Source organism: Archocentrus centrarchus, chromosome 17 (assembly GCF_007364275.1).
Source record: "Archocentrus centrarchus isolate MPI-CPG fArcCen1 chromosome 17, fArcCen1, whole genome shotgun sequence".
NCBI lineage: Eukaryota > Metazoa > Chordata > Actinopteri > Cichliformes > Cichlidae > Archocentrus > Archocentrus centrarchus.
This window is the reverse complement of record NC_044362.1, coordinates 5,803,117-5,919,453: the sequence shown is the minus strand read 5'-3', so window position 1 is coordinate 5,919,453 and position 116,337 is coordinate 5,803,117. Positions and strand designations below refer to the sequence as shown.

General features: G+C 41.6%; 4 protein-coding genes and 1 long non-coding RNA gene across 8 annotated transcripts in view; 3 read left to right on the top strand and 2 right to left on the bottom strand.

Moving 5' to 3' along the window:
* Positions 1-1,403: 1,403 nt before the first annotated feature.
* On the top strand, positions 1,404-15,055 carry dnai4 (dynein axonemal intermediate chain 4). The gene is made up of 17 exons (XM_030751018.1): positions 1,404-1,543; positions 1,641-1,806; positions 2,452-2,606; positions 3,499-3,605; positions 3,876-4,032; positions 4,177-4,316; positions 5,408-5,566; positions 5,802-5,987; positions 6,146-6,300; positions 6,845-6,931; positions 7,016-7,170; positions 7,272-7,432; positions 8,570-8,691; positions 8,853-8,951; positions 13,088-13,314; positions 13,387-13,540; positions 13,727-15,055. Exons 1-17 carry the CDS (start codon positions 1,491-1,493, stop codon positions 13,766-13,768), a joined length of 2,325 nt encoding a protein of 774 aa, XP_030606878.1. The 5' UTR covers positions 1,404-1,490; the 3' UTR covers positions 13,769-15,055.
* Positions 14,555-37,638, bottom strand: LOC115795203 (dual specificity protein phosphatase CDC14AB-like). The gene is made up of 14 exons (XM_030751019.1): positions 37,128-37,638; positions 35,474-35,564; positions 26,786-26,861; positions 26,469-26,561; positions 26,313-26,392; positions 25,674-25,740; positions 22,786-22,848; positions 21,754-21,841; positions 19,865-20,095; positions 19,588-19,726; positions 17,948-18,179; positions 17,712-17,803; positions 16,692-16,829; positions 14,555-16,603 (listed from the first exon to the last, which is right to left on the bottom strand). The coding sequence occupies exons 1-14, from the start codon at positions 37,171-37,173 to the stop codon at positions 16,555-16,557; spliced, it is 1,485 nt and encodes a 494-aa protein (XP_030606879.1). The 5' UTR covers positions 37,174-37,638; the 3' UTR covers positions 14,555-16,554.
* A 15,690-nt stretch (positions 37,639-53,328) lies between these two features.
* On the bottom strand, positions 53,329-70,721 carry LOC115795391 (uncharacterized). 3 transcript variants are annotated; one of them, XR_004021260.1, is made up of 5 exons: positions 70,211-70,349; positions 70,005-70,092; positions 55,545-55,604; positions 55,094-55,169; positions 53,329-53,950 (listed from the first exon to the last, which is right to left on the bottom strand). It is a non-coding gene; the product is annotated as an uncharacterized LOC115795391 (long non-coding RNA). The 3 variants fall into 3 exon arrangements; XR_004021259.1 differs by lacking the exons at positions 55,094-55,169; positions 55,545-55,604 and adding an exon at positions 70,631-70,721 and having other exon boundaries at positions 70,211-70,319; XR_004021258.1 differs by lacking the exons at positions 55,094-55,169; positions 55,545-55,604.
* On the top strand, positions 56,937-96,966 carry LOC115795390 (xenotropic and polytropic retrovirus receptor 1 homolog). Its single transcript, XM_030751276.1, has 16 exons — positions 56,937-57,443; positions 72,844-72,895; positions 80,081-80,182; positions 80,308-80,531; positions 82,749-82,898; positions 83,041-83,124; positions 83,795-83,876; positions 86,318-86,407; positions 86,623-86,720; positions 86,925-87,104; positions 87,204-87,366; positions 87,450-87,644; positions 87,862-88,025; positions 88,547-88,686; positions 88,876-89,097; positions 89,983-96,966. Exons 1-16 carry the CDS (start codon positions 57,375-57,377, stop codon positions 90,035-90,037), a joined length of 2,070 nt encoding a protein of 689 aa, XP_030607136.1. The 5' UTR covers positions 56,937-57,374; the 3' UTR covers positions 90,038-96,966.
* Positions 96,967-110,114: 13,148 nt separating this feature from the next.
* ttpa (tocopherol (alpha) transfer protein) overlaps positions 110,115-116,337 on the top strand; it is a 10,265-nt gene continuing 4,042 nt past the window's right edge. For both annotated transcript variants that reach the window (XM_030752265.1, XM_030752266.1), the window contains exons 1-3: positions 110,115-110,378; positions 112,405-112,558; positions 114,994-115,187. In XM_030752265.1, coding sequence (XP_030608125.1) covers positions 110,202-110,378; positions 112,405-112,558; positions 114,994-115,187 — 525 coding nt within the window. In that variant the 5' untranslated portion in view covers positions 110,115-110,201. The remainder of the gene's footprint in view (positions 110,379-112,404; positions 112,559-114,993; positions 115,188-116,337) is intronic.

Below are 116,337 nucleotides of genomic sequence, written 5' to 3'. Positions count from 1 at the left end.
AATTCGATGTGTGTTGTCCTGTCAAGAGAGTTATCCACACCTTTGTATCAAATCTCCCTCTATATATATCAGTTTTGTCCATATTTTGTACAATTACTTAATAAAAGAATGATCGGTTTCAAAATAAAGTTCTCTGTTAGCCATTTTAAGACCATTTAAAGGCACAGGAGCTCACAGTCAGACACTATCAGCTCCTTCTTTATTCAGCACAACAGTTTTTAGCTGTTTTTTGGAAAAGTTGTGCATTAGATAGCACAATGTCACACTGAAACACAGGAGTGATGGTTGGTGAAAATGTGATCATATATGTCTGTGTGTATATATAGTCGATTAAAATCCTTAATGATATTTAATGGATAGTTCCATTTATCATTAACTGACATTTTCAATATTTATGGAAACTTTCTCTTTTTTTTTTCTTTTTTTTTTAAAGGAGTCCACTCAAACATCAGACACATTCATGTCTGCATACCAAAATAGCTGAGTAAGTAAATCCACTTTCACCTCAGGCCATAAATGAAGAGCAAAGATCAGTATTTCAGTGGAGATGTTCTTGTCTAAGAACTCTTATGCACTCTAATGTCCACTGGACAGAAGAGCACATAAGAGCACTAAACCAAGCAAAGCTATTAGAATTGTGGGAGCAGTGAGTTATGCTCGCAGTTACAGCCACTCTGAGCTGAAGCTGTTTTACCCACTTTTCTTTCCTGTTGTTGCATTAAAAAAAAATACTTTTGTGCAACTGAGTTTTATGTATCACACAAATAATGCTGCAACTGAATCTAATCAATGCGGGGAAAAAGACCTGAAGCTGATTAGCTTATGTTTAATGCAAAGCCAGTGACAGTTATTAGCCTTTACAAGCACACAGCTACAGTCTGAGCAGAGGACAGAGGCATGGCAGCGAATGCTGGACTGATTATTTATTTATATTTTTTTGCGAGAATCCTGCAAGATGGTGGAAAAAGTTATTTTTAACGTTTAAAAAATTCATTTTGAGGCCAAATCTGCAAACTTTTAAACTGGTGCAGTGGTTAGCACTGCTGCCTCACAGAAAGCAGGTCCTGGGTTCAAATCCCCCTGAGTGGCTGGGGCCTTTCTGGGTGGTTTGCATGTTGGCTCTGGGTACACTGACTTATTCCCAAAGGCATGAGTGAATTGCTCAGATGTGAGTGTGAATGGTTGTCTACCTCCGTGTTTGCCCTGCGACAGACTGGCGGCGTCTACCATACAGACAGGCTCTGAATTGGATAAGATGATGGGTGGTTTGAGTGGTGAATCTATGCATGTAGACCTTTATGAAAATAAAGCTAACATAGAGATTGAACGCACAGGTAAGTGCCTTGATTGAGAGTTTGGCCATAACAACACAGAGCTGCGCGCGCTCTTCCTGTAGGTCCTAGGCAGCAGGTCACGAGCAGAGGCTCCGGGCACGCCCAGGTGCCATAGTAACAGAGTAGGAAGCCCACAACAGCACCCGAGCTGCAACAATGTCCGCGCTGGTGGCGAAAGAAGAAAGAAAGAGTCCTCTGGTTCTGAGGCCGTAAGTTGTTCATTATCTTTTCACTGCAGCTCATGCTGTCAGCGTGCTCTTTATATACAATGTAGCCATGCTAATTTATTGTTTTGGCACCTTCTAGCTCTTCTCGCGCGCCTAACGTCTCAGTGTCGGGTACTCACGGAGCCAGCAAGCGCTCCAGACTAACCAACAGCGTGCTGGGCTGTCAGAGGAGGAAGAGCTTCAGCCTCGGTGGCAGCAAAGTCCTGGAGAAGAGTGTCATTCAAACTCCCAGACAGGCTATCCGGGTAACTTTGACACAAGCTCCACTTCATCTGCTCCTTCTCTCTGGGTATCGACAGAGGGGAAAGCCGTATCAAAAGAAGCGCCCTTTGAGATTTTACATCAAATTCACCCTGATGCAGTTCCAGACAGAAACATGTGTTTTCACCATTATGATTCAAATGTATTTTTGATAGAGATGAAAATCATTACACAGCCTAATATAGACATAAAAAAAAGAAATAACACCAAAAACAGTTCATTTTATTTAAGGTCTAAACCTCGTATAAAGCTTTTACATGTTTTTGGATGACAGCTGTTACCTCTTTGTTGTAAATAAATAAAATGTAACTTTACAAGTGAAAGCCCTGAATTGAACATGTTATTTAAGTATGTATGTAAGTAAATTTTTTACATTATACTATTTTATTGTTGCTGAAGGTGGTTGCTGCAACTGAACAGTTTCAACTATACATGTATTTTCTTTAGGTGCTGTAACAAAGCATCATATTGTACAATGTTCATGAATACCTTATGTTTTTAAGTAGCTAGATACTTAAGAGGACAGATACAAGTAGTGGAGTCAAAATACAGTATTTAGTTTATGTTTGGGTGTAGTATGAAGTTGGCTGTAAGGAGCTTATTTTTTGAAGCTGCTGTCTTGTTTGCAGGTGTTTGATGAAGAAAACAATGATGTCACCCCCCAGCCGCTGTACCAGGCTGATCCGGGAGCAGTGCAGCCAAAGTTCTTTGTGGATGAAATCTCTGCAGGGTCAGCATCAGACCAGACAACAGCCACTGGGAGCTTCACTATGCCTTTCTCCAGGTACCAAAGTTTCAAACTGATCAAAACCAGCTGAGCTGATGCTTGCACAGCTGGAGTTTTAGATGGCCTGAATGTGTGCAGGGCAAAATGCTTCCTCTACATACATTCTTGATCTTATACCCAAGTATTTCTAGGATTACTGGGGCAGTGGCTTAGATTAGTTTGCTGGTTTCAGTGATACTTGTAGTGGGGATGGTGAATAGAGCTGCGTGCAGTGAACCAGGGGGCTTGTGTAGCTCCAGCTTTGATAGTAGCTTCCTTCTATTGGTGTCACAGCACTGGGTTACCAGCTGATTTTTATTCAGGGCAGATGGTGGTCTTCTGAACTGTGAGACTTGGTGGCATAGTAGCATTCCATCACATTCTCAGTCCTTGTCCATGCATGCGCAGGTCTCATCAGTATGTCCTGGTTCTCCAGCACCTGACATGGACTTTGTTAAGCCAGGCGATGTTATGTGTCTTTTGCTGTTCTGAGGTAGGCTTGGGTCACATTTTCGGGGTATAGCCTGGTGACCCTGAGAGGATGCATATAATGGACTAGTTCTTATATAGTGCTTTTCTACTCCAGTTAAGCACTCAGAGCGCTTTATACAACACATTTACATTCACCCATTCACATTCATACAAGCACTGTTTCAATCTAACATTCACACGCATTCATACTCCGATGGTTTCAACCAACTTGGGGTTCAGTATCTTCAGTCTGCATACTTTGGCATGCAGAGAGGAGCAGCCAGGAATCAAACCACCACCCTTCCGATTAGTAGGTGACCTGCTCTACCTCCTCAGCGACTTTCTAGACAGTGCAAGGACAATGCAAACTGTCTAAAGTGACTACAAGTTGTTTGTACACATCTTCACCCTGTAAAAATGTGCACACTATGTTTTTCAGATCAGTATTTGGCAGCAGCAGAATATCCAGCCAGTCCACCATAGAGTCAGTGAATGAAGAGATCGAGGAGATGTTTTCTAAACGCGACCTTCCCATCAGTTTTCCAGGTTATTGACAACAATATTGTTTTATTCTTTCATTATATGTGTGTAAACTGTATGTGTTATGTTGATATGATATGAGTATCAGAGTTTATTCTCTTTGATTACTAGATTCATGTTGTTTGAGTTCCATCTTTACTGTGTGTCAGTACATGATCACAGATAATGTAAACCGCGTGGCACAAAATACGGTAACATCTCCACATTTAACGTCACAGTCACATGTCTTCTGTGCTGTTTAATGGCAGCTTTTAAATAAATGTTGTTCCCTGCTAGATGTGAAGGTAAAAAAGGACACGGCGACAGAACAGGTGACAGAGGATATGTTGAAAGAAGTCGTAGACATCTTCATCTCTGAGACAGACACCTTTTCACTCCTGGACATACCTGGCACCTGTGTGTCTGTGGATGCTGATGACGCAGACGCCATCATGTGAGTGAAGTCTTTTCCATTTTTGACCAGTTGGGACACACACACACACACACACTTGTACCTGAAATGTATCTGTGAGTAAGTTAAAGCTATTTATTCTTTGGGCTGTCGGTAGCGATTGCCATCTTTACCTTGTTTTCACAGTGCAAGAAACAGTCAGTATGAGGAGGTCTGCAGGAACCGAGTGGGCCACGGTAAAGACGTGGACCGATCAGTGCAGACACTGAATGGAGCAACTAAGAACAAACAGGTCCAGAGCAACAGCTTGATCATGGTGGATGCAGGTAAATCTGTTATGTTAATGATGATTTTTATAAATGTTTTAAATACAATGACAGGGAATATACCTAATCATAGAACTGCAATAACTTCATTTTTTTGCTGCTTTATTTAAATATCCAGCAGAAAGACAAACATTGTTAGCTTTCATTTGATGATCTGGTGCTCCAAGGTTTGATGTGTTAGCTTGTAATGAGCGGTTATTTGACTTACTGTTGTCTTCCTATCAGCTTGAAGCAGTCTGGCCATTGTCCCCTGAACTTGAATCAACAAGGCATTTTCACCTTATTGATTTTCTCACTGGATAATTTCTCTATTTTTGGACTATTTGTCATCTGTAGAGATGGTCTGTGCAACTGCTGATTCAGTTTAGCATCACAGTAGGGCTGGAGCCTATTCCAGCTGTCACAGGGCAAGAGGCAGGGTACACCTATGACAGGACCCCAGTCTGTTGTAGGGTGTACCCTGCCCTCAGGGAGGAAGTTGGAGTACCCGGAGAGAACCCATGCGAGCGTGGGGAGAACATGGAAACTCTGCACGGTGGATTCAAACACAGGACCTTATTGCTGTGAGGCGATAGTGCTGATTTACTCAGATCAGCCCATCTGGCACATCCCCCCCCCCCCCCCATTCTGATGCTCAGTTTGAACTTGACTAGATCATTTTGACCATGTCTGCATGCCTAAATGCACGGGGTTGCTGCCATGTGATTGGCTGATTAGATATTTGTGTTAATGAGCAGTTGAACATAATAAAGAGGCTGGATATTTATCTAACTACTTTAAGCTTTTAAATACAGCATTAGTTATTATTTATTCAATAGTTTTTGTTGTGCATTTCATGTATTTTTGTTTTCCATTTTAGAGTACATTTTCACGTGCTCAGCATAAGGTCATATTTGTTCAAATTGCAGTTACTGTTTTTCTTTTTTCAGAAATCTTTCAGGAGAGCCCCTGACTGCTAGTCAGCTAATTCTTGCAGCTCTAGTTTCTGCAGCCAGCTTCATCCAGGAGATAGAGGATGGAACTTCTGCGTAGATTGTAGTTTTCAGCTTTTCCAAATTGACAGCCTTTTCAAAATGTTTCCATGTCCACAGCCACAAATATTACCACCTGGGACATGTATGAGCCTTTGTGCGATGCTGAGCAGGAAGAAACGGTGGGGCTCTGTAAACCAGTGAAGACTGACTGCCCCGAGGCTGTTATGGACTCCAGCAGAGCTGCAGAGAGAAGTGTAGCCAGCACAGCCACTACAGGTAACATGATAACATGACTGCTTCTTATATAGCGCTGTTCTACTCTACATGAGCTTTAAACAGCACGTCTCATTCGCCCACACATTCCAGAGTCACAGCCACCCTCCACATGAAAGGTACTAATCCAGAGAGGATCCTCTGTTTCACTCTGATCTGAACTTCAGGATTCTTTTTACAGTTCATTAAAAACTGTTTATTTTTTCATCATCACACATATTCTTGTGTTTGTCTTCAGTCAGTGTCTCTTGTTCACTGAAAGACGTGGAAGTGGATGGGAACAGTTTAAATACTGAGCTGGAATGGGAGCTCATCGTACTGTCAGAGAAATTCCAACACTGCTTATTAGCAATGGAGAAGAGCATCCTGCGAAACAACAGCCAACCTCAGCTGGCTGCTTACAGACAGCTGGCCGTACTGGAAGGTAATCTCTGCTCATCATCACACTGTTCATTTATATCTCATGTCTGAACACATGCAAACATCCTGCCTTTTAGCCCTTGGTGAGGTCAAATAAAGTGATAACAGGTAGATGAATGTATCCATTTGAATACCTGAGTGTGAATGGAATGATTTTGTCAGAGCCAGGGTGTCCAGTGAAGCCTGACCTCGTGGAGCCGAGGAAGGGGGGGACAGAGAGCTCTCAATCTCCTGCCCTGGAGTGTCTCTGGGCGTTCAGCTGTGAGCTCAGCAGAGGACGCAGTGTGAGCTGCATGGCCTGGAACAGGAAGAACCCGGTAACAGAGAACAGGAATCAATTACTCTGTCCTGCAGAGAACTTAGGAACAGCTAATTCAAGAGCAAAGGGTTTGGAGTTGCACATTTCTGTGTAATCTGATGTGTCAATAACCTTGCACAAAAAACCCTGAAATACTGGACCGTGTCAGTGAATGAATGAATATTTTTCTTATTTGAACTATTGAACTAGTATTAAAATCATATTTAAATAAACAATTGAAATATATGATTTGAAGGTAGCATAACCAAATGAAGTCACCTAAATTTCAGCAAGCTGTAGAGATGGCCTTACCTCTGCTTGGTGTCCTGTAATAAAGGAGCGGTGCAGCTGCTGTAACGATAAAGAGGCTTCTTTACCATTTAAATGAATCATTAGCAGCGCTTGCTGAAAGGATAACACGAGCTGTCTCGCTGACATCTGTAACACAAATGTTGCATCTGTCTTTTGTAGTTCTACTACAGTCAGTGTTCTTTGTTAAGAAAAGTTGTAAACACTTAAATGTGTGTCACCTCATTGAAATGTGTTCTGCAATTATCTGCTAGGACCTCCTGGCTGTGGGCTATGGTGGGTTTGACTTCGGGAACCAGACACCAGGTCTGATTTGCTGCTGGTCCATCAAAAACCTCAAGGTTTGACTTTGTTTTTGGCTCGATTCGGTCGCCTCAGCTCATCATCACGCAGATCGCTGAGTGAGGATTTTCTTCCTCCTGCAGTGGCCTGAGCGTGTCATCCACTGTGACAGCACTGTGACCTCTCTGGATTTCTCAGCCAGCGACCCCAGTCAGCTGGCTGTGGGGACACGTGACGGCAGCATAACCATCTACAGTGTGCACAGTCAGGACAATCGGTCACAAATCGTCAGCAGCCGGTGAGGAGCGCGTGTGCAGTGCACAGTGCAGTTCTTTTATCACATGCTGAAAATAAGCAGCGTTGTTGCCGTCTCTTTCTCTGACTGTTGCCTTTGTGTAGTGAAAGTCCCAGCAGACACATGGGGCCAGTGTGGCAGCTCAGGTGGATGCAACAAGAACTGAGCTCATCAGGAGAAGAGAAGGAGGAAGCTCTCCTCTCTGTGGGTGCAGATGGCAGAATCAGCAAGTGGTTTTTCTTCAAACATGGCTTCGACTGCACAGGTGCTCAGCAGCAAGCTCGCTGCAGAAAAGCTCAGTCTGAGTCAGATCATGTGTCTTATATTGAGACAGTATGTGCTTGTTTCCAAGATAATTCTTCTTACCAGGTCAGTTCTTTCTAGCTTTGTTGTCCTTACATTAAAAGATTTTATAAGTTGTTAATAAGATTTTAGTACAAATTAAAAAAAAAAAAAAACCTTTATGCTTGAAAAAAAAGTCCTTTTTGAAACAAGTCTGTCCACTTGGCAGTGCAGGAGAGATCATAACTTTAAGTTCATTGGTCACAGGAAGTTAAAAACTCTGAAATAGCATCAGTCAAATCTGATAAAAAAAAAATTACTGAAGAACTTTGGTGAATTTCTACCATAAATAAGGTTAAAAGGCTTTTTTTCCCCACAGGAACACATGCACATAATTTCGCAGCATCACGGCTTCATTAGCAGCTGTCAGTGCCTCTGGCTCCTCCCACTGAAGAGCGTACACTTACATTTCCAACACTACATCTCTGCTACAACAACTGCAGACTGGGACTAGAAGATGTGCCACCACAAACATGAAAACTTGTGCATGTGTTAGTGCAACAACACAATTAGCTCAAATTGACATTTGATGGGCTCTTTGGTGGCAGGGTTGTGATAACTGCTAGCTTTGTTCTACAGAATTCATGCATTATATATCTCTTCTGTATGATGTCTCTCCTTGAAATTAGTGTCAGCTCAGCCATGAAGCTGTTTGAAAACTCCAAAAACCCATTTCTCCCATTTTCATCTCCCTTTGAATCCCTGTGAGCCAAACAGACTCTAGGTGCCTTTTTTCTTGTCTTCTGCTCTGCTGTATGATGTCAGTGAGAGTGATTTCACTTAGTGTGGTCTTCTCAGGTGCACAGCTGCGGCTGCTGTGCAAACCGTCTGTTAGAGAGGGATAGCCAATCAGAAGGACGCTGGCTTAAAGTGAGTTTTCAGGCAGAGGATGAACTGAGGAACTGCACCAAGGCCCTGTATAGAGTAGAGTACATTTTTAGGCAGGCAAACAGCCAGACAGACAAAAGGCTCAGAGAATAGCTCGTCCTCTGTTCTCACCTTTATAAATGATATGAGATGATCCATGGCCTTATTGTTATTATTACATTTCTTGGCGTAGACGTGATGAAGCTGAAGAGGGTTCAAAATACAAAGAAGGCTGGAAGGAACAAGACGGAGACGATGACAGGAAGTGTCCTGACAGCACTGACTCCTGGTCTCTGCTTTGACTTTCATCCCACAGTAAGTTAACAGATTCACGCCGTCACTGGCAGCTTTCCAATGAGACCACAGCGGTTCTTGTTTTACAAACATGTTTGTGTGGAAACCTGTACGACTGAAATAGCAGTTTCTGTCACTGCCATCATGAAACCCACTTCTCGCCTGTGTTGCGCTTCCTGCAGGACTCCAGTATCTACTTGACGGGGACATGGGAAGGTCTCATCCACAAGTGCTCCTTCTCCAACACTCAGCAGTTTGTCGAAACCTACAGCAAGCATTTTGTGAGTTTTTCAGAGTAAGGGCTGCCATGCAGCTTTAAACCCCTAAAAGCCTTTTTGCTTATCGTTTCTAACTGGACCTCCATTAATGCTTTAACCCACATGTATTGCTACACTGGACCTTCAGATGATTTAAACGTTCTATAACATTTTTAATTTTGCGATGCTGCTATTTTTGAGCAGTATATGAAATATTACTATGCAAAAGTCTCTGTCTCTGCAGGTAACAGTTCTTTGAACACAATACTTCTTTTTTTTCTTTCTTTTTCATGTGGTTTAGATTGCTTTGGAAACTTTTACACTTTTTTTTTAGATGGTTTTGAACTGCTTTGACTTGGTTGTAGAAAGGTTTTTGGCCTGATTGTAGAGTGGATGTGGAATTGGTCTGACGCTGGTTTGGTGCGTGCTTTTTGTCTCCTTTTGGTTCTAAAACTCTCCATTAACACAGTAAAAAATGTTTCTTTCAGAGATTTATTGTTTAGATTCTGTGTCAACATATTCTCGAGTTCCTTTGTTCTGTAGTGAGCAGAGGGGTGTACTGTGAAGCCAGATCAGTGGGTTGGTGAGCTATGTTGAGCTTAAAGTCAGAGTTTTCTGTGTGGCTCTCTTTTTACCTGGCTAAATCACCATGGTAACCTGGCAGGGAGCAGGTTATGATCAGAGTTTTGGTTTAAAAATGGCTGGAAGCGCTAGAATTTCACTGATTCTTTATTTACAGCATGTTTTAGGTGCGATGTAGATTCTCTGCTGGGGAAATACCTTTTTATATCTGCAAGCTGTTAAACTGTACTTTACTAAAGCCACTGAATGTAGTGCTGCATTGTCACGGTATTGTATAAATGTTGATGTGCTGCTAAATCTCTTTTATACTACAGCCACCAGAACACAGAGCACACACCACGAATACATGTTCAATCAATAAAATTAACTTCTCTTTGATCTGCCGACAAACTAAAGCGATTTCCACATCTCCTTTATTATTTTATTATTTTAGGCTGTGGAACGGTAATATTTAACGTCTAAATAGAAAAACAGCAGCACTGAGAGTTCACTCAGCAATAAAATAATTAACTGGAATTAAAATGTTTATTTCACCACGCTGATAAATCCCAAAATTAATGACTTTCTTTGGCTTTAATCTTTTGTCTTATTTGAAAAATAAAACAAAATATTTCTGCCCGTCATCACCTAGGCTGCACTCGTAGGGATCATTTTGTGTGACCGACAAAATGCTGATACCATTATCTCCAATGGGCTTTTTAGGTTTTGTCGAGCCAGCTAATGCCCGGCTGTGTTGATCTCCGTTCTTAATATCCTCCTCTGGTTCTCTGTTTTTTTTTTAATCTTTACCTCCCATGTGTCTTTTTGTGTCATGTTTCTTTGGAGTTTTGAATTCTTGGTTGTCTTTAGGCATTTATGTTTTGGTTTTTTTTTTGCAGTTATGTTTTGCTTATCACTTAATTTTTATGTACATTTGTATTTTGAGCCCTTTAATTCTCCTTATATTTGAGTACTAGTTTCTGTGGATTTTTTGTGCTTAGTTTCCTCAGTGCTCCTTCAGTTCAGAACAGTTTGTCTCTGTGTTTAGTAGTTAGTATTTGAGTTAGTTCCTGATTTACTTTGTTAGTATCCGTGTGTCGAGTTTGTTCTTCCCCTTGGTTCACCTGTCTCTGTTTACACAGCTCCCCCTGAATGGGTGAATGAGACATGTTGTATAAAACGCTTGAGTAGAAAAGCATTATATAAGAACCAGTCCATTTACCATTTACCATTCAACTGAGAATGTGGTTAGGCAGCAGAAGGAATACTTTGATTCCTAATCCCACTGAGGTCTTCTGTAGTCGAAGCAGAGTCTGGGGACAAGGGGGATGACTCGCCCATCACTGGGGCTGAGGTCACTGAGGTAGGTAAACAGCTTTTTGGCAGGGCCCCTGGGGCAGATGAGATTGGCCCTGAAGGCTCTGGATGTTGTAGAGCTGTCTTGGTTGACACGCCTCTGCAACGTTGTGCGGAGATCTGGGGCGGTGCCACTGGATTTTTGGGGTGAGGTGGTGGTTCTCATCTTTAAGAAGAGGGACTGGAGGGTGTGTTCCATCTACAAGGGGATCACACTCTTCAGCCTCCCTGGGATGGTGTCTGCCAGGGTGCTGGAAAGGAGAGTTCAGTTGAACCTCACATTCAGGAAGAACAATGCAGTTTTCCTCTCAAGGGTATTTGAGTGTGTGTGGGAGTTTGCCCATCCAGTCTACATGTACTTTGTGGACCTGGAGAAAGCATTCGACCATGTTCCCCAGGGTATCCTGTGGGGCAGGGGTGGGCAACTCCTCTGCCCAATCATACCTTAATCATAGAAGTCATTAGCAGGACTCTGGAGAACTTGACTGCATACTGAGGAGGTAATTTAGCCATTTGATTCAGGTGTGTTGGATCAGGAACACATCTAAAACCTGCAGGACACTGGCCCTCGAGGCCTGGAGTTGCCCACCCCTGCTGTGGGGAGTGCTGTGGGAGTGTGGGGTGTCTGGCCTGTTACAAACCATTCAGTCCCTGTATTATTTGGTCCGCATGGCCGGCAATAATTTGGACTTGTTTCTGGTGGGTTTGAACCCCACCAGGGCTGCCTGGACAGAATATGGTCAGAATTTCTAGACGCAGCCAAGTGGTGGAAGGCTTCTGCCTTGGTGGCCTCAGAATTCAGAATCTCATCTCTGTTCTTTGTGGATGATGCGGTCCTGTTGGCTTCATCAGGTGGTGGCCTCCTGCTCGCAGTGGAACAGTTTGCAGCTGATTGTGAAGCACTGGGTATGACAATCGGCACCTCCAAGTCTGAAGCCATGGTCTTCAACTGGAAAAGGGTGGAGTGCCCACTCTGGGTCAGGGATGAGTTGCTGCCCCATGTGGAGGAGTTTGAGTATCTTGCAGTCTAGTTCATGATTGAGGGATAAGTGGAAGGAAATAGATGGAAGGAATGGCTTGATATATAGAATTTCTTTCACAATTCACACAGTCTCCAAGACTGTGACATTTGAGTTTTGTCCATCACTTTATGCTGGTTTTGGAAAGCTTGTAGTGTTGTTTTTTTTGTACTGTTGGTCTATCTCAGTGTTTCCCATCTCTTCGAGTAATTGCGGGAAGACTGCACGATTCTGAGGTCATCTGCTCCTTTTTGTTGTAGCTGAAGATCGTTTTTCTGACACTGACTGGATGTTTGGATTTGTTGTCCTGCTGCTTGGATGATTTTGGGATCAGACTTCTCCCTGATCATACATTTTGATGGATTGTAGTCCAGGCATCTCAAGCAGCATAGCACTGCATAAGCAGGCCCTGAGCACAGGGGTTACAGAATACACATTTCAGCTGAGGGTTGGGCTGATCTAAACTATTTCTGCCCTGGCTGGAATCATCTAACCAGTTATAGCTACATGTAAACCTCCCTGAAAAACTATCCAAACTGCCAGTTCTGTAAATAAAACAAGAATTTACATCACTTTGCTGAAATATGCTTTCACACAGTTCACACATATGAACAGTAGGTGGCAGCAGTGTGCGGTAATGGGAAGTAAGTAACGCTCCAATAACAGAAACGGAGAGGATGCAGGTTTCAGAACTTAAACACAGCTTAACAAATACAGGAAAGATAAGAAAGCCTTTACTATTAGGCCCTTTGGAAAACTATACATAATATCTACATGTTAAAGTCACAGCACAATTACTAAGAGACAGAGGTAGAGAAAGTGAAAGTCTTTAAATTCTCACCTGGTCTCACAGCACTCACCAGCTTCATCACCACAGAGACTGTACTTCCTAAGACAGCTGAAGAAATTTGATATGTCCACCAAAATCCTGAGCAACCTCTATAGATGTACAGCTGAGAGTGTAATCACCGGGTCTGTTAGTGTGGCATGGAAACCCAGTTCATCTCATCTCAACATTCCCACCACCACGGTCATCAGGAGGGCTGACGTCATTAAGGACAATACACATCCCTGACATGACCTATTCATACTTCTACCCTCTAGGAGGTGCTAGAGAAGTTTTTATGGTGCATTTGAAAATAAAACTTCTTAATCTTATTCTTGGGTGTGTGACGTATAGTCAGAGAGCTCCTGAGTGATGCTGACCTCTTTCTTCCTTCTCAGTGTCCTGTCAACTGTGTCGCGTGGTCTCCATTCAACCCTGATGTGTTCCTGAGCTGCTCCTCTGATTGGACTATCCAGCTGTGGAAGCAGGACCACTCGAAGCCCTTGCTGGGCTTCACCTCCACCCAGAAGGCTGTGTGTGATGTCAAATGGTCCCCAAAGTGGGCTACAGTATTTGGAGCTGTTAACGAAGAGCAGCTGGAGATCTGGGACCTGAATTTGAGCATGTGAGTCAAACTCAGAAGGAGAATCCAGCTGTGTTCTGTATCACTCTGATGTGTCTTACCTCTCTCCTCCAGTCTGGACCCAGTCTTTGTGCAGCCTGCTGCCCCCGGTGTGAGGATGACATCCTTGCTGTTTTCCTCACAGACTGACTGTGTTGTGGTAGGAGACAGTGTTGGTGAAGTGGCTGTCTACCAGCTCAAGAATTTCAGTGTGGCAGAGCGGAGCCAGGTAAACTTCAGCTGGTAGAAAAGATGGGTGAAATCTAGTGGGGGCAGGAAGTAGGGTTAGGGTAGGGTACAGATTTCATGCGGGGGGTGGGGGATACATACCAAAGTGCTGTTTGTTTGGATGGCCATTAGATAGCAAAGGCAGCAGGAGATGGTTTCAAGTTTCTCTCTGGATCTTTCCTTTCAGGTGAATGTTCTGGAAGACCTCTGCTCTGCAGCATCCAGATGACTTTATGAAACAGACGCGTGTAAAGCCAACCAATCTGAGGTCTGTGAAAGAGTCCTCTGTAGAGTTTTATTCAAGTCTACATAAGAAACATAAGCAGTCCCACCCCTTTACCTTGTGTTGTTTGTAGGTCAGACACCTGACAGCACAATGAATGCCCCAACCAATGAATGATGTAAATACTTTGCAGTACAGAGGGCGTTTTTCACTTTCATCCTGGTTTCATGATCTCCATACAGCCAGGATTATAATTTAGGTGGACAAATTCAAAATTTAAAGAGGACCACTGCTTAGTTTCACATTTTTTTTCTGCTCTTGGCTCTGTGTTATGTCAACAAGACAGGAAGCCCTTATACAGTCACCTCAGTTTCACAGCTCTGGCCGGGAGCACAGAGGCTCCACTTCAGGTCCTCTTGTGCTCCACAGCCTTCAAACTGTGAGAGCTGGGGTACGTTGCCTGCTGTACGCTCGTTTCTTTGTTCTGTTGTATCAGAGCAGCATTTTTCTGCAAATCTGAAGTCTTTAACAGGAATGAAACAAACTGCATATTTACCTTGTGTGTTACGATGGAATTCCTCCTCAAGTCATTAAATTCCCAAAACAAGCAGCAGCCGGCTTTGTGTCAGGTTATTATTTCAGTGAATTTGTTGATTTTAACATACTGTCTATTTAAAAAAAATAAGTAACTCACACTGCTGCCTCCCCTCACCGTTAGGCTTAATGTTTATATTAAAGGTTACTGAACAGTTACAGAGGTTTGTGTGTGGTAACAAAGAGAAGCACGAGTCATTTTCTCATCATTACTTTGACTTTATTCTTCATTTAAAAGCAGCACTTTGCAGCAGCACCACTGTTGGCCATCCTCTCAAACTGGATCAGCACTGACTTGTTTTCCTTCTTTTGAATAAACCGGTGATCATACAGGACATTTCCAAAACACCTGTTAGTCACACAGGCTGTGACCGCATCCATGTACAGTAAAGTATGACAGTAACAGCAGCATTTGCAAGCTTAGCATTTATATTGCATGAAAAATAAAGCACAGCTAAACACAGTAAATTCCCCTGATGCATCATTTTCATTAAAGGTCTTTTTGTTTTGCCCAAAGCATTGTCGACAAATCCAATATATTAATAAATTTACTGTCATCTGAAAACTTGATATAAAGTGTCTGTGCCTTCAGTCTGACTAGTTTCATATGTACTGATGCATAAAACTCTGAAGAATATCTGCTGTTTTCATTTCATTCATTTCTTTTAATTATTCTGTTACATTTTTGTCTAAAAAAAAAGGGAAAAAAAGTGCATTTTTAGAGTGTCATGGCTTTGTAGCCACCCTTGTGCTTTTCATATTACTGCATTGTTGGAAGATTAAAAGGAGAACAAATCTCCACAGTGTTCGCCTGTTTTTTGATATTACAGACACTGGAAATTGTACAGCCATTAAGGTCTCTGAGACGTGGTTTCAGGAGGTTGCAGCAGCATTATATGGCTGTTATGTTTTTCTTTGTGGATGAAATCCTCTTGAAAAGATTATGTATAGCAGAAGCAGCAAATCACAATTGGTCTTGCAAAACAATGTTTTTGTCCAGTTATTCATTCTTAACCAAAGTGCAGTAGCTCTGTGAAAATGCAGAACTGCACAGGATGTGGCTGGCTGTGGTTCTTTCTGCTCATCTTTTTGTTTCTCACTGTGAATACACCCTGGGGCTAAATCTAGGTCCCCAAAGCGCACAAAAATAAAGCTGACAACATTACAACAACCAGCCTATGCCAATACAGCTGTGACCCACCCAGCTTTAACACTTGGATTTTTCAAGCCTTTCAAGGGTTTGTGTTTCTGGAACGTCAGAGACGTTGGAAGCAGATCCTGAAAGTTTTGATTGTGGAGCTACAGATCTGACAGGCTTTGCACATGAGCCGCTCATTCAGACTGAGATACAGGAAATCTAGAGGGTGAGAAATGATCCTTAACTGCTTCCATGTTCATCAAACACATTCCAGAAGAATGCATTCAGTTAGCATGATGCACGATCCTGCTCAGAGACACTGCTGCCAACAGGGACCGCTGTTACTGTGAAGAGGTGTATGTTGTTTAGGTGGAACAGGTCAAACTAACTTCCATATGCGCTGCAGCTCTTCTTATGACCAGGAATTCACACCACATGTGACAGCCTTTGTTTCCCTAATGCACTGAGGAGCTTTAGTCTGGTCTTTACACCTGCCCACTTCTTTTGTTTCCAGCAAGATAACTGTGAGAATGACTGTTCGGCGTCTAACAGATGCACTGTTATTAGAGCCAAGAAAACTCCAACCAACAAAAAAACATGAGGTAAAGCTGTGCCAGCGAAAGCATGACCATGTTACAAACATAACCAGAAAGCTTTGTGATGCCAGGACTTCAATCTGATACCGGTGTGGACCGTCTCTCCTAAGGATCCAGTCTGATACACAGATGTGATTTGCCTGTAGTCCAGTGTTACAGCAGCTACAAGTTTTCTACAGTTACAGAACACAATCTGCTTGCTATACATGACAGACACTGAGAGGATTTTTGGTGTTCGTCCTTTTATGACAGATGAGATCAGATGACGGGTGAATGAGCCCTTAAAGTGTTGAGAAATCACCGTTCCCGTCTGTGTCACAATGACGAATGACCGACACGTTCGTTGGGGCTGAACAACTATTTAAGACCTCTGAGACGACAGCGTGGAGGAAGAGAGCTGATCCAGCTTTCAACCAGTCCATCATCAGCTGGGTGGATCAGAACAGAATGACCCAAATGTGAACTCAGTGAATTAAAGCTGGCCTGGTGCTGAACAGACTGAGGCTGAAGGGACTGGGGAGACACGCATGCATTAGATTTTAGTTTATTTTTCATTCTTAATATTATTATTGTAATGTTGAACAAAAGCCTGGACACCCACCTCTTGATCTGCGGGGCAGTGATGGTAGAAGAGCTTCGCACCAGTTTTTTAGTAGAAGAGGGGGACAGGGAAAGGAGGACTTTAGAGGGCTTAGGTGGAGGGAGGATGGAGCAGTGTGGAGTCTTAGACAAATTTAACCTGAAACAGAAAAACAGGAATCAACAGACGATGGCTGAAGAACATCTGCACATTTATTCTCTATGAGAGTGAAAGACTGACACATTTTATGTGTCTGTCAAAGTACAAATACACTGTAACTACAGTGTTGCCCTTAAAGTAAGTGCAGCAAATGTCACCAGCACACGTACTCTGCAGTTACGCTATCAGCCTCATTAACCTGCTCCCTTCTCTTTGCTTCATCCCTAGGTGCTGATTGGTTGAGGTGGAGGATGGGCTCTCAGCTGGCTCTCCCTGCTCACCCTCACCTCCATCAGCACCAGCATTAATCCTCATTTTGCTGTTTGATTTGACTTGGACACATTCCTGTTTTTGCTTTTGATTCTATTAGTTTATTTTACTAATAGTTTAGATGAGAAGTCCACCGTGTGGTTGGTTCATAGTCTTCTTTCTCTTTCATTTGTTTTTGCCAGGGGCCCCACATATCCTTTATTTGTGTTTGCTCTAAGTTTAAGTTTCTGGAACTATGGCAGCATTTTGACATCTTATGTGTCATATTCAGTTAAGCCATGGATTCAGTGACCGTAAGAGAAAATAATGAGTGAGCAGAGTTAAGATCCACTGATCCACAGTAACTGTATCACCCTCTTAAATTTATATGTAAGTATAAATATGTCTTCAGAGGAAAGTGTTGCTAGGTTGCTCATTTAATACAGTCCTAAAAAAAAAACAAACTTTATTCATAGTGTTTTTTCTGCAGCTGCAGAAATGCATCACTGCATTCTGATCTATCTCCTTTTTAATAGAAACAAAAGCAGTACCTTTTCCCCATGTTTTTTCTCAGCATGCATCTCTTTCTTTGACCATAATAACCATTCACCATAAAGTTAAACAGGGCGCTACCTTGAGGAGGACGACACTGATCTAGGCGGCCGTATTCCCTTCAGCGCTCTCAGTTTGTCTCCCTGTGTCAGACTGGTGTCCTTGCAGTTGTCCTGCACACAGGGAAGACAGAGAGAACACAGGTTTGTTGCTGGGTTCACAGTGTAAATAAAAATCAGCTGTCTGCTTATAGTTTGAATTGCGCAGTAATCATTTTAACAAAGCTAATGGAGCTTCTCTGAACTCCCACTCCTGACCTCATCCAAGCTGTATGACTTGCAGAGGGTGGTGTTGATTGACAGGTCATCCATGCTGGAAAGCAGGCAGGACATTGCCTCCTGTTTCCCTCCCTCCACAGAGTCAGAGCTGTGAAACTGCTGTTGCTGCCGACGCTGCTGCTGCAGCTGCTGTTGCCGACTCAGTCTCTGCTGGACCAGCTTCTGTTTGGAGCGATGCACGTCACCCTGAACCCATAAACTGTGCTGCTTCCTGCACATAAACAGAGAACAACTGTCACATGCTCACGCGGACAGTGCCGTCATAATGTTTAGCAGCTATAATGTTCAACATCCCAGTTTGGGGTGTAAGTAAACATTAGTAAACAATAAAATACCCACTGAGGGAATTTTATTGTGATAGTAACGTACACATTTCCACCCTCTCCAAATGTGGATGTAGCCTGTGGTCAAGGGCAGTCTCCCTCCAGAAACTTACATTTGTGAGTCCTTATATTGATGCTGTGATTATTATTCCTTATACTGAGATGATGATTGTTACTCTCTCACTGATAAATTCAAAAACTGTGGTGAAAAAGTAACCAGCACAGGAGGAACTGACAGTGCTGAACGGGCCAATCACAATCATCGTGGGCTGCGTCGATTCGACATGTAGTTACATTTCTCATCAGGTGCATGTTAGGTTGTGTCGTAGGGTTCAGTGGGGTCTCTGGTTACGATTTCCCGCTGAAGCATAAATCCTCCGGGGATTTCTGGAGGGAGATTGCTAAAACTATCGATATGGATGTGAGGGGATGAACAAAGAAGTGAAAAACCTGAAAAGAAAAACTGACCACAAAAAAGAGCAAGAACCCAGGAGGGGAAAAAGTCGCAGCATTTTATTTATTTATAGCGTGCATTTTTCTTTTATTGTGTAGTACTATTGTTATAGGTTATCTATTTGTACCTGCTCTATTCCTTTTGCTGCTGTAATAATGTGAATTATTATTCTAAACTGCGGGACTAATAAAGGCAATCTTATCTTATCTTAAGAATGCTAACAAAGTCCAGTTAGGACTAAACTCAAAGCACAGCTGAGGATGATGGGAACGACTGGATTTGCATGTATTTGTTATAAAGTATCATTTGGGAACTAAAAAAAGGTGGTGCGATATTTCAATTTAAAAAAGCTGCTAATGTTACTTTGTCTATTCCTAACAATTGAAAATTAAAGGACAAGTCCTGAGTTATTCTAAATTTGTCAGATCTACTCTATATACATGTGTGTGTGTGTGTGTGTGTGTAGGGTTGGCTGCATTGCTGGTTAGTTGACGTTTGTGCCACAGAAGCTATCCATTCCCCCTTATTAACATCCTTGCGATCAAACAGGACCTTTGATGTTTTGCATGCTTATAATTCAAATCATTCAGCATGTGCAGAAATGGATTAGTGTTCCCTCTGACTGAAGGATTCTTCAGGATATGGTCACAAAACCCTGTGGCAGACATGCACTTGCCTCACAGTGCACCAGTGGATCTCAGCACACCATTTCGGAATCACTACTCTTGTACTTTCATGAACGACCCTTAAGGTTAATACTTGTCTCCAAAAGATCCAATCAGTGCCTATCATGGAAGTTGGATAGTTTGGTTTAGGCAGTCACGACTGAGACTGAAACTCACTCCTCTAAGAAGTTTTGCTGGGGACCGATGATGGATCCTGGTCGGCAGATTCTGATCCAAGCAATCGCCTCAGCTGCAGTAAACCGGAAGTGCTTCATCAGATAGCAGCCAATCAGAGTGCCTGTGCGGCCTAATCCAGCTATGAACAGAAGGAGTGTTTAGAGAGACAAAAAGCATCAGGTGTCTTTAAGGAAGCGTGTCATGTTTGTTGGGCTGCAACAGAATGAGTTAAAATATAAGTAAAATTTTAAAAATACACAAACAATTCCGGTCCCACCTTTACAGTGCACTGCCACTGCCCCATCTGTACTTTCACACACATGCAGAAAGCGTCTGACGATGAGGTCAGAGGGTGTGGTCCCATCAAGGAAGAAGAGGTCATGGTGCTCAAATCCTGCATCCTCAAACCGCCTGCCATCATATAACTTCCTGTTCAGACGAACCACGGTTGTCACGGCATTTTGGCAAAAGTATGAAAAGTATGCCTCAGGTGTGTGAAGGGGATAACCTGGAGACAGAATCAGGAAGAACTGACCAATAGCAGTTTAGGCTAGAAAGGGTGAATGTTGAGTTTGAAAGTAAACAGTGTTCCAGCTGGTGCTGCCAGTGCATCACCATGTGCCACCATGCCATTATTGGTGGCTCTATTACACCAAGATGTGCTAATGTTGGTAACACATCACACATGACAGTGTTAGGCAGAAAACCCTCCAGCAAATTAAACTAGAGTTTGTTAGAGGGCAGAAGGGTAAACATGAGCGTTGTGTCTGGAGCGTGGGTGAAGAGATGCTGCTGGTCAAAATGCTATCTACAGTGCCTTTAGAAAGTGGTGAAGATGGTGTAGGTTTGCTCTTCTCAACTGTTTCAGGAAGCGCAGGCACTGCTGTGCCCTCGTGATGAGAGAGGGATGAGAGAGTGGTCTTCTGTCAGGGCGAGTGAAATCTAAAAAAAGACCTTATTTAAAACCTACCATAATCAAAGTTATCACCAGTGTCATCTCTGCTTTCCTTTCTGTAAATTCACCACATGCCACTGCTACGATGTTCACCCCTGGTGACCTGGTGCTTTCATCTGACTCTATAGTGTGGTCTTTGATTGGGAGTGGCGTGCCTGCTGCTTTCCTCTTCCAGAAACTGAAGGTCTAGGGATTTACATCAGGAAGGAAATTTTTAATAAAATTACACATTTACTTTTTTTTTTATTATTCTGTGCCCTTAAGCTACTTTACATCCACATCTACATCCACTTTAGAAGATATGTCTGTGTAGGTTCTCAGTCATCCAGGTCATAGTAGTCTCTGGAGCTTGAAAAAAGGCGACTGGACTTCTTTTTGTTTCTTGAAGACGTTTCACCTCTCATCCGAAAGGCTTCTTCAGTTCTCAACCAAATGGTGGAGAGACCCAGGTATTTAAACCCCTGTGGGCGTAGTCCCCTGGAGGTGGTTATGACCCTCTATTGATCATGTGTGTAAACACATGTGCCCAGGTGTGAAGGGAGGCGTGGGTCATTTCAATCAGTGGTTTCAGTTTAAACCAATTTAGGACTTTGCTCTATTGTTTCATGTGGCCTATTGAGGTCACTGGAACAAAGGTGTGAATGGGGGTTGAGACGTCTGGGAAGGGAGCTCAGGACAGCACTGTAAGCGGGGGAAGGTTGGTGACATAATCCACCTCCTCCATCCACCATCCACTTTAGAATCACCACTTAACCTAACATGCATGTCTTTGGACTGTGAGAGGAAACAAAGAGTCCCTGAAAGGAATCCAAGCAGATTCCACACACCAAAAAGGCCCCACCCTATCAGAAGGTCTTAACCCAGAGCCTTCTTGCTGTGACACAACCATGCTAACCACTGTATCACTATGCCACCTAAGCTTCTTATACCTGGCATTTCCAGGTGGTTACCCATCCAAGAGGTAACCAGGCTCATCCCTGCTTAGCTTCAAAGCCTGGATAAGCCTGGGTATACTTAGGGTGGCATGGTTTTAAAACAAGAATGTCACGCTGAGGTGAGTGCTAAACATTTTATGGATGTAGCAAAGCAATGGAGCAATAACGTAATCCTAATTAATGCAGAAGGCCCATGAAACATAACTATGAACGTCTGAATCACAGAAACTCTTTGTCGAAAACTTGAGAAGTCTCTGGCTTGGAAATCGGACTCACCATTTTCGATCTTACTGCGAGCATGAGGGCTGCTGAATGCCAGAATTTTTCCCGGGATGATCCAGTTCAGATCTCCGTTTTCAACTCGCTAAAAACATAAAAAGAAAGGAATCAGACACAATGATAGAGGTCAGGGATGGGTATCACTTTATAACATTACAATAATCACTACTGGCCCCAAAATACAACCTTAACACAACCACTGCTGCAGTAATGAAGACTTACAGTCTGGTATCTCACTCTATGCTGCCATACTGCACAAAGGCCTCAGCTGAGGAAACGGTGGTGTTCACAGGATCTTGTAGCACTTTGTTCATGTCTGTTTATTTATTTTGTTGTTGATGTTGTAACTAAAATAGTTCACAGCATCACCGCTTGATGCTTATTCTTCTCTCAAAGAGGACACACATAAGGACACACGCTCAGAAGCTGCTGGATCTCCCTTCATATGTGAACAAACATTCTCAGTGGTGAAGTTTAACAGATACAGATGCTCTCTCAGTGATGATCACCTGTCCACTGCCCTTCTCATTTCCACCTCAGACTCTGAACCTGACTTTAATGTACTTGTTGAACCCCAAAACAGAGTAGATTTCTCTCAGTGAAGAAGAAAAAAAAACAACACAAAAACTGCATTTGAAGTAACTGAACTACAAGCAAAACAGCAGTAGCACTTTGTATGGAGTTTCATTTTTTCATGTGTCCCCTTGGGAAAACTACTAAGCTTCTGCATACATGGGATCATAATGTACAGACTGAACACTGTGTTGTGTTCAATAAGATTTGAAGCTAGTAAGCGAGTGGGACCATAGACTCATCAGAAAAGTATTTACTAAGCTTATGAATCAAGCTAGCAGTAGGCTCTTACTCCAGGAAGTGGAAAAAAATGGTTAGGTTCATACCTAATTTAATAAATACCCTACAGTTTGTTTTCAGAAGAATACTACTGCAAAATGATCTTGCTTTTAATAATGTAATATCTGACAGCTCTTTAACAGGCTAAGCCAACTAAGGTGAGCACTCTGCTGCTACCTCATAATGTTCATATTCCTCTGCACTGAAGCTTTCAAAATCCAGGAACCCATGCTGTAATGCCTGCAGAAGAGAAGAGCAGAGACGATCACCTTTTTAAAATAAAGTGGCAGCAGCCGGTTCACTATTTTTTTTATATGTATATATTTTTTATAGAAGGAAATGTGAACAACAAATGTAGACAGCATAAGTTTTCAACAAAATATAATAATAAAGAAGCAATCAAATGCAATAATTAGTAATGACCCCTATGACAGAAACGAAATGGCTAAAGCAAGACATGAGCCTGTTCTCCTGCTGGCCCACCACTCGAAGGAGGGGCTGGAGGGGTGTGGTAGTTTGTGGACTGGGCAGCGGTCAGGGGTTTAGGTTCTGGTAGCCCAATCCTGGTTAATGAATGTGTCTTTAGGAACATGGAGTGTCACCTGTTGTGGGGAAGGAGTCTGAGCTAGTGCTTGAGGTCAAGAAGTACCACTTAGATATGGTCATGCTCGCCTCAACGCACAGCTTAATCTTCTGGAACCAGTCTCCTGGAGAAGTGCTGGACTCTATATCAATTCAGTTTGATTATATAGCACCAAATCACAGCAAACAGTCGCCTCACGCTCCATTAAGCTCGGGAGTTGCCCTCGGTGAGAGGCAGCAGACAAGGGTGGGTATACTGTCATCCTCTTGGGTCTTTGTCTGCACACTGGGATTTTCCCCAGTGGATGAGAGGATTGCTCCTCTGCACATTCGAGTCAGGGAATGGGGCCTCACTTGTCATTTGCGCTTGTGTGCCAAATGCTATTTCAGAGTAAACAGTCTTCTTGGAGTCCCAGGATAGGGTGTTTGAGGGTGCCCCTACTGGGGACTCCATTGTCCTGCTAGGGGGACTTCAACACTCACGTGGGTGATGACAGTGTGATCTTAGATCTTCAGTTCCCCCTTCTGGCAGAGCTTTGACAGCATCCCAAAGGAGGACAGGGACACTGAGTCTGAGCAGACCATGCTCCACAATTAGACAGTCAAAGCTAAAGTACAGAGATATTCAATTTCTTCTTTATTTTTTTATATAGTGCCAGATCCCAACAAACAGTTGCCTCAAGACTGTGGCCACAAGGTTGCTGGTGGTAACTCCCAAATCAGCTGGTTGATACCAGAGGTGAAGGGAGTCATCAAGCTGAAGAAGAAGTCCTATCGAGCTTGGTTGGCTTGTGAGACTCTGAAGGCACCTGACAGGTACCAACAGGCCAAGTGGGGTGCAGTTCTAGTAGTAGCTGGAGCAAAAACCTGGGTGTGGGAAGAGTTTGAAGAAGACCACGGAGAAAGACTTTCAGTTGGCCTTGAGGCAGTTCTGGCAAACTTCCAGGCAACTCAGCAAGAGCCGCAACCACCTACAGGACCTGGTATTCCCACTCGGTCTCCCATCCATCAAGTTGAGGAAAGAATACTTGAAGGATCTCCTCAATCTCACTGACATACCTTCTGTAGAGGACATAGTCTGAGGGCAAGGGGGATAACTCACTCATCGATGAAGTAGTTAAAAAGCTCTCCGGTGGCCGGGCCTGTGGGGTGGATGATGTTTACCCTGGGGTCCTAAAGGCTCTGGATGTTTGTAGGGCTGTCTTGGTTGACATGTCTCTGCGACATCACATGGAAGTTAGGGACAATCCCTCTGGATTGGCCGACCAGAGTGGTGGTACCACTTTTCAAGAAGGAGGACACTTCTCAGCCTCCATGCCTACCTTCTCCAGCCACAAAGCTGACACAACTGCTCCACCATGAGGGCTTTGTGTGGCATGGGCTGCATCTGCTTGGCACTGCTAAGTGCATCTGTATGAGCGAGCAGTTTTGCTGTGGGTGGATTAGTATTGAATGAGCTGATCTGAAAGATCAACCCCACCCACATTTTTGGTGTGGGACAGGGAATGCCTCTAATAGCCCAGCATTCATCTCCATCCTTCACCTTTCTGAAAAATGCACAATGGGTGGTGGAGCACACCAACACCTCCCATGTGTCGATCCACTTCACAAAAACAAGTGGGCCCTCTGATCCATTTCACAGATCCTTTTCCACATATTTTGGTGAGAGGATTTGCCTTCTCTCTAGGGCAGGGGTCGGCAACCCGCGGCTCCGGAGCCGCATGCAGCTCATTCAGGCTTAATCTGCGGCTCTGTGCAGCTCGCGGAAGTAAATTATAAGTATCCAACTGAAGTGCATTTTATTTTTGTCAGTTCGGTTTTTGTTGTAGTTTTAAATTTGAACATTATTGTGATCTTGAAATATTAAAATAAAATCATTTTATTTATCTATTTATTTATTTACGTTTCTCAATATATGCGTCACTCGCGGTAGCCGCCACCGGCTTCCGCTAGTATTTGCAGCTCTCACTGTTTTGTTTTCCGTGGAAACTGGGTTCAAATGGCTCTTCCCGGATTACAGGTTGCCGACCCATGCATCCTTTTCTGCTCTCCGTAACTGCCAAATACTCCAAACCTCATGCTGGACAGGTCCATGAACAGTTTGGGATACTCCTCCCTGAGCCTGGTTCTGCTGGAGGTTTTTTCTTGTTAAAAGGGAGTTTTTCCTTCCCACTGTCACCAAGTTCTTGCTCAGAAGGTGTTGTGTGATTGTTGTGGTGTCTTTCTAATATTGTACAGCCTTTACTTTGAGGCAACTGTTGTTCTGAACTATATAAATAAAGCTGAATTGCATTGAATTGCTGGTGATGAAAAGGGAGCAGAGAGGAATTTAATACGTTGCCTTAACTGACTATGATTTTCTATCATATACATACTGTTCCAATGGTGGATCCTCACATTAAACTTGACAAAAGTTTCAAATAATGAGGTTAGTTTATGACTGAAATTAACAAATGTTCATTTACTGAAGTAATGCTGTTTACCTTGCGGATTCCTTGTAAGCAGTCTAGAACGGTGAGGTTGAACGAGCACTCCCCCACTGCTGCATCTCTGTGGGGTACACACACACACACACACACACACACACACACACACACACACACACACACACACACACACACACACACACACACACACACACACACACACACACACACAAATGGCTATTTTTCATTCTAATTAAAAGTCTCTTCAACTGGCATCCACGCCCAGAGGATATGATTTTTGAATATATATCAAGTCTCTACTTTACACATAGTTGTGTGTTTAGATTTGCATCATAAATAACAATGAAAACAAAGCTGGAATATTGGTAAGTGTGCAATTTATCTTAGCCATCTTGCTAAGATATTTGTAGAAAGACTAAACAGCACCTGTTTAGCTTAGCTAAGCTTAGGATAAAAACTGGAAGCAAGCATGAAGCACTGGGAGCGAGATCTTTCCATCGACTTTCAAAACGTCTTAACGCAAATATGTTTCCTCCTGCTTCCAGTCTTTCTGCTAAGCTAAGCTAACTAGATTTAACAGATAAAGAAGAATGGTGTTGATATTCTGATTAAATGTAAAGAAAATAGCCAAAGCATGCAGTGCTAGCATGTTTAGTAGAAAGCATCAGCCTGTACCTAAATGGCATGTAGACTGTGTTGCTTCCTGAGATCAGAGTCCTGTAGGCATCTTCTGGGCTTCTTTTCAAATAGATCACCTGGGGGGGGGCAGAGGTTAAACTGCATAACTAATTATGGACAGATAGGCAGACAGGTCACTGAAGCGATACTTACAGCATAGGCACCGATGAGAACAGCAGCATTGGCTCTCTTCTTCTGGTCATAACTGGTGTAGTGGACCAGTCTCTTTCTAGACATTGTGAATGACTAGAAACAAAAATAATAACAATAACCAATAATCAGTGAAAACAGTACATGTGTATTCATAAAATCTAAAACGGCATCCACTGTCAGAGCAGTGCAGAACAAGCATCAGAGCAAAGACCTTACAAAGAAAGTGTGTAAAGTCTCTTCCACATTATATCTCTAAACAGCATACTCAGCAATGAGTGCTGTCCTGAGTGGAGCGTACAGCCCTCAGTCTGCATTACCTTGAGCTTTTTGTTGAGTTTGCAGCAGTATCTGTACAGCATGGCCAGGTTGAGGGGCCCAAAGTCTGCATAAAAACTGCAACACATAGTGAAAGAAATGTCAAATATACTTACATTTCCATTACATAACAATACACACAGATCAGCTACAAGCTAAACATCACTGACAGGTGACATTAATAACACTGACCATTGTCTTATCTGGCTCTTACCACCCACAAGCTGCAGCTCGTGTAGCTGTTGCAGACCAAGCACAACTGCCATAGCAGAAGAATTCCCTGACAGCAGTGACGTCCCCTTGACAATGCACTCTGCATAGCTGCGCAGCAACAGCTAATGCAGCACAACAAAGACTTTAAGGTACTAACCCAGCCTCTAAACTACCACAGGACACTCCGAGAGGTCAGGGGTGCTTTGGTGGCACTGCCATACATTGGGCATGTGGTTTTGATGTTGGGGTTGATTCCTCTTAGTTAATAATTTAAGTTTTACCTTTGAGTACATGAAGTACTGTAGCAGAACAAATCAGAGCCGGGCAGGGGGGGCGGGGCAAATGACCGGGCCCTTTATACCCAAATAATAAAGCTCATCATAAAATCCTTTTACAACATACGCATGCCTGCAACAGCGGGGCTTACAAGCTTCAGCACCACAACTATGTCATTTTGAAGTCCATCAAACGGACATGAAATATAACACACCAAGAGAACAACAAAAACATTAGGCTACATGGTAACTAATGATAAAACAACACAAATTCAAAGCAGTTCAGCACCACGGATAGCGATTGGATCATTTGGACACCCACTTCATCTATTTCAACTCAGCGCCTGTATCAGTAGCTTTTAAGTTTGGTAAAACTGGCACAGCGGCTCACATGTTCACAAACATGTTCCCATCCGAGCCCCCTCTAGGCCCGTCCTCCCAGCCTGCCCAGAAGCCCCATCCCTGAGTACACATATTCAAATTTTGGAGGGTTTGAGAATAAATAGACTATACACAGTATAAACAACATATATGCTGCATAGCCACTGGGAACTCACCCACTGGCTTGAATGAATGCTTTGGCTGCTGCCAAATTGGTTGTTTGCAGCAAGACAGTTCTAGGAACCTCACAGCTTTGTTTCACTTGATGAATCCAAACTGGAAATTAACAGGTCGTTACATACAAAAATAAAAGAAATCCTGAATGAATCTAATGGACACAAGATGTGAAATGAGGTCCCCGTAGCTCAGGAGGCAGAGCAGGGTACTAATTGTGAAGGTTGGTGGTTCGATCCCTGTCTGCGCCAGTCTGCATGCCAAAGTAACCTCACTTAAGACACTGAACCTCGAGTTGCTCTCGATGCTTTCATCCGAATGCGTGAGAATGTTAGGTAGAAAAAAAAATGCTGTATGAATGTGTGCGTGAAGATGTTAGATTAAGTGAGCGCTCAAGTAGAGCAGTATTTCAGGAAAAGTTCATCTCTCATAACAAAGTAATGTATATTTTTATGCTTGTTGCTGTTATAGAAAGTAATGTATTACTTCTCTTTTACTTGCTATGGAAAGTATTTTGTTAAACTACTCTTCACATTTCATTTTCTGTCATATAATTAACAGTATACACTTAAAAATTTCACTCACCAAAATATCAGCACAAATCTCCATCTATAACTTTATTACTACTTTAAACTTTAGTAAACAGTTTTCTTATATTAACTAGCAATTAAATTATAATAATGACAGCTAAATATTAGAAATTGCTATAATTTATTTTTTGTTTATTAATTATTTAGCCATCCATTTTCTTAAGTGCTGTCAGGGTGACAGTGCTAACCACTGCACTACCATGCCTCCCTGAATTTGATACCGTCTTCTATATTATATCATAGCTGATAAGGGCTGATAAAACAATAATAATTATATAATGACAATGGCATACATTACATTTTATGTTTATGTGTTTGTTACACATATAACTGTCAGGCAGTGATGAATGATATTTTAAATGATATTTTAAAAAGCAGGACTGAGCTGAGGGAACTGTCAGAATCCACACACCAGGCAAGACTCACCTACAGACAGTATGCTCTTTCAACATCAGCCACAGTTACCCAGTCACTCCAAAGATGCATTAGTTAACATCTGTTGTGTTTAAATGTGCAATATAAATAAAATGACTTGACCTGACATACAACCTGCCCCTCGGTGTATCTCAAGAGTCTTGTTCACGAGTGAGGGGAGAGTGGAGCGAGAGATTGACAGAGGGATTAGGGTGGTGTTGCATCACCACAGATGCTGTACTGGTCTGTTGTGGTGAAGAGAGAGCTAGGCATAAAAGCAGTCAGTCTACATTCCTGCCCTCACCTATGGTCACGAGCTTTGGGTAGTGACTGAAAGAATGAAGTCTTGGATACAAGCAATGGAAATGAGTTTCCTTCGAAAGGTGGCTGGCCTCTCCCTTAGAGGTAGGGTGAGGAGCTCAGTCATTCGACTAGAGACGCTGCTCCTCCACATCAAAAGGAAAGGAGCCAGTTCACTGTAAACCCAGATTTTGATTTGACTTAAAAATATTGAGTTCATATTACTTAAAATTGCCTAGTATGTGAACATTACTTGTTAATGCTGAACTGTTTCATGTCCTTTTTTATTGTAATTGTGTTTTTAAGTCCAATCAACAGCTCCTACTGAAATAAACTGAGTTTATATTACTTAAATATCTGTGGTTTCGCAACATTACTTATTAATTCTGAGCAGACTGTACTTTTTGATGGTCTATCTTATTGTAATTATGTGTTTGAGTTCAAACAACGTAATATCATCAGGTTTTGCACACGCTAAAAATCTACTTGATACCGGTTTTAACAGACAGGATTAATGAGCAGCAGCAAGGTGGCGCGGTGGTTAGCAGTGTTACCTCACAGCTAGAATAACTATCTAATAATCTGAGGGGGTGTCCTTTAATCAATATATGTGATGATTGATTAAAGGACGTATTTTAATTTGTCCGAACTATAACAGATAAGTTTGGTCAATTAGAGCATACAATTTAGTTCAATTGGTAATGGAGTAGTGCTTACTTAACAAGCTGAGTTAAATAAATGGGTGGTGAATGATTGCTTAAACTAAATATCTTCAGTTACTGAAACTCTGACATTAGTACATTCAACTTAAATCTTTCATTCCATTCCAAAAGGACCTCAAGTACATTGAACATACTCCACTGCACTTATTCAACTGATGCTCATTACTTAAAAAAATTAAAGCAACGAGTTACCTTGGTTTTTTTTAAAGTAGATTCAACTTATCCGGGTTTACAGTGTTGAGGTTGTTTGGGCATCTGATTAGGATGCCTCCTGGGTGAGGTGTTTCAGGCATGTCCGAATGGGAGAAGACCCCGGGGCAGACCCAGGACTCGCTGGAGAGATTATATCTCTCAGTTGTCTTGGGAATGACTTTCTCCCCGGATGAGCTGAAAGAGGTGGCCCGGTGAGGGAAGTCTGGGCTTCTCTGCTTAGGCTGCTGCCCCCATGACCCAAACCCAGATAAGAGGAAGAGAATGGATGGATGGATGGAGCATTTTCCAGCATAATGCCCTATTTATACATAATTTATTATCCCGGTGGACTTAATTTAAAAAAATCTTTAGGAAAATTTGAGCAGTCAGTGGGATATCTCAGATTTATCCCAAAGGCTGGGCCAAGTAAATACATAAAAGCAGGACATAATCCACACACACACATCCTCACCACCATGTGTGGCAGGTGCAGTCAGAAAAAATATAAAACCATAAAAAATGAAAACCTTTTAACAAATTTGCTTAAAGCAGAACAGCTCAATAAAAAAAAATCGAAAAAAGCAAATAAACTTAAAAGTAAATCCCTTATATTGTCATATTGCTGAGCCAACGCTTTAAGCCACTGAGGTGCTGCACCCGGGCCAACCTAATGTCTGATGAATCCAAGTCTGAGTCACACTTGCCGGTTGAACACTTCGTCCATTTATTTTCATCCACACTCATCAGTGTCCATTAAACTTATACATGTTTCCAAAAACACTTGAAACATTATATACTTTCTGAGGGGTATGCCCCCCCCCCCAAAAAAGAAAAAAACACGCGCGCGCGCACACACACACAACGCACCGTCTCAAGGTTTACTATGTTCATGGGTGCAGATCTCACTTATTCATGGACTTATAAAATACAAGACTTCTATTACAGGCTTTTATTTTCCACCCATCGATCAATTTTCATTTTCATCAAGCCTCCTCTTGATACACTGACATAACTTTCAGACTGTCTTTAAACCACTTTGAAAAGCGTTTTTCAGCCCAACAACATTTTTGTCCTTCTCCCTCTTCCGTTTCCTATTTTGTGCCCCGGAGAGCTTTCTTTTTTTGCCTCTCCATCTTTAGCTTCCTGTTGTCAGGTGATAGCACGATTCAGATGAAAACAGTCGCGATCGAGCGCGTTCTCGAAAGCGCGCGCTGGAGCACCTTTTATGTGTGTGTGTGTGTGTGTGTGTGTGTGTGTGTTTGTAGGGAGGCAACAGGAGGAGGGGAGGTGAAGGAGCATATATGCTGTTGTTTCCATAGACATATATACCGCCTCGTTGACTGGGTTGGCCCGCTGATGTTACGTAACTGTGTGTCCGCCATATTGGAGGAGGCAAAGCTGCGCCGTGAACTAATAGAAGTGAATGGACTGAACTTAATAAAGCGCCTTTCTTAAAGCGTTATTTAAGTTAATGCGTTCATTCACACATTCAAATATGCACAAATATACACTGGGAAACTGTTAGGCACAAAAAAAAAAAAAAATTAGTTTTCAAAATGTTAGAATGGCCAAATACAATCAAAAACAATTCCTCAGTCTTACCTGTGAAAGGTAATCCCATGTGATCCCGTTTTGACTGTAAAATGGTTCGAACAACTCCCTACAGCACAAGACCCCTCCAATATGGCGGTGACGAGTCAGCGCTCAATGCCGGGTCTAAGTATAGATGTCTGTGGATGTTTCCATGTGTAGAATGCTCGGAGCTAAAACACGTTCTAGAATGCTGCCTTTGATCGTAGCAATAACTGCCTTTGATTCCTCCGCAATAAAAAGTGCTGACCTGAGTTCCTTTTAAGTGTATTAACGTCGCCGCCTATCAGAGCGTGGGGCTTCACTATAGGTCTTATACCCCAAATTCAACACGTGCCGGTTTGTGTTTTCGCAAATCAGGTGATTAAAGACGGCACTGAAGTCGTTCAGCCAACATTTTTTTGATTTTTCAGTAAGATTTAAACCAATGTCACAGGAGAAAGTCAGCATTTCTACATCTCTCCCAGAAATAAGAGAGGACTCAGCCAGACTGTATATGTCGGTGGAGAGTGAAATAACTGAGCCTATGGAACTTCAGACAATTCGTGATCTCCAGTTGGAGTTAAGGGACGTAAAGGCCCAAAATGATTTTTATAAGGCAAGATTCCAAAGCCTACAAGATCAGCTCAAAAGAATAGATACTGCACTGATGCATCACAAGTCCAATTTTGAAGCTAATCTGTTGAAGATGGAAATGGAGGCATTTATTTTAGATGAGCACAGAGAAATGCTCAATACTAAAGTGCTCAAGCTGGAAAAACAGAGAGAGAAAGACCAAAAAGAGATTGACAGTCTGAAAGAAGCACTGGATATTTTGCAGACAGAAAAACAGAATGAAAAAGTGTTCAACACGATGCCCGAGGACCTGAGTGATGCCAGGGATGAGGTGACTCTGCTTGAATCTCAGTTAAGAAAAACTGAAGCAGAGAAAGAAAATTTGTTGGCAGAGGTTCACACTCTCCAAGAAAATGAGAAAGTCTTATCTCAAAAAAACAATTGTCTCACTGCTGAACTAGCCCATCTCCAAAGTGTGACTGAGCAAAAACACGAGGAGATTGGAAATCTGAGACAAAAGATATTCACGCTTGAGGATCAGGTGAAAAAAGCTGAAGCTGATAAACAGGCCCCAGTGGAATCTGTGGAGGCCAAAATGCAGACAGAGATTCAAACAATGAAATCGGCACTGCATGAGCTTCAGGAAAAGGCCGATTCCCTCCTGCATCAAAAAAACTGTGCTGTTGCTGAGCTGGCCCAGGTTGAAAGCCTGGGAGAAGAACAACGGAAAGAGATCGCAAAGCTTTGTAGAGCTGTAGGAGATTCTGAAAACCAACGGGCAAAGGCTTTAAATGACATAACGAAGAAAGACGATGAATTAGAAAAACAGAAGAGGGTAATTGCAGATAAACAGGAAGAGATAAACGATTTGAAACAAAAGATATTCACGTTTGAGGATCAGGTGAAAAAAGCTGAAGCTGATAAACAGGCCCCAGTGGAATCTGTGGAGGCCAAAATGCAGACGGAGATTCAAACAATGAAATCGGCACTGCATGAGCTTCAGGAAAAGGCCGATTCCCTCCTGCATCAAAAAAACTGTGCTGTTGCTGAGCTGGCCCAGGTTGAAAGCCTGGGAGAAGAACAACGGAAAGAGATCGCAAAGCTTTGTAGAGCTGTAGGAGATTCTGAAAACCAACGGGCAAAGGCTTTAAATGACATAACGAAGAAAGACGATGAATTAGAAAAACAGAAGAGGGTAATTGCAGATAAACAGGAAGAGATAAATGATCTGAACAAAGACAGAGAAATTATAAGTCAGATAATCGAAGATCTTAAGGATCTGCTTAATTTGACCCAAGAGGAAAAGATATTGGCTGAGACATGTGAAATGGATGAATCTGAAAAAACGGAGGATCCTGTTGCAAACCTGCCTCCTAACATGGTTCAGAATAGTGGATCCTGGTTTCACTGTGCCAAACGCGTATTTAAATTAGGTTTGGGTCTTGCCACATCAAGCCTTCTAATTCCTGCAGCTGTCTTGGCAGCCTCAGTGTTTCCTCCAGACTGCACCTACAATCTCCTCGAGCTCTACTGCAACTTTGAAAATGGACCAGGTCCCTTTTAAAGAATGGAACTCTGTTTTCCACCTACAGTCCAGAGAGCCTTATGCTGCTTGCATTACACAAGTGAAAGTAGATGTGTGTGTGTTACTTTTTCCTCACCCCCCCACCCCCGACCCCCCAACCGGTCGCAGCAGATGACCGCCCCTCCCTGAGCCTGGTTCTGCTGGAGGTTTCTTCCTGTTAAAGGGAGTTTTTCCTTCCCACCGTCGCCTTGTGCTTGCTCATAGGGGATCATTTGATTGTTGGGGTACAATACCAGTCAAAGGTTTGGACACACTCACCCATAAGTATGCCCAAACTTTTGACTGATACTGTATAGGATTTAATTTAATTGGCTTGAAAAACTGAAGACCTCAGATTAACTTCATTTTATATATAAGTGTGTGTGTATATACATACATATATATATACATACATACATATATATATATATACATACATACATATATATATACATACATATATACATATATACATACATACATACATATATACATACATATATACATATATACATACATGCATATATATATGTATGTATACACACACACGTTTTTTTTTCAATAAAAAGAAAATTTCTATACAATTGAAACCTATCCAGCATTTGTTTGAAAATTCTTCCATTTTTCTTATAATCTGTGCTTAGTACACAACAACACTGGTACGCTTAACTGGTAAATTTAATGCAGGCATTCCTTTGTTTTCTTCAACTCGATTCTAAAATAAGACAGTATTCATAGACCAATGTAATGTTTCATGATAAAATGACTCAACAGCCAATACATGAATAAAATAGCTTTTGTTTTCCTGAAATCAGTTTTTCCTCATGTAAAGGTGTTCACATACATGCATTCAGTGACTTCAAAGCATTTTATTCAAACAGGATACCTGACAAACACTGACACACATTTCATTTAACAATATGCAGAACATGTTTACGCTAGAATCACTACCTTGCATTTTAACACAGGCAAGTTGCAATTTAAATCCATGTGTTTCCACTCATGATACGGTAGTGGCAGTGAGTTATGGTCAAAACCTCACCTTTGACCGTCAAATTGCATTCACTTCATCAATGCGTCTAAGCAAACATTTTTCCAAGATTAAAACTGTAGGGTCTTTACATTATAAAGTGCCTTGAGACTGGGGCTGCTCAATTATGGAAAAAAAAAAAAAATCATAATCACAATCATCCACCTATCTATTTTCTTTCGCTCATCTGGGGCCGGGTTGCAGTTGCAGCAGCCTAAGCAGAGAAGCCCAGACCTCCCTCCCTCCAGCTACCTTCTTCACCTCATCCAGGGGAACCCCAGGCCAGCCGAGAGATATAATCTCTCCAGCATGTCCTGGGTCTGATAAATAATCACGATTATTTTGGTCAATATTGAAAATTCAGTCAGGCTGGCATGCTCTGTCCTCCATATATGTGCTCTGGAAAGACAGCTAAACTCTTTTCTAACTTGAAGACTCTGAAGACTTTGTCAGCTTGTCCACAGGTTTATTGAAGATGCAGAAAGTGTGAAACTAAAACATCTAAAAACACAAATCAATTATATGCTAATTTTTAACATATACATAAGCACAACATATACATGCATGATCATATGAACTGCATATTTTAACCTTACTGTATCTATAACATTCTACATAGCAAATGACCTGTCATAATTAGGGATCAGACTAGAATAAAGTTCTTGGCTGAAGCAGCCTGTTGAGGCTTACCTCTCATATAAGAACTCGTCATCCGTGCTGAAGAAGTGTGTGTTGGCTGTGTTCTTAGGTTTGACCCGCAGCGTGGCAAAGTATAGCCGGTCTGTGGCGTACAGCAGACAGACACACACACACAGACACACACACACACACACAGATAACACTGCATTATTGAAAGGTTTGGGTTCAGATTCACAGACAGTCCTGGCTTCATGTCAAGGACACAGAGTAACAACCTCCTCTTTTTCCAATCACACCGAGCTGCTGAGTTACATTGAGAATATTTTTTTGATTTCTTTGTCTCAGTTACATCATGCAATTGCAGATATGTCACGTCCCCTGGTCAACTGTTGCTGTGTCAAGGCAGCATGTTCCCAAATCTCCTGTCCTTACATGACACATTGGTGTTGGTTACTTAGCTTGGTTTAACAAAACGTAATCCTTGAACTACTGAAACTTTTTTTGTAGCTTATCTACTCAGTAAATATAATCACTTACAAAACCAGATAACAACACAAAGATTCCCTTTTTTTCAGGACCTACCAACAACTTTTCTTAACGTTTCAATTTATTAGTAAGAATTTTTTTTTTTTAACAAAATAATTTCACTCAGTGAGTGAGTTACTGGGCTACAGCTTGACCCCTATATTAGCCTCTCATTTTATAATATTTCAGCAAATTTAGTGCATTTAAACATGCTGAATATAGTATTAACATAACCATGAGTGGGCAGATCAATCTCACTATTTTGCTTAAGAAAACTCAAAAGCATGATTATTCTCAGGAAAGCTCTGCAGTTATGACTGCAAGAAAAAACACATTCTTGGTCAGTGAATTTCTGCTGATCAACATGATTCCTAGCAAATAAAAGCTGTTTAAAGGCTGTGAAACTGACCATTATTCAGTTTACCAGTCTTAAGCCAAAGCCATTGGTATATCATTCATTCAGCTTAAAATGGAATCACCCACTCCATAGTATTATAAAGCCTCCTCTAGGCCAAGGGCCAAGGAGGTAAACTGGTAAAGTAATTCAGTGTGCTGTCAAGAGTCATTAACCTGCGGCTCCACGATCATTTACATGCTTACTGATGAAAATCCTATTTCTGAAGTTCTGTATAAGAAACATGTTTCCCCCAATTTCTCATTAGGTTAATGGGTATTTATTTGTAATGGACACTGGAAATAATGTTATATTTATCTCCAATGTCTTCCTATTGTTTTAGCCCTGTCTAAAAGGCCAGATCAGCCCAGTGAGCCAACAGGTGAGTCTGATCCCTGTGAGGCTCTGCTCCTGATTTAGATTCTCTTTATAGACACTCAGTGTGTGTTATCGTCAGTCTGTGGTTACCAGTCAGTCCTAGAATTGTACAGATTACAGTTCTACGTCACTTTTAACCTATTCACAAAACAGGAGCTCCAAAGTCCTGAGTACCCTCAGTCCCCGGTTCAAATCCCACCCGCTCGCACCCATACTGTGTCCTGTATTTCTATCTGTCTCCACTGTTCCTATTAGTAACAGCACAAGTAGCCTACATAAAGCAAATTAAAATATTATAGGCTACAAATTAAATCTCAATATGCAGCTACTTTAATCAGCAACATTAGCCTATCTTTACCTCCCAGGATTCATATAGCTAATGTTGTAGGCGATTTATGCTTAACTTACCTTTAATAAATTCGGACGCACTGGACTGTTCATATTCATCTGCCATTTGACTCACTAACAAATACTTTCTGTATTTGTAAGCGTTCAGATGACTTTGCAGCTCCTTGACATCAGTGGTCCTCTGGTCCAGCCTGTCACAGAGTACTTTCCCCTTCTAGGTTATCTATTGTGAAGCCACTTGAGATGCTCCCCAAAAATTAAGAGTTCCCTATAAAATATAATATCAGCTCGATGGTAGTGCTTCAGTGCCTCCGTCATTACTTCAAGTTAAAATCGTCAACTTTAAAGTCTAATTGCTCCATGCTCACAGCTGATGAGGAGCGATCAGCATGCGTAAAGTCTCCAAAGTCGTCTAAAACCCCGGGTCACTGAACTCCACTGTACGGACTCCGCTTTAATTTAGGAAATGAAAATGCTCCAGTTCCTCCATGTCTCAATCAAAACGTTTCCCAGAATATTCCAGCAAACAGAAGCAGGAGACTTACAGAGGAGTCCAGAGTCACGGCAGCGCTAATCCCTCTGTTGCTCTGCACATGCTCAGTCAGCGGTCTCACACACACACACACACACACGCACGCATGCACGCACGCACGCACGCACACACAGCTTGTTGGCAGAGCCTGCTAGAGGTGGATTGGAAGAGTTCTTTTATATATTCCTGTAATCCCTTTTCCCAGTAATGTGCTTTTATATAAGTGATATATTTCAGTACTGCTGTAAAATACACTGCTTGCATATTTGTGATTGGCAATCAGTGTAACAGCAAAAATTAACAGCAGTAACGGAATAAAGTAATAATTTCTTGTATGGCATCCCTCTCCCATACATTCAGTGTTTCTGCTGTAACAGGAGCTCCCCTGCTGTCGCAGACTGAGTCCTGTGAACTGAGGAATGCACTGCAGTTTGCTCCCATCACCTAAAGGTGCAAAGCCAAAGGCCTGGGTGCCAAATGTCTGAGCTCCCTGACTGCCTGACTGAGCTGCGAGTTTCACATGCTGCCTGCTAAATCTGCACTTACATCACTTAGTTACAAGAATTTCTAATTAGACAGCAAGTGTTTGCTTGCTTATTAAACATAACATAGAATCACTAACGCTCCTACAGATAGTTTAAAGGCACTGATGTATAAAGGCACCGGGTACCCCTATGCTACACAGTGCTATCAAATAGTACATGACACTGTCAGTGTTGTCAGTCAGTCCAGCACTGACTGACTAAACTATTAGACTGACTGCACTAAAGTTTTCTGGACCAGTCATGGTCCTCAGAAGAGATTTTCTTCATCGCTGGTGGATTAGGTCTCAACTCAAAAAAAAAAGGTGTCTTCTCACTTCCTTCACGTGCCTCTCTTCCTCTGCTAGGACGTGAGAGGGAGATCAAGGCAAGGACAGAGGAGCTATAGCTGGCCAATCTTTGGTAGGGTCAGTCTCAAGCAATGACAAAATGTGTGCATAAGATGCTGCCTCTTTTGCTTCTCTACTGCTAGATAAAAAACTTGTGTAGGACAAGGGACAAGAGGAAGCATCGATCAGCACAATGAAACGCACACTTGATCAGGTTTTAAGAAAGACTGGTTAAATAAAATTAGCTTGAACATGTTAAGGTTCAGTCTTAGCCCATTCATCCAGCATTCCAGGAAACCCGGGATGCTCAGTTTGCTTTATTTCAGGGGCTTTTAGACAAAATGACAGGGATCAGTTTGATAACGATCAGTTAAAATGTATTAACAGTAAAAGGCCTATAGCTCAGTTTTCTTTGATTTTTTTTATTAACTTATTAAGTATGTTAGCATGTCACAAGGACTGACACTATATGGCAGATAAATCATATTTTTCTGCATTCAAAAGCTGCAGCTGCATCTTAGTTACAAATGCTTTAGTTACGTTTGAAACATTAAACATTTCTAGAAGCTTCTCTCTCAGCTTTATTTAGCTTATTAAAAATAAAGGTCTGAGGGACAGGCAGCACCATGTGATGTACACATAGTGTATATAATATATGGTCATAGCTTCAGGGCCTGAAAAGTGAAGAGGGAAGTTTACAGGAAGTCACTGGGAAAACAAGCTAACTGCTCACTCGACCTGTGACCTCACTGAACACCGTCTTGATGCATTTATGTCTCAGCCACAAGTTTCAAGTGTCACTGAATACAACGTGATGTCATTGAATGCAGCATGTTTTGCAAAAGAAGGTCCCATTAGTGTCAACTAACAATGGGTGATGTCACAGTTGCTATGTCCATCTTTTATATACAGTCTGTAGATGTGAGTTGAATATCACTGCCACACTCTGTAACTACAAACAACACAATCACACAACAGTTCATTGAACAGTCAGACAACTGACTGCTGATTTGTCTAACTGTACACAAATTTTTGAAGATTAAATCGGTTTGTGCTCAGTATTGAGCAACAGTGTAAACAGCCTTTTACTCATATGGTGCAACTTTTAACAATATTTCTTATTTTGTCAATACATATTAAATTTTACAAGCCATTTTACAGTGTTGTCCCAGTTTTGAACAGATAGTATATTATTATTACAACGTGTCAACCTTTAAGCCTTGTTGTGGCTCGAGGATGCTCGGCAGGCTGGACGAGTCCATCCCTCATCTCTGCCTCGGTACAAGAAAGACTACGCTAAGTTATGAACTGCCATGAAAAAAATCAAACTAATGAAAAATAAGTCTGTGTTTCAATAAGCTGTGTGCAAAAAGATGACCTTATGAGGACACTGCCAAAGGTGAGGTGCCTTCAGATTCACATATTCTAGTCATAGCCCACAGAGGATGCATCCTGCTGATTTAGTTGATTTCCTGCCACCATGAGGTTGATGGTTTTAATTGAACACTTTGAACAAATAATAGATTCATCTCTCTATCTGACAAATTTTTATGACATTCCCATTAATAACCCTCTGTGCCTGTTGCTAATTACTGCATATTACCATGATACTGGATTCTCACAATGTCAGCTTGTTCACCCAAACGTCACAGAGAGATTTCCTTAAAATCAGGACCCACAGCAGTGCGGTGTTTCTCCACTTGACTCATTTTATTTTCACTCTGGAGAAATAATTTCCCGCCTCAGTGTTAGCTTTTTCAAGAGCCTGTAACACTGGAGTCTGAGACACTCCCTCTGCCACTTTTACTGATGATCATAGTTTAAATGCTATTTTATTTAACATGAGAAATGTTTATTTCTGTCTAATTGTAGTCATATGTGAGGAAAATTTGTTTTGGTGTAATAGTTTATTTATATTTGTAATGTTGCACTGACCTCCCGTCTAACTCAGAGAGCCGCAGCCCTTTTCCTATTCCTGGTCTCAGCTTCATCTGCTCTAGTTAGCCAATTAGACATCAGATTACCTGCAGGAAGGTGGGGGGGTAAACAGGGTCACGGCTGAGGACGCCTGCACCAAGATAAAGTAGAACACTGGTTGATCCTGCAAGACTTTCACTGCTCCGGCATCTACTGCTTTAGAGACAATAAGCTAGGTATGGACATTCAAATAACTATTATATGCAAGATCGATTTTTATCAGCACCTGCTTATCTCAGAAAAGATGGTATGATCATGTAAAGGTTCGTCCTCCAATGAAAGACTGCCCCCCTGTGTTTATTCACATTATGACACCTGCTGTATCTACTTGGTTGTGTTTGCCAGTGTGTGAGCATCAACAGCATGCCATTGATGCACTTATTATTGATGCACTAATATTGATAAATGAAACCTGAACCTCACTAAATTTATTATAGGCTTGTTTATAGGGGCATGGCTGGATGACCAACCAGCCAAGGCTGTTTTTTTTTTTTTTGTTTTTTTTTTGGCGTCACTGAAGCGTGAAGATATTATTAAAAATGAACCCAAGTGAGTAGCTTTGTACTCTTTCCTTTATGATCAAGCTTATAGTTAGTGATGGATCAGGTGACCCTAAACCATCCCTTAGTTATGCTGCTATAGACCTAGGTTGCTTATTTATTTACTCTGTTTATACTTCACTTTGCATTTAGTCATTAGTTATTATTAATCTCTGTCTCTCTTCCACAGCATGTCTTTTGTCCTGTCTCTCTCCCCTCAGCCCCCCTCACAGCAGATGACCCCCCCCCCCCCCCCCCCTCCCTGAGCCTGGTTCTGCTGGACGTTCTTCCTGTTAAAAGGGAGTTTTTCCTTCCCACTGTTGCTAAATGCTTGCTCATAGGGGGTTGTTTTGAGTGTTGGGTTTTCTCTGTATTACTGTAGGGTCTTTACCTACAATATAAAGCACCTTGAGGCGACTGTTTGTTATTATTTGGCGCTATATAAATAAAATTGAATTGACTTGACTTGACTTGAATTGAACTGAACTGAACGATACATCTACTTTAATTTGACCTGTTAAACAGCTGATGGAGTAGTGGTCCAGCACCAGTGACAAACAATCCCACCCTCTGAAACAATCCAGGTAAGCATTTCTGAAACAAGACATAATGTTTCCTGTTTCAAGGAGTAAAAGATTCAACATTTGAGGAGGAAAATTGGCATCCTCACTTTCTCTTTGGTTAAATGTAAGTACCAAAGCTTCTTGGTTAGGACAGATGGTGACTGAGATTAATGTGGACTCCTTTACAACATTAAACACGTTAAAAGCTCATCAAAAGTGGTGACAGCAGCCTGCGTTCTGCTAGACTTGCTTAAATTTAAAATGTAACAACCTCTAATGTTTTTGGAGGCGGACATTATATTGTAGGGATAAAATGACAGGGCATCCAGAAGGAACGAGAGGGAACGATAACTGCATACAGTCAAAAATCACCACTCCATCCTCCATCTGATGAATGTGCTCTGATGTAACACGTCAGAGAGCGATGGCACATTGAAGTGTCATTGAACTTTCCAATCTGCTCCCGCCTCCCTGAGCTGCCAGGACACTAAGCTGTTATTGATGCCATTTGGAGATCATGACGTAAAACAAGTTTCAGTTTGAGCAGAAAGTTAACACTATATACCTGATTCTGAGCGCTGACACGAAAGGAAGCGCATCATATTTGAGCATATTTATCGCTGTGACACAACCCTCAAAGAAACCACTCCATCACATCAGCGCTGGACCGACTCCCAGTCCTCTCGACCGACTATCAAAGACCGCTTTCAACTTCAGAGGTCTGAATAGATCAGTTTCCAAAGCAATTTCTGATGCAGTGTCCTCCTACAGGAAATCATTTTCATTCACAAGATCTGGCAAATCTGCTTTGAGAGTGGAAGGACAGCGACATGGTCCTCATGCGGAAAAAAAAAAAAAAAATCCTGCAATCATTACATGGTGTTACTGGAAAATCACACTGACAAGTCACAGTTTGTCAGATCAAAGAGTCCAAATTTCATTTGTTCTTGATGAAAATAACATTCAGCTTCATGTTCTAAGACATATCCCAAGCAGCTGGTTTCTGTTCTGTTCAGCTACATCACAGATGCAGGAAAAAGATCCAAGAATTAATGCTTGTTATTTTGCACTGAGGAGCTCTCGCCCCAATCCAGCACCTTTGGAAGACTGACATGTTAGAATACCTTTTAGAAGAAGGAGTTCTGTCCCTCGCGTAGGGTTTCTGAGATACTCGGAGCATCTCGTGCCAGGAGGTCACTGACGCTGTTCTGGGGCCACATGCTGTCCCAAATATTTACACTTCTGTTGCATATTTTAATTCACACAAAGTTCAAATCTGTGCCTCAAATTGCACATTTTCAAATGAAACTTTTGGATGCATAAATAGGCTCCATGAAATGCTCTGGGACAGAGCGCCAGTGTAGGGAGACAATGTTTGATTGATTTGATTAAAATCCACAAGAAAAATGCACACATCATGCATTTTTTATTATTGTTGGCAATGTGTCTGCTCAGAAGATGTTTTTCATGCTGGTTGATATCTTTACATTCCTTTGCACCAGCTCTGTTTTAGTTTGAGAGCTTCAGTCTGCCCTAATGGCTCAGACAAGGAGTTAAAATTAAGGCAGTAAAGGGGAAACACTCCCTTGTTTTATTCTGTGCTGCTATATCAGAGCATAACCATAACTGTGTACGGCTTCTGGTGCTCAAGAGCCACATAAAATGTTATCAAGGGCCTCCACTGACCCATAGGCCCCACTTTGAGAACCTTGGTTCTCCAAATACCTGGATGGTGTCTCACATGGGTCAAATACTTGAATGTAAAGTACAATACAATTCACATCCTCCACAGGAGCTACATCGGTGCTGATGGCTATGCTAGCTGGCTAGTTTATAGCAGGGTTTGTTTTATCAGGCACTACTGTTACATGTGTTGTAGTGCTTACATCTTTTACATACAGTTTATAGACTAATCACATATTTCACTGTGAGCAGATTTGGTGCCGATCCCACTGTCTTAATCCCAATTCCCTCTGGGCCCAAGAAATATAGGATGCCTTTATGGTAAAAATAAGAGTCAGCAATATTTTGTGTACTTTTCCTGTATACGAGTGGACACAAGCCAGTGTACTCCTAGTGCGTTCCCAAACCTGGACAAATGGAGAGTTTTGTGACAGGAAGCATAAAATCAACAACAACAACGTGTGGATCATCAAGAATGAAATCCCCATCAGTTTAAAGCTGGAATTCAAAGAGGTGATAAATGTTAAATGCTGTCAGTGCCCCACGGTTGGATAAGTGGTAGAGAGTGTCCCCAGGAGGGAGAGAGTGGTGATTGGAGCAGACTTTAATGAGCATGTAGTGAGGGACAGAGGCGACTGAGGAGGTGTTGGGTAGGTATGGTGTTTAAAAGAGAAATGTAGGAGGGCAGATTGTGGTGGATATTCCAAAAGGATGTAAATAGTTTGTGGTGAACTGTATTTCAAGTATTTGTTTGGTGTTAAGATGTGCTTACTGTTGTCTTCTCTTTTTTTCTGTGTAAAAGAACTTAGTAACAGAAATATTTAATATAAAAGTTATAATAATATAAAAGTTATTGCAAACGAGGCAGCTAATTAAGACCGACACCACCCTGCTATGTGCTATGCTAATGTTGTGGTGCACATGGTGTACTACGTTGAAGTGTACTAACAGAAGTTTACAATCCAGTTTCAAACTAAGTGATGGTGTTTTGGTAAGAATCTGAGTACCAACATGTGATGTAAACACTAACCCCAATGATTTTATTGTAGTTCAAAATATGATGAAGATGAGTGGAGAAGAGGCAGAGATATTCTGACTTCTGTCATCAGTATGGTTCTAACACTGGATCCTTTGAGGCCTCATAAGGCAACTTTGGTAGGTGTTTTTATTGGACCTGGTATGCACTGCCCACCTTTTTCAAACTCACTGGCCCTCTCCAGCCACATCATCAGGCTTTTTCTGATAAATCAAAATGTCCTTCAGAGGTTCATCAGACATTGTACGTTCACAGGTGTCACAACATAAAATTAACTCAGTGTGTTAAACTGGAGGTGATGGTTTGACTCAGCTGATGATCCAAGTGCAAACACTGAGAGAGAGAGAGAGAGAGAGAGAGAGAGAGGGGCAGAGATTACATTTGATTTAAAGTATGCATTATGAAGGCAGTGGCTGCTTTGACTGGCAGGTGGATGCTGACTAGCTGTCTCCTTGGTATCACATACATGTCATTATCCGAGAAATAATTTGGCTTGGTGTGTGGTTAACTGTAATAACAGACTGTCTTTTCTTCTGTTTTGTGAGGGAAATTCTACTATTTTATTTTTTATGACACTCAGCTTTCCAGCCTCTCAACTAATCATGGCCCCAAAACACCCAAACAGTGAACCACAGAAGTCCTGAAACCAGAAATGAGTTGGCATTCTGTGCTTACTGTTCCCTTGTTTTATGATTGGATCCTTGAAATAAGGATCGAGGTCCCAGAGAGCTAAACAAGTGGCTAAATGAAATACAGGAGGCGGGGGGTGGTCAGTCGTGTCACACGGACCAGAGGGGGCGGAGTGCATGGATTTCGGGTGGAGATAAACAAGGCTAGAGCCATCGGGAGAGAGGATAAGAGCAGATAGAGATAGAGAGATAGGGGATAGGGGTGGTGAGAGATAATAGAGAGAATCTATAGTATATATATAGATATATATATATTATTATATATATATATATATATATATAAATTACTGTTGTACATGTATAGTTTTGCCTGTGGAACTTCTACTCTCACTTGTTATTTATTGTAGATTGTATTATTTTCTTGCTGCTGCTGTAACATAATAATTTCCCTTGCGGGATCAATAAAGTATCTATCTATCTATCTATCTATCTATCTATCTATCTATCTATCTATCTATCTATGGTCGAGGCTATGCCTGAATGGTGGAAACACTGAACTGGTCATAGGGGAGTCCTGAATTTTCCAAAATTACTTGGGATCTGAACTTCCTGTGAAGCCAATCGCATCGATATTTGAACTATTTCCTGTTGTTGGAGCCTGTGAATTCTTCCGTTCAAAATCCTTCTTTTGTTTTTTTATCGGCGCTTTGGGGAAACGGAGAAAAGTGACAGACCCAAATGGCAGCATCAGCTGTGTAGGAGGCCCGTGGTCTCAAGGGCAAAGGCGGTGGGGGGTGGGGGGATGAGAGGAGAGCATCTGTCTGTATGGTGACGTCACCCCGCCCCAGCCGCTGGAAGCCTTCTCCTTTGCGTAATCCGCCGCCCGCCCGCCCGTCCGCACCGTCCAGGAGGATGAATCCAAACACTTTGATTTCATTTAACAAATCCGTGGTCGTGCGTTAAAACCAATTAACCGAGATCATTTTTCACTTTCCTTTAGAGTGGGAAGAGGACAGACTGCGCCTCGCTGCGAGGAACAATTTTTATTATCATTATTTTCACCTCAGATTTATTTTTGGTCCTGCTCTCTCTGGAGGAGAGCAGAGGACAGCGGGAGAGGGAGGATGTGAAGGCTTCAGGATGGATCCTGGAGAAGATAATGCGACAAGGAGACGAGCAGCTCCGTGTTTCACTGCAGATATCGACGCTCTTCATATTTAGACGATTCCTTCCTGGTATTATACACGATGTAGCTTCTAATATGTTTTGTGCGTAAAGGAAAGCGTAAAATGATGCCTACTGATTACTGAGCTATTTATGTATTTCATCGCTCCTTCCTCTTTAAGTGCATATTGTGCGCTCTTATTGTTTGGCAGAATGCGGAGCTTTAGGCCTTGTTGAAGCATATAGGCTGTTGTTGCATCGCCCGGCCTACATAATCTGCTCCATTTAATGTCGGGAGGGGTGCAAATCCTCATCCAAATTTTACTCTTATATAACATTCCAAGACGGACATTTTGTGTGCACCTGCCTGTCACCGTGCACTCAGTTTATGATGATGATGATGATGATGATGATGTGTGTTTATCTTTACCACAGTTTTCTATCAGGAACAGCGTGTGTGTAGTGGTCTGTTTATATGTGGGATTCTTGTGCATTTCATCTACGACTATGTAATCAGATGTGAATAATATGAGTGTGACTAGAATATAGTTATGCATATTTTAAATAGAAGAACGGCACTGAGTCACCATTTAGCACAAAGGGCCTAATTTAAAAACAAACAAACAAACAAATAAAATAACAAAACAAGTATTTTCTCTGTCTCTGTGGTCAGCAGAGCCTTTTATCTTTACTCCAAAGTGATCCAGGTCCTTCTCCATCTGTTTACATTCTGATGAGGCTCCACCAGATCTGGTCTCAGCCTCATTTCGAGCCCAGCAGCCTGGGCTCTCCTCTGTAATGGCTGCCTGCTTGATGTGTCCTTGACATATCAGGGAAAAGAAAAGTGGAATGTCATGAGTGCTCTTTTTCTTTTTTTTCTTTTTTTTGCTTTTCACTGTGTCTGTCGGGGCAGGCAGGTGTTACCAGCTGACGGCTGCTGTAAAGGACAGAGAGAAGGGAAGGAGGCGAGCAGGTAAATGAGTGACCTTTAAATACTACCAGCAAAGAAGAGTCTCAGAGGAATGCAAAGAAAACGCAATATTGTTATTAATATAGAGCAGAAGCAGCTGTGGCAGTACTATAGAACTGCACACATACACGTGTTCTGCACGTGTGAGCGATAAAAATGGGTGTTATATGTTATTAAAAGCAGAAAGACAAGTTTGACCTCACCAACTCCACCTTAAGGTTATCGTTAGCAGCTGTTCCTGAGTCTTGGCTTCCTCCCTCAGTGTTCACAGTGGACCTTGATTTAAAATCAGTCAATTAAGGCACGCGGTGAATGCCAAGAGAGGAGCCGCTGCCGCCCCCCTCAGCAGCTGGAGTTTTACGGGGAAATGTACTGAAGCTGCTGTGCAGTTATTATTGTGAGCATGTGTGTGTAGAGTGTGTTCTCTGTTTGTGAAGCCTTTTCAGCAGAGATGACTGTGATCAGGAGGAAGCTGGCTTAACCCCCCCCCCCACCACCACCACCACCACATACAGACGCACATACTGTATGTGTAGCAATAATAATGTAGATTTCTTTGTGTGTGATTTTTATAATAAAATATTTGTATTAAAATCCAGACGTTTGTAATTCTTTGCTTTGCTTAAAATGGACTTGACACCGTATGCTGAAGCACCAAAGCATTTATGAATCACTGCATTAACAGCCCATAATGAAACACCTTCATATTTTAGACAATATGTTTCAGTGTGCATTTCTTTGGTTGTCAAAAAGTAAGACAGAGTGAGGGTATATTTGGGGTTTGCAAAGGAAGGACAGAAGTACTGACCTTCCATGCTTTTCTACTTTATTTCTACTTTATATTACTGCATTATGTATTACTGGATTATGACTGAGATTTTTTGAATGTAAAATGTAATAACTGTATCATTGAGCATGTGTTTTTTTTCAGATTAAGTTACCCCAAACTATATCAAATTGTAAAAAAATTTGAACATAATGTTTGAAAATGACACATTAAAAAAAAAAATCTAAATGTAGTCAGTAACCAGCTCCACCTGAACAGGAAGGCCAAAATCAGCCAGTTGGGCTCAGGAGGTACGAGTCAGTCTGTGACTCTCCATCACTAAACAGGAAGCTGACGCAGGGCGTGCTTCACTCTGTGACACCACAAGTCAGTAACTTATGAGTGCACACATCTCGTCCACTTTCAAAACACAAGGACGGCAACTGTGAAAGCACGCAGTCTGAGCTGTCACAGCAGGACTTTGCTGATCAGTGAGTGAAGTCAAGATGGCCTCTTACATCGTTTACATGCAGTTTATAGACTAATCACATATTTCAGTGTGAGCAGGTTTGGTGCTGATCCCACTGTTTTAGTCCCAGTTCCATCTGGGCCCAAGAGATACAGGATGCCTTTATTGTAAACATAAGAGTCAGCAATATTTTGTGTACTTTTACTGAGTGGACCACAAGACAGTGTACTCCTAGTGCTGTTCCCAAACCTGGACAAATGATAAGTGTTGTGACAGGTAAGGGCATCCAGCTAAAATCTACAACAACAACATGCGGATCATCAAGAACAGAGGTGATGAGGAGGTGTTGGGTAGGTATGGTGTTAAAAAGAGAAATGTAGGAGGGCAGATGGGGTGGATATCACAAAGAGGATGTAAATAGTTTTGTGTGAACACCTATTTCAAGAAGAGGGAGGAACGTGAGAGTGGAGGAAGGTGCACACAGGTAGACTACATCTTATGCAGAAGGTGCAATCCAAAAGGCTGCAAGGTGATGTCAGGAGAAATCACGAAGTGGAAGCGAGCGAAGAAAGAGCGAGGATTACATGGTTAAGTTGAAAAATGAAGAATGTTGCACAGAGTTCAGGAAAGAGTCGAGACAGGCCCCTGGGTGGTGAACTTTTTGGACCAGACTGTTTAACACAATTTAGCAGAGTGAGAGAGATGTCTGAGCAATGGAAAAGAAATGTACTGGTATCAATTTTCAGAAGAAGGATGATGTGCGAGCTGTAGTCACTACGGAGGGATGAGCCGATGAGTTGATGGGAAGGAGTTTTTGAAGCTAGATTAAAAGAGAGGTGATAATCATGGGCAGCAGATGGCTTCATGCTGAGGCAGAGCATATACACAGCATTGCTCTGAGTGTTGATGGGAGAACATCAGAAGGATTGTGTCTTTGTGATCTAGAGAAAGTACATGATAGTGTGCCAAGAAAGGAGCTGTGGTACTGCATGAGGAAGTCCGGAGTGGCAGAGAAGTATATGAGGATGAGCAAGGACATGTATGAGGACAGTGAAACATGGTGAGGTGTGTGGCAGGAGTGTCAGGTGGGTTCCAAGGTGGGGGTGGGATTACATCAGCGATCGGCTTCTGAGCCCCTTCTTGTTTGCTGTGCTGATGGACAGACTGACAGATGAGGTCAGGCAGGAGTCTCTGTGGACTATGATGTTTGCAGATGACGCTGTGATCTTTGTGTGAGTAGTGAGCAGGTGGAGAGGGTGGCACTGACAGGTGGCAAAGATGACGATATTAAGATTTCCATTGGAGTGACCAGAATGGACAGATTAGAAATGAGTGTAACAGAGGGACAGATCAGGGACACAAGGCTGAGATGGTTGGACATGCAGAGAAGAGACAGTGAATACATGGACAGAGGATGCTGAATATGGAGCTGCCAGGCAGGAGGAAAAGAGGAAGACCTCCGAGAAGGTTGTGGATCCAGTGAAGGAGGACGTGCGAGGTCGGTGTGGACAGAGGAGGATGCTGGGACAGGGTGAGAGGAGGGAGATGATTCACTGTGGCGAGCCCTAAACAAAATAGCCGGAAGTTGATGATTAAATACAAAACACAATCACAGATGTGGTGTTTGAGTACTTCATGTGTTGGGCCTTAACGGGACACTTGGCTACATTATAGAGGCTGCTGCTGACTGAGGGCAGCATACGGATTTAAACAGTGCAATATCACATGACCTTCAGCTGACTCTTATTTAGTTTAAGCAGAAGAACCTGAATGGAGCAGGCTTTATGCTTGGGAACTGCTAGAAACAGCAGTATTTCCTGCCTGTTTTAGAGTGCACATGCTAGCTTGTTGTCTAAACATCCTCGTTATACAAGGCGAGCTGGTCTAATCTGACCCCGGCTGCCTGTTAATCCTCAGTAATGCAGTAATGATTGGGCTTACATTTAGTCTCATTGCTTCTCTGGATGTTTCCACGGGCTCGGGTCTGTCGGTTACGTTCACTATTTCATAAACGCTCAGGCTGTGCTCCAAAATAATCCTGTTTAGAGTATTTTTTCATGCACACCCACTCAGCTCCATCCACGCTGACAGAAACGCACACAGATTATGTAATCTGTCATTGTTTTTCACTGTGTTATCCAACGTTGTGTTCAGATGTATTTTAAGTCAAGGCATGTCATTTTAATATCCATCACAATCAGCTAGAACACATTTGGAATATATTCTGCAACAAAAGATGAAGCAGCTGCAGCCACTGCACAAAAATTTTAATATGTAAAATGTGACTGCAGCTCCCAGCTATAGAAAATGAGTCTGCAGTCGCTCAGCATGGAAAGACAGGCGCTCAGAGATATGTAGCAACCAGGGATCAACGTGGACATAAAGGTGGTCAGTATGTTCTACACTGATCAGCCACAACATTAAAACCATTACTGTGAACTGAACAGTGATCGTCTTCTTCCAGCATTCGGCTGGAAAACCCTGGGTCCTACAAACACATCCAAACACTGTTTCATGTTTCAATGCCTCCATCACAGTACTCCCCCATGGAAGTGGTCTCCTCCAGCAGGACAACAATCCTTTCCACACCACAAAATCTACTCAGGAACAGCTTTGGAAACAAGAGCCCAAGATGCCAACCCAGACTCCCAATCCCAAAATGGAAATGACAGCAACTCAGCCCTGAAGTGGTAGGCCATGTAAAATCACAGAGTGGGGTCAGTGGAATCTGAGGCATATAGTGCGCAGAGGTCACCAACTTTCTGCAGTCAGTCTCTACAGACCTCCAAACTTCATGTGGCCTTCAGATTAGCTCAAGAATAGTGTGTAGAGAGATTCGTTAATGCGTTTCCATGGCCAAGCAGCTGCATCCAAGCCTCACATCACCAAGCTCAATGCAAAGCATCAGATGCAGTGGTGTAAAGCACACCTCCACTGGACTCTAGATCAGTGGAGGTGTGTTCTCTGGAGTGATGAATCACACTTCTCTGTCTGGCAATCTGATGGATGAGTCTGGGGTGTTTTTCAGGGGTTGGGCTCGGCCCCTTACACTGTAAACCCAGATTTTGATTCCACTTAAAAATATTGAGTTCATATTACTTAAAATTGGCTAGAATGTGAACATTACTTGTTAATGCTGAGTAGACTGTACTTTTTGATGGTCTGTCTTATTGTAATCATGTGTTTGAGTTCAAACAACTTAATATCATCAAGTTTTGCACCTGCTAAAAATCTAGTTTATACCAGTTTTAACAGACTGGATTAATGCGCAGCTGCACGGTGGCACGATGGTTAGCACTGCTGCCTCAAAGCTAGAATGCCATCTAGAAGGTCTGGGTTCAATTCTGGCTTGGCCCAGGCCTCTCGCTGTTTGGAATAGAAGACATTCGTATTTTGTTTGGTTTTTGTTCACAACGCTCTCTCGTATAGTTTTTTATTGTTCCATGGACAAATGTTATTTGTAAATGTTAATGTACCAGCATTCAGCAGGGCTGAGTTTTATCATGTTTAATTACCAAATTTAAACAGACACAGTTCAACACTGTAAAAAATATGTGTGTTACTGGGCAGCATGGTGGTGTGGTGGTTAGCACTGCTGCCTCATAGCTAGAATAGCTATCTGATAGTCTGGGTTCAATTCCACCTTAGCCTGGGACTCTTGCTGTGTGGAGTTTGCATGTTCTCCCTGTGTCTGTATGGGTTTCCTCCCACAATCTGAAGACATGCAGTTACTGGGGTTAGGTTAATTGGTCTCTCTAAATTGTCCACAGGTGTGAATGGTTGTCTCTGTCAGCCCTGCAACAGGCTGGTGACCTGTATGGGGTGTACCCTGCATCTTACTGCCTTGTCAGCTGGGATAGGCTCCAGCCCACACAACCATGAAAAGGATAGTGGGAACTGATTGATCAAAAGACATTTTATTTTTTCATGAACTATAAAAGATAAGTTTGGTCAATTAGAACATACAATTTTGTTCAATTGGAAATGGAGTAGTGCTTACTTAATAGGCTGAGTTAAATGAACTGTTTCATTACTTAAAAAATTTAAGGCAAAGAGCTACCTTGGTTTTTTTAAGTAGATTCAACTTATCTGGGTTTACAGTGTAGTTCCAGTGACAGGAGGTCATCAACTTTGTGCAGAGTCAGTCACTACAGACTTAACGAGGCCTTCAGATTAGCTCAAGAACAGTGTTAAAGAGCTTCATGGAATGGATTTCCATGGTCGAGCAGCTCCATCCAAGCCTTACATCACCAAGCACAATGCAAAGTGTCGGATGCAGTGGTGTAAAGCACACCGCCACTGGACTCTAGAGCAGTGGAGACGTGTTCTCTGGAGTGACAAATCACACTTCTCCATCTGACAATCTGATGGATGAGTCTGGGGGTTGCCAGATACTGTGGTGTGGGGTTGTTTTTCAGGGGTTGGGCTCGGCCCCTTAGTTCCAGTGACAGGAACTCTTAATGCTTCAGCATACCAAGACATTTTGGACAATTTCATGCTCCCAACTTTGTGGGAACAGTTTGGGGATGGGCCCTTCCTGTTCCAACATGGCTGCACACCAGTGTACAAAGCAGGTCCATAAAGACACAGATGAGGGAGTTTGTTGTGGAAGAACTTGACTGGCCTGAGTCCTGACTTCAACCTGATAGAACACCTTTGGGATGAATTAGAGCAGAGCCAGGCCTTTTCCTCCAACATCAGTGTCTGACCTCACAAATGTGCTTCTGGAAGAATGGTCAGAAATTCCCATAAACACTCCTAAACCTGTGGAAAGCCTTCCCAGAAGAGTTGAAGCTGTTATAGCTGCAAAGGGTGGGCCAACATCATATTAAACCCTATGGATTAAGAATGGGACGTCACTCATTCAAGCCTATCCCAGCTATCGTGGAGCCAGAGGCAGGGTACACCCTGTGCAGGTCGCCAGCCTGTCAGAGGGCAAACACAGAGAGACAGACAACCATTCACACCTATGGGCAATTTAGAATCCCCAGTTAACCTAACCCCACTAACTGTATGTCTTTGGACTGTGGGAGGAAACTGGAGAACCCAGTGAAAATCCACACAAACATAACTGACAGACCCAGAAAGGCCCGGTGGAGGTGGATTCAAACCAGGACCTTCTTGGTGTGAGGCAACAGTGCTAACCACGACACATCCATGATTTTCAAAGAGAATTTCATTTTTTGAATGGTCAGACCTGACTGGACATTTTCCCACCTAATCTCATTCCAGCTAAGGTCCAAAGACGGCTGCAACCTTTGTGACCTTGTTTATAGCTGTTTGTTTGTTTTTTGCACTGTAAAGTTTGAACTTGCATTTGTGAACACGGCGATTGTGGATCTTGTTTTCACTGCTTTGCGTCACCTGTGCAAATGTTTTTGAGATGTGCTTCCAGAATCAAATATAAAATTAGCATTTTTTAAAGCCATAACACAACATTTTTATGTTGTCTGTGAGCATTTTTAATTAAAAAAAAAAAAGTGTTCAAATGATTTCCAAATCACTGCATTTCATCTGTATTGACATTTTACTTTGCTGTTTTTGGTTGTACTGCTGTAACTGAAGAAAAACATGTAAAATGAAAAGTTCTCTGCTCCGACGGTGCTGCAGCCGTCACTCAGATATCACAGTGCATTCATTCCACGCAGGTCGCACTCCTTACAGAGACGTGGGTGCTGCTGGGCCTGCAGGTGACACAACAGAATGACAGCAGTTTGTGTGAGAATCTCTGGACATCAACAACGTGTGAAAAGATGTTTTAATACTGATGGTTAAGGTGCTACAGTTTGTCATGAATCTTGTTTATTATTGTTATTCTTAGGTTTTCAGTATTGAGGATGTCTTAAGTTTCCATGTATGTTCTCTGTCTGCATCTTTCTGTTGTCAGGGTAGATTGTCCTGCTTTCATTTTACTTACTGTACATAATATAAATGCACAATATAAAGAAAAAAGTTAAAAGGTGAAAAAATACATTTTGTATGTTTTGTGCCTCCTCTGTGCTCTTTACATTGCGCAGTATTTTTTCCATTTTTTGACATGTCAGTGATATAACTAATAATCACACTTAAAGAGCATGAAATGAAGGTTTTATAGCAGTCTGTGTCAAACTGGCTTAAGACCTTCAGACACATGGCATGCGATGCCTCTTTCAAACACTAGATGGCGCTGATCGTCTTTCAAGAATCACGCCGCTGTGGTTTCAAACCCAGGGTTCATAATAACACTTAAACGAAGCCACTGAGGTTAACTTAGCTGGGTGGTTAAATTGCGGGTAATCCCACGCTGCTGCACGCAATACACGTGTTGTCTAAAGACATAAAGGACTTATGTATCTTTCAACTCAACTTTTTTTTTTTTTGGCAATATAGCAACAGCATACGCGCGCATATATTCACAGGGCTTAATAAAAACGAACACTCACTAGAATCTGAACTATAGATATATTACTGATATGGCTGTGGGAAGGCTATAGGACAAGTAATTTTGCACACGATGTTGGTGCTGTGATATCTGGAAAAAAGACAAAAGTACTAGTTGTTCAGTCTTTATGTGTCATAACGGTGCGAGGCCTTATTTTACCAGACTTTAAAACGGTGCATTTGATGGTATCACAGTCGTTTCCTATATTTTATTCTCATATTTTTTCCCAGTTATATTCCAGTAATTATACATAAATACACCTCCCCTCCCCCCGCCAAAAATAGGTAATATATGATGTAATAAGTGTTGCTGGCTAAGCATCGTTTATTTGGTAACTTTCCACCTGAATGTTCCCACTTGGAAATAATTAAATAAATAATAATGCATAAAAAAAAATCTACGTCACCCAGTCCCAAAGGTGGCAACGTCACACATGTGGCATTCAAGTGCCATCGGAATATGCAGCTCACTGAAATGCACAACTGGAAAGAGCATTAAAAGATTGAATTAAAAGATTTCCAGATACACAAGACATAATATATGTTATAAAGTATGTTATAAACGTGGAAGGTTGCTTTGTGGAGAAATAATAAATTATTATCGCTGTGGATAAACTTGTAATACCTTCATGGCATTTGAATAGGACAAAATTAAGAAAGGGACTCCAGCCAAATTTAATGCAAGACTTTAAAGGCGCAATACAAATAAAAGCACGTTACGGTGGGGGTGCAATTGTCATGCAATACTACACAGCAGCGACTCCAGGTCCTGTAACTTTTGTTTCAACAGGTGCTGGTATCTACCATTGCCAAACACTGCTACAGTGTAGAAGTCATTCAACAACAACAACAACAAACCTGCATGATGATTTGCTGGTGAAGCTGCACAGTCTCAGCTTACTGCGGGTAGCCTAAGAGCTGCCGGGCCAAAACAAACCCAAGTTAGCAGGCAGGCTTTGTTTATTTATTTACTTTAAGAAAATTACAGTCAGTGCCTAAAGAGTTTTAAAAAGCTGCAAATGAGTCCGCGTTTTAGTTTAACTTCAATTTCAGTCGCTTCAGTGTCTTTTTCTTAACGGGTTTATTATCAGATGCTGAAAATACGGTCTGTGATTAACGCACAGTTTTGAGATTTTCACCTTTTGCTCTACAACATGAAACGTAAATTGCCAACAGCTTATGGTAAAATCATCTTCACCGTTTTACTCACCATGATGTCACCTAATGGAAAAGTCCCATCAAGCTGAGTTTTATTGACATCGCCACCTCACCTCTTTGAAACGAGACTTTCTTTAAGTGTGATCGTGCCGTTAAACTGCGACGCTACATGCAAACTGGTGTTGTGCCAAAAAGCGATCGTCTGCCAAAAAAGTGATTTCCGGTTGATTGGCTGTATTTAAACAGTTGTAAATAACTTTTTGGCCTAGGATTAGTGAAACATATGTTAAACATATCTCTCATGAATGATATCAGGTCATTCTGAACGAGAAACAACACTCCTGTCACAGGGTAGAGGTACTGGATTAATTATAATGTAGGTACAACGATACAGAGTCGCGAAGATACTTGCAAAACAGGTCATTTCTTCATTTTATATATAAGCCCTTCATAAATCCTGTTGACTGCAGTCTGTTTACCAATATAAGCAAAGATATTACACATAAGAAACACACAAACATCGGAAACCCACTTTTGGCACGACCCTGGCTGCTGACTTCAATCACAAGTCGGTAGCCAGGCATACGCTATTTTATTCTCGTCTTTGACTCTAATGGTCACTTTAGTTTACAAAATAAACATCAAGTTGTATTCACTAAGATTACAACTGGTGACTGAGACCATAAACTCGCCAGGAAAGTGTTTACTGGCGTCAAAGAGCAGGGGAAACTCCTGTAGCCTACAACTGGAAGTATTTCTGCAATCACTGCAGTCGCCCTGCTACTCATTAAAGACATTTATACTTTCACTTTGTGTGTTCCTACAGTCTAGCTGGAAGCAGCCAATAGTTGAAGCACAAAAGTAATTCACCAAAGCAGAAAGAAGCTGTGTTAATAACAAGAACGTTATTGTTTGATTAAAACGACCTCAAATGACAGCAGCTCATTTCTGAACATAAATTATGATTGCTCATCCCTCCTTTTTCGCTCATTACCTCACCGTTAAGTTTAAACCCAGGTCTGATGACATCTCTTGAAGAAAGCCACACCTCGTTACACCCACCACTGGTTCACGTTAACAGAGGGTCGGCTCGTTTTTATATTTCCCACTGCACGCGAAGGGAGCGGGAGACGGGAGGTGGAGAGAGGTAGAGGATGAACGACAGCGAGAGAGCAGGAGGGGAAAAACAGCAAGATCCAGCTAACGCCAACACTGTTAGCCTGTTCACCAGAAACAAAAAGATAAAACTGGCTCCGCAGATAAAAGCAAATTTAACGGTTTTCTTTAACTAACATGCAACTCCACGAACACTTCGTCGAGTATGTTTAGGACGGCAGAAATGGTGTACCGGTAGTTAGCTAGGTTACCCGTAAAGACAAAAAGGGCATCTCTCTCTCTGTATCTGTCTTTGGCCATAATCTTCGGATGAGAGTAACTGTATAAACAGAGAAAGCCTCCCGCTGCCGGCCTCAACGGCTCCGGTCCTGGTTACAGAAACGGTAGGGGAGAAAAAAACACTACACGGCCAACATGAAATTCACAGAGCATCTGTCAGCTCACATCACCCCGGAGTGGAGGAAGCAGTACATCCAGTATGAGGTGAGTTAGCTTCATGTTAAACCTGAACTAGCAGCTAGCTAGTAGCCTGGCTAACTAGGCAGCCAGCAAACCGGTTACTGCTTTTCTGAATCATTATTTAGGGATGGCTGCCTTTACTGGCACTCTCCTTCAACAAGTAAAAAAAAAAAAAAAAGGGTCTCCTGCAGCGGATATCCCTTCAACCCAACCAACAGCAGCTCACTAGCGTTAGCCCAGCAAACTAGACTAGCTAGATTTGTGTTGTTGCTCTGCAGCTTTCAACTCGGTCACATCGAGCGGCAGAGTCCGTGTGTAGGCGCGCGCGTGTGCCCTCCTGAATGTGTTTAGGAGACAAAACACTGTAGCTGAGTCATCATTTATTGAGCTCGTTAATCTTTGCGACCGTTAACCCCTGTCTCTGTCCTCAAACAGCTGAGCCAGCTCCCGGTCCTGCTCCTGCGGGTGGACCTTTGAGCTATTAATTGTTGAAGCAATTGAACTCTTATCTTTATTGGGTCCTAATTTGCACAAGGGGCTGCCAGTGTAAACAAATTATACACATACACGCAAAATCCACTGCAGCCTCTGCCTTTGTGAGATAGTTTGTTTCACCCTAGATTTGACAGCATGCTCTGCTTTGTCAACGTTGCATTTAGTATTTTTTACCCAGCAGAAACCTGGCCCTGAGAGAATGGCAGTTATGTAAGTCTATAAGTACCATTCAAAGCTCTAACACAGCTGGTCTGTAACAGAGAGATATCACAGCTATTAATCAATGTGTAATCAATTCCCAGTAATTAGGTAATATAAAGGGTACATCATGTTACAGTGAGTATACAGCTATCCTTGGCCTTTAGGTTAAATTGTGACAGGGCCAAGTTAAAGCAGGTAACAAATTAAATGAAAAGCCTGAACCATGATCCCTGCAGGTAAGGGATCAGTATGGGAATTTGCTGGAAGTGTTTAAGTCCACTTGTCCCCTTAGAGATAAGGGTCACTGCAGATCAATACAAACTATTCTATAATGGAACCTTTGTCACCCTCTCAGTCATGAAAGAATCACTGGGACACGAGGAGTTAATGAACAGTTTAATAAAGATGGTTGCAATAATATGCTATGTCCTCAGTTGAAGACCTATGGGAGTTAGTCATAGCTCTACACGACCATGATCAAAATACCAAATGAGGGAATATCATTTGGAAATTGCTGTTCTATTCCTCCAGCAGAGCTCCAGGGACTCACGAAATCAAAGCTGAGGTGCTTTGAAGCTGTCCTGGCAGCGTGTGGGGGCCACACATGTTACTGAGGCTCTTTATGTTGCTTTTTCACATTGATTTGGTTGATAGTCACTGCCGATGTTTGTTTTCACCTTTTTTAGTTTTAAATCAGGGTCCTAGTCCCTCCTCGGTACCGGATAATCGCTTGATAGTACTAATGGTCGTGCCTGCTTGCAGACGGTGGTGATAGCGATAGCTAACTGCTGAAGTTCTCAGCCCGGCGCGACAGTGCCTCAGCCCGGGACGGCGCCAGGGAAACCAACCGTTGACTGTAAACCCTAAAAATTATTGTTGTTTTCAGAGACAGTTTTCTGTCTTCAGTCTGTGGTTACAACCTGACAATGAGATGGCTGTGTGTCTAACTGAGAGACTGGCATAATGAGTGTAGCATAAGTTAACTTTGCACAGCAAAGCCACTTGCTCCAACAGGAAATTCCTTTTCAGAACATTAAATTTATGGGCCTCAAATCCTTGTATTAAAAAAGGAGAGTCACATCACCAGTCAGTGATGTCTGTGCAGAGCTTCAAACTCTAAGGCTGTATTCATTTGCAGAAAGGTGGTTCCTCTAAACAGTTTGAAGATGTCTGTATGCAGATATAATTTGTGGGTCACAAATATGAAGGAAGAAAATCCAGTCTAACATAAAGGGATGGTTCATCCCAAAGTGAAATGCATGTAGTTTTCCTTTGGCTTATACAGCTATTCATCTAGATCATTTTAGTGTGAGTTGCTCATTTTTGGTGATATCAGCTGTATGTGCCTTCTTTTGGATATAACTAGCACTCACCTTGTAGTGCTCAAAGCACTGCAATATATTTGAAAAACTGAGTAGCATTATGTTTTTCCTAGAAATTATGGCCCTGTTACTTAAAACAACAAAGAAGAGGCATGCAGAGAGCCAACATCCCAGCTCAGCTGAGGGGGACACCGTTATTATTTACATCCTGTCACGCTGTCACAAGCATGAGCCTCTCATCACGGGTAGATGCGTGCGTCCTTCTGCATAGTGGTAGGCGTAGTTTTGTCAAATGAACCAAGTTCCTGAAAAAATGTATGATGTAACAAATGGCGCACTCTGATCATCCATGTCTTAACAAGTCTGTGCGTGCGGCTAGAACACAACAGAATCACACACACTTCTATATTTGCAGAGCAGTCTTTCTTTGACATCTTCAGTGACCTTTGGTTGATTGCAGTGCCAAACGTGCATACGCCAGACACCATCTTAAAACACTTTCCTGTGTTTGTGCGATTTTAATTAACTACAGTGGGTATTATCTGCTGCAAGAGGTCCAAAAACCCCATAACAATTTATCCAAGAGTCCTCATAGTCTAGAAAAAGGGAATGCTTGGCATTTTCTGCATAAAAATAACTTTAATTGATCCATTAGTTATGAAAACTGTTAATTAAATTTTCTGTTGATTGACTAAATGATTGTTCAGTGAATTGTTTTGCAGGTTTATAGGAAACATGGGATTAGACAACAGCATTTCCTGTCGCTGGGAAGATTTGGAAAAATGAATAACCCTAAAACGTTTTGGAAAAGACTTGGACATTTGCTTCAGGGGTGCCTGTACGAAACAGTTTGTGGTTCACTTTTGAATTGGTCTAGTTTTTTTGGGGGAGCTCAATGCTTGTGTGTGGTGACAGTCTAAGTTTGGTCTAAGTTTGCACAATGCTGAAAACGAAGATTTAATAATAGCCGGCTTAATTTGCAAAAGGACCAAAATGCAAATCATTTAGTTTGCCACGGTGAGCATGGAAAAGGCAACGCTGTCTAGCCATGCTAAAGCAGCCCAGTGTCACTTAAATGAAAAGGCAGCTTTGGCTGAATTTTGCATTGTTTTGTTATTGATACTCCTAAATACATTTCACATCTCCTCTTTCTTAGCGGCAAATGTTAGTGAAATCTACGGAGATTTAAAAATGTTCATGGTCATAAATATTTCCCTCACAGTCTTCTGAAAATCATTGAATTTTATTTGTAAAAATGTGTATGAACTCTGATTTGACCCTAAAGGGAAAGTTTTGATAATTTGTTGGCTTCATATCTGAGCAAATCTCATTTTATTTATTTTTTTAATCAACCTACAACCAAATCCTCACTCACAGCTTTAAGTCATAAAGCTACTGTACTGTTTTGGGCTGTTAAGCATAGACCACGATAATCCAGAAACTATATGTAGTATTGTATAACAGAAATTTAAATGTGTTTACATTTAAGCAACTTGAGGCGACTGTTATGATTTGGTGCTATATAAATAACATTGAATTGAATTTACAGTCACTGTAGCATAAAGTAATTCATTCCCATTGCAAATGGTCAGTAAAAATATGTGGCTCAAATATCAGCACTGAATCAGCTGTTGTTACAGTCTGTGTCAATATGAATGTGTAGAAATAAGCTATGAAGTTGCATCACGTGGTGTTGTGTGCCACCTTGTTGTGGCTGGACTTGAGCGTCGTGTTTCTGTCCTCAGGTTTCTCCTCTGTACCTGTGAGCAGCAGTGGCTGCCTTCTTTTGGTGACAGTAGTTGCAGTGGTCATAAAGTCATGGCCCGCGCTCTGCATAGTCGCACATTGGTTCAGTGAATTCACTGACAAAACTTGACAGATTAGGACAAATAAGAGCTTGTTTATATGCTTATTTTGTAAGTTGAATTACTGTTTGGATTAAACCTGCTTTTTGCTCTGTTTTTTTCCAGTCTGTGTGAACTGGAGTTGAGATCTGGCTTGAAGTCAGATGCTATCAGTCATCTCCTCTGTGCTCCTGACACATTGTTTTAATCTGGTGTTCCTTTTGCAGGACACTCACATTAAGCTCGGAGCCAAAGACCTTTTCCAGCAGTTAGAAATGCAGTATATTCTTCAGGAACCTCAGCAGCCTTGTTCAGCGTTCTATCAGCCTTGCAGCTCTTTAAAATTCACTTTCTTCCTGTTTGGTGGGATTTGTCCCTCCATGGCTCTCCATCTGCTCGACTGCAGCAATCATTGCAGTAGGGGTGGGCGGTATGACAAAATTTTCATGTCACGTTTTTGTTTTTTGGATCATAATGATGGTATTTGATGGTATTTTTGTTTTCATCCAAGTGGGTTCTTACTAGGGTTTAATCCCGGGATCCGGGATTCCCGGGAAATGCGATCAGAACAATTTCCCGTTTCCCGGGAAACGTTAGACGGGAAACCGGGAAAAAAGTCGCGCGCGTCGATTTGACTTTCAGAAAGAAAAGAAAGCTTCAGAATGTTAAATTTATGGAAATATTGAGAGAAGGGTTCGTTTAATGCGAAAAGCATTACTCTTCATTTCAGGCACGTTCAGCCTCCGTTTAAGGCTTCAGCCTTCATCTCAAGCGTTTTAATAGAGGTATTACACAGTTGTACTTTTTTCCTCTTTAATTTGTTGAAATCGTAGGCAATGTGTTTACCCTAAGGTATTTTGTATTATATAATTTCATATTATTATATATTGTTATATTGCATTATATAGCCTATAAAATATGCCTGCCCTGAACAATAAAGAAATATCTGTTTAACTTCGAGTGTTTCTTTTCCTCGTTTGCAGCCGCTTACTAACAATCATGAATTAGGATACGGGCCTAATGGGTGAAGAAATGATCATGAAATAGATTGCTTTAACATATTTCGCTTTTAAAATGGAGTTGAGTAAAATGTATATTTTTTAGGCTATAAGGATTGGCCAGTTTTTCAATAGACGATTCACAGCGAACCTACTTTAACCCTCAGACACGGTGTTATAAATTTGCTGTTGCCAGAATGGCAATGACCAAGTCGTGGTGCATTACTCAAGGCCCTGTGTTATGTCATATTATAGTTTAGTACGGTAGTTAACTTTTCAATGACTATTACAGCGTTCCACTGGTGGAGATATAGTGCAACAGATGTCGCCACGACAGCGTGGCTGAGCCTTTATCAATGCTGTGGAGATGAACCGTATTGTTTTGTACCAGCAGTTGTAAAATAGCTTGGTATAATTCCATGTACAATGGAGGAATATTCGAATTATATTTGTTAAGGGAGTGTTGAGGAACGATACAACACCGCATAGCTCGAGCACTCGAATGCCGAGATGTAGGTTTTATTGCGTTAATCAAGCCGACGTTACCCCCTACTGGGCATAACAGGACATAGCTGGAAAGCTACCTCTACAATATCAGAATAGGTTAAGGCCGACACAGGCTACAGAAGGCCTAATTAAAATAAAAAAATAAATAAACTTTTTCCCGGGATTCCCGGGAAATGGCTCGTCATTTCCCGGGATTTGATTCATGTCATTTTCGGGAAAAATATTAAACCCTAGTTCTTACCCACATTTTCTTTCTTGCTAGTGGTACCACTTCCAGCGACTACTTGTGCTCTACAGCATTTGCAGTATATCGTCATTTGGTCTTGACATCTGATATCTGAAGAACCTCCAGGTGACAGATGTGGCTCCTCTTTTTGGTATTAATTCCTCTGGGCCATCTTCAGCAACTTGTGCAGGTGCAGGTGCAGTTGCTTTTACAACTTTCACCGGCAGCCATTGTCACCACTAAACTTTTGTTCACACGCTCAAGCAAGCACGCCTGTGGCGTTGTGGTGACGCAGTGAAGTGAGACCCCACTGAAACACTTCCGGACAAAGCCGTGCACATTCCAGATGTTGTTTAGGCCATTCACCGTTATGGCAGTGAAGAAAAATTCACACCACGAAAATAAAGACCGGTTTTCGGTGCGAACCAGTACACCGCTCAGCCCTACATTAAAGGAATATGGACGTTACAAGGAAGAAGGCTGCAGGTGCTAACACTGCTAATGTTTGCCCCTACTTTTAATCTATCTGATTCGTACAAATTATAATTTCAGAAAAATGGTGCCTAGGAGCGCCCCTAATTGTAGCATGTATGTATGTCTTCTTCCATAGATAATGGGTTGAAAGTTCTGTCTGATATCAGACAACAGTGACACTTTTAGCCACAGTGGATGCCAGCATATGAGTAGGCTGAATGGAGATGATGACACATCATCAGGTAAATAGTGCACAGTGTTGGCTTGCTCACCTTTGTCATAAAAACTAAAGCCAAAGTAATCTCAGTATGGTCAGGAGAATTTGTCTTTTTGACTGATACTCTAAGTATATCAGTGTATTTGAGAGGCTTATCAGAACACTGGCCATCAGTTCTCACTCACTGATAAGACTTTCTAACTTTGGGATGGTATTACAGTGGCAGCTATTTTATCTTCTATCACAACATGTATCTACCTATCTACCAAGTGTAATATACCTTTTGTTACAACAAGTGAAGGATGAGCATTTCAAACACTGGCTCATGTATGTGTTGCTTATTTCCTGAGATGTCTCACAGAGCCAGTTTCTTCCTGCTCCTGTAGTGTTTAGACACAGACCAGATGGAGCTTGTTGTTCCACCCAGCTGTAAATCTGGCCCTGGGCCCTTTTAGTTTTAGTCCTGTGAAGATGTGGGACCTGGGCCTGCGAGGTTTGCAGAGCCATGCTGATCAGTATGTGTGGTGTTTTCTGTCAGCTGTGTTTGGGTCAGGCTAAACTGAGATGACACAGTGGGATGTCTACTGAAACAAAGACAGTCACCTTCTGTGTTTCAAACCAGCCTAGACTGTTTTGAGCATTCTACCAGTTATTGCAGTTTAGCCAGGAGTGTTGACATTCCAACACCGTACAACTTTTTTTTTTTTTTTTGCTGCACCTTTATCTGCAAAAATGTGAGATATACCAGCACAGGGCCAGACTCTGTTGACATCCTGGCTACATTTACACCTGTGGTGGGAAGCAGCTTTATTTAAAGTGCCAGATTCCTAACGTGTCTACCAGACAGGCACTATAAGAGTAAAAATGCCTGCTGGTCATCTGTGTGACTCAACAGGCTCACTGACTGGAAACCCTGCTGGATAACTACATGGCTGGAGCACTCTGAGTCTGGGATATTTTTTGTCAACAGTCAAGATGTTTGCGTGTTGGAGGAGGAAGGACAGAAAGATGAACTAGGCAGAAATGGGAGAAGCAAATCAAGAAAATAAGGGAAGGATGGAAGTGGTTGGGCTCATCTCCTTAAAAAACAAAAACATATTTGGAGTTAAATCTTCTCATTGCTTGTTTGTGTGGCCTGTGGTTCAAAAGGGGTTTTTGTGCTCAAATTGAAAATATTCTGCTTAAGTTAAACTTGTGTTTCTTGGTTTTTTTGCAAATGAAGAATAAGACGTGAAGCTAAGTTTATTTAAATGAGCCCATTCGTTAGTTTCCACATAACAACACTTGTTAAATAGTGATTATTTTTGTTAGGGGGAACATTTAGTCATGCATTTCTATTCTAACGGTCTCCAGTTAATCAGATATTATTATAAGTACAATATTATGACAGACAGTGGCGGTGCTGCTGTATCCCACAGAGGTTCTTGTTTACGGCTAATTTTGGGTGTTCTCAACATTTAAACAGTTGGTTTTCTGTACTGACAACAAAATGATACTTGTGCATGTACAGACAGATTTTTGTTCAAATACATCAATATTGCATGCATAAATTGCTCATAACAGAAAGCATCCAACATCCATCCAGCTATTAGAGGTGTAATCTATATTAAAAATCAGCCACATATTTTTCGGTGCTTCACTTGAACCCTGTTCTGGTTTTCTCTGTACTAATATCCACTGCAAGTGTATTCTTTGAATTTTAAAGTTTAACTAACCCACAGCGATTCCCCTCAATTATTAGCATGTCACTAGCAGCTGCACCTCTTTGTGATATAAATATACTGCTCAACGAAAGAAGTGCAAGTGTTTTTAAATAGATTTTTTAGACCAACACTGTAATATATGTATATACTGTACAAGATATTTTAATACAAGGAACGGGCTCCTGTGGACATGATGCAAGCAGTCACCTGTCTGCTCGTGGACTGCACAAGTGTCTGAATCTGCTGTTGATGAACTGATCTCCATTTCTGGATGAGTGCAACCTGCAGCTGTGCAATGGTCATTGGTTAAGGTGACCTCTGATCACTTCGGCCCGGCAAGTTCCAGAAATATTCAGTAGGAGACATAGGGTGCAAAATGTTGACCAAGGAAGTGTCTGAATATGCTTCTGATCCAGAAAGGCCTGCACTATCCTGGCTGCGTGGGGGTGTGGATTGTCCTGCCAGAGGGTGGGGTGTTACTGCAGGAATGACACAATGTCATCCTGGTACCTCTGTCCACTCAGACTTTCACCAAGAACAGTCCAATCGGAGATGGTGCTCTCATGAACATGCAAGGCTTTAGCAGCAGCTTTGACATTCATGCCAGCACCCAGCATGCTTATAGCCTGGGCTAAGTTCAGTCAGTGGCACTATGATGGCACTGATGACCGTATTGTACATGTACTCACCACTGGCTTGAGAATGTGGTAAAATTGAACCAATCCTGAGGTATACTACACACAGAAGATGTTGGGTTTATAAGAGATTAAAATCATGCACTAAGAAATGGATTCAAACCCATCAAAGGTTGAAAATGTATTTCTCACCATAAAACTTGCTTTATTTGTGACCTGCATGATTCTTTCTTATATACACTATGTTGCCAAAAGTATTCACTCGTCTGCCTTCACACGTATATGAATTTGAGTGACGTCCCATTCTTAATCCATAGGGTTTAATATGATCTTCGGCCACCCTTTGCAGCTATAACAGCTTCAACTCTTCTGGGAAGACTTTCCACAAGATTTAGGAGTGTTTGTGGGAATTTCTGACCATTCTTCCAGAAGCACATTTGTGAGGTCAGACACTGATGTTGGACGAGAAGGCCTGGCTCACAGTCTCCACTCTGATTCATCCCAAAGGTGTTCTATCAGGTTGAAGTCAGGACTCTGTGCAGGCCAGTCAAGTTCTTCCACACCAAACTCACTCGTCCATGTCTTTATGGACCTGCTTTGTACACTGGTGTGCAGACATGTTGGAACAGGAAGGGCCCATCCCCAAAATGTTCCCACAAAGTTGGGAGCACGAAATTGTCCAAAATGTCTTTATATGCTGAAGCATTAAGAGTTCCTTTCTCTGGAACTAAGGGGCAGAGCCCAACCCCTGAAAAACAACCCCACACCACAGTATCTGGCAACCCCCAGACTCATCCATCAGATTGTCAGATGGAGAAGTGTGATTTGTCACTCCAGAGAACACGTCTCCACTGCTCTAGAGTCCAGTGGCGGTGTGCTTTACACCACTGCATCCGACACTTTGCATTGTGCTTGGTGATGTAAGGCTTGGATGGAGCTGCTCGACCATGGAAATCCATTCCATGAAGCTCTTTAACACTGTTCTTGAGCTAATCTGAAGGCCTCGTTAAGTCTGTAGTGACTGACTCTGCACAAAGTTGATGACCTCTGCCCACTATCATTAAGTTTCCACCGCCGAGGTGCCGGTGCTCATGTCAGTTATGGTGTCGGTTTGAATGAACCGGCGGAACAAACCTGCATTTCCACCACGCTTTGTGAACTGATCCTTTACGTATGAGCGTGGGCGGGTTCGTGTCTGGACACGGAAGCCGAAGCGCACAAACGTGGGAGAACACGCTCCCCTTTCTTGTGCTGCGAACATATTTTACAGTTCAAACAAAACTACTGCAGCCTCTGTGTGCAGCACAGAGGTAAACAGAGCGATTATGAGATAGACAAGTACGCACTTTGTGTCCTTTTATCTGTAATATAAACTGATACAAAGCAGCAAGTTCAGCCTTAGAGCCCAACGTAATTCACAGCCATGACAATCGCATTGCTTTTCTCACGTAATACACACCATGCAGTGAAATAGCAGTAGAAAACTTTAAGTTGAGATGGCAGAGTCATGCTCTTCTGCCACTTCCGTCACACGTTTTTGGTTCCAGACCAGCTAGCTTGCGGGGCCCGAGTTGAACCCGTTTTTCGGCCGAGCACCGAGTGCGTTCGCGATGGAAAAAAACGCTGAACGGGTCGAATACTGGCACCGTATCGGTGGAAAGAGGGCCAATGTGCCTCAGCATCCACTGACCCCATTCTGTCATTCCCTGTCACTTCCATTTTGTTATAATACCACTATGACTGTGGAATATTTAGTAGCAATGAAATTTCACCACTGAACTTGTTGCATAGTTGGGATCCAACGCTGGAATTCACTGATCTGCTGAGAGCGACCCATTCTTTGACTAATGTTTGTAGAAGCAGTCTGCATGACTAGGCGCTTGGTTTATACACCTGTGGGCGTGGAAGTGACTGGAACACCTGAATTCAATGATTTGGATGGTGAGTGAATACTTTTGGCAATATAGTGTACCTTAGCTCCTCCTACTTCATTTTTTTTTCCCCCAACACATCGCTGCAGCCGACAGAAGTGGAAACTGTGAACTGCAGCAGTTGCAGAATTCATGGGAAGTTAGTTTGCTGATGATAGCTGGTTTCAGGAGGGGTGAGGAAGAGAAGCTGACAGCAGAATGAGGACAAATCAACAATCCTCTGGTTTTACTTGCATGCGCAGTCTTAGTCAGCGGACATTTAGAGGAGGGTTTCAGAATGGTGACAGAGCTCATTAAAGCACTTGTATTTATTTAGACTTTTTATTTGTGGATTTTTTTCTGCCCCACTTTGGGATCAGAGTTGGAAGAGGTAGATGGGGTGTGAAATTTTGTGCATTTTATCCACCCATGTTGCTGTAGTTAAAAAGCTGATATTAAGTTGATCTCCTTTGTTTTTAAGTGCTAAACCATGGCATGTCTGAACAAAATTTGGCAGTGTTTAGTAAACTAACTTAAGACCATATGTTCTTATTTTCACTAAGTCCATCAGGCAACTTAGAAAGCTTTATATCTTAGTCATACTTAAGTACATAAGACCTGATTTAGTTCTGCGGAGAATCTTTGTAGCGCCTACAGCGTAACAGCGTCGTTGGCGGCATTCAGACTTGTGCTGGTGCATTATGTGTTAATTACCTTGTGGTCATGGCCTGGTGTTTTATGTGGTGCCAGCTGATAGAAACAAATAAAATGCTGGGATTGTTTTGACCTCCTGGGTCTCCGTTCTTTGTTGTGGTCAGTTTTTTTTTCTTCTCTTTTCAGGGGCAAGCTTATTCGACCCTCAGGTTTTACCACATACATTTCCTCGTGTCCTTTCTAATAGTTTAAACGATCTCCCTCCAGGAATTTGCTGACATTTGTCCTTATGTTGATGCTATGATTATTATTCCTTATATTGAAATGATTGGGTTTTTTTTTTCTCTCACTGAAAAATTCAAAAACTGCAGCTAAAAAGTAGCCAGAAATGCACAGGAGGAATCAACAGCACTGAACGGGCTAATCTCTATAGTTGCGGGCTGCGTTGACCCCGACGCATAGTTGCATTTTCAGGGAAGTGCACATCAGGTTACACCGGCGTAGGGTTTCAGAGGGGTTTGCGGTTATGACATAGCTACAGTTTAGATTTCCCACTGAAGTATGAATCCCCAGTAAGCCTTACATCTAACTATAAAGCAAAGAGTCTCCATGTTCATTTGATGTACTTCAGATTTGGAGGGTGTATTGCTGGGAACCCAAATATGTGCAGTGTGAAGTAGTGTGGCGTGATATGTGAGGTGATATGCTATAAGTTTCCAACTGGTCAGTGCCAGTCTGCAGCCACTGAAATATGTGGTGGTATGTACAACAGCGACACAGCTTTTATAAAAATAAGCAAGAATCTACACAGGGTCAAAAATATACACACAGGGTCAAAAGTATGCATACCTCCCACAAACAGTTGGCTTAATGCCCCTTATGTAGTTGCACCTCGACCAGGTGCTTTTGGTAGCCATCAGTAAGCCTCTGGCATAATTCTGGCTGGATATTTGACCACTCTTGTTGGCAGCATTGGCAGAGTTCATTTGAATTGGTGGGTTTCCTGGTATGCTTTTAAATGTAGTCCACAAATTTTCAGTAGAGTTGAGGTTCGGCTTTTTTGTGTGGATTGGGGAAAATCCAAATTAAATTCATACTTGTGCACCCAATTCTTGCTTTTTCAAAGTCATTAAAAATGTTTCTGTACAATCATTCCACCCTGGAAAAACAACAACTCAAAGAAAGCATTAAAAGCCCAAACTTATCATGACATGCCCATGATTAGTGGATGTAAACCTTTAACCACAACTTTATAGATTTCTCATTTTACCCCTTGGTATTACTGGGGCTAACAACTTCTCTGCTTTGTTTCCTCACAATCAGATATTAATTTTCATATTCAAGTGTCTATTATTAAAAAAAAAAAAAGGGAACAATAAGACTTTCAGGTCAGACTTACCAACACATGGAGATGTTGTCTGGTAATGCACAGTCAGCAATACCTGAGATGGGAAGTTTGACTGTTTTCATGTAGGTGATAAATATGCCTGGAAATACAAAGAATTGCTCTGTTAGATATTATTGCAGCTGGTTTAGTTTTTTAGTTTTCATCCGTGCGTAACCAGTGATGTCACTGCCCTGCAACAAACCTCCAAAAACCCTCACCTGTCAGGATTCATTTCTGCCGCAGTGCCCTTTTGGGCTTGACATCTAAAGAATGCAGCCTCATCTGGATCTTGTTTGCACCACCCTCACTTTGCACATTGTGGACAAGCTGGGGGAGCCAACAGCAACAGAAAAATGAGGAGCAACCTAGAGAGCTGAGATTTTTACATGACACACATGTGAGCATAATCCAGTTATGACTCATATAATCCTCCTGACAGTTTGGTGTCAACAGTTAAAGTGTTTTTCTGCTTGTGGGTGGGGGTTAGGGAAAAGAGTGAGGGAATGGAATGCATGAAGGAGATTAGGCAAAGGAGCAGGAAAGGGGGAGATTTACAATAACCATTAATAAAATGGCAGTGGCAGGGAGAAAGCAGCAGGTGCGGCAAAATAAAAAGGAGCACTGCAAAGAGACCTTACAGTTGGTGAGGGAGCTCTGTGGTCAGCTGGTGTGGTGCAATGGTCTCCCTGTGATGATTGCCACAAGCTGTGTTTCTGCATCTGCAGAGAGGAGCGGGGAGAAGTGGTGAAGGAGAAAGGAAGAGAAGTAGGGTAATCTGTGAGGATAAGCAGCGCTGCCCTTGTTCCTGTTGAGCTGTGTGTTTTGTTTTGGAAACTTGCTCCTGGCCACATGCTGAGCTAGCCGTATCTTACTGTACATTCAGCCATCGTATGGGCAGTATGAGAAGCGTGGGAACACAAGGTGGTTTGCAGTTATCGACTAAATATGGGCTCGATGATGATCATATTGTGACATCAGATTGGCAAACGAGGTATTCTGTCACTGCAAGTTACTGTTCTGCTGAAAGCAAACATGTTCTGTCAAGCTGCGTGTGTTATTTAGACGTTAGGGCCAAAAAGAGGAGCAGTCACTTTTCATTAGTTACAGAGCAGCAAGCTTTGATGACTAAAGGTCACTGAGGCCTAATTCAGGTAAATCCAACAACTGATGCCCATAGATAACAAATAAGTCACAGAGTGTACACTCAACCAGTAATAATACTGAACTGGGGCCTCCTTCATTCTCAAACACTTTCCCCTCCTGACCACATTGATTCTCTATGAATGCACCAGTTTCCAGTTTTGATACCAATACCTTGGTTTCTTGTATCTGCCATTACTCAGTACCAGTCTGATACTAATATCGGTCAATAAATTGTATTTCTCACTGTGAAAAAGAGTAAGGGATGTTAGATATTTCAGCTCTTCAGCAAATGTTGTTGAACATATATCTAACACAGAATTTTAGTGAGACGTCAGATTAATGTCAGCCACTGACATTGGTTATCAGCTGATATCCCAGTGTCAGTCAGGGGGTGAACATGGATCCCTTCTGGAAGTGTGGTATCAGGAAGAAAGAAGGTGTGACGTTAGTTGTGGTTTCTCCTCTGCCCATGCATACATTTGTATTAGTGTGAAAAGAAGCTGTTTTTCATGGTGGTGAAGGCAGAGGAGCTGATGGGAATGATTTCTAGGATAAATGGGGTTTGCTGTGGTAGACGTTCCATTTGAGCAGTGTTTGAAAATGACTTCTCTCAAGTTACACTTTGCTTTGTATTGACCCAGAGTTCCTTCCTTGGGTTACAGCTCAGTTTTAGCCAATCAATAAAAATGTGATTGGTTGATACAACATCGTGCAGTACAGCATATAAGGTTGTGTGCCAGCTTCTCTCTGTGCCTGATCTTTATTTTTTTTTAACAAAAAAAAAAATCCTCCTGTAGTGTGTTTGTAATTTTTGCTGTTGTTTACATCACTGTGGTGACCACACTGGTGAAACACAGGCCTGACTGTGTGGGCTGTAGTTTGACCTTGACTTGCACTGCTGTTTGCCTCAGAAGCAAGTTTGTCCTGCTCTGCTGCTCCTTGACTGTCTGGCAGGCAGGGCTGGCACACAGTGAGCTCATTGTGATCTTGTGCCCTGCTGGCATTCTGACTAACTGACCACTCTGCTATCTAACCCTTGAGCAAGAGTTGATGAAAGAGGGTGACTGTCCTGCTGTCCTACTAAAGCTCACTGGGACTGGAGCAGTGCCCTCTCCACAATGGGGACAAGCTACAGCGTACACTGTAGATTTACTCTCACACGGCATGGTGGAGACTGACGGGCTCCATCAACCAGACCGCTTTATTAAAGGATGGAGGAAGAGCAAGAGGGGCTAAATAATGTGTTTACACGTGGATCATGTAAACACATCAGCATTATTGTTGTCAAAAAGGTTATTTGGCTAAATCTGAAAATGCTGTGAACAAACGAAACAACACTTTAAGAGTGGAGTTTATGGGTTGAGTTTTGTCTGTTGTTCATGATGGGTTGTTAATCCGTTGTTGTGACACAACATTTCTGCAGTGTTGGCTACACAAGTACGTGTTATGTAATTACCTGACACTGATGGAGAAAAAAATGATACTCACCTTATCACAGATGGATTAATACAGAACTCTAAATATGGTGCTGCTCTGTGAAACTGATTCAGAATCACTCTTACAGATTTGACTAAAAGGGAATTAAGTGATTATATAACCTGCCTAATATTGATGGTAAAATAAAAATGTTTTTAAACCCTTGTATAGACCTTTCAGATGATTGATCTACTGTACTGTAACTAATGTGTTTTTACTGCTGTGTCTGCAGGCTTTCAAAGAGATGCTGTATGCTGCTCAGGACCAGGCCCCATCTATTGAAGGTATTACACTCATGCACACACAGTCATGCATCGATGACTTAAGAGGAAATTACATCAACTTCCCCTTTCATTCACCTTCTCTAATCTTAAGTATCCGTGCCGTTTGCCTAACCATAACCTGACATTACCTTAACCATAAACATTGTCTTGTAATTGAATGCTTTGCATTATTATTTAGGTATGGACCACTGTGTTACATGTTTGTATTTCCAAGTGAACCCATTCTCTAGCCCTAACCTTGAGTTAGAGCTAACCTGAACCCTAAAACTCCTAAATGCTAATCTTCCAAAAGTCCTTTAAAGGGCTGTGATAAAGTGAGGACGCCTAAATGATCTACAACTCAATGTTGTCTCATAAGGACATCTGTAGCTGGACAAGTATGCACACAGACACACAATCACTAAGATCTGAGCGGCATATTATGGATTGAGAATCATGGGTTAGAGTGGTATGTGTTGATCATAAATAGTTTTTAAATGTCATGAAGGTGGCTCCTTTTTTTATCTGTCAATATCTCCATGGTAACTTGTGATAATGCACAACCTTGCAGTTATCCTCAGTGTTTAATTTTAAAACTGCCACAATTTCACTGATTGTTTTTGAGATGACATCTTAAGTAGGATATATATTCTCTGCTGAAGCAGTACGTTTTATATGCAACCTGATGAGCTGCACATTGGTAATGCCACCGAAAGAAGCCATGCAGCAAATGCTGTGTATTGTATTATTAAGTTACTTGCATTCAGTTGGTGATTTTATTTATTTATTTATGTCTTAATTCACAGCCAATTTTTTTTTTTTTTCCACTGCTAGTAAAATAAAGATGATAAATTTGATTAATGTATTCTAACACTCTCTGTTTGCTGCCTTTTGAGCAGTGAATACCAAGAGTGTGAAAGAGGAGTTAGGGTTGCAAACAAAGGTAAGGTAGGGATGTGAGCTAAATGTTTATCTTTCATGATTTTTATGGACACATACAAGAACACTTCTAGACCATATTAAATGCAGTAGTTTTACTTGTTTGTAGTTTAAGAAGCAGCTGGGCAGTTGCCCTTTTACTGTGTTAATATGAACAATATTTGTCTGCAGGTTTCTTCCTTGTGAAGTACTGAGTGTATCCAGTTAGAGTCAAAAGCAGGATAGCAACAACATTAATAGTCATGCTTCATAATATAAAGGTGGTAATTCACTGCATAACATGCTGTAGTTGAAAACAATGAAATTGAAACTCCTCTGTGCCATCAAACCTGGAAGGTTCAGTTCTCTAATTATTTTTATGTGACGCCACTTCGCCCTGCATTATTGCTTAATTATGTGTCTTTGCAAAAAATACAGCTACAGGAGCCACAAAATGACCAAAATTTAAAGGTTCTTAGAAAGTCTTAAAACCAGTTATCAGAGGCCTTTATTTCATCATGTAATGACAGGCCTCATTGTGTCACTGCACTGCATACATTTAAAGTAATACTAAACAGCGTGACGAGCACAGCGCGCTTTCCTGGTATCTGGTCTTTCATCTTATTTTGACAGAACCAACTTTAACCACTTAAAGGGCCTATTTTTAGTCAGAAATATGATGTCACAAAACATTAACCTCAAAACGACTCCTGATCCAAACAACACCTACAAAACAGAAAGCCCTTTAACCACTTACTGTGGTTACTGTTGGCTTGCACATCAGCCAATTGCCCATTGATCTTATGCCATTTATTGGGCTGTGTGGTATTAGTTTTTAATCAGTGACCCACTCAGCATTTGGCAGCTGAAGTGAAGGAGGTACCTCGCTGTAACCAGCTGCTTAATGAAGCGCATTCCAGACATTTTTCTTTTTATCTGTAACTGTAAAAATTAGTTGTTACTTCAGTCACATGTTGAAGTTTAAGGTCATCCAAGTTCTAGTCAGGAGTGTGTTCTGCTGTGCTTCATCTGAAATTCTTTAGGTTTATATTGGGCCCCTTTTTTAAGCTAGTTCCTGTGAAGTGAGTTAGCCTGGTTTATTGTACTCTGTCCCTACCAGAGATACGTAATTTTGCATTGCTCATGGTGTTCTAATATTTTGAGCTGTTGAGAGATTACCACAGCTGTTGGCCCCACAGTCACATTACCAAACACCCTGATAGCTGCTTAATTATAAGCTGAGATGAAAAACGTCACTGGTGAGCTTGCCATTGTGTCAAAGGTAACCGTAATTAGTGTTGTCTGTCTCTCCTCCTACTTACCGAGAGTACAGTCAGTGAGACTAACGATAAATTATTATATTAATACTGGTATCCATAAAATCTTTAACAAAGGCCCACATTCCTAATTAATAAAAAAAAAAGGAATTTTGCTCTTTGTGATTCATGGATATTTGTCTGTTTATTGATGCTGGATTGAGGTTATGTATTCTGAGGTGTGGGTTCTGTTTAACCCATAATGCTCAGAAACAGACGTCAGGATTATGTAATCGTGACATAATTCTACTCTTCCCATCCTCCTAAGGACTGTCGCATAATCAGAAGGTGGAGACACTTCTGTAGTAGATATTGTGTAAGGCAGCTATGTTGGGTAGGTGTTCAGTTGCTGTTTTCTATACCAGATGACCACATTGTTGTTATAAATAGCAGTGTTTTTATTAGGCTCTATTCATAGAGTTCTGATAATGTTTTCTAGAAATCTACACATGTTGATGTCATTAAATGATACACATTACAGATGAAAATTGCCTGTAATTTGCACTCATTGATTGCTTAAACATGTTTCGCTGAAGGACAACTTGTTTTCTTTAGGCTTACGACATGCTGAAGTAGCATCCTGAAAATTAAATGAAGGTTGCATTAGAGAACATCGTAGGTTTCAAAGGAAATTCCAAAATAAATTCTGATCACAAAGTGATCAGTGGTGGGTACTGCCATGAAAGTTTTTACAGGCAGTTTGCCGTCCAAACCACCTGAAGTGGATAAGCGTAAGAAGATGGATGGAATAAATAAAGTTTCTGGAATTCTTCTCATAAAGATTTGAGTATTGATGATGAGTGCTGTCACCTGAGCTCAAAGTGTGCTGTTGTTGGTTAATTTTGTTTCAGTCCGGTGGCTGTGAAGGCCATTCCAGGGTTTCTGTCAATCCCCAACTATACTTATAACCACCCAAAGCTACTACCAATAAATGACCTTTTTGTCTGCGTTTATCCCGCTGTTCTTGTTAACCATTTTTACATTTGTTCAACTAATGTCTATCTACATACATCCACTAGTTATGGCACACTAATCCATTCATAGCTGTATATGAACAAGGTGGAAGTGGGAAATAAACACACTGGTGTCCCTCTCCTTTTCCCTCCTCCCTCCAGTGTGCAGAGCTGCACATAGGGAGTCCTGCCAATCTCTCGCTCACATTTAGTGAGTAATGTTATAGCAGGTGGATAGTGCTAAATGAATCGAGGGCAGCAGTATATTGCACTGAATCGTGAACAAAAGAAATGGGAAAGTTGATTTTAATAGGTGTGCACGATGGTGAAACAGCTCCAGGAATGTGTTAACACAAGCTAATGTAAACCAGTTAAGATGTTTGATTTCTTGCATCCTAACAGCAGCTTTAAAGATGAGCACATATTGTAAAGTTACTTTGTACTATAGAATTGGTGTGAACTTTTATTTACAGTACAGCGCATGTGTGATGTGTTTTCACAGCCTGTCATTTATAAAGCCTGTACATACTGTTGGTGTGGCACACAGACTGACTGATTGATTGATAGCCTGTCTTGTGCGGCCTACACCATCCCTTCATATGGTGCCGTGTTACATAGTGTGAGTAGTCCAATCACGTGTTGCTCCCTACTGAGACGCTGTGATTCACAGGCTGATCCATCGTCATCTTCTAATGATTAAATCCATCCTAATATTTACGTTCACACCAGCTGACCTTTTGTTCCTCTATTTTGGTTTATTTTAAGGTCGCTGTCTGACTTGTCTCCAACTCACATGTATATTTGACTACAGTGTTGTTTGGAAAATGATTAATGTTTTTTTTTTTATCATCACACACACGTCACACACAATGCATATATATATATATATATATATATATATATATATATATATATATATATATATATATATATATATATATATATATATATATAATATGAGAAATCTGTCAAAAACATGTTTAAAAAAAAATTTATGTAACTAAATTCACAACTGATTTTCACCAGTATGATTTTCTACATAAGGAGTCAGCTTAACTGTTGACAGCCCGTTCTGTGTCTCTCTGTTCTGGGGTCACTGGCAGGTTCAGATTTATTTAATGTCCTTTTTAATGCTGTGAGTACCCCAAATAAGGGTACCACGAGAGGTAAGAGAAATTGACCTTTAAAGAGAACGCCATGTCATGATGTTCCCTTCCTGTAACTCCCGTTTCAGTGTTTTTTAGCCAAACACTGCAGTCGCTGAGTTCCACATGAGAACACGTGAAATGGTGCAAGAGTAAAGCAGGGTGTTACTAAAAAAAAAGAAAAAATGAAGCTAAAAACCATCTTGTCAAATGGAAAGTATAGCCTTTTACTGAGACATGCCATAATGATAATAATGATAACAATCATTATGACTTGAGCTGAGACACAGAGAGAAAAGAGCCGAATAAGGCCAAAAAGGGATAAGGAGATTAGTGGAGTCTGACATTGGTGGCTGTTTGTGTGTTTGTGCAGTGCTGAGAGAGAAGAGGAGGAGGGAGTGGTTGGGACACACCAATTTAGTTAATTTGGTGTCTTGTCTAAAAGCAGCCAGTCTGAAACACTGAGTGAATCACTGAGTGTGCACAGTCTAGAAACCACCTGACTGGACTGTTGTTTGGTTGTTGTTGACGTGACGGCGGGTACAACTTAGCGGTTGGACGCACAGGTCCTCTATGTCCACTGTTCAATTAAAGTTTACCAAAATCGGTGGCATCTGAAGTTGCTGAGATCAAAAAATGTTGGAAATTACAGGACTGGAATATAAAGGTATAAAAAAAGCACTTGACTCAGTGGGAGGAACAGGAATAAAAGTTTTGAGTGTGTGTTTTGGTATTCAGGTAAGTATAGCTCTATCAGCATAACACTCCAAAGAGAGATGAGGTTCGTGATGATGTTTTCAAAAACAAACTTTGATGAAAAGTTTCATTTACAAATACACTATAAACTCTACTTAGAGTTTGATGGAGCAGCACTTCAATTTGCCAGTACAAAAATTTCAGATTTTGTTTATTAAGCAAAGCAGTGACAGAGTGGTCTAGTCTACATAGAAGGGCTTGACCGTGACAGTGCAAAGACTGATGTGGGTACCAAAAAAAAGGTGAAGAATTGCGACATTGATATATCAGATCTAATTCCTTCTACATATAGAGTATGTAAGCTTTACTGAAAAGGGAAAACGATAACTCCATTGTTAATTTACCACATGTATGTTGCAGACTGGTTAGAAACTGTAGACTGTATGGAAAAGATGGACATAGCCACTGTGAGGTCACACGCTGGTTTGTGAAATTCCTTTTTGACCCCTTGATTTAAGCTATGGGTGGACCTTCCCAATATTTAAAGAATCACTCACTTTGTTGCTAATAGTGGGTTACTAGTGGACATCCAGTACTTTTTTTCACTGGCTGCTTCAGTCGCTCTTCAAATTTGATTCAAGTTTAACTTGGTACGCGCCCACCTTCCATTGCCAGTGATCATTTTGCCTGTTGCCATCTTGGTGTTTTGAACCTGGGCCTGTCAGTCCCAAGTTGTAATCCTCCTTTCTGATACTTACACTGACCAAAATTTACAAAATGGACTTAATGTTTTATACAGTATGGCCTGAAACTAGTGACTGAGCCTATAAACTCATCAGGAAAGTGTTTGCAGAGTCAGGGGTGAGGGCCGTTTCCCCATAGACTTCATTAAGGTAGAGCTATGGCCTCTTGGTGGCCTTTAAATAGAATTCATGTTTAAGGCACTTCTGCGTTGGCTTCACTTTTCAGACCTGGAAGCTACATCCATGTTATACTGTCTGTGCCTCTTACTGGCCATTATTTAAAACAAACACAAAAAAACAATTTTAAGGCACTAAAGCAGGGCCTTAAAAGACTCTTATAGGACTGGGAGTCTTGGTGTGTTTTTAAACTGCAGCTGGTCTTCTGTCTTCTGAAAAATGGAGTCTATGTTCATCTTTGATTTACAGTCTAAGTTACCAGGTTAAAAGGTTATAGTTTCTGTGTCTGTGAGTGTGCTGGGGTCCACTTGGGTTAGAGTGAAAGAGGTTTCATCATCAGATAGAGACTTTAAGGCTCTGTGCAGACGTCCACATGCCGCCTGTAGCTGTCTGTTCGTGTCAGCAGCAGAGCATAATCAGTGCTCATTGTGATGGGTCATTGTGATGGGTGTTTTCCTGTATGGTCTGCAGACAGTTCTGAGGATATCATAAACAATGAAGTCAGAGCTGCAAGCATCCCTATGAATCTTTTCCTGCAAAAAGAAGGTCCCCAGAATAGAGTGAATTAAAACTAAATCAGCTGCGGTGGTTGATGCTGATCAGTGGCTTATTTATTTAAGTTAGGAGCACAAATGTCTTGACCATTACTACTGAAGTGTGGTTAAATATTACTGCAGACAATGAATACATTTTTATTGTCACTGTGCTTTATTTCTAAAACTGACTGTTTAAGGAAAGTGCTTCATTTGGATGGACACTCTGAAATAATAAATATAAAGAGTAATTATAGTATTTAATTCTAAGTTCTGATTTGTTTTGTGTTTGACGTGTTTTCAGTTGAAGATGTTAAGGGTCTGTTACGGCCACTGTGTGAAGTTAATCAGTTACAATACGAAGTTAAAAAGGCTAAAATTGTGACCTGAATTAGGAATCTCTTATGTGTACTTCACATTCAGCCACAGATATCAGTCACAGACAGCACACGGGTTGGAGGTCCAAATGTACCCGGAAAACAAAAGGGGAATTCTATGAAAACTTGCTGGAAGCTCCTGTCTCACTGCTCCCTCTGATGGCTGGAGCACGCCAGGACAGGGCAATAAATCATTTTGCATGCGCACAGTCACCCACTTGTCCTTTTAATGCCTTTTTAATCTTCTTTTCATTAAATTTGTGTGCTCAGGTTTGTTTCCCATTTGGTTAACTCAGTGCTGTGAGACAAGTGGTCCTCACTGTTGTAACAGTTCCTCTCTTGTTGCAGTCACAGATGAAGATACAGTCAAGAGGTACTATGCCAAATTTGAGGAGAAGTTCTTCCAGATGTGTGAAAAAGAGTTGGCCAAAATCAACACCTTCTACTCTGGTAATGACTGCAGCTGGTAGCACTGGGCTACATACTGAGACATAATGGTTTAGCTACAGCTCTTATTATATTGTAGTGACTTTTTAATTCTTCTTACTTTGACATCTCTCTTTCTCCTCTTCCAGAAAAGCTGGCGGAGGCTCAGCGGCGATTCGCCACGCTGCAAAACGAGCTGCAGTCCTCGCTGGATGCCCAGAGGGAGAGCTCGGCCAACGGAGGGGGCCTGAGGAGGAGGAAGACGGTGTTCGCCCTGTCGCAGCAGGAACGATGCAAACATAGAAACATAAAGGACCTGCAGCTGGCCTTCTCAGAGTTCTACCTCAGCCTTATACTGCTGCAGAACTATCAGGTGCACACTCATGCACAGCAGATCACAAAGGAAACACTTCCCTTACTTGATTAACTCTTCATGTGGATGCCATTTATTTAGTTTATTGGAGTGTTTTGATCGGGATACTCCTCTGAATTTTATGCATATTTTATTCAAGCAGTGGCTCAAAAGGCAGTGTGTAGAGTTACAGGCAACAGCTGACTTATTATTAGTGTTTCCTCCTACAGAACTACAGGTCTGGTTTCACTTCTCTGTCTGCACTAAAAGACAAAGTTGGAGACTAATCTGTAACTGTTATCTACAATTATCAACTAAATTGCTTATTTTTTTCCTTTAAAAAACAAAAAAAAAAAAAGGGAAACAAGCATATCTCAGCTGTAGTCCTGGTAGGTCAGCTGATACCAGCCCCCATCAGCTGATGGATCAGCCAGTACTAGTCAACACGTTGTCTACTTTGGAGATAAAAATGTACTGTTTTTGGTGGATTTTGACATGCTCAGTCCAGACATTTCAAATAGCTGATTGATTACAATTTCCAAGATATTTCATTTTTTTACATCTTACACCTACAGCTCATCTGCTTCATATGATATTGCACCTTTCTTCATTGTGTAATTAAAAAAAAATCACACTTAATGTGAAACAGATTAGAAAGCATAGCAAGAGTATTCCAACTCTGTTCACAAATATATTATGGGATGTTCTGACACTTAGCTACATCTACAGTACCAGTCAAAAGCTTGGACCCACCTTTTACTTCAGTGGTTTTACATTATTTAAAAATTCTCTGCATTGCAGATTAATACTAAAGTCACACATATGGAATTATTTAGTAAACAAAGTGTTAAACCAGAATATGTTTTATATTTTAGATTCTTTAAAGTAGGCACCTCTTGATTAGATGGCATCTTTGCACATCTCAGTATTTTCTCAGTCATCTTTATGAGGCAGTCACCTGGAACAGCTTTCAGTTAACAGCTGTGGTCTCTCAAGAGATCATTTCTTGAATTTCTTGTCCTCTTAATGTGTTTGAGCCCATCAGTTGTGTTGTGAAGAGGTAGAGTTGGTATACAGTGAATAGCCCTGTTTGAGTAACATTTTAATCCATATTATGGCAAGAACGACTCGACTAAGTAAAGAAAACAAAGGTCCATCATTACTTTAAGACATGAAGGTCAGTCAAACTTTGAAACATCAAACATTATGATGAAACTGACTCTCATCAGGACCGCCCCAGGAAAGGAAGACAAAGAGTTCATCAGAGTTAGCAGCCTCAGAAACCACAAGTTAACAGCACCCCAGATAAGAGCCCACCTAAATGCTTCACAGAGTTCAAGCAGCACACACATCTCAACATCAGCTGTTTAGAGAAAACTGCCTCAATCTGGACTTTATGGTCAAATTGCTACAAAGAAGCCACTTCTGAGGAAGAACAAGAGGAAGAGAATGGCAATAAAGAGGGTGATGGAGGTGTGCATCAGATGACCTGGCCTCCACAATCACCTGACGTAAACCCAGCTGAGATGGTTTGGGATGAGCTTCACCTCAGAGTGAAGGCAAAGCAGGCAAAAAATGCTCAGCTCCTCTGAGAACTCATTCAAGACTGTTGGAAAACCATTTCAGGTGATGACCTCATGAAGCTGATTGAGAGAATGCCAAGAGTGTGCAAAGCTGTGATCAAAGCAAAAGGTGCCAACTTTGAAGAATGTAAAACATATTTTGGTTTGCTTAACTACACTTTTAAGTTTACTACATGACTCCTTATGTATTTATTCATAGTCTGGATGACTTCAGTATTAATTTACAATGTAGGAAAAAATAAATAAATAAAAACATTGAATGAAAGGTGTGTCCTTTTTTTCTGGTGTGTGGTACTTATTTAATTATCTAACAATGTAGGTCACCAAAAAGTGCAAAAGTTATATGCACTCACTGGCAGAAGTTTTTTAAAGATTATATTATGGAAGAAGAAAAAGATATTCCTCGTAGGATATTTTTAATATGCTTTAAAAACATGTAACTTTGCAGCATTACTGATTTCCTGATACTAGGAAGGTGAAATCTAAGGCAAGAGTAGCAGCCACAGAGATAATATCATATGGTTTGAAATGTGACAGTCGCATTTCATACTGGATATAATTCCAATTCATACAAGCCCAATTCCATCATAATGAGCTGAGTAGTTTAGGAAGAATGGCCACCTTACTCTCTCTGACTCCCTCTGTGTCCCCACAGAACCTGAACTTCACAGGTTTCAGGAAGATCCTGAAGAAGCATGATAAGATCTTGGAGACATCAAGGGGGGCCGACTGGAGGGTGGCCCATGTTGAAGTAGCTCCGTTTTACACATGCAAGAAAATCACACAGCTCATCTCTGAGACTGAGGTACAACACACACACACAATACAGAGCTACATACATCCAAATTCAGACATGCCTCCTTGGCACAGCTAAAGCAGGCTGTACAAAGCCCTCAATGTCAAAATGAACAATAAGGAGGACTGACCTTCTAAACTTTATTTTTCAGGCATTGGTCACCATAGAGCTGGAAGGTGGTGACAGGCAGAGGGCCATGAAAAGACTGAGGGTACCTCCACTGGGTGCTGCACAGGTCAGTCACACATATACACCCAACATTAACTCAGCATCCAAATTTAATCTAGTGCTTCAACTGTGTCTAAAAGGCAAACCAAAGTGCTCCTGTTGCTCTTTTATTGCCCACTGTCAGACTCTCTTTATCATGTTAAAGCTGTCATAGTAACACTGTGTGGAGAAAGCATAGCTGTAACAGGTGCGGCTGATATCCCCTTCTTTGTTGACTCTTTGTGAAGCTTTGTGAGCGTCCCGGTGCTGCTGCTGCTGCTGCTGCCACATTAAGATTGCTCATGTTCTGACCGCTTGCACTTGTGTGTCTTTGATTTTATTACTCACTTCAAACTTGTGCAAACAGCAAAACCTCTGAATGAAACTTTTCCTAAGCCCTGCCTAAACCTCTGCCTTGTTCTCTGTTTCAAATCAAATCAAGTGATTTTTACTGGAATAAACATGAAGTTTACAAAGTGCACATTATTAAATTATATTGTGACAATATAGTTTATATAGCTGTTTAATGTAATCAAAGAACAGCTGCAGAGTTGCTTTAAGCAATCATTGTAGATGCAGTTGCACGTTACACACAGAGCGTTCAGCACACAGTTTTCCCGTTCAGCTGGTGTGCAGTATTTGTTACCCAGAACAGTGACCAGTTTACATTTTTGTCAATGTTATCTGTCTGTCCACAGCCTGCTCCCTCGTGGACCACCTTTAGAGTTGGCCTTTACTGTGGAGTATTCCTCGTCTTAATAGTCGTTGTGATCATTACAGGTAATGACACACACTTCTAACTGATATTTGTAACATTGAATGTCTCAGTTTATACTTCCTGGAATCCGACTGTACACAGGCCAGAAATATCTTATTATTATTTTGGGTTCAGCTCTCAGTGGAACAGAAGGGGGAAAAAAACTGAATCATTGTGATGTTTTAACCAAGAGATTGGACATATTTAAAAATGACTAATATATATATATATTTTCCATATCATAACCTATATATGCAGGACATTTGCAGGCATTAAAATAAATTCCACACAGGCTGATCAAAGTTAAAAATTAAAAATTCTTAAATATATAAAGAATTTGTAGATATTGTTTTCCTTGTTGTGTGAGATAACAGGACCTGTAACTGTTGGTGGTCAGAAATGTTCGTTAGGAATCTCTTCAGCTTGTAATGGCTCAGTGTTAATTTGAACAAACCCAGCTGGTTAACCCCCTCGCGTTACCTACAGTTGACTTTTGCTGTGTCACTACTGTTACACTATAACATTGCTGCTGCTGGCACCCTGAGGCAATTATAGATTCACACGTTGTATTAGGTAATCTGTCATCAGTGACAGGAAGTCAAAAGGCCTAACAAACTACAGGTGAGCTGAAATCACTGATAAAACATTCAGTATTTTTTTCTTTATCATCAGAAACATCATTATCACAGATTTCCTTGAAATATCGTGATATTATTTTGAGGTTATATTGTCCAAAACATAATTTTGTATTCTTGTAACCGTGTCCAGGAGAACACTTTGCTAAGGTGTCCTCCTGGACATTAATATTACTTCAGCAGAATCAGTGAGCATATTAATTTAATATAGATTTAATTTGTACAGATGAATAAAGTCAGTTTTTCCAAACAGGAGCTGCTCGATCCATGTACAAAGTATAATTCATTGGCAGTTTTTGAAGTTGTTGTGTAATGATTTTCATTGTCCTACTTATACTAATGCAAAATAAAGTTGCGTCTTTTAAAAGGCATTGGCCGCAGCAAAATTTAATAAGAGCTAAACCACATAAACAAGTTGCCTAAATATTGATGATAATCCATTTATTTCTATCCAGCTAATTGCTTCTGGCCTTGAACACCGGTGTGTTGTAAATGTTGTAATTGAGGTATATAAGTAAGGATTTATTCATCAAATTATGTGATAAAGGCTGGGACTCGTGAAGAGCTCCTAATATACGATCATACGGTTCCTGTGGATCAGTGTTACCAAGGTGATTTAACGTGTTTTCACTGGTTTTTATCCTTTTCTACTGTGTCTGGTTCCTGTTGGCATTATGGATAACCAGTATTCCAAGGAAGCTATTTAGCTTTTTTGCAGTGACGTGTTGGCACTTCAGAGCAGAAAGATTCATGAGTCAGTATCATAGCACAAGAGATTTACTATTTCTGTACATAATCTATCAAGGTGTTCATGTGGGCATTACCATTTTAACCCCTAAATAGAGCAACGCTTTGTTTTAATCATTTGTCATGCATCAAGTAGTATTAATTATTTCATTTCTGATGCTAAGCTTGATAATCCACATTAATGTAGAAAACAAAATTAGCTCTGCAGGCTCTCTTAACTTTGGGCCAAGCAGGTCCAGCAGCTTCTGCTTAGCCTCCATGACTCTGTGTATGCAGGTCAGCTCCCTTTAGTCCTTTCAGTGCACAGCAAGCTTTCAATTTGTAGTACAGTAAGCTAAAATAAACCAAACGGCCCCAGCTCGACTCCTTTGACTCTTTGACTGAGCACAGCAAGTTTCATGTTATTTATTCATTAAAAATGATCATCATTAATAAGATCCAATTCTGAGGTGATTTAAAGTGTTTATTCCATCACTGTGCCTGAACTTCAAAACAACTTTTAAATCATAGTCATTAAACTCAATTAAATCTAGAAATGTGGTGGATGACATAATATAATTAGGTTATATTATTACATCAATTTAATTTAAGTGAGTTTTTATCACAGAAATAATTTGATGATGATAAATCATTGAATGTATTGTCATCACTCCTGTGGGTGATCAGGCAGCCAGTTTTCAAACTTGGAAATGTGATTACTCTAGAACGATGTGACCTGGGATTTTCAAATCAGTTCCATAGCTGCATCTACTACTAATCTGGGATATGTTAATTCTTACCATAATAATGCCAGTTATCAAAGTGAAACTATTCTGAGTGCGTTATATTTATGATGATTTCTTATTCCTGGTTCTTAAGTAGCCATTTGCAAGTTGCTGAGGCTCATTTGGGCCCCATGTGTGCTTCTGATTGTGTGTCCTAGAACTTGTGCTTCTGGGAGATTTGTGTCACCTAAAGATTCTGCTGCCGGGAGGCTGAGGGCGGGGGGGGCACTGGCTGCTGAAAGTTTAGTTTTTTGTTGTTTCTCTTTACCGCTTTCCATCTTTGTCATTGATCACACCGTTTCTTGTCTTTGTGATTAGGAGCTGTGGTGATCCGTAGTTCTGATGTTTGGCCAATGGTCAGGATATACAGAGGAGGCTTCCTGTTAATAGAATTCCTCTTCCTGTTAGGTATGCTCACACAAACACACTCATGCTGTACACGCTTCCGTGCTGGAAAGTTGGGAGTCAACTTTCCATCCAGGCATTTCATTTCAGGGTGAGGAAGTTCCTCAGGAGTGGAAAATGGCTCTAATCATATCCTGAAAATGCACGAGTTTCATTCTCGATGTGAGCCCTAAACTTGAATGAGTTTTTTTTTTTTAAACCTCACTTTTGTCTTGTAGGCATCAACACCTACGGTTGGAGGCAAGCAGGTGTCAATCACGTGCTCATATTTGAGCTCAACCCCAGAAACAATCTGTCCCACCAACATCTGTTTGAGGTTAGAGCCACTCACCTGTTCCAAACACACTACAGCCACAGCAGAAATAAGTCGTGTTCCTATAAATATTTATCTGACATAGTTTAAAATCTGGAAATTTCTTTTCCTTCTTGGTTTGAGGCTGTATTCCCCCTCAGGTTCACTGGGAAAGGACGTCATGCTCATGAACATGGTGACTGAGTCATTTTGTTTGTGCATGTGCAGATTGCAGGGCTGTTGGGGGTGCTGTGGTGCGTAAGCCTGCTGTCCTGTCTCTTCAGTGACAAGATCCTGGTGCCAATGCAGGCCAATCCTCTGGCTCTCTATGGGGTCTTCTTCCTCTTCCTCATCAACCCCTTCAAGACCTGCTACTACAAGTCACGCTTCTGGCTGCTCAAACTCCTGGTAAAGTCACATAGTTAGAAATAATACATCGTGTTTGTTTATTTTGTTCAGCTTTTATTCTGAAGGGAAACTGTTCTTCCTGGCCGTCTTCCTCCACAGTTCCGAGTGGTGACCGCTCCGTTTCATCGTGTTGGGTTTGCAGACTTCTGGCTGGCTGACCAGCTCAACTCTCTGGGGGTGGTTCTGATGGACCTGGAGTACATGATCTGTTTCTACAGTTTTGAGCTTGACTGGACGAAACACGACGGACTCATCAGCAAAGGTGAGACTCTAAGATGTATTTCAAAGCTGAGAAAACTGATGCAGTGATATATGCCTGGTGCTTCTAAATGTCATCCTCTTCAGGTAAAGACGTGTGCAACTCCTACTCCTACGGCGTTCGAGCTGTCATCAAATGTCTTCCTGCGTGGTTCCGATTCGTCCAGTGTCTGCGACGTTACCGTGACACCAAGCGGGCCTTCCCTCACCTGGTTAACGCTGGGAAATACTCCACTACCTTCTTTGTTGTTACCTTCTCTGCCCTCTACAGCACACACAAAGGTAAACTCTCACACTGGTTTCATTAAGTGACTGAACATCAGCAGCCCTGAAACAAGCTGAAGTCAGATTATCCGGGGAGTTCATTATGGATTTGCCTTGGTTTCATGTTTAATCATATTATAGGACGCCTTCAGATTTCTAGAAATGTTCCACTTTTGAGTAGTTTTTAGTGTTTCTTCAAATTCTCAGTTGTGTAAATCATCTCTCTCCTCCACAGACGCAGGCTCTGAAGCCCAGATCTTCCTCTATTTGTATATTGGCTGTTTAGTGGTCAGCTCATGTTACACTCTGGTCTGGGATCTGAAGATGGACTGGGGACTGTTTGACCGCAACGCAGGAGAGAACACCTTTCTGAGAGAGGAGATAGTCTACCCACACAAGGTATTACACCGCACCAAGCTGCAGCCTCCGGAGCCTGAAAATGAAGCCACTGCAAAGTGCTAAAGCTGAAAGTCCCTGAAGCTCTCTGCTAGGCCTCGCTCCCATTAACTTGTATAAATAAGCTGCACCTCTTTGCAGCATTTGTGCTGTTGGTTCTGTTTGGAGTATTTTAAATAAGGCTTTTATTATTATTATTATTGTTATTACTTTGTTACAAAGTGCTAATGATCAGGTATGTATATTTATGGGAGCATCTTACAAACCAGGCTCGCAAGTATAAGCTGATAATTTAGCACACCACCCTCTTGTCCAAATATGGCTGCTTTTGTCTCCAAAAATCCAACACGGCAGCACCGAAAATGTTGACACTTCAAAATGAGGTGTCCAAAGCAAAGTGGGTGATGCCACTGTGGCTAGATTCATCTTTTACATACATTAGGTCTGATCCTTTCAGCTTCTGAGAAAATAAAGTGTCACCTGTGTTGACAGCTGCCTTCTTCCTGTTCTTTTTCTTCCTCCAGGCCTATTATTACAGTGCCATAGTAGAGGACGTGCTCTTGCGTTTTGCGTGGATTTTAACTGTCTCCCTCACCACATTCCTCAAGTTTGATGGTATCTCTGACATATTGGCTACAGTGCTGGCTCCACTGGAGGTGTTTAGGTACACTAAATCTCTTTATTTTCTCAATTTTCCCTCTTTTTCTCTTCCTCCTTTCATTCTTAACTTTCTCACATGCATCTTTTCAGTCTCAGTCTTAAATTTTGGGTCTACATCTGAAAGGAAATACAACAGTAAATCAATAAAGCTAAGTAAGTAAAATCGTTAACAGTAAGTGGTTGATCTCCATAGGCGCTTTGTGTGGAACTTCTTCCGATTGGAGAACGAACATCTGAACAACTGTGGTGAATTCAGGGCTGTCAGAGACATCAGTGTGGCTCCGCTCAACGCTGATGACCAGACCCTCCTGGAACAGATGATGGACCAGGAGGACGGAGTCAGAAACCGGCAGGGCAAGAAGAGCTGGAAGAGGAGCTACAGCATGAGTCTACGCAGGCCACGGCTGGCCTCACAGTAAGTGTTATCATCTTACCACCCAAAGTCCACACACTTATCTGCTAACTCAGACAAGTTAATGACAGAACTCCGTTTAAAAAGTTGATCCCAGATTGAAGAATTTAACTTATAATGCAAAAAAGGAGAAGCTGGAATGTCTCTCATACAGTATGTGTTACAGACGCAGTCAGTTAGCTGTAGGCAACAAAGTTACTTTGTTATAGTTTTGTGAGCTTAGATTATGTTCCTGCAAAGTCGAGTTAGCTAACTAACTAAACTGTTTATGCAGATTATATTTACTGTAAAAAACAAAACAAGTCAAAGAAATTTAAGTAGCTACGTTGTAAGCAAGCTTTCTCAGGTGGGGAGGTGGGTTAATGTTAAAAACCTCTTTAATAACAGTGGGGGTTTTTAGATGAGATTAATGGTGCTAATGCTCATATGATGATATGACCTGTGGTTCACAGTGAGAGGCTGATCCACAGTGCTTTCTGTTGCAAGCACAGTAAAAAAAAATCCAAACTGTGCAGTACATGTTTGAGAAGTTTGCAACTTCCAAAGTCGTCCATTGTACGTACGTGTGTATGTATGACACTCCCTACTTTATGCAGTAATGTCAGCATTATCACCAGCATTGATCCCTCTCTGCTGATAAAAGGGTTCACGAGAATTAGAGTTTTTACAGTTTTCGTATTTTACTTTTCACTGTAGTTTCACTTAGTTTCCACAGTGTCTTTTATACTGTGGAACCGTTTCTGTAAGCCTTTACTGGTGCAGTGCAGGCCTAGAGCTGACTGATTTGAACACACATGCATGGATTGAAAGAGGGAAACACACCAACGTTATGATGATGTTTCATTTGCAACTTTAAACACATTTTTTTTTTCCTTTTTCTCCATTTAGGTCCAAGACCCGCGACACCAAAGTTCTCATAGAGGACACAGACGATGACTCCTGACATCAGGCCACGCCCCTCGCCTGGGTCCAGAATTTATTCAAAGGAGGAAACTCCACCTCCTAACTGAGGAATTACCCAGAGAGTGGGCGTAGAGCTCCCAACCAAGGATGAGTTTGAAACTCATACCTACATAATCTTTTTTTTTTTTTCTCTCTCTCTGATGCATGAGCCTCTGTTTGGGTTCAGAACTGTTTCAAGGGAGGAACTTTGACCTCTTGAACAAACAGCCCAGCAACGTGGCCAACCTGCTGTCAATAACCGATGGTGGGCTTATCACTTAAACTCTACCTTACCAAGCAGTGGGTGGAAAAACTTTACTTTGACATCAATAGCCTCCCAGAGGTGAACTCTTAAAGTACACCCACTCCTCCGCCATTGCTTGGGCTTCTTCTCAAAGCCTCAGCATAGCATGAACAACACAGCTGAGTGAAACAGAATTGACGTTTTCCAGTGCCGTCTCAGTGCCACACTATTCCCATACAGGGAGAGGCCAACAATTTAAGCTGTCCTTTAGCTGTCAGCATCCCACACTCCCAGCATCCAGGAACTGATTGGACAGAGGCCTTGAATAAATTATGTACTATTGGTAGCTGAAGAAATTAGAAATCACCCAATACTTTGGACCTTGGAATGAAAACAAAACCCTCTTTCTACAACAGGGGTTAAAATGTGTCCTCCTCCTCCACAACAGACAATGCAGACGAACAACTTGTAACTCCATTTAGTCACTGGATTGACTTCCCTGTGCTCTTCAGCTTGCCCACTCAGTCATCACAGAGCTGCCTACCTGCACCTTACATGCTTTAGAAACAAATCACACAGAAACGTGCACTTTGTAGGAAAAGCGAATTGGAACGGAATACTTATAGTTTGGACGCACAGACAATGATTTTTATGTGTTTCATCATTTTTGGAGGTGCGACACTCGGCCATTATTCTTTACGAGACCCTGGGAAGAAGACAAAGAAACTTGACATTTTATTTCTAATGGAGGTTGTAAATATGAGATGGACCAAAGTTCCCTTGTGGAAATATTCAGAAAGTACCACACAGATAAAACTATAAAGTTTTGAGTTCATACTGTTTGGAACAGCAGCTGGAATGACTGTTCGGCTGTGGAGCTGAGAAAGAATTTTACTTCTTTTTTGGAAAAAGATGATGATCATCCTATTGTAATTCCCACTCACCCTATGTGAAAATATCCTCCACTGGGAAAATGATCCTGCTTGAATGTATGTCAAATTATTTGTATATGCGTAAGTGGGAGAGCTGCCTAAATGCCACCTCATTTAGGTTCGAAGAGGAAGGAACTTTTATGTTGTCCCCTGAAATCTTGAGTGAAAACCTGAAGATGGTTTGAGTAGAAAGTGTTGGTTTATAGAGCCTGTCAAACTGGCTCACTCACATGTGACAGTGGTGAAAAAGGGAGAGGTCACCTGTCTGTCATCAGTGTCTGTTTATCAATTGGCTGGTGTACTTAATCTGGAATAACAATGACAGGCTACATACATGCTAGGCTAACTTGGGTGTAACTGGGGGTTGAGCTTGATTGCAAGAAACAACATGTCAACGCAGCAGAGTGACGTTTATGACCTAACGTCTGAAACTGCCGTTCTTAGAAACCCTGCATTGATGTACCCAAGTTGTTTCTTTCTGATAGTGAAGGGGCTCGGCTGCGGTTTGGCCTCCATGGTTCTCTATCAGCAACAAGTCACACACAATTACCAATACATCGTCTGCATATCTGCCCAAACTCATTTCATAATAATTTTTAACCAGTGTCACTTGGTGCTGCCAAATCATCAGAGCCACAAAATGAAATCTTCCGTTGTTTCTTAAATACAGGTAGCTTGATAACACTGGAGAAAAAGCTTTCCTAAATGTTGCTCACGGAGTGAAGATGATGGATTTGTTGCTTCCTTTTCACATTCCAAAAAGTAGTCTGCACACTTTTGCTTTGTGTTTCTGGTTGGACCAGCATCAGCTCCCGTTGGGGTCTTAAAACAATCCTAGAATGTGTTGAGTTCTCATTTTTGCAGTAAACAATTTAATAAGCCAGCGATTCATTTTTTTGCATTATAATTTTTCATAATTCGTGGATGCGTTTGAAAGTCCTGGACTTGTGATGTCCTGTAGAAAGCTCTGAGTTAAGCCATCAGTGAGCAATAAGTCTCTGCCTCTTAAGGGTTGTGTGCACTTTAATGGGAACCTGCATTTTTCCTTTTTCTTTGTGAAAGCAGTCTCGGTGGCTCTGGCTTGAGGAGCAGCATTTACGTTCTGGTAGCATTGGTCATACTTTGATTCTACTTGTTTTACTGGTTATTTGCCTCAGTGTAGTGTTAGAGAGCTATTTGAGTTCTCAGATGCAGAATGCATCAAAATACATTTTTCGTGGTTATATTTTTTTTAATGTTGTTAAAGCCCCAGAGCGAATGTCTTTAATCCTCAATTAATATATATTTCTTACTTGAAATGAGAAGCATACTTGTTTTTCTCTCTGGCTAGATTAAATTGGCATTTGCTATTGTCCTGTAACACATGCTAACATTCCATTAGCGTCAGTGTTTTCCTCATTATTATAAAAACAAAGACATGCAAATATATGAATTCCATAGTATATAAAAGCATGTAGACCTGATGCTAAATATTCAGGTTCCTCGCGTGATGTCACGCACACGTTGCCTGAGACTTGTCCTCCATATTGAGCTTGATACAACTTGGAGCTACTTGGTAAAAATGGGTATTCCCTGACCTGTTGGCGAGTGTTTCCTGGACGTTCCTGGATGTTGCTTGGTGAAGTTGGTTGCAAAGAGAGTGCTGCAACACAAACCTGCTTGCAGTTGCTGTGGTTGCTAGCAGATTGCCCATAGTTTACATGGAAGATGCTGATTTATCTACAAGCGGCCTGCAAGTGTGACACAATCTGGGATTGGAAAATGTTTCCCTTTAAAGTAAAAGTTGTGCCTCAGCACTGCAGCCAACACATTTCAAAAGGGTGCAGGCATTACTTTGAAGGCTTCTGCATCTGGTTTGTGTTGCAATTTTCACATTATCACTACCACTCAAAGAGTAGTTAATAAGTGTTTGCAGACAAGTTCACATCTTCTATGCAATGTGGGTGACTGTGGCAATATGTCATGGACCTCTTTGTGACCAATTTCACTGAGAGACTACCAGCAACCAGTCACCAACCACTCAGCAACCAGTCACCAACCAGTCAGCAACCAGTCACCAACCAGTCGGAATATGTGCTTTACCCTCACGGCTGGTGGTGATCAGATGGTTATTCATTCGACCCTACAGTGTCACATGTCAAAAAAGGTGGACAGGTTATCACCACAGGGTGAGTGGTCATGTGTCTGTAAAAACTTAAATATTATATCTCAGCTGTATAAATTGCTCATCCAGTTAAGCTAATGCTTGCTAATGATAATTGGAAAGCTTGTTAGAATGGAAGGGTTTGTTTTTTCCTTTGAAATAACTTCGTATTAAATGAAATGGTGTTCAGAGGTGATCAGAATATCAGAGGAAGTCACTGGGGGTGACTAGCATTAGCCAAGACGTTTAATGTGTTGGCTGTTAGCTCGATACAGATGATAATAAACTAGCTCTGTGAGTGCTTTTGCTACTTAAACAAGACAAAGTCAAATAATTTGCAGATTGATTTTGTTTTGCCACTTTCACTCATGGCCAGGACTTTAAAATGCCTCCATGTGGTTAGCTGAGTACGAAAGATGACAATCAGTATTTTGGCAGTCCAGGAGTTGCCCTAGGGATGCAATGGTGTCAGTTTCCATCCAGAATTAAGCTATAAACTAAAACTTGAGCTGTAAAAAGTTTGGATATTAAAAACTTTCCATGTTAGCAAGTTCTTATGATATGCTGAAGTACTAGGTCTAGAAATTTAGTGTAAAAATGATGAGGTGCATTTTTCTGGATCCTGCTTCCCTCTTTTTCTTTCATGTTAGTTTGTGGGGAGCCGGTGTTTTGGTTCAGTATGGATAACATTTGCTTTAAAAGGGTCAGCAGACTGGTGCTAGTATAGAGCTTTGCTACTTAAGTGAGCACCCAAAGCACTTTTTCTGCTGCAAGCCTCATTCACCTAATCACTCACACATTCCTGCAAGCACTTTTTTCTATGCCTAGAGCACCTTTTAATCTAACAATCACAGAGCGACCATTTAAAAACCCAACTTTATTCATTCATTTTAAGAGGTGCGTTTATAAGTTTACAAGCATGTAGCTGTCTGTAGCTCTCAACTGTTCTCAGCTGCTGATTTGGAGACTTAAAGAAGGAGCTCTGAGTTTTCCTTTCTGCCTTTTGTTGCATCACTAGAGCTCAGGGTTCACCTCTTTCACAGACTCACGGAGAGCTTGAAAAAAATGAGGTAGACAGGATCGTCCTCCTGTAACCTTTTATTCAGAGAACAGGTCTGCGTTCTAAAATGCTCCATCATTCCACCCAAAGAGAAGCGCGTCCTCCGTTTTGTACTTTTACTTTGTAATTCCTCAGGTTTTCACATGGACACTCACATCAGATTACTGTAAAGCCATTCCTGCATGAATGAACAGCGTATTTCACATTGACAGGAGAGCGGGAGATGCAATGTGATTAAGATTTTGTACTCAGGATATTGTGAGCACATTTGCACCTTAGCATGCTAATTCACAAGCAGCCGTGACGCTTCCTGATTCCTGTCAGGCCCCCCCACCCCCCCATGCCATCAATTTGTGATTGTACTATTTGAAACCTCAGTGTGTTTGTTTTCTACATGGATATCCTCAGAAGACTTGCTTTATCTTATAATGTGCATCCAAATCCAGGAAATGGACCAAATAGCATAGTTTGTTGCAGAAAGTCCATGTTGGGCTTCTTTTAATTTATTTAAATTTAATGCATCAGTTATTTAAAGATTTCAGCTGCAGGCAGGCTGACTTGGCTCTGATGGATTTGGACCCTGTGACACGGAGCTTTATTTCTACACTCCACTTTTGTTAGCCTTGAAAAACAGATTTTAAGTACAGATGTTTGAGATTGTGACAGACAGGTGTAATCCTCTTCCCTTGTGCAGTTATCAGTCAGATGAAGTCCACAGTAGAGCATAGGCCTGGGTGTAAAACGTCAGTATGATTTTTGGTGTTGTCAGAAATGTTACAGAATGCCAAAAGCTAAAATTGAATGTTTTATCCACTTTGTGATTTTATTCCTTTTGCTTTGTTCACATACTTTCAGATTTCAATCTAAATGTACTTTTTTTTTTTTTTTGCAAAATGTTTTTGGATGACATTTGACAAGTTTATGTTTCAAATAAAAAGTTGTATAGGGAGGTGTGTTAATATTTCAGTACCTCAGCAGGTGAGAGATGCCCGGGCCGCAGTCTAGAAAGGTGGAATCTGCTGTTCTTTAAAAATGTCTTAACCCTCCTTTCAGCCACCTGATTTCTCAACATTTCACTCTGTACCAGCTGATTCTGAACTAGAGCTCAGTAACTCTTTAAAACACTCTGAAGTTCAAAGGGCACTCTTAAAGGTTTGATGTTCTCCTGGGGAGCAGCATTAGGTTCTGACTACACAATATGGGATGGTCACTATGACGGGTATTTTCCAGCATCTTGGCCAAGAGCCATAATAGGTGTGGTCCTTGACCATAATCTGTATATAAAAGATGGATGTAGCCTCTGTGACATCACCCAGTGGTCAGTGAATCCTCACCTTCCTGTTTTCATCCATTTTTCTTAACTGCTTATTAGGGTTGCCGGGGAGCTTGAGCCTGTTCCAGGTGACAGAGAGGGAGGGCAGGAGAGCAGGGGCTGCCAGCCCATCACTGGGCTCAAACTCAACAGCTTAGCTTAGCTTAGCAGCCAGATGTCACGGGAGAGTAGTGGACACTGCACACTCAGGTGGTAGTGACTCGTAAATCACACAGTAAACCATACCTGGATTTATCCTCCTCCTGGAGTCCAGTGGAGACCATAATGTACAAAATGAACAACATCAGGTTGTGTTTGCTAAGATGTGGAACTAACCACCAAAACCATGAACTCATCACTGGGATCACAGATCTACCCGACAGAGTTCTATACAATTCATAGATGGTGTAAAAGATGGATGGATGTCACTACTCTGACATCACCCATTGGTTTGGGTGTTTCCGCTCATCCGTTGCCATCTTGGATGCAAAGGCCCCGACGTCACGGGTAGAGGAGGGTCTGACTGTGAAACCCTTAGTCATTAGCCAGTGATACCACACATAATCCTTAACTTTGACCAGTGTGACCAAGATTTACAAAATAGACCTAATCTTTTGTTTAGTGCGACCCAACATGAGTGACTGAACCCATAAACTCAGTAGGAAGGTGTTTACAGAGGTGCAGACAGAAAGCTGTTTTCTCATAGACTTCTGTAGGTCCAGAAGTCTTTCTGCAGTCACAGCTGACCATCTGGTGGCCTTCAAATAGAGCAGGTTTTTGGGCACTTCTGCGTTAGCATAATTTTTCTGTCACAGAAACTATGTTCATACTGTCTGACACAACCAGAAGTGTTTTTATAACCACAGTAGTCGCCCCCTGCTGCTTTTGTATTTCACTTTTCAGACCTGGAAATTATGCTCATCTTTTATATAGTCTGTCTTTGACCAGTTATTGTGTTTCACCCCCTGCGTAATCTCATCAGGAAGGAGTCCCCAGCTTTTGGAGTTGAGAGTGAAGCTCTGAGTGTGTCGTCTTGTTTGAAAAAGCCTTAAATGCCTACAGACCTCCAGGTTTACTAGGAGGACAGTGTGGGCTGTCTATGCTTTTTCCTTCACTGTGAAAGCTCTGTGCTCACTGTAACCGGAGCAGGTTGTGATATAAGGTGCAGGAAGTTTAAAACGGTTCTGACAGACGATGTCACACTACATGAGATTGCCTTTTTTTTTTTTTTTTTTTTTTTTGGCTTGAGATCCTTCGTGTTTCAGGTCCCACTGCCTTCCTGTTGATATTGTGTAGTCTGAACCCAGCGTAGAGGATGTTGTCAAGAACAAGACTTTGAACAGAACTGGGTGGCATGATTGAATTCAAAGTTGTAATATTGCTTTTATTAAAAAGAACAAAACCTCTGTGGAGGAAGCGGCACAGCTGTTACAGGGAAACGGAGTTTTTGCTGAGCTTGTCTTAAACGTTTTCAAACACATTTTCCTGCAGCGCCACAGTCCACTCAGTTTTCTCTCAGAGGCATTTGCTCTTCAAGCAGGGAGTTCTGATTTTCTCTGAACCTATGAAATCAGCTGTTTGGTGACTCGCCCTGTGAGGACACCGTGTGGTCTCCAGTCTGTGTGGAGCACTTAGAGGCTCCATCAGTTCCACCCCCCCCCCCCCCCCCCCCCCCCCCCCAAAGACTCTCCACACCTGTGGGCCTACAGCATGGGACCTCTCACAGGACAAAGATCCAGGGACATGATTTTAGACATTTTTTGACCATATTTTTACACCAAATGCTTTTTTTCCCTTTTGATTGACTCAGTTGAGATAATGAGTGATGTGAGACACTCTCCACCTCACAGTCTTCTAAATGTGGGACATGAAGAAAGTTGGCTCAAAGTATCTTAGAGACTCTCCTGGTTGGACCAGTGTGTAAACACTTTTAATTAATCCACATTGTGACCCAGAACTGTTTGATTATACAATATATTATATATGGAAGAACATACTGATTAGAAGCATTGTATAATCCATGACTGAGCTGTGAGTGTTGTCTTGTATGTACAGTAGCAGTGCGATGCTACAGAGGTGCCTGGTTCACCGACCCATTACGGTTTTTCAGTAAAATGAGCTAAAGCTCCAACATGTTTCTGACTGCAGATCTTTTACTTGCCCACATCTCACCACGAGCCACCTTCACCTTCACCCCCGACCTTTCCTGGCTGGACCCGAGCTGCTCGTGTCCCACAGCCATGGAGGAAATCCGCACGCCCGATCTCTTATAACCTTTATTTTGGTAGTTTCCTTTACTCTCTGTGAGTTTCAGTTTAGATTGTGTTGACAGACTAGTTTACAGTCAATTACAGGGATGTTAGCTTTCAAGTTGTTTCCAGAAATGATCTAGAATCATTGCAAAGTTTTTCTGAATTGTCTAGCTAAAAAAGTTTTCTAAACATCTACAAATAAACATCTGGCATTCATCTGTATAAAATACAAGAGGTGACTTAGTGAAGAATAGCCAAGAACAAGGACTGAACTGAAATTACGAATCCCAGTCCCCACACAGTTTCCTATTAAAGAGCTTTAAAAGCTCTGGGGCTTTTATGATGAGCCTGCCCGATTCTCGGGCATCCAGTTAAAACCTGTGTCACACCTGCAGAAGATCACAAAGCAACAAACTCACTCCATGGCCTGATATCAGAGGTATGTTCTGATATCATACTGATGGAAGCCAAGTATGTTCTGATGGAAGCCAATAGGAAATATTTTTATCTATCCTGTTTTGGGGAAATTCTTTTGTTACAGCAGTTGAAATGATTATGACATTCTGTGACTACTACTACTAATAGTAGTAATAATAATAATTGACTGTTGAATGTTTATCCATATTTAGTTTGGTTAGTGACCGTGCCAGAGCTGGACTGTGAAGCCCAGGGAAAATATTTGGATAGATGAAAACAAATCCCTTAAATACTGCTCTTCATTAAAATACTTGTGGTACCTGAGAGTTTTCATATTCTTAAAACACGTTAATAACCACCAGATATAACCGTGTGTTTTTTTTTTTTTTTTAGTGTCACCAGTCAGCAGTCAATATTTCCCCCCAAACCAAATACAGTTTGATGATGATAATGAAGCATTTCAATCAGGTGTGATTTTATAATGACAAGTTCCAGCGCTTCATTAGAAAGGTTTATCTGTTATTGTGGCCAAAAAATGCATTTACAGTTACATTTACAGCATTTTAATCCAGCATCTGAAGGGCCCACTCAGAGTAAATGAGCAGAAGTATCTTAAATCATAGATTTTAAAGATTCTCATATTTCGTATGTTTGTTAGTTTGATTGTATTATAATCTCTTTAATTTTATCTACTGGTTCTTGGATGGTTCATCAAATTCTTCTGGTTAGCAGCGCCCCCTGCAGGGAACTCAGTGCCACACTTGTTTTGGTTACACATTTGAAGAGTTTAAATGTGTTTTCAGGTCTCAAAGTGCCGCGTATCTAGTTTTAATATTTAAATTAAAAATGCTAGATAGATAGAAAATGAGACAAGGATTTCTAGCATTTTAAATTCAAACATCAATAAAGCAATTGGGCAAATAAAACAAAATGATCTTGTCTCGTTTTTTTCCTTTTTTTTAATCTTCTGTGATTAGCGTTGCATTTCCTGTTTGGGTGCAAGGGCAGAATTATTTGCAGCAGCTGCTTCTTCGAGGGGCAGTGCTGTTAACCCACTGTCAGAGGCCATGAGAAGATCATTATAACCTTCACTAATGCTCTTTCTGTACTGTGATGAAACCTGACTGAAACTCTTCCAACGAACCATTCCTCTGCAGATGATCAGTTTCAGGGATTTTGGAGAGGAAAGGAAGGTTGAAGTTTGGCCTGTAATTAGCTAAGACAGCTGGTCAAGTGATGACTTTTAAATAATTACTGTAAAAAAAAAAAAAAGCCTGTGATACATCACCAGTAGACATGTTGATGGTCTGGAGGAAGTAACTGTTGAAGTTAACTTCTCTTGGAGAGAGAGTTTAAACGAATACCAGCAGTGCTGAAAGCAGCCGAACAAGAAGACATGTCATTGAGGTGGTTATGAGTAATTTTTTCTCTAATGGTTAAAACTGTATTTGTGAAGAAATTCACGATGTCCCTAGAAAAAGCATTTCCTACAGAAATAGCAGTGTGAATGCTGAACGCTGAAAGATTGGAGCTGAACTGCCTAGAAATGCTAAAACTAGCTGAAACTTTAGTTGCTGACAGAGCTTAACCGGTTTAAATAAATTAATTAATTAATTAAAGGAAAGAACTGCAAAACAGCTGAAATTCTCAAGAAAGTACCTGAATTGAATTTGGTTTTAAACTTACCCCATTCATTCATTGCTTGAAATCAACTTTGGTGCCTCGAGATGGTGACAAAGTGACAATAAGACAGAGTCCGCTGACTCACGTGTCAACTGGCAGTAGTGGTGTTGGTGAATAATAAAAGCAAAAGATACACTATACTGCGAAAAGTATTCAGTCATCCATCCAGATCAGTGTGCTCAGGTGTTCCAGTCACTTCCGTGCCCACAGCACCTGTGAATGCAGACTGCTTCTACAAACATTAGTGAAAGAATGGGTCGCTCTCAGGAGCTCAGTCAATTCCAGCATGGTACTGTGATAGGATGCCACCTGTGCAACAAATCCAGGTGTGAAATTTCCTCTCACTAAATATTCCACAGTTAGCTGTTAGTGGGATTATAATAAGATGGAAGCGATTGGGAATGTCTCAGCCACAAAGTGGTAGGCCATGTAAAATCACAGAGTGAGGTCAGCAGATGCTGAGGTGCATACGGCTCAGATGCAGGGTTATGATAGTTTTGAATTTTACATTATAGTTTAGTTTTAGTTAGTTTTTACTTTTTTTTTCTCTAATTCAGTTAGTTTTAATTAGTTTTCAGAGCGGTTTTGCTCGTTTTTATTAGTTTTTATTTTAGGTTTCATACTTAGTTTTAGTTCAGTTTCGTTAGTTTCAGTATTAGTTTTAGTTTTTCATACTTTGTCCGGTGCAAGATTCAAGGCACAAGAGTGAGTATTGTGTATTAAAAACTCAACAAAAGATACCGTTTAAAGAAATATATTCAACAACCAACGGTTCACAAGACATTTAGCACGCAATGCGAGTGTTAGAGGTGTGTAATATTAAGGACACACATGAACATCAACAGGGAGAAACAAAGAAAACATGAACTCTAAAACTCAATAAATGCTACAATAAATTCCCAATAAACTTCAGCGTCAGTGCAGCAGATTAACACCTACATGTGGTGTCTGACAAAAATAAACTCTTTGAAGGAGTCAAAGGTCAAATCCAGCTGCATCCTGATGTTCTCACCACCTGTAGCTGCTTCTGTTTTGGAGCTATAGCTCATGGCGTATTTATGCTTGTATAGCTGGATTGTGTGTTTTAATTACCTTGTGTTCGTGTGCTGGTGTTTTATGTGCGGTGCCGGCTGGGATTTTTTTTTTGGTCCTCGCTCTTTGTGCTCAGTTTTTTTGGCTGCAAACATATTTGTCCCTGTTTTTTCACTTTCTACATTCACTCACGTCCATTCCGATAGTTTCAGCATTCTCCCTCCAGGAATTTGCTGACATTTGTGAGTCCTTATATTGATGCTTTGATTATTATTCCTGATTGTTATTCTCTAACTCAGGGTTCGGGCAACCCGCGGCTCATCCAGGCTTAATCTGCAGCTCTGTGCGGCTTGCGGAAGTAAATTATAAGTATCCAGTTGAAGTGCATTATATCTTTGTCAGTTCGGTTTTTGTTGTAGTTTTAAATGGGAACATTATTGTGATCTTGAAATATTAAAATAAAATCATTTTATTTATCTATTTATTTATTTTCGTGTCACTCGCGGTAGCCGCTACACAGGGGCGTGGTGGCCATCGGGAGGTTCGGGAGTTTTCCCGAACGGCCGGTCGTTTCCAGGCCGAACCGGCTGGTGATCAGATTTTATTTTATTATTTTTTTTTTTAACCCAATAGTCTATATGCTATGAGTAGTGATGACGTACTTCCGTTCAAATTCAGGCCATATCGATCACTTCCGGTTGCCCCTGCTCAACGTGCTTTTTAGCGGTAGCTACAAGAAGGAGACCATGAAGAAGACACAAAAGTTAAAATATCTGCGCGCTGTTGGTACAACAACTGAATTTTGCTGTGTGCCGTTGTGTCCACTGAGTAGCAGGTACAACAGGGTGCTTAGTTTTTTTCGTTTTCCTGCAGATGAGGAGTTAAGGCGACAATGGATCGTGGCCATCCGCAGGGAAAACTTAGCCATTAAAGCTCACACTCGGGTTTGTAGCCGCCATTTCAAACCTGAGGATATTAAAGAGCCAGCGTCAGAAACAGGAAGACGGCGCTTAAAAAAGGGAGCTGTACCTGCTTTGTTCGAGTGGAACAATTACTCAGTTCCACGGCCGGGGGTTTGGGAGAGAAGGCAAAGACCACCGCCAGAGGGCAGCGGGGAGGAGGATAACATGCCAATCAATGCGACTGTAGACGTCCTTAAGGAGCACGATTATCCGCCAGCTACGGGAACAGATTGAGACCCTTACGCGGAGGCAGCGATTCGGCATTCACCGTTTTGCTGCATCCGACAAGGACATCAGATTTTTCACAACGTAAGTCTGTGTGTGTTGATGTATGCGTTTGTGTTATACAGAGTATGAAATTATTTTAAAACAACTTTTTCATTAGTTTTATGCAAGATGTTTATATTACCGATTATATAAAACACGCTAGACGCAACCCGAGCGCCCCTCCTGTACCGAAGGCAGTAGCACTTCCACTGAAAATCATTCATTTCATTCCACTGAACACGACCCGAACCACACAAGTAGCCAGTCAAATTAAAGTCGTCTCTTTTCCAACATAAGTGTCAGCGTTTTACATGAAAAATCCACGGAACAAGCAGTCAATACGAGTAAAAAAGGGCTTGTTTTCTGAACCCCAAAACATAAATAACACCTTACCGTTCCTGTTGTTATAATCCACGTTAATTTTCCCACGTGGCCGCTATGATTCATTGTCCTTGCGTTACACAAACATGATTCCTCTGTCATTTTTATTGGCATTTTTAAATATGAACACTTATTGGTACGTTGTTTTGTTTTTTTTTTCAGATTTGCATCATATGACTTGCTGATGTTTCTGGGCCATGATTGAGCCCGCTCAGCCATCCATGGTCAGTGTTCACCAAGGACAGAGGAACTCTCATGGACTCCACTCACTCAACCCCATACCCTGCAGCCCACTGATGGTTCTTCCTGTTCTTAAATGATCTTGCCCTTGGATCCAAACAACGGGACCTTGCTGACCGGCACGGTGTCCATCAGTCCACCGGATCATCACAGCATGGAGCAACTTTTTATTTACAGTACTCTGCTCAATTAGGATCTGGATACCTGAGGACCAGATACATAAAAAAATCTACCTGCAGACTTCAAGGATTTCCCTGAAACTACAGTCATCCTTGACTGCATTGAGTTGAGGTGTCAGTGCCCATCTTCCCCTCTCCTCCAGAGTGAAGTGTTTTCATCTTATAAATCACACTGCACTCTGAAAGGGCTGATTGGGATTGCACCACATGGGGCAGTGACATTCATCTCAGGACTGCATACGGGTTCCATCAGCGACAAGCAGATCACACGTGAATCTGGTCTCCTCACCATCTTAAAACCTAGGATGGCTGTCATGGTGGACAGAGGCTTTCTTACGACATTGTACCCTGCAAAATTTACAGGCCAGCATTTCTCTCCGGCAGGTCTCAGATGTCTGCAGATGAAGTTAGGGAGACCCAGGCCATAGCACGCCTCAGGGTGCATGTGGAGCACCTCATTCACAGAGTCAAAGAGCGCAAATTATTTGACTGTAATCGACCAACTGTACACTGTTGCTTGTCTAGTCACAAATTATGAAAATGGCCCACTAGTAAAGGCTTGGGCAAAGAAGCCTGCCATCTGAGCAACTGCAGGACAGTAGTTTGTAAATTCACTGTTCATGTTGTTTTACAGTTTGTACTTACAATAAAATTGAATCACTTTTGTAATACTCTGCTTTTCACAGACCCTTTTTGTTTCCCCTTATCTCAGTGTTTATATTAAGTATTTGCAGGCCTTCAACTGGGATATTAAAATGCAACACTTGCAAGTAATACCAGCAAAGTAATATGAATATTTTAAGTAACATGCAGTTAATCAAATAATTCAATATACTAACATTGCCTTTTGTCTTGGAACTAGTAAAAAAACTTGTAACAGTGGTTTTGCTTATATAAACAGTATGAAATATAAAGTGATCCTGTAGTGTGCTCAAAAAACACCACTCTTACAGTGAAAACAAACTACAGAGAAACAGACTGCAGAGGGTAAGATTACTACAGCCAAACAGAGAATCTCAAACAAAATTGATTTCACCTGGTTTTAAAGAGAAAAAAAGCTAACTGATTAAAACTTTACAATGAATCACAAACAGGAACATGACACAGGTATGAACAGCTATGGAACAGTATATTTAACCTATGTTTTGAATGGTTCAGAAGCTGTGCAGAGCCACCTTAAGCCAGGTAAGCATTGAGGTAAAAATAAAAGAAATGGTCAACTTTTTCTTCTATGGTTTGGACTACTTCAATGTCACAGGGAATCCTCTCAATAAACATGTCATTTTCTGTATATATGACAAAGTCACACCAGTCACACCCTGAAATAAGCATCTGTCCCTGGATCTGCCAGTAACATGGATGTGTTTGTTTGAGTGTGTGTCTACAATCCCTAATCATTATGTGAGAGCAGTCCACATAGCTTGTTACATTTGGGTATTTTATTTCTAAAAGGCCAAATGCTGGTTGCACCTCAGGATCGTAAACGATGCCATCCGGTGATGACCCCATCTACGGCGCATCGGGATGGATGGGGTCATCACCGGATGGCATCGTTTACGATCCTGAGGTGCAACCAGCATTTGGCCTTTTAGAAATAAAAATACTCCTCTACTGCTATTGGCTCCAGTCCAAGTCCCCGGCCGCATGTCAGCAGTCTGACTGGAGGCTCTCAGAAGCCTTTTGGCAAGACTTTCGGAAGAGCTTTCACCCCTGGTGTGACAGACCTCCCTAAATCTTGTTGATGTAACACGACACTTCCTTAGTTGGCGCCACTCTGCTCCCGCGTGCTCCTCTCAATTTTGTGAGCCATCTCAAATGTTGTCTCAAGGGATGCCATATGATGGTGCTCATGTTCTGAACAGACATACGCACAGGTGGAGGGTCCAAGCCTGTAATTGGACAATGGAAGCTGTGGGGGAGAGGGGGCGTCTTGGTGTGGACGGGTCCTGGGAACTGTCCTTGCTGGCAGCTGATAGGACAGCACACTTCCCTCTTGTACAGGACCAAACATGGAGTCAACAAGAGGAACATCACTGGAGACAGCCACTGTAGTAATCGATGGTGCTTCTTCAGCAGCAAGTTCCTGGTACATATCCTTAATCCTTAGGGTGGAGATGACTGGCAGAGAGCAGGTAGCACCTTTATACAAGGTGCTTCTGTTAAAAAAAGACAAGTGTTTTTAATGTTTCTAATATGGTATAAATTAAGCTCAAGTGATTAAATGAAAAATCGACAGAATGCTGATTATTTATTTTTATCCGATTACTCAATTTAAAATTAAAATAATCAATAGTATAATCGATGACTAAAACGATCATTAGCTGCAGCCGTACACGCATATTATTTTGAAGTTGCGTGTGTTTAAGCCAGCAAGTGGTTCTTTGTGATTGTAAGTGTGTGTGTGTAGTATTTATACTAAAACACACCTAATTCCCTCAAAGATTTTCCTCTCTCTTGGTCTTGCTGACAGGATGACCATGTCATTTACTGGACCAGGTTTTATGCCCTGCATCCAAACAACACCACATTACTGTAAATATTGAACTAAAATTCATACATAGGATGAAAGAGTCTTACGTGTAGTTACCATGGTCTTTGGTTTGTGCCACTTCTGTTCGGTGTCTGTGCAGCTTAAGACTGGAGGAACAGCTGGAAGCTTCAACTGGGATAGTGGGACATCTGGAATAACAGAGCTGCCACGTGGCTGCACAAGGCTGCACCTGCCACACAGGTGCACTGGCATCCCTGCAACTCCACCGGCTTTGAATCCCTCAGCACCATCTGTGTACAATACCAAATATTAGTTAGAAAACAAAATGTACCTGCTGCAAGTCCTTTTATAAAAAGACAACCATAATTTGAAGAACTTTTGTAAGTAAACATAAAAAAATGAGTAAAAACTCAAAATAACTCAGAACACAATGTTGTTCCTGTAAGAACCATTACTGTTCTATTCTTTCTGACAAAACCAAAATTTATATTTCACAAAACCTTAGTTGCCATATGACATGGATCAACAATAGTTTTCATATTTTTTCGCAGAGACAAGATTCGCAGAAACTTGATTTGAAAAAAACAAATGTGCAGTAACTGTTTCCTTGTGTTTCTCGAATGTGTTTTAAGAAGCAGGTTTAAAGTTTAGGGAAAGAGTTTTCTTTTTCAACAAGAAACCTGCATGAAAACACTGAGTCAGTCAACACAGAAACCTGCTCTGTGAAAGGTGTAAAGATAAACCTTTACAGGTAAATCTAAGGAAACTGTCCACAGTAAAAACACATGTTGGGCTGTTTTCACCTTTAAGCAGAGGTGGCAAAAGTACTGACATTCTGTACTTAAGTAGAAGTACAAGTACTTGTGTTAAAAAATACTTTAGTAAAAGTCGAAGTACTGGTTCAACCTCTTTACTTAAGTAAAAGTAAAAAAGTACAGGCTCTGAAATGTACTCAAAGTAAGAAAGTAAAAGTAGTTCTTTGGAGGATGTTTCTACCTGCTATTTTTGTGTAAAACTAACCAAACCTCGTTATATATTATTGTAATAATATAAAATAATATTACATGAGAATAGAAACGTTATTCCAATCTAAATTGTAATCCTAATGAATGCACTCAGCTTGAATCTGTTATGTAGGACACAAAGTGTTAAAGGGAATTTAAACACAGCTCTATTCTCTGTGTCCTCCATAGTAGAGGGTGACTGTGCCTCCACCTAAACACCAACATGAGGATACTCAGGGGTTACAGTGGGATTCAGAAGGTGGAGGAACCCTAAGATCAGCTGTAGTGGCTCTGCATGGGGAGAAGAATCACAACTTTCTATTGTGAGCTCCAGTAAATGATGTTGGTGTGCAGGCTGTGATCAGCTGACCTGCTGCTGCTGCTCTGAGGTTTACTGCTCTGTGTGGATGAACTGAACTCACAAAGATGTAAACCAGTATTTCACAGCTCTCTGAGCTGATCTCCATCCCCTACACTGACAGCATACAGGCTGTAGAAATGTTGGATTCAGTGAATGAATCTCAGCATCAGCAGCTTTGATTCAAACTCATCTCTGCTGCACTGATGTAACCTGTAACTCTGACCATGAACACAAACACTGTGCTCCAGTCCAACACAGAGCTTTACTGTAAATACTGTACAGTACAACAAGCTAACCTATTTATTACACACTAAACTGCAGTATTTTCATAGAATCTTTGAATAACACAAAGTCAGCATACTTCAGTTTATTTTCCAGTCCTTACCTTTAATTCTAACCTCTCTTCTTCCTCTCCTGTCCTCTTTCTCCATCTCTGAGTGAACTTCTCTCTCTTTGCTCTCCCTGAAATACAGCAGCTCTTCTTTTAGCTAGCAGACACACTGTGTGACAAACTGCACACACTTTGTGTGTTTGCTGATATTTGTTGAGCATTTAGAAACGTTGCATTTACCTGCCACACGTTACTCCCTTCATGCTCGCTCCTCTTCAGTAGCGCTAGCTAAGCTGTTTATGTGCCGCAGCGCAACTTACGGACTCGGTCCGGTGTTGTGCCAAAAAGTGATCGTCTGCCAAAAAGTGATTGCCAGACAATGATTGCCCATATTTAAACTGTTGTAAATGACTTGCTGACCTATAATCTGTGAAAGATATGTCAAACATATCTCTCCTGAATGATATCAAGTCATTTTGAGTAAGAAACAACATTTCTGTCACAAGGTAGAAGCTGCAATCAGTTTTTGGCAGCGACTTTTATATATTCTTTATTTATCAGGTTAAAAACTGTGATTGGCCAGATTTTAAAGAAATATCTGGACAAGAGGGCAGCGCAAATCAGAACAAATATGACATTACACTCTATATAGATATTTTAAGTGACCAAAGAGGACTGGATTTATTATAATGTACGTGCAATAATGCAGAGTCATAAACATACTTGAATAACAGGTCATTTCTTCATTTTATATTTAAGCCCTTCATAAATCCTATTGACTACACTCTATTCACCAATATAAGCAAAGACATTACACATAAAAGCACATAGAAACATCAAAAATCACTTTCTGGCAGACGATCACTTTTTGGCACAACACCGGAAATGCAAACTTCTCCCTGACGTGTTAAAAAGTAACGAGTCTGTTTGAAAATGTAAGAAGTAGAAAGTACCGATACTTGTGTAAAAATGTAGGGAGTAAAAGTAAAAAGTAGTCAGAAAAATAAATACTTAAGTAAAGTACAGATACCTGAAAAATCTACTTAAGTACAGTAACGAAGTATTTGTACTTCGTTACTTCCCACCTCTGCCTTTAAGCAGATATACGACACTGAAAAAGAAGCACTTATGTAGGAGTACTTTCTGTGTTAAAGAAGAGCAAAAAGTTAATACCAGAAGAAAGAGATCATGAAGTTGTGGAAGCATTATCCCAGTTGATGCCCCACTCAGAAAGGTATCAGAGATAAAAAAGAAAAAAAAGAACACAAGACCAAATGTTGCTACACTGAAGACGAAAAAAATCAGAGAAAACAAAGTTTAAAGTGAAAATAACAGCAAAATAATGCAAATTTCAGAGAAGGAGGAGTTCAGTTCTAGTGTGATCCAGATGCAAAAAAAGTGCTGAAATGGCTCTTTATTGAAGTTTCACAAATCACAAACTTGGTTTCAAATACTCTGCTATTAGAGCAGAATAATCTAGTCCAGGTTTGACGTGTGTAGGTGTTGTAGTTTTGGAGCTGGATCAGTTCTAGTGTGATCCAGATGCAAAAAAAAAATGCTGAAATGGTAGATTCAACTCACACAACGAAAGATCGTTCCAGATCACTCATCCAGAGACCGGTGCTACCATTAGGCAATGTGGTTTAAGTGTCTTGCACAAGGACACAACGCAGTGCAGGGACAGGGGCTCAAACCGACAACCCTCCAGCTGCAAGGCAAGCGCCTACTCACTGCACTACTGCCACTAATGGCCCTTTATTGAAATTTCCCCAATCAGATAAAGGTTTCACAAATCCCACACTTTTAATTATTCTGCTATCAGTTTCGAATAATCTAGTCCATGTTTGAAGTGTCTAGGTGTTGTAGTTTTTTTAACTAGAGTACATTAAAGATGCTGAAGGTAGCGAAAAATTAAGTGGAATGGCCCTTTAGCCATTTCCCTAATCGGAAACCAACTTCAGCTTCGTGTGGACAAGGGCAAAAAAGACTGTATAGTCTCAAAAAAACAGCAGGGATCCTCAAGTCCAGGCCTCGGGGGCCGGTGTCCTGCAACTTTTAGATGTGTCTCTGCTTCAGCACACCTGAGTCAAATATAGAAGTCAGCAGGACTCTGGAGAACTTGACTGCATACTGAGGAGGTAATTCAGCCATTTGATTCAGGTGTGTTGGATCAGGGACACATCTAAAACCTGCAGGAAAACCGGACCTCGAGGCCTGGATTTGAGGATCCCTGCCGCTTAAATTTTCTTGCGCTTCTACCGTAAGTTTTATGGTAGTGCTCCTCCTTCGCTGCTGATTACCGTTCACCGGTCCACAAACAGCCTGTAATCATTTTATATGTCATATCACACTTAGATTTATCATATTATGCAATTTATGACAAAGGTAGGACGGGCGTGTGTGTGTGTTGGTGAAGAGGGGGGGGTTTAGCAGCATTACCGTAAAACACAGGGTGGAAGCGCAAGAAAATTTAAGCGGCGGCTCAGAAGTTACAAAATAACTACTGAGAGATTAAAAATGACTGCAAAAGACAAAACTGCGACAGTCCTAAAATGAAAACAGTGAGATGCAAAGCAGACACAAAGGAATACAAAACAACTGGAGGTGAAATGTGAGTTCACAGATGGACAAATAGATGGAGACAGACGCAACTTTGGAAAGACACAAAACAACCACAGAAACAGAAGAACTGTTTTTTTTCTCATTCAGTCTACATAAATGCGTTTTGTTTTGTTTTTACGCAGAGATAGGTGCTACAAGTCCAACTACCCAAACTCTGCTCACTTTGCACTCCTCGCTCTCTGTCACTCCCCCTCCTCTCTCTCCAGCTACAGCCCGCTGATCCAGTGAAATGTAAGCGGACCTGTGGGCGACATGAACGGGTCTAAGCTCAGTCAACTGCCGGACGACTCGGAACAGCTACAGCCGTACATTAGCGGGCTGAGGCAGAGAGTCCTGCGGGCCAGCGAGCTGTCCGCTGCGGGCTTATCCAGCGGCTTTCTCCTCAAGTTTCTGCGGGCCAGAGACTTCGACGTGGAGCTGTCACTTAAGGTGAGCGCCGTCAGGAAAACAACTTAGTCCAGCATTTAGGAGGGTCCAGGAGAGCTCACAGTTAACAGAGAGGAGTCCGTAAACAGTGGAAGTTTGTGTTGACCTTCCTGGATGCTGCTGCTTTGTCTCTGTTATTACTGCTGAGCAGCTCTCACTGAGCAGCTCTTCACACGGTCTTTAGAGACAGAACACATGTAACCAAGTCTGTGAGGTTTTCCCGGTCTGAATGTTTCTCAAAGATTTATAAAACTGTGTTTATGGTTTCGTGATGGCGGGAATGATATCCCATTTAATCAGAGTTCAAGAGAGCTTATTTTCCTTAATAAATGTATTAAATTTGGCTCTATAACATGTATGTGTGACAAATGTGCGAAAAAGGAAATAATGAGGAGGGGGTAAATACTTTTCACACACTGAGCAGGCCACAGTCAACCAGATGTTTTTGAGGGTTTATATTCCTGAGCTTCCAGCTGCCTGCAGCACTTGACTTTGGCTTTAATCAGCATGTTTCATTCCCAAACACTAGGATTAAAGCTGCACAACCTTTGGAGTTATGATAGAGATGCACAAACTGCACTTTTATTGGCTGATTCCGATTTCTGATATTTTTTTCTCCTAAGTATCGATTTTGCTGATGAGAGAGTATGAAAACAAAAATCAACTTTTCTTAAATGCGAAAATTTTCACTCTAATTTGACAAAAAAAAAAAGGTGAAACAATTGAAAATAACGGGCTCTGCTGCTGGAGAGAGGTCCAAATAATGAAGTGAAATGTTCCTGTGTTCCTGGTAGCTGCTTTGGTCCGCTGGCTGCTCATGCAGAGGATGCTGGACAGCTTTAGACAAACTGCCTCTGTTAGCTTCATCAGGGCTGCTCGGCTGGGTGAAGGTGATTTCATGGTCTCATCAGGTGTGTTATACATTAGGCTATCACGCAGTGTATCCTGGACTGCTGTTTGAAAAGTTGAGTTTAGCAGTACAGTGCAGCAATATCCCAAACAAGAGGAAACTGCACCGAGCTGCTATTCACACTGGCCACACCGCTGGCAGCGCATAAACATACACGCCTTTAATACAATTAAAATCAGTGAACTATATAAAAATTCAGCCCCGTGTGTTTGTTATGAAGAGCAAAATGAGCTCTAGAGGCCAAAAGGTGTTTTTGTATGAGGCTGTAAACTGGTTTATTTGGACAGTTTCACAGTCTGTCCGACTAAGTAAACCTCAGACGGGCCGTTTATGGCAGTTCTGACTTTGCTTCATTTTTCACCCCGTGTTTTGCTGCTTGGTTAAATGTGATTAACTACAGCAGTAAAATGCTATCCAAAGTCCTGATTTTTGTTTATGTCATTGTCACCTGACTGCGATTGTTTGATCTACATGCACTTTGTTTCTCCTGCACTCACATTACATTCAGTCTCAGTTAATGTGTGACCACAAAAGGTATGAAAGCCAGTCATGGTCCTGTGTGAGGGTTAAACTCCATCTTTTGCTTCAGTGAAGCAGGGATCTGTTTGCTGCTCAGTTGCTGGGATTGTTGTGCTAGTTTGAAAACAGATCTTAGCAGAAACTGAACTGAGTGAATGCATTTACTTGGAGCTCCACATACTGGTTGATTTATTGATTTCAGGCAGCTCAGCCAAGTGGGCCAAAGCTCTGCCGCTCACACACACACACACACACACACACTGAATTTGACTTTTGTCACATAAACAGTTCTTTGAATTTGCTGTTGTTTCAGATAAATTATCATGTTTTTATTCACTGTTTGCACAGTGGTGCAATGGTGGTCACTGTCGACTCACAGCAGGAAGGTCGCGGCCATTCAGATCCACTGGATTTGAGTTCTGTGTGAAGTTTGCGTGTTCCCGTGCCTGGGCTTGGCTCTGATAACAGGAGATTAAAGGTTGCAGGACATTTTGGTGTGGGCCCTGAATGCTCATAGCAAACACTGAATGCAGCAGTGTTTGAACCATGTTCACAGAATCCTTTGAACTCCCTAATGTCCCTCTGTAATGTCCTGTGCAGCTCTTGCTGAACTACCAGCGGTGGCGGAGGGAAAGTCCTGAGATCAGCAGCTGTCTGTCTCCTTCCTCTGTGCTCGGCCTCCTCAACACAACATATCATACCGTGCTCCTTCAGCGAGATCGCACAGGCAGCAGGGTACTCCTCTACAGGATTGGTCAGTGTGTGTGTGTGTGTGTGTGTGTGTGTGTGTGGCTGGATTATTGAATGGGCCTACTAGGAACAGGCCTCATGGCAACAAAGACAGAGAAACTACTATAGAAAGAGCTGTGGATGAGAGCAGGGAGAAAACACACTCGTGGACTGCTCACTCGGGATCAATAATTAATAACCATCTCCTCTTACCAGAGCAGCTGCACCCACATTAAGATTTTAAGATTAAGATTAAGATAGTGTTTATTTGTCACATGCACAGTTATACACAGTACAATGCACAGTGAAATGTATTTTGTACCTGCAACCATATATACACACACATATAAATAAGAAGAATAAAAATTTTAAAAAAAGTAATTCACACTATACACTATACTCTATATACTATACACTATACACACTTTTATAATATTTACATTGTGCAATAATGGTCCAGTTAGGGCTCAGAGTTGAGCAGACGGATGGCTTGTGGGTAAAAACTCTTCTTCAACCTTTCAGTCTTAGCCCTCAGGCAGCGGTAACGCCGGCCTGATGGGAGCAGGGAGAAGAGAGAGTGTCCGGGGTGGCTGGGCTGTTTTAGGATCTTCATGGCCCTCAGCCTGCACTGCTTGGTGTAAATGTCCTGCAGGTTGGGGAGGGTGGTTCTGATGGTCCGTTCAGCTGAACGAACCACCCTTTTTAGGGCCATGAAGTCCTGCTTGGTGCAGTTTCCCATCCAGGTGGTGATGCTCCCACGCACGATGCTCTCGATGGTGCAGGTGTAAAAGTTCCTGAGCACCTTGAGTGGGAGCTTGAAGTCTCTCAGCCGCCTGAGGAGGTAGAGACGCTGTCTGGCCTTCTTCACAGTGATGTTTATGTGATGAGTCCAGGACAGGTCCTGTGAGATGGTCACTCCCAGGTATTTGAAAGTGTCCACTCTTTCCACCTCAGCACCACTGATGACAAGTGGATGGTAGTCCCTCTGCTGCTTCCTGCTGAAGTCCACGATCAGTTCCTTCATTTTGCTGACGTTGAGCATGAAGGTTAAAATGAGTGATTTCAATCAAGCAGCAAACACACATGAGAGCGATGAATACAGAGGAAAGGAAATGAGGAAAACTGATAAAAATGAACCAAACAGGCACAGAGAGCAGGTCTCCTAGCTAGAAACACTGCACCCAAAGATGAAGGCTGCTCATCTGCTGCAGAGGCCAAAAAAGTTTTTTTTGAGCTTCCAAGTTGGCAGAGTTTGTAACTCACCGGCTGCTGCATGATTAGCCCTGTGATGGACTGACCTCTACATGGTATTCCCTGCCTCTGTCGATGTCAGCTGGAATGGGCTGAGAGTCTAAGTGGGAACAGCAGCTAAGAGGATGGATGGATGGATGGATGGATTCTTATGAGCTTAGCTTTGCATGAAAACCTCACGGGTGTCTGTTTCCTGAGTGATGTCATTTAACAGGTTTTAACAGAAGCTGATCTTATTACTTAAATTATTAGCTATTGAATCAACATTCCAAACAACCGCAGAACTCCACCTCTGAAAATCATAATTGGTTCCTGTAAGATGGACCCAGAGCATGTGAGCTGAACTAGGTGGTTGTGTTATGCATGGAGCAGATGACATTATAAAGGAGTCTGCCAAACACTGTTAGAAACAGAGTATTCAAGACAGTCCAAAGTCTGAGTGTGAGGAGTGACCTTTACATAAATTTACATCATTGTCTGAAACATTCAACATTGTAACAATATGAGTGAAACGAGGGACAAACAGAGCAGGTCCCCTTTAAACCAGTTTGTCCACTCTGTCTTTATTGAGAATGCTTACAGATCAACTCACCCTCATGAATATAATCACTGAACCACTGTTGAAAGTGTTACACAACAGTTTAACATATACTAAGAGCAGTCAGCTGCATCTCAGTTCCCCTTTGAGCACACAGTTCAATAATCTGCTGTTCATCACACATCAGTTTAAACAGTACTAAAAGGAAGAAATAAGCTGAACTGGGGAGCATTTATATTGCTGCACTGATGAATGAGCACAGTAGAGTTTTAACTGTGTGGAGGCAGGCGTATAAACTCATTTCTACAATAACGAGTAGAGACACGCGTCTGCTGAGAGCGCCTGCTGAGAGGGTCAGATCAACAGCAGGGTAGGCTAACATGTGTCCAGTTCTGGCTTTGATCTTTTTGGAGCATCTGTAAGTGCCATATCTCCTCCTTTTGTAATATCTCTGGCCTTACCACGATGACTGGAATGACTCACTGGAAAGGCTTTGTCTACATCATTGGTGTGTTTTAGAAAATGCCTTTGCTAGTTTGTGACACATAAATGTCATCAGCTACTAGTGTACTAACTGTGCTCCACTGGATTATTCTGTAGTCCTTTAAAACTAAGCTAAGGACTGCTTGAATATATGTTAATCATGTAGATTCATATCTGTCTGTTTGCAGGTCAGTGGAACCCCAAAGACTGGTCAGCATTCCAGGTATTCAGGATCAGCCTGATGACATCGGAGATCATCTCAAGAGAGCATGAGACACAAAGGCAGGGTCTGAAGGCCATTTTTGACCTGGCGGGGTGGAGTTTAGGCCACGCCCTGCAGATTAACCCTTCCCTTGCCAGAAAGATATCCTCTGTGCTTTCGGTAGGACTAAGATCACGCTGTGCCAATGACACCCAGCATTTTATAACAAGTTCGCTCTTTAATAAGCATGTTTGAGAGGGTTGACAATTATTAATATATGTAGCACTGCACCAGATTGGCCCTATTTTTTCCTTTCTTTCTATGACCAGAACCCTTTTGTTACAAGACGATCTTATTAACTGTGAACATGTGAACTCTGCCTGCTTGTAGCTACAAGGGAAACCTTCTGATTGCATCGATATTGTTCCTATGACAACACAGTGTTTCCGGCACCAGTGGGGCGCACCCCATATTTTGAGAAACACTGGGTTAGGGTTACAGTGCTGTGCAAAAGTCTTGAGTCATCCCTCGTTTCTTTATATTTTGCTTCCATAAAGCCAGACCTGCTTGTAAATGTGAAAGTGGTCTTGAGCAGTATTTCTCTGGTCTTTCAGAGTCTTTCTTTGGACATTGGCTGCTTTGCCACTCATTTCAGCATGGCCATTTTCAGAGGAATTTTGGTTTGTTGAACCACTTAATACCTAGGCTAATATATTTTATACCCGTGAATCATTCAAGCATAAAAAGACATCAAACTGAAAGGATGAACCAGTGTTATGTCGACAAATAACGGAAAACTGAGCAGAGAATCCATTTAAAATGGGATCTTTAGGAACTTGCTAGTTTTACCTGTTACTAGCAGCCTACTGCAAAAGCACATCATTTGTTAACTCAGTTTGATGAGCATGAAATACCATTTTTACACCAACAAGGTGACTCACAAAGAGCTATTAGCCAAAAAATCTCAGCATGCTGTACAGTGTGTCCTTAACAAATTTTAGGAAACAGGACAAGTAAAGGGAAAAAAGAAATGTCAGCCATAAAAAAAAAAAAAATATCTACAGCAGATGGGCGGTATCTGAAAGTCATGCCCTTAAGAAACAGGAAAAATCCAGCAAAGTCCTGACAGGACATGAGAGATGCATCTGGACCTTCAGTTGAGCCTTATACTGTTCACTGAAGCCTCATCAGAAATGGTCCTAGTGGGAGGGCGGCTGTCAGGAAGCCAAACTACACAAGAACTGGACTGAAAATCAGTGGCAGCAGGGTTTAAGAAGTGATGAATCCAAATTTGAAATTTGTCTACAGCCACCTGTAAAACATAGTGGAG

Coding starts and splice junctions, on each gene's coding strand:
- dnai4 (XM_030751018.1), top strand. CDS start 1,491: ATGTCCGCGCTGGTGGCGAAAGAAGAAAGAAAGAGTCCTCTGGTTCTG. Junction 7,433..8,569: donor ACATGGCTTCGACTGCACAG/GTGCTCAGCAGC, acceptor TTCTTGGCGTAG/ACGTGATGAAGCTGAAGAGG. Junction 8,952..13,087: donor AAACCTACAGCAAGCATTTT/GTGAGTTTTTCA, acceptor CTTCCTTCTCAG/TGTCCTGTCAACTGTGTCGC.
- LOC115795203 (XM_030751019.1), bottom strand. CDS start 37,173: ATGGCAGATGAATATGAACAGTCCAGTGCGTCCGAATTTATTAAAG. Junction 35,565..37,127: donor TGCGTCCGAATTTATTAAAG/GTAAGTTAAGCA, acceptor TGTACGCCACAG/ACCGGCTATACTTTGCCACG. Junction 16,830..17,711: donor TCAGTGTCGTCCTCCTCAAG/GTAGCGCCCTGT, acceptor TTTCTGTTTCAG/GTTAAATTTGTCTAAGACTC.
- LOC115795390 (XM_030751276.1), top strand. CDS start 57,375: ATGAAATTCACAGAGCATCTGTCAGCTCACATCACCCCGGAGTGGAGG. Junction 82,899..83,040: donor AGCTCATCTCTGAGACTGAG/GTACAACACACA, acceptor TTTATTTTTCAG/GCATTGGTCACCATAGAGCT. Junction 87,645..87,861: donor CCTCTACAGCACACACAAAG/GTAAACTCTCAC, acceptor TCTCCTCCACAG/ACGCAGGCTCTGAAGCCCAG.